Source organism: Trachypithecus francoisi, unplaced genomic scaffold (assembly GCF_009764315.1).
Source record: "Trachypithecus francoisi isolate TF-2019V2 unplaced genomic scaffold, Tfra_2.0 Lachesis_group11, whole genome shotgun sequence".
In the NCBI taxonomy this organism is placed as follows: Eukaryota; Metazoa; Chordata; class Mammalia; order Primates; family Cercopithecidae; genus Trachypithecus; species Trachypithecus francoisi.
The window spans coordinates 32,584,105-32,706,000 of NW_022681456.1; the positions used below are offsets into that span (position 1 = coordinate 32,584,105).

At 39.2% G+C, this 121,896-nt stretch overlaps 1 protein-coding gene and 1 pseudogene across 2 annotated transcripts; both read right to left on the reverse strand.

The window, feature by feature from the left end:
* Window positions 1-61,739: 61,739 nt before the first annotated feature.
* Window positions 61,740-115,128, reverse strand: GAS2L3 (growth arrest specific 2 like 3). Of its 2 annotated transcripts, XM_033220914.1 has the most exons (11): window positions 114,853-115,128; window positions 98,324-98,444; window positions 95,120-95,167; window positions 88,524-88,692; window positions 87,302-87,417; window positions 78,405-78,546; window positions 72,497-72,560; window positions 71,734-71,872; window positions 67,611-67,718; window positions 65,143-66,451; window positions 62,704-64,105 (listed from the first exon to the last, which is right to left on the reverse strand). In XM_033220914.1, exons 3-11 carry the CDS (start codon window positions 95,135-95,137, stop codon window positions 64,101-64,103), a joined length of 2,070 nt encoding a protein of 689 aa, XP_033076805.1. In that variant the 5' UTR covers window positions 95,138-95,167; window positions 98,324-98,444; window positions 114,853-115,128; the 3' UTR covers window positions 62,704-64,100. The 2 variants fall into 2 exon arrangements, with proteins under 2 accessions (XP_033076804.1, XP_033076805.1); XM_033220913.1 differs by having other exon boundaries at window positions 61,740-66,451; window positions 114,853-114,946.
* On the reverse strand, window positions 108,431-110,074 carry LOC117089552 (annotated as a pseudogene).
* Window positions 115,129-121,896: the final 6,768 nt, after the last annotated feature.

The following is a 121,896-nucleotide window of genomic DNA, read 5'->3' on the forward strand; positions in this document are numbered from 1 at the left end:
CCATCTCGCCCGGCTAATTTTTTGTATTTTTTAGTAGAGACGGGGTTTCACCGTGTTAGCCAGGATGGTCTCGATCTCCTGACCTCGTGATCCACCCGTCTCGGCCTCCCAAAGTGCTGGGATTACAGGCTTGAGCCACTGCGCCCGGCCTCAGTCCCATCTTTTTATGCAATCAGGTAGATACCGTAGCTTTTCCTTAATCCATAATAGAAATCAAGAATGGGGATTCCTGACACATTAATTAAAACAGCTGCCCTTGCACCTGTCGCATTAATGAAGCACCCCATAAGACTTGCTGTCAACTGTAAAATCAGTGCTCCAATAAATAATTTCCATGATTCCAAAAACTGCTCTACCCCAAAACCTCAAACCCCTAAATCTGCCTGAAATAGTCATTGATTTGAGATGGGATTGGGTCAATAATGGATTTCTTCAATTATTCATGTTGCTATTACGACCCTAGTCTGAGAATTAAAGACAAATTGGCTGTGAAAGGATATTACACAGGGGAGACATGCTAAGGACAAGATTAATCTAGACAAATAAATGAAGCTCAGTTGGTTACAAAGGTCTAAACTCAAAGAAGCAGGTGTATATTAAACATAGGATGCAATTTTTATAGAAAGACAAACCATATAATTTAGGAAAAGGAGAAATACTATCTCTCTTCCTGATAATGTAAGAGTCAAGGACATGAAATACACTATAAACAATCTTTTGGTTAGAATCAAAGATGAATACACAAGATGAAAGTGAGCATAACTAATGATAGCTGGCACGGTGGCTCACACCTGTAATCCCAGCACTTTGAGGGGCTAAGGCACGCAGATCTTCTGAGGTCAGGAGTTTGAGATCAGCCTGGCCAGCACAGTGAAACCCTGTCTCTACTAAAAGTACAAAAATTAGCTGAGTGTGGTGGCGGGCGCCTGTAATACCAGCTACTTTGGAGGCTAAGGCAGAAGAATTGCTTGAGCCCAGGAGGCAGACATTGCAGTGAGCTGAGATCGCACCACTGCACTGCAGGCTGGGTGACAGAGTGAGACTGCATCTCAAAAAGAAAAACAAAACAAAAAAAGGAGTAATGATAATGATTCCAACCAACTTCCATTTAGCACTTGATCTGAGCCAGGCTAAGTACTTTACATTAATTTTTCTCATTTAACCTTCACAATTATCCTATAAAGAAGTCCTTATGGGCCGGGCGCAGTGGCTCATGCCTTTAATCCTAGCACTTTGGGAGGCCGAGGCGGAAGGATCATGAGGTCAGGAATTTGAGACCAGCCTGACCAACATGGTGAAACTCTGTGTCTACTAAAAATACAAAAATTGGCCAGGCGTGGTGGTGCCGGCCTGTAATCCCAGCGATTCGGGAGGCTGAGGCAGGAGAATCACTTGAACCCAGGAGGCGGAGGTTGCAGTGAGCCAAGATCCCGCCACTGCACTCCAGCCTGGGCAACAAATTAAGACTTTGCCTCAAAAAAAAAAAAAAGTCATTATGGCCGGGCACAGTTGCTCATGCCTATAATCCTAGCACTTTGGGAGGCCGAGGCAAGCGGATCACCTGAGGTCGGGAGTTCGAGAGCAGCCTGACCAACAGGGAGAAACCCCGTCTCTACTAAAAATACAAAATTAGCCGGATGTGGTGGTGCATGCCTGTAATCCCAGCTACTCGGGAGGCTGAGGCAGGAAAATCGCTTGAACCCAGGAGGCAGAGGTTGTGGAGAGCCAAGATCACATTGCACTCCAGCCTGGGCAACAAGAGTGAAACTCCATCTCAAAAAAAAAAAAAAAGTCATTATGAGTGTCTCCATTTTTTAGATGATGAAACAAAGACTTGAAGAGGTTATGTTCAACGTGCCTGAGCATGTGCAGCAAGAAGCAGCGTAAGGACTCAAACCCACATCCATCTGATGGCAGAGCCCAGGCTCTGAGCACTGTTCTAAAACTACTGACCTGTACTGCCTCTTTTGTGGATCAAAGGATGCCAGACCTAAGACCCTGAGTGAGTAGCTACCCCAGTGGCTCCCAATATTTTCAAGCATGAAGACTCTTATCAATCATTCTTATAAAATTCACCGGTTGAACACACACATAGTAATACAAGTAGCTATAAATTCAACAGGCTCTGAAATGACTGCACTATATTTATAAACCATATTCACTGGGAAAGTAGCAGTTCATATAAATGTGAGACCTAGGGTTCATAGAAAGTATAGAATAAAGAAGACTGTCTTTTGAACACTGCTTGTTGAACATGGGAAATTTCTGAACCCTTGGAAATATTTTCTCAACCTTCCTAAGATGGACTTTGTGTCAATTCTGGTTCTCTAAGCAGCAGAAGCCAAGATAAGATTGGAATTCAAGAGATTTAGAAGCTCAAGAGAAGCTCAAGAGAGTAGGCTGGGAGAGCTTTCAGATCACAACATAGGTCCAATACCAGAGAAAGAGAGAGGGAAGGAGGGATTGTGTAGGAAGAGCCTCAGCCTGGAGCATAGTTCTGAGAAGGCCTTGGCTGTTAATGAGGAGTCCTCCAGCCAAAACTGCTCATTAGGGGAATTGCCATTGAGTCAACACCAGGACCCCTGCCATGCCCAGTCACTGGCTAGGAGCAGCCTGGTATAAGTGTGGCCTCAGGTTGATGGAGCCAATAGCTGGGAGCTGTCAGTCAACTGTGCTCCCTACAGGAGATTAGGAGATGGAGTAGCATGTTTCCAAGGCAGCCACAGATTAGGAATGGCGGATATAGTCCAATACCCCCATTTTACAGATGAGGAAAATAAGGCCCAATTATGTTAAGCCACATAATCAAGATGAGAATTTACCTGCTCCAACTCTCATGGTAGCAAGTACTTAAAGACTTTAGGGTTAAATTCATCTACAAAATGCAAGACCTTGGACAAGTTATTTAATTTTCTCTTAGCCTCATTGTGCTCCTAATATTAGAATGATAATAGCATCTAACTCATAATACTGTTGTGAGTTTTAAAAGAGAAAATGCACGTAAAAATGATTAGCACAGTACCTGGAACACACTTACTACTCCACAATTGGTAGCGATTATCATTTCCAATGCAATATTTTTTCTAGTTTTTTCCTACTAGATATAGATGAACTAAAGATGAAGAGAGCATCTTATCATGTCCTCCTACTTCCTATAATGTGTCCTCTACATTTTTCTTATTGAAAAGCAATCCAATTCTATGGGAATTATTCCTAAATTACCCCCCCATGTTTGCAAAAATCTTTAATGTTTCAGAAAAGTATCAATATTCCAATTATTATGAATCAAATGGCCTCTGTGCTCAGAAGAGACAAATGTATTATAACTAAACAGTTTCATTTTAGGAAGACTTATTCAACAAGTACAGACTGTCTCCAACTTAAATGATATTCCACTTATGATTATTTTCCATTTAGGATGGGTCTATCAGGATGTAATCCCATCATAAGTTGAGAAGCATCTGTATTTAGAGTTGAATCATTTTGTGCTTTCAATATTAATTCAGTTGTTTTACGAGAATAAAAACAAGCCTCTGGTGTTAAAAATCCAACTCAATGCCTTAAAATATTTACTAAAGTGAAAGAGAACAAATCAATGCTGCACCGCCAAGGTCAAGGAGGAACGTGCATATTCTTGGAGAGTCACTGCTGCTCCCAAGAGCTCATCTCTGGTCTTTCACTGAGCTTCCTGAAAGGCAAAGGGAAGCTAGCAGAGCTTAAGCTGGGCTGTCTCTGGGGGTACTGTGTGATAATGAGAAAGGAGAGTTTTATTAAAGACTATGAGCTCTTAGTTCCAGGGAGGGCATGACTTTTTCTCTTTGGCTTGAAGATCTCCTCTACTCTCTGCCTTAAAAATAATAATAATGATAATGGAGAAATGTATGTTAGGGGTACCAGAGGGGTAAGGGACATCTGTACTTTCTGCTTAATTTTTCTGCAAACCTAAAACTCGAAACTGCTCTAAAAAGTAAAGTTCATTAATTAAAATATGAATCTAAGTGAAATAAGTCAGACACAAAGGGTCACATGTATAATTCCACTTATATGAAATGCCCAGAATAGGTAAATCTATTGAGACAGAAAGTGGAGAGTGTTGGCAGGGAATGACTGCTAATATGGGGTGTCTTCGGGGGTGATGGAAATGTTCTGGAATTAGATAATGGTGATGTTTGCACAATTTTCTGATTGTACAAAAATCACTGAATTGTACACTTTGAAAGGGTGGATTTTGCATTATGCAAATTATATTTCAATAATTTAAAAAAAAACAGTGCACTAGGTATAATGAAGATGATATCTTTTTTACATTTAATCAGGAGACAACAGAATATAGAAGAATGGAGTACAAAGGGAATGGAACCAGCAAAGGTGTTTTTCCCTCCTGCCTCAGGGCTTTGTCCACCATCCTCTGAAGAGCTGCCCTGACGCCAGCTGCTGAACTAGCTCTCAACTCTCTTCCCCTTTCCTAGTTTCTGTGGTTGTGTGTTGAAAGGGGCTCTGGCCTGCCGATGCAAATAGCTTTTTCTATGTGCTCTCATTTCTCTTGCTCTCCATTTATCTGCTAACTACATTTGCCCATTGTTTCTTGACTTCTCTTTGCCTGACTTCGTGAACTTTCATTCTAAGCATGAGCATCTTAGTATGCAGCAAAGACTTTACCTCTAGTTTTCTTTTTTTGTTGTTGTTGTTTGTTTTGTTTTGTTTTGTTTTGTTTTGTTTTGTGAGAGGGTCTCACTCTGTCGCCCAGGCTGGAGTGCAATGGCACTATCTCAGCTCATTGGCACCTCTGCCTCCTGGGTTCAAGTGATTCTCCTGCTTCAGCCTCCTGAGTAACTTGGATTACAGGCACTCGCCACCACGCCTGGCTAATTTTTGTGTATTTTTAGTAGAGACGGGTTTTCACGATGTTGGCCAGGCTGGTCTCAAACTTCTGACCTCAAGTTATCTGCCTGCCTCAGCCTCCCAAAGTACTGGGATTACAGGCGTGAGCCACCTTGTCCCACCTACCTGTAATTTTCAACACTATTCTGTAGAAATACTGATACCCTGAATGCTTGATTGCCTATGGTCAGTGCTTACCTTCAGATGATATCCATGTTTAGTCTTTTCTGACCTCTGCTTTAGTCAAGGGCATGCCCCAGAGGGTGGCTCTTTTGCATCCATCATGAGAAATCCCGAGTCATCCATTCCCCTCCATTTCCAACCCTGTGTGCATTTTTAACATGATTTCTAAGGATAGCTCTAAGCCTAATAGAGACTCTATACTCTTTGTTCCTGCCAATGAGTGACAGTGGTTTGTGGACTAGAGACGCATGCACTCTCTCACCTTACTTCTTCGAGAAGGTGATTTTCAGATCAATAGGGAAGCTGGTAAGCTATTTTTCCCCCAGCTTGCTTGGCTAACTTCATTTGTGGACAAAGCATATTCATCTTTTACTTTTTACTTCAGAAAATCATGCTGACAGAGGGCCAATCTGATTCCTTGCAGAGCAGTTCATACCATCTGAAGAAAATGGTCTTGATTTCCCAAATACAGATCCCTCTTGCATTTGGCGTTTTGGTTTACTAAATGGAAGGTTCTTAGCAGGGAACTGCTTAAGGAAAATTGCTATTTTTGTGTCAAACATCAAGGAAATTGTTCATAGATTAACGGAGCTGTGTCAAAAGGACAAAGAAACATTGACTTTGGGAAAAAAAAAAAACGTTACAGAAACTGGGGAGAGTTCAACTTACATTCTGGATAAAAAGAAAAAGAAAAGCAAAGATTAAAAAGCAAACAAACATAGAACTAGCTAAGTGAACAGACCCATCAGACTATAATGCTTCCATGTGTCATTCCTACTTTGCCAGCCCCCATCTTCATCCCAATATTCTTCCTAGGCAAAGTGTAAGCAGAAGGCAATTCAAGTTTTATGTGACAACTTTGAACTTCTTAGAATGTTTATTAAATGCTTATAAAGATGGTAAAAGCTCCTCTCAGCCAGTATTGATAATGTTCTACCTGAAACATTCTGTTCAAGGTTTCTAACAGCATCTGACAAGACACTTCATGTGTGTAATTGCAGGTACTCCCATATTTTCCAGGTTAATACGACTATCTTTCACACTGTTCCATTTCAATAGTAATGTCCTTACTCTTCCCGAGGCTTTCAAGATCTGTTAGGATCAAATAAGATGACTTGTGAAAGTCTTTTTTAAATGCCAAAGTTATAAAGAGAATTTGGTGATTTTTGGTATATGCATTAAAAAACTACCCAATAGTAAAAGATAAGAGCAGGCAGGTCACACAAAAAGATACACAAATGGCCTTCAAATATGTAAATAATGCTCTATTTTGCTCATAATAAAAGAAATGCAAATTAAAATAACACTGAGTGAGATGCCGTCTCTCAGTTATCCAGTTGGCCAAAAAAAGTCAAAAGTTTGACAATGCACTCTGTGGCAAGGCTATGGAAAAAAATATATTCTCACGTGTTACTGGTGGGAGAGCAAAGGAATACAACCACATGGACAGGAATTTGGCATTTTCTAGCAAAATTAAGCCTTTGATCCTACAATCTCACTGCTAGAAATTTACCCTGAAAATATACCTTCACAAATACAAAAAAATATTGTAAGTTATTCACTACATTATTTGTAACAAAAAAATTTTAGCAACAACCCAAATGCCCATCCACAGGATGTGAACAAATTATGGTTCCTCTATACAATGGAGCACTATACAGTCATCAAAAAGAATGAGGGAAATCTCCATGAATGATAAGGAGTAGCAGGCAGCCAAGTGAGAAAAGCAAAGTGCAAAAGAGTGTTCACAATATGTTCTTTTGGGTAAGAAAGACAGAGAAATAAATACAAATTTGTAAATATTTCCTTATTTTTGCATAAAGAAGGTCAGGAAGGATAAATTAAAAACTAAGTCAGGCACAGTGGCTCATTCCTGTAATCCCAGCACTTTGGGAGGCTGAGGTGGGAGGATCTCTTGAGTCCAGGAGTTTGAGATCAGCCTAGGCAATATAGTGAGACCTTGTCTCTGCAAATATCTATGTCTATATCTAGATAGACAGATAGATAGATAGATAGATAGATAGATAGATAGATTTATAGATATTTATAGATAAATAAATATATATCCCATCTGAGGAAAATGGTATTGATTTTGCAAATAAAGACCCCTCCTGCATTTGGTGGTTTGGTTTACTAAATGGAAGGTTCTTAGCAAGGAACGGCTTATATATATATAAATTCACCATGCCCAGTGAACATATGTAAATATTTTTTCATTATTTAAATATTATATATTTAATTGATTTAAATATTATAAATATATTATCATATATGATAAATATATCATATATTATATTACACATATACACATTCACCAAGCATGGTGGTGTGAATCTGTAGTCCCAGCTACTTGGGAGGCTTAGGTAGGAGGATCACTTGAGCCCAAGAAGTTGGGGCTGCAGTGAGCTGTGATTGCACGACTACACTCCAGCCTGGGTGACAGAATGAGACCCTGTTTCAAAAAAATAATAAAAATAAAAATAAACTAATGAATATAGCTGTCAACAGGAGGTTAGTGGATGGGATATAGGGAAAAGAGATACAAGTAAGGCTTCCTTGATTAGAACTAATTTATGGTTTTAACTTTTAAGTCATGTAAATATTTTATATATTCAAAATATAAAATTAAATAAAAATAAAGATAAAAGAAAACCTTAATGTTAAAGAAATTACTCTTACTTTATACTTGGTAGATAACACAGTCACACAGTAAAATGAGTTAATTCAAATAATTTGTAAATACCATTTAGTATGGTATATATATAATGTATATCCTTAACAGAATATATCTTCTTTGTTTTCCTTTTTTTGGAGACGGAGTCTCCCTCTATCACCCAGGCTGGAGTGCAGTGGCACAATCTTGGCTCACTGCAACCTCCACCTCCTGGGTTCAAGAGATTCTTCCGCCAAGGCCTCCCGAGTAGCTGGGACTACAGGCACACACCACCATGCCTCGTTAATTTTTTGTATTTTAGTAGAGACGGGGTTTCACCGTGTTGCCCAGGCTGGTCTCAAACTCCTGAGCTCAGGCAATCTGTCCGCCTTGGCCTCCCAAAGTGCTAGAATTACAGACGTGAGCCACCACGCCCAGCCTAGAATATATCTTAAAACCGAAAGAATTGCAAAGAAATCTTGAACTTTACTTAATAGGTTTATTGATAGCAGTATTCCTGGTTATTGTATTCTAAAACTATTTTGTGTTTATTGTAAGATAGTATAACAAGCAAATATATTAATGTTGGAGTGTTTTCACTGTGGAGCAAGGAAAGTGCATATGTATGAAATAGCGGAATTGAGGTTTTAAATTGTTTTTTATTTTTTATTTTTATTTATTTATTTTTTGAGACATAGTCTTGCTCTGTTGCCCAGGCTGGAGTGCAGTGGCGCGATCTCGGCTCACTGCAAGCTCTGCCTCCTGGGTTCATGCCATTCTCCTGCCTCAGTGTTCCAAGTAGCTGGGACTACAAACGCCTGCCACCAGGCCCAGCTAATTTTTTGAATTTTTAGTAGAGATGGGGTTTCACCATGTTAGCCAGGATGGTCTCGATCTCCCGACCTTGTGATCTGCCCACCTCGGCCTCCCAAAGTGCTGGGATTACTAGCGTAAGCCACCGTGCCCGGCCTTACTTTTTTTTATTTGAATTGATGAATCATTAGGAATTCATCATTTAATTGTTTCTGCAGCTCTGTCTATAAAATGTTCCAGAAGCAATGATGCTTCAGTAGCAAGGGGTACATCTTGCAGTCAGTTCTTTGGTTCTAAATTCCATTTCCCACTCAAAGAAACCAGGGTTTCTTAGATTACTACTTTCTTGGATGGCTCTAGGTCTGGGACAGGGAAAGTAAAAGGTTGTATTGAGATATCTTGTGTCAAACATCAAGGAAATGTTCATAGATTAATGGAGCTATGTCAAAAGGACAAAGAAACATTGACTTTGAAAAAAAAAAGTGAGTCCATAGTGATACTCAAAATGAAGAGAGAGAGGAAGTTCTTTTTTATGAAGAATGCCAGTAAATAAAGCAAAGAAAGAATGCAAGGAAAAAATATAATGGAGAGAGAAAGGAAGGAAGAGAGAAAGGAAGGAAGAGAGGAGGAAGGAAGGAAGGAAGGAAGGAAGGAAGGAAGGAAGGAGAAAAAAATGAAAGAGAAGGAAGGGAGGGAGGGAGGGAGGAAGGAAGGAAGGAAGGAGAAAAAAATGAAAGCGAAGGAAGGGAGGGAGGAAGGAAGGAAGGAGAAAATGAAAGAGAAAGAAAGAATGAAGGAAGGAAGGAAGGGAGGGCTGGAGGGAGGAAGGAAGGAAGGAAGGAAAGAAAGAAAGAAAAGGAAAAGAAATAAAAAGAGAAAGAGAGGGAGAGGGAGGAGGGGGAGGGGAGGGGAGGGGAAGGGAGGAGAGGAAGAGCAAGCAGGCCAGGTACAGTGGCTCATGCCTGTAATCCCAGCACTTTGGGAGGCTGAGGTTGGAGGATCATTTGAGCCCAGGAGTTTGAGACCAGCCTGGGAAACAATGAGATCCTGTCTCTACAAAATATTTAAAAAATTAGCTGGACACAAAGGCTCATACCTATAATCCCAGCACTTTAAGAGGAGAGGTGGGTGGATCACTTGAGCACAGAAGTTCATGACCCACCTGGGGAAGATGATGAAACTCCAACTCTACAAAAAAAAAAAAAAAAAAAAAAAAAAATAGCTGGGTGTGGTGGCATGTGCCTGTAGTCCCAGCTATTTGAGGGGCTGAGGCAGAATTGCTTGAGTCCAGGAGATTGAGGTTGCAATGAGCGATATTCACAGCATTGCACACCAGCCTGGGCAACAAAGACCCTGTCTCAAAACAAAACAAAGAAAGAAAGAAAGAACAGAAAAGGGAAGGAAGGGAAATAGATAAATTTTTTAAAATGAGAAAAAATTATTATTTGTCCACCTTTAATATAGTCATCAATTAAGGCAAGTATCCTCCATAGATGTTAAAACCGTTGGAAGGAAGATGTTAAGAAACAAGACATCTGCAAATTCTCAAAGTATCATCCCACAGATTACTTATTACAAAGGGAAAGGAACCTTAATAATGAAGAGATCTGTGGTCATCATGTTAACAAACTGCATCACCAGTAGTGCAACAACCTCACATCATATGCCTCCTGATGTGACGCAATAAAACATCACTTATAGTGTATTCCAGACAAAATTCTGGAGACAGAATCCAATCATCAGAAACAAGAAGACAAATCCAGAATGTGGGACATTCTACAAGACAACTGGCCCAGAGCCTTTCAAAATGTCAATGTCATGAGGGAAAAAAAGCAGAAGTTTTTTCTGGTTTGAAACAGACCAAAGAGACATGATAAGGAAATGCAATGTGTAAACATTGATTGGATCTTGGGTTAAAAATAAAAAATAAAAAATGAAAAAAGGGCCGGGAGTGGTGGCTCACGCCCTGTAATCCCAGCACTTGGGAGGCCGAGGCGGGCGGATCACGAGGTCAGGAGTTCGAGACCAGGCTGACCAACATAGTGAAACCCTGTCTCTACTAAAAATACAAAAAATTAGCCAGGCGTGGTGGAGCATGCCTGTAATTCCAGCTACTTGGGAGGCTGAGGCAGGAGAATCCCTTGAATCCGGGAGGTAGAGGTTGCAGTGAGCTGAGATCACACCAGTGTACTCCAGCCTGGGCAATAGAGAGAGACTCCATCTCAAAAAAAAAAAAGAAAGAAAAAGAAAAAGAAATGAACGCAGGAATAACAGACATTCTTAGGCAAAAATGGGAAAATTTAAATACAGATTTCACATTGGAATATATCTGAGAATTGTTCATTTTCATTCCTGTGATAGTAGTACTGCAAATGGAGGAGAACATCCTTTTTCTTAGGAAACGCAAGTTCAATTGAGTGAAATGTCATAACATCTGTAACTTATTTTCATATGATTTAGAAAATATCTATCTTTCTGCCAAGAACATAAATTGAGGAAAGGACAGTCTCTTCAACAAATGGTGCTGGGAAAACTGGATATCCATATGCAGGATAATGAAACTAGACTCCTATCTCTCACCATATACAAAAATCAAATCAAAATGGATTAAAGACTTAAATGTAAGACCCCAAACTATGAAACTACTACAAGAAAACATTGTATAAATTCTCCAGGACACTGGACTAGGCAAAAATTTCTTGAATAATACCACACAGGCACAGGCAGCCGTATTAGGCTATTCTTGCATTTCTATGAAGAAATACCTGAGACAGGGTAATTTATTTTAAAAGGGGTTTAATTGACTCATGATTCTGCAGGCTGTACAGGAAGCATAGGACTGGCATCTGCTTCTAGGGAGGCCTCAGAAAGCTTCCAACCATGGCGTAAAGCAAAGCGGGAGCAGGCACTTCACATGGAGAAAACAGGAGCAAGAAAGAGAGGGGGTGGATGGGGAGGTGCCACACACTTGTAAATGACCAGATCTGGCACGAACTCACTATCACCAAGGATAGCACTGAGCCATGAGGAATCTGCCTCCATGATCCAAACATCTCCCACCAGGCCTCAGCTCCAGCACTGGGGAATACAATGCAACATGAGATTTGGGTGGTGTATTAGTTTGTTCTCACATTGCTATAAAGAACTACCTGAGACTGGGTAATTTATTTTAAAAAGAGGTTTAATTGATTCATAATTCCACAGGCTATACAGGAAGCATGGCTGAGAAGGAGGCCTCAAGAAACTTACAATGATGGCAGAAGGTGGAGTGGAAGCAGGTAAGTCTTACATGGCCAGCAGGAGGAAGAGAGAGAGAGAAGTAGGGGGTGCTACACACACTTTCATACATCCAGGTCTGGTGAGAACTCTATCTTGGGAACAGCATGGGGGAAGTCTGCCCAGATGATTCAATCACCTCCCACCAAGCCCCTCCTCCAACACTGGCATTTACAATTTGAAGTGAAATTTGGATGGGAACACAGAGACAAGCCATATCAGATGGGGACACATTTCCAAACTCTATCAGTAACCAAAAAAAAAAAAAAAAAAAATGGACAAGTGGGATCAAATCAAGTTAAAAAGTTTCTGCACAGCAAAGGAAACAACAAAGTGAAGAGATAACCCAAAGAATGTGAGAAAATATTTTCAAAGTACCTATCTGACGAGATTCATAACTAGAATGTGTAAGAAGCTCAAATAATTCTATAGGAAAAAAAATCTAAGAATCTGTTTAAAAATGGGTAAAAGACCTGAATAGACACATCTCAAAAGAAGGCATACAAATGGCAAATGGGTGTATGAAAAGGTGATCAGCATAATTGATCATCAGAGAAATGCAGATCAAAACTACAATGAGGTATTATCTTATCCCAGTTAAAATGACTTTTATCCAAAAGACAGGTAATAACAAATGCTGGTGAGGATGTGAAGAAGAGGGAACCCTCATACACTGTTGGTGGGAATGGAAATTAGAACAACCACTATTGAGAACAGTTTGGAGGTTCCTTAAAAAACTAAAAATTGAGCTACCATATGATCCAACAATCCCACTGCTGGGTATATACCAAAACAAAGCAAATTAGTACCTCAAAGAGATATCTGCACTTCTATGTCTATTGCAGCACTATTTACAATAGCCAAGATTTGGAAGCAACCTAAGTGGCCATTAGCAGATGAATAGATAAAGAAAATGTGGTACATATACACAATGGAGTAATATTCAGCCATAAAAAAAGAATGAGATCCAGTCATTTGCAACAACATGGATGGAACTGACAGTCACATTAAATGAAATAAGCCAGGCACAGAAAACAAACCTCACATGTTCTCACTTATTTGTGGGAGCTAAAATTCAAAACAATAGAACTCATGGAGATAGAGAGTGGAAGGATGGTTACCAGAGGCTGGGAAAGTCGTAGGAAGGTGGGAGTGAGGGAAGTGGTAATGGTTAATGGGTACAAAAACTAGAAAGAATGAATAAGGCCTAGTACTTGCTAGCACAACAGGGGAACTATAGTCAATAATAATTTAATTGTACACTTAAAAATAGAGTATAAATGGATCATTTGTAACACAAGATAAATGCTGGAAGGGATGGACACCAATTTTCCATCATGTGATTATTTGAATATATACACTTACACTTACTATGTACCCACAAAAATTAGAAATAAAAAAATTTTAATAATTAATTCTACATTTTTAATAACTAAGAGTATAACCAGATTGTTTGCAATACAATTGATAAATGCTTGACATGATGAATACCCCATTTACCCTGATATGATTATTACACATTGTGTGCCTATATCAAAATATCTCATGTAACCCATAAATATATACGCCTGCTGTGTATCCACAAAATGTTTTTAAAAAGAAAATACCCATCGATCTGTTTAGAGAAAGGGAACAAATGTGGCAAAATGCTGACAATTGGTGAATTTAATGTTTACTACTTATTTTCATGTGATTTAGAAAATATCTATCTGTATAGAGTAAGAGTGCAAGTGTGCCAGAATGCTAACTGGTGAATTTAGATAAAGGATGTGTGAGTACTCAACATTTCTATAGTGTGAAGTATTTCAAAATAAAATGTTAACAAGTTAAAAAATCCTGCCTGCAACAGAATCCATACCCTTTCAGTCTAAGTTTACAAAAGGAAAGGGGATCCTCTTTAAATGCAGAAGAACTTCTCATCTAAGGCTGTGGTTAAATGCTTGAGCTTTGGAGTCGAATCCAGGCTGGAGATCTGTGCAAGTTACTCTCACTCCCTAAGCTTCCATTTCCTCAACTATAAAATGAGGTTAATAATAGTACCTACCTCAGAGGATTGTCATGTGGATTAGTGAGATAATCCACATCAGGTTTGTAACCTGATTTCCAGCATATAGTCACCACTCACATATACTAGCTCTGATTTTCAGAGGGTGATGTTTTCACATGGCCTTACATTTGCATGGGGGAAATGGATGAGAGCAGTGCTCCGCAAACTTGAGTTACATACAAATCACCTGGAGATCATCTTGCTAAAATGCAGATTCTGATTCCACAGGTCGGGGGTGGGGCCCAAGACTCTGCATTTCCAACATGTTCCCAGGTGATATCTAAGATGCTGATCCATGGATACACTTTCAGTGGCCAGGAATTAGAGGAGCTTTCTTACTCCATTGCTGTTCTCTAATTTATCCTTAAGCACATTATATGCTTTCTCTGCTAAAAATGACTCCTATCTACATACTGATTTTTTTGGATTCACTGGTTTCATATATTTTTACTAATAAAATTCATTTTGGTAGTTTCTCATTAACAGTTAAATATTTTTCCATGAAATGCCTTAGACCCAGATTAGAAATATTAGTTTCGGCCAGGTGTGGTGGCTCACACCTGTAATCCCAGCACTTTGGGAGGCCGAGGTGGGCAGATCATGAGGTCAAGAGATCGAGGCCATCCTTGCTAACACAGTAAAACCCTGTCTCTACTAAAAGTACAAAAAAATTAGCCAGGCATGGTAGCAGGCCCCTGTGGTCCCAGCTACTCAGGCAGGAGAATGGCATGAACCCAGGAGGCGGAGCTTGCAATGAGCCGAGATTGTACCACTGCACTCCAGCCTGGGCAACAGAGCAAGACTCTGTCTCAAAAAAGAAAAAAAAGAAAAAGAAATATTAGTTTCAACACTACCCATTTATCCATTTACCTATTTTCCAAAGTCTTCTCTCAACAGTACAGAATTTAAAAAATAATAATAATGATAAATAAGAAGATCATGTTGAGAGAATATGGAAGAAAAGATGTCACGTCCACATTTCCAAGTGTAAGTTGCCACTGGGGGCGGGACGACAAAAGAAGGGCATACTTTGAAGAAGTCAAATGCTTAAAATTTCCAAAAGATAGGGATAATTTCAGCAGATCTTAATAGTCAGGTGGTGGTGGGGGGGGGGGGGTGCGGTGTCACAGAGTCCATTTAGAATCTAATAGGCCCACTATCCAGAAAACTGAACGCAGTGACATGATCCACTCAAGCTAGGAGTTTATGAACCCTTAGAAGCTTGTCCGTGAACTAAGAGGTGAATATTACACCATCATCCTCCAATACTTCCATGTAAGACATCTACAGCTCTGCATTGGAGCAGCACTGTGCTACTACAAGGAAAAAAAAAAAGAATCTGCACAGAGTGTGTGTTTTGCAAACAAATTCAAAGAAAAGTGAGCTGGATCAAAAACACTAGGACCTTGGAACTGATTCTCTTAGGGAGCAGAGACATGTGAAGGAGAACAGAAAGCAAGGTCAAAATGCTCTGCTTACATGATGCAGACAGACAGGATTAGGACTCAGGTGAGATCAAATTCTGGGCTGGAGCTGATGGTGTCTTTGACTCTCATCCTCTCACAGGGTCCTCCAGATTGAGAATCTGTATTCAACAAATCTGAAGACCTTCTTTAGCTCAAGAACGTTTGTAGTCAACGAGATGACTTACTGAGAGAAACTGAACCTAATATGTTGGGAGAGCTATTTATAGTTCTAGCACATACCCACCATCCACACACTACAAAGGATGCACAGTGGGTTCCGTTAAGAGTTTCTACCCTTATTCCTAAGGATGTGGTAAGAGAGCTTTCTCAAGGCAGGTTTTGTCCATATCCTTATCTGTGCATCCCACATTGCCCTCGTCATCACAAACCCCTTATTAAAGGTCTTAATTTTTCCTCCAACACTTGCTCAAATTACAGCTGTCATTGAATTGGATCTTTATCCATTGATTCCCCATAGGAAGCACTGAGTTCCTTCAATATGCCTGTTAAGTGTTGACTATGGATTTGCAACAGCAGCACTTTCTCTCTATGCTCCAGCCCTAATTCTCTTGGCAGAATGGTATTTCCTCAGCTCCAGTGATGGCATTCTCTGTGTTTTGTCAGCAGGAGGAGCATTTGAAACTCTCTTTGGCCAGAAGAGTTATTTGCTACTTGTGATCTCTCTGAAAATGGATCGTCCATTAAAAAGGAGCACGAAAGTGATGACACTTCCTATGTAGCTCCATTAAGGTTCCCCAGAAGCTATCGGTCAAGTTGTTACTCTTCAATCACTTCATGACCAACATCATGTGGGTGCACTAGGTGTTCTGCTTGCTTTGACGTGGTGTCATCCTAGGTGGAGCCAAATCCATAAAATCTGGGTGATAGGAAAGGCAGTCCGAGACATCCTGCAGCTTGTCTGGAATGTCTCTTAGACTCAGTCGAGTATATTTCACAGGTGTCCTGGAACTAGCGCATATAAGCTCACAAGAAGAGATTGCTAAATTTTCAGTTTTGCAAGCCTATTGCTGAAATGTTGGTAGCTTGAAATCAGCCTGGTGGAAATATGTATTGGCAAACACTAAAATTCAGAGCTTTTCTTCCCAATCCCTGCCAGTTACATATTCACTAGCACACTATTATTAGTAATGGGAACTTAGTGCACCATAGCATAGTGATTATGCACATGATTTTACAGCCAGGTTGATTTGAATGAAAGTCCTAGCTGTACACTTATTATATTACTCAACTTTAGTTTCCAAAAATAAAAATGGTATTTAAAAAATAAAAATTACCAGTAATATTAAATTAGAGAAAAAACTCCTATTACTGGATAACACTGATTTCCCATTTCTCATACTTCCATTTGTGGAACTTCCATTATGGTAGAACTCAGGAATTTTCTGTGATCCCAAAGAATAAGGAGTGACTTACGTGATTAATGAATTTAGAAGAGCTCAGCATGGGTGACTACCATCCCAGCACATGGCATCACACCTCATGGCCCAAGATAGTTGCTTAAGCATCCCTGTCATGTATACAGGACAACCAGTAGGAAGGAGGAAGGCACAAAGAAGTGCATGCCACTTTTCTTTAAGTACACTTCCCAAACATTACACATGACACTTGTGTTTATATCCCACTGGCCAGAACTCAAGCATATGGCCACTCAAACTGAAAGGGAAGCTAGAAATATTTTTATTCCAGTGAGTCACATGCCCAACTAAAAATGAGGATTTCTTTTAATATCGAAGAAATTCATTGAATAATGGAAAATGGGGAAAATTAATAATCTCTGACACATCACTTAAACATTAGACACAGAGCTTTGTTCATAGTAAGCATTCAATGAATATCACCCATAGTTTTTTTTTATCAAAAGCATCCAAGTTACTCTGTACCTCCATGACTATAATTATATGGAATCTTCAAAGCCAAAATCTTCCTTTGGCTAAAGATTTTTGTTACTATTTTCTAGAGTCCGGTGTTTAAAATTCAAACACCCCTTAGATGGGCCAATACACTGAAAGAGAGAAGTGTTTAATGTATTAGCATTTGATATGATTTGGCTATGTCCCCACCCAAATCTCATCTTGAATTATAGTTCCCATAACCCCCATGTGTCATGGGAAGGACCTGGTGGGAGGTGATTAAATCATGGAGGTGGTTACCCCTGTGCTGTTCTTGTGATAGTCAGTGAGTTCTCATGAGATCTGATGGTTTTATAAGGGGCTTTTTCCCCTTTTCTTGGCACTTCTCTCTCCTGCTGCCATGTAAAGAAGGACATATTTGCTTCCCCTTCCACCAGGATTATAAGTTTCCTGAGGCCTCCCCAGACATGCAGAACTGTGAATCAGTGAAACCTCTTTCCTTTATAAATTACCCAGTCTCAGGCAATTCTTGATATCAGCATGGGAACAGACTAGTATAGTAAACTGGTACTGCAGAGAGTGTGGTGCTGCTATGAGGATACATGAAAATGCAGAAGCAACTTTGGAACTGGGTAACAGACAGAGGTTGGAACAGTTTGGAGCACTCAAAAGAAGACAGAAAAATGTGAAAAAGTTTGGAACTTCCTAGAGACTTGGAGGGCTCAGAAGACAGAAACATGTGGGGAAGTTTGGAACTTCCTAGAGACTTGCTGAATGGCTTTGACCAAATTGCTGATAGTGATATGGATTAAGTCCAGGCTGAGGTGGTCTCAGACGGAGGAGGTCTCAGATGGAGACGAGGAACTTGTAGGGAACTGGAATAAAGGTTGTTTTTGCTTTAGCAAAGAGACTGGCTGCATTTTGCCCCTGCCCTAGAGATCTGTGGAACTTTGAACATGAGAGAGATGATTTAGGGTATCTGGTGGAACAAATTTCTAAGTGGAAAAGTGTTCAAGAGGAAGCATAGTTTCATGGGCCAGCCCCAGGGCCCCCTTGCTCTGTGCAGCCTCGGGACATGGTGCCCTGCATCTAAGCTGCTTCAGATTCAGCTGTAGCTGAAAGGGGCCAAGGTACAGCTCAGGGTGTAAACCCCGAATCCTTGGCAGCTCCCACGTGGTGTTGAGCCTGCAGGTAGATGGAAGTCAAGAATTGAGGTTTGGGAACCTCCACCTCGATTTCAGAGGATGTATGGAAACGCCTGGATGTCCAGGTAGAAGTGTGCTGCAGGGGTGGAGCCCTCATGGAAAACCTCTGCTAGGGCAGTGAGGAAGGGAAATGTGGAGTTGGAGCCCTGACACAGAGTCCCCACTGGGACACTGTGTAGTGGAGCTGTGAGAAGAGAGCCACCATCCTCCAGACCCTACAATGGTAGATTCATGGACAGTTTGCACTTGGAAAAGTCACAGACACTCAATGCCGGCCTGTAAAAGCAACCAGGAGGGGAGCTGTGCCCTGCAAAGCCATAGGGGTAGAGCTGCCCAAGGCCGTGAGAGCCCACCTCTTGCATCAGCATGACCTGGATGTGAGATGTTGAGTCAAAGGAGATCATTTTGAAATTTTAAGGTTTAATGACTGCCATATTGGATTTCAGAATTGCATGGGGCCTGTAACCCCTTTGTTTTGGCCAATTTCTCCCATTTGGAATGGGTGTATTTACCCAATGCCTGTACCCCTGTTGTATCTAGAAAGTAACTAAATTTGATTTTGATTTTACAGGTTCATAGACAGAAGGGACTTAAAGGCAAAGTCTCAGCTGAGGCAGAGGACTTGGACTTTTGGGTTAGTGCTGGTAAGAATTTGGGGAACTGTTGAAAGGCATGATTGTGTTTTGAAATTTGAGAACATGAGAGTTGGGAGGAGCTGGGGTGGAATGAAATGATTTGACTATGTCACCACCCAATTCTTATCTTGAATTGTAGTTTCCATAATCCCCACATGTTGTGGGAGGGACCCAGTGGGAGGTAATTGAATCATGGGAGTGGTTATCCCCATGCTGTTCTCGTGATAGTGAATGAGTTCTCATGTGATCTGATGGTTTTATAAGGGGCTTTTCCCCCTTTGTTCACCACTTCTTTCTCCTGCTGCCATGTGAAGAAGGATGTGTTTGATTCCTCTTCTGCCATGATTGTAAGTTTCCTGAGGCTTCCTCAACCATACTGAACTGTGTGAGTCAATTAAGCCTCTTTCCTTTATAAATTACTCAGTCTCAGGCAGTTCTTTATACCAGTGTAAGAACAAACTAATTACCCTTGTGTGTAAAAGTCTCCATAGGAAGCAGGGAAGGAACTTAGGCATTTTAATCAAGTGGGAGATTACAGTTGTGGATTGGGGTAGACATTGTCTAAAGCTTGCATTCATAAATGGTGAAGGGGAGGGATGAGAGTACCTGGGACGGCAAAGACCACAGAGGCAGATATTGAAAGGAGTGGGTATATGCTAATTAAAAACTCCTTCTAATTTCTTAGTTTTCATAAAGCTGGCCCTGAACTTTTAAATAAAATAGAATCTGGACCTTTGCTTTCTATTCTATAAGATGAAGTTTTCCCTTATTTTCTTCTCCTTTTATTTAGCTAAGACATGATTTAAAAGTCTTTCTTGACTTAGCCTCCACCATCCTAGACTGTATCCTTTACTGAAGGAAGGGTTTGCCATGTGCTACCTGTGTGAACTTGAGCAAGTGGTAAAACTCTCTGTGCCTCTTTCCCTGGATGAAAAAGGAGGTAACAATAGTATCTAGCTCAAAAAGTTGTTGTGAGGATTAAATTAGCGAATACATGCAAAGCACTTGAAACAGAGCCTGACACATAGTAAGTGCACGTGGATTTTGTTGTTATTAGGATTAATTCTGGCCCATATCACATAGTACCATACTCTTCTAAAGGTAGAGATCTTTATCTCTTATAAACAGAACGGTGTCAAAATGATACGCGTAATCATCCTCATATTTTCTCCTAGGAGGTTATGAAGGTTAATCCTGTAAATGTCATCATCATCAATATGACATAAATGCATTAAGTATGGCTTGGAAATTTCCTGGGATTATCTATGTTCATTTCAGGTTCTATAGCATTCTACTATGTCCTTATGTAGAGAAAGGAATGACTCATCCTTTTGCTCATTCAACAAATACTTTGCTCGGTACTAAAGAGATATTGAAGCACAGGACATGTTCCTTCCTTAAGAACCTCACAATTTTGTGGGAGAGAAGACATCCAGTATAGTGAAAATACTGCTGAGTATTGTCTATAACATCGATCTCTATATATCGATCTAGCTATCATCTATCTATCTCACAGTGAGGAAGGGTATATTTAACAGAATGCTCCCTGTTGCAAATGATTGAAATCCAACTTAGACTCGTTTAAAGGAAATGGAGAATTTATTGGCTTATTCGTTGATTCATTTATTCGAAAAGAAACAGCTGAGCTGTCTCCAGGTAAACTTTTCAAGAATTTCAAAGCTGGATCCACATCTTTAGAAATCTGCCTCTCTTTCTCTCTCCCTCTTTGCTCTTCTTTCTTCTGTGTTGGTTTATTCTCAGACAGGTTCTCTGCATGTAGACCAAAGGTGACCACTAGATTGGTCTGCTGGCCTACCAACCTCATCTGAAATGGGGAGCCCCTTTCTCAAGAGCTGTAGTAAAAGTCCTGGAGCTGGTTTTCATTGGTCTGGATGAGTCTTGTGTCCATCCATGAGCCACACACTGGGACTCTGAACTGGGACTTTAAAATCAAGCACCCACCTTGTGGAGCTGGAGGCAGGATCAGTCTCACCCAAACCTTATGAACTAAAAGTGGGATAAGTGGTTTCATCAGTGAAAAGTAGGGCACTATTACCATAAGAAGGTCACTTAAACACTGGAAAGGCAAAAACAAAAAAAGTCTACAACTGTAGATCAGCTCATCAGTCCTAGGAGATGAAGTGGGGAATGGGGTTTCAAGGAAGATCCCATGGAGGAGTTGATGTTTGGAACAAGTTTTGTAGGGCATTTGGAATTCAGCTGACAGATCAGAGAATTCAAGCAAAGGGAAGAACTTGAAGAAAGACCACAAGCTATTAAGAACATGTGGCTTAGGTTAGGATACGATTTGTGGAGAAAACAGGCAATGAGACAGGGAAGATGGGCAAGTATGCAGCCAGTATGAACCCAGTATGAAGGCCTTTGTGTGCCCAGGTGAAGATAATGAAGGCACACATCTTCAAATTGGATGGAGATTTTTTCCATGTTATTTCATTCATATTTCAATAAAAGAAATTAACACAAAAAAGTTGAAGACATAAATTGTGATTTATTTATATTCGTTGATCCATTGCCTAGCACAAGGGCCTGATAAATGTTTATGGATCTGAAGTTGAAATGTAAGTTTGTGTAAATGTATGTAAATTTGTGTTGAACATACCCACATGGCATGGTGCCTGGTACATTTTAAGTGCTCGAGAAATGTTAGCTATTATGTCTCAGTGGTCATTAAGTCAATTTTTGATAATGCATATTTATCTTTTATTATGTCTCAAACTTCAGCTAATTCATGCTACTTAATCTCAGAAAATTAGAATAATACTTTGCAATGCATTTAATTCAAAAACATTATTTTGCAACTTGTACCCAAATCAGCAGACCCCCAAGAAAGTTTAATACTACTGCCTGATGACTTGCAAAATAAAATACATAAATCAAACTGTATTTGAAACACTACGAGAAAAATGGCTCACAAAAATCATACAGGAAGTGGATCTTTAAGCTTGGTGAGGATTATTTTTCATTTGAGTAAGACTGAGGTCAGTTCATTCTTCTGTGAGTTTCTCAGTTAATTAATTTTATGCTCTTGCTGGCCTACTCTTTTCACTTTCCTAGAACCCCTAGGACTATAGGAAATAACAGGTTATCATGCTAACCACTCCTCTTAGATTATTATTCTATATTATTTTATATAAATATTGTTATTACCATAAGCACATGGTTATAAAACTAAACTTTAACTTACAGAAAACATGGATGCAGGAAATGGCATATAGAAACTGGAATTCCATTCCTAGTGGGAATCCCCATCTGCCTGTGGCTTGAAACCTGATGTCCAAAGCCTTAATATAATAGAAAAAAGAGGAGAGAAACCACATAATGTTTATTCAACAAATGTTTATCAAGCACATCCTGTGTGTCAGGAATGACCCTAGAAACTGCAGTTATGGAATATCTGCTTGGAGATAAAGCAGAGAAGGAGGTAGGACGTGGAAGAACTGGAAAGGGATCTATTGGGAAGGTGAAATTGAAGAAAGACCAGAAGGAGATAAGGGAACAGTTTTGCTGTTATCGGAGGAGAGACTACTCCAGAAATGGGAACAACAAGTGCAAATGACTCACCAGGATGGAGAGATCCTTATGTACCTGGTAGGATAGGGGATGACAAGGAAACCAGTGTGTCTGGGGCAGAATGGACAAAAGGGAGGGCAGTAGGGGATTAAGTCAGAAGGTAGCAGACTGCATTGTCCCTGAAGGCAGCTGGGAAGATCCATCATTCTTTTTCTTTGCAGAATGCCCTGTCTCCTCTGTGTGCTGCTGTTTTCTCCTTCCCTTGCCTTTTCCTTACTCAGCAGACATTTTTCTTTCTCTTTCTCAACACCATTTGTTACTTTTAACTGCCCAGAATCCCATCTCTTGTAGAAGCAGCAAGGTGATTTGGTTTTGGGAAAAGTATCTCCTCTGTTGCTTGTGTCAATCTAAGTTCTCCTCCTTCCTGCATTGCAGCTCAGCCAATCAGATTATCTCTGTCCCTGGAATGAGACTCACCAGGATGGAGAAGGATTGAAGCTGAATCAGCCTGACTATAGAACCCTGAAAAGATTGCGTGTTTGTTTCTGGTCCCTGGTTCTGCAAAGCTGCTGTGGTTTCTGTTATTTCTGGGACTTGTCTGTCCAACTTTTCTCTCAATTTCATAATCTGACAAAGGCCTTCCAGTAAATTCATTTTTAACTTAACAGAGAGGCCCTAACATTGTAAATCCACCTTGACCCCTCTTCCTGTCATGACTTATATCATGTGGTATCCCCATTAATGCTAGTCCATAGACTTATGGGAACATGTCCTTTCACAACTACAATAAATTTTTCATTATAAACTTAATTTTCAGTCTGAAGAAATTGCTAGAGTTATGTATTGGGTTGTCAAGATAGTTTTTGTTTTAAATTTTTAAGCAAAGTAATTTTTTTTCTATGATATGACACATTAGGAAAAAGTTGATCACTACTACAAGATATGGAATAAAGAAAAAAATAAATTACTAAAGAGATGGAAAGAATAAGAACATCATGATGAAGTTCACAGGTTCTGGAATCAGGCAGTTTGTATCTGTAGCTCAGCTCTGCCACGTGGTAGCTATATAGTCTTAGGCAAAGACTTATCTTAGTGGGGTCTGCATCTAGAAGCAGGTGCTGACATGAGGATTCCAGTGCAAGTATTTATTTAGGAGGCGATCCCAGGAAACCCCAGTAGGGAATGTGAGACAGGGAAGTGAAGGCAACCAATAGAAGGTTCATTATCAAGACAGTTATATGTGGACCACTGAAGCATAATCCCACTAGGAACTTCCAGAAGCCAGTGTGGAAAATGGATCTCAGTACTCTCTCACCCAAGTAGCACGGGAGCTGGGGTATTTATACCCCAACTCCCGTTAGTCATTGCCTAAAGTCTGCTGAGGTATGTGCCAGGGTGGGAAGTGGGCATTAATTTCCCAGCACTTCTAGCCTGCTCTGGTGGCCAGGGAAGGCCCTTAGGCAAAGAGACAGATCCTGGCAGCAGGAAGTCAGCCATTGTCCTGTTGAAATGGAGAGGCCCTGAGGGACTAGGGAGAGGCACTGACAGTATCCACTATACTACTTAGCTCTGAAAGCATCAGTTTCCCCATTTTGTAAAATGGGAATAATAATAGCACCACACGAGGTAGTCATGAAGATTAAATGAGACATATGTACTGCATAGCTAGAGTTCAGTAAATATGAGCATTATGAAAGACCCAAAAAGAGAAGCATGTAGAAAGCCCTGGAGGGGTGAGTAGGGAGAAGTTGGTGGCGGTAAGTTGTAAAAAAAAAATAACTTTTTTTTTGAGACAGGGTCTCACTCTGTCCCCCAGGCTGGACTGCAGTGGTGCAATCACAGCTCACAGCAGACTCAACCTCCTGGGCTCAAGTGATCCTCCTTCCTCAGCCTCCCGAGTAGCTGGGATTACAGGTGCGCCACCATGCCCAGCTAATTTTGTTTTTTGTTGTTGTCTTTTTTGTTGTTTTTTAAGAGGCAGGGTCTTCCTATGTTGCCCAGGTTGGTCTTCAACTCTGGGCCTCAAGTGATCCTTCTGCCTCCACCTTCCAAAGTGCTGGGATTACAGACATGAGTCACCACATGTAGCCAGAAAAAAATAAAATAGCTTTTATGAGTTAGAAATACAAAACCTCGAGAAATGAGAAATGCCCTTCAACACATTCCAGCAGCAAACAGCCTGCCTATAAACAACTTAAGTAAAGCAACTTTTTTTTTTTTGATATGGAGTCTCTCTCTGTCACCTCGACTGGAGTGCAGTGGCTTGATCTCAGCTCACTGCAAGCTCCCCCTCCTAGGGTTCACACCCTTCTCCCACCTCAGCCCCCCAAGCAACTGGAACTACAGGCGCCCACCACCACGCCCAGCTAAGCAACTATTTTTTTTTACTATGGAGTCAGGAAGAAGGTTTGTGCAGCAAAATTCTCCATGCCCTGAAGGTTGGTAAATACAGTGGGAGGAAAGGGGAGAGAAGACAAAGGACTGCTTTTCCGAGCTGTTTGTTGCTCTTCCTCACTGTCTCGACTAATGAAGATAATCAGCTCTTTCAACACAGCAACCTCACAGGCTTCTGACATTTCTAAAGATGAGGGAAGGGAAATTTGGTCATAAGGCATTAGTTCTAGTTTAAATAAAAGAAATGAAATGAAAGCTCTTTTATTAGTTTTAAATTAATTTACTTTGTTAATTTACTTTTGATGGGCCTGAGCTCGATTTCTTTTGTTTCCAACAAGCTCTGCAGCTCACACTTCCTTAGTAGGTCTTACATCTGCTCCCTCCTTAGTTCAGATCCTCCTCGCTCCTGGCATAGATGCTTCATTCAACATTTATCCACTTCACTAATATTTATTGCAGACCTCTATTGTGCCAGCTGCTGTTCTCAGCACTGAGGGTCATCCGCAACAAAGTCCCTGCTCTGATGGAGTTTACACCCAAGAACGTGGGGGTGAGGGTGGGATAGAGGGCTGGGTGGGGAGAGAAGAAGATGGATGATAGACAGTTCAGCATGCGTGACTCAGGACATGTCAAGCGCTAGAGAGCAAACCGGGGGCGCACAGCAGTGTGAAGGTGGGTCTCACCTTTGGGAGAGAAGGTTCCCTGATAGGGAGACATTTGAGACCTGAAGGAAGTGAGGGAGGCAATCATGCGGGTACCTGGAGAAGAGTATTACAAGCAGAGGGAAATGGCAAGCAGAAACGCCCGGGGCAGGAAAGCACTTGGTGTATTTGAAGCTCAAGAGGAAAGCCTGCGCAGTTGGAGTGAGAGAGCAAGTGGGAGCCTGGAGGCAACTGAAGATGACCGCGGAGAGATTGAGGTGAACGTCTGGGGCAGAGAGGGAAGGGCAGAGGGCAGACCAGGAGCAACTTGTAAAGACGTGGCGCTTTTACTGCACATGAGATAGGAAGTCAGGAGGAGGACAACCAGCAGAAGAGTGACGTCATCTGACTTTTACACTTTAACAGGATCCCCCTGGCTATTTTGAGAACAGACTGACAGGAAGCAAAGGTGGAAGCAGGAAGCCTAGGTAGGGATGCTCTTACTGTAATTCAGGCTAGCGATGATGTGGTTTGCACCAGGGTGGAAATGGTGGAGGTAGGAGGAGCCAGATGTGTACTGAATCTATTTTGAACACACATCCAACAGAATTTGCTGATAAATTGTCTCTGGGGTGTATGAGAATTGACAGGAATCAAGAATGACTTAATGTGGCCGGGTGCGGTGGCTCATGCCTGTAATCCCAGCACTTTGGGAGGCCAAGGCGGGCAGATCACGAGGTCAGGAGATCAAGACCATCCTGGCTAATATGGTGAAACCCTGTCTCTACTAATAATACAAAAAATTAGCTGGGCGTGGTGGCAGGCACCTGTAGTCCCAGCTACTCGGGAGGCTGACGCAGGAGAATGGCATGAACCCAGGAGGCGGAGCTTGCAGTGAGCTGAGATCCAGCCACTGCACTCCAGCCTGGGCAACAGAGCAAGACTCCGTCTCAAAAAAAAAAAAAAAGAATGACTTAATGTATTCAGTAAAATGATATGTACCACATGCCAGGCACTGTCCCAGACACAGTGAATGAAACAAATGAAAATCATGCCCTCACAGTTTCTCTCTAGTGGGGAAAACGGAACACATAGAAATAACAAACTGTAAGTATGCTGAGTGGTGGTAAGTGCTAAGAAAAAAACCAACGCAAGGATAAGATTAGGAAACATCAGGGGTAAGGGGTTGTGATTATAAAGAGGGTTTCAAAAAAGCCCTCACCAAGGAGGTAGGATTGAAGTAAAGACCTGAAGGAGGTGAAGTGGTGAACCACGTAGCTATCTCGGGGAACGGCATTTCCAGCAGAGAGAATAGCACGTGCAAAGGTCCTGAGATTTTAAACACATTGACTTTGAGATACCAATTAGAGATCATAATGGAGCTATCACATGGGTAGTTGTTGACATACAGTCTGGAGTTCAAGGGAGATCGCTGAGATGATCTCCAAAGTAGTCCTCTTGGCATTGGGCCCACCCTACTCCAGGTAGTTAGGAGCAACTATCAAAGTTTCCCTGCGACTGATGGGTTTGCCAGGATACAGAACTTTCCAGGCTAAAGCCAAGACAGTCCTGGGTAAAGCAGACAGTTGGTCACCCTAATTGCAGGTAGTCCTCCATCCTCCTGCCAGAGAGATGCTTCTCAAATGTAATCGTAAAAAACAATGGCTCCTGAAAAACTTTCAGTGGTTCCTTCTAGCATGCAGGATAAAAGTCAACATTCTGAAGAGCTCAGTGCAAACATCCCTTCCTATTCTGGCTCCAGCATCTCTCCTGCACTGCACCAGCCCCTTCCTGCTGCCCCTGCCAGCCAGCATACCTTTCTCAACAACCATCCAGCTCTCTGGCATTCACACTTCCTGAATGCATGGTATATTAGTTTGTTCCCTGCTAATAAAGATATACCCAAGACTGGGTAATTTATAAAGGAAAGAAGTTTAATTGACTCACAGTTCCACAGGGCTGGGGAGCCTCCGGAAACTTACAATCATGGTGGAAGAGGAAGCAAACAAGTCCTTCTTCACATGGCAGCCACAAGGAGAAGTGCCAAGCAAAAGGGGGAAAAGCCCTTCATGAAACCATCAGATCTCGTGAGAACTCACTCACTATCATGAAAACAGCCTGAGGGTAAGCACCCCCATGATTCAATTGCCTCCCACTGGGTCCCTCCCATAACATGTGGGGATTATGGGAACTACAATTCAAGATGAGATTTGGGTGGGGACACAGCCAACCCATGTCACATGGGGACGCTTTAAACCACCCCAACCCTGGTCTTCTCATAGCCTAATCTCTTTGCCCACCCTTCCCCTGGCCTTCCACTTCTCTGTGTAGTAAAAAGTCTTCTCTTGCTTAAATCTCATTTTGAACACACCTCCTAGAAGCCTTCCTGGCCGGTGTAGTAATTCTATCTCCACGATCTGGGTACTCCCTCTGTCCTGCTAAAGGCTGAATCCTGGTTTGGTGGGTCCAGAAGCTTGTACAATTTGGGGGCAGCTTTAAGAAAAATAATTACAAATTTAGGTATAAAAGTGAGTATTTATTTAGAAGGGACACATGTAAACGAGGAGTCCTGAGGCTGAAGAATGACACTAAATTGGCCTCTGATCCTACCTTTTCCATCCCATGCAATAATTGTAGGTTTCTGGAGATTAAAAGATATGAGGTGACCCCCTTGTGTGAAATGGCCAGGTAGGGCTCCTGGCCAGAGTAAGAGCTTAATAAATATTTGTTTCTCCTCTTTTCCCACCATGGGGTTCTGCCTGCCTTCCATCAGTCACATCCTCCTAAGGCTGGGCAACAAGCCAGGAAATGATGCTGTTTTCTATGAATACAGGAACCGATTTAGCTCAGCTATCTTACATTTCAGAATCAAGATCCATGTTTTCGCTGAAATATTTTCACTGCCACAGATAAGTTAAGATGACTTAATCGGTCCTTTGACCCTCATTTTGTCAGCAGGTCAGAATGTACATCTCTAATGTGCCATTGTGTGCTTGAACTGAGTCCAGGGTCCGTAAATAAGGATGGGAGAGTGCTGTTTCTGCTATTTAAGCAAATCAATGTTATTGTTTTCAAGGGACCAACTTCCTTCCTTGTAAATCTAAGTATATAATGAATGAATAATTCATCTTCCCTGAAATATTTATTACAGGCATTCTGCTGTCTGAGAAAAACAAGTTATCTAAGAATTGGATGTTTGTGGGTAACACTGCCACCATCAATCATAGCAACTCTGTCCGTTGCTTTCAGTCATTTGTCTAATGCCCATAACAACCTTGGGAGGTGGTAGAATGTCTCCTAATGTGAAGAAACACTGAAGCTATCAAATAACTTATGCAAGGTTACAGAGCCAGTAAGTTCTAGAGGCAGTGTTTTTTTTTGTTTTTGTTTTTGTTTTTGTTTTTGTTTTTTTTTTTTTTTTTTTGTTTTTGTTTTTTTTTTTTTTGAGATGGAGTCTCACTCTGTCACCCAGGCTGGAGTGCAGTGGCACGATCTCAGCTCACTGCAACCTCCACCTCCCGGGTTCAAGCAATTCTCCTGCCTCAGCCTCCCAAGTAGCTGGGATTACAGGTGTATACCACCACGCCCAGCTACTTTTTTTATTTTTATTTTTAGCAGAGATGGGATTTCACTACATTGACCAGGCTGGTCTCGAACTCCTGACCTCAAATGATCCACCCGCCTCGGCCTCCCAAAGTGCTGGAATTACAGACGTGAGCCACCGCACCCAGCCTAGAGACAGTATTCTAACTCGTCTCTTGTGGGCATGCCACCCCTCTCTCTGTAGGGCAAACATTACAGTCTGCAGTGTCGGTTCTTACCAAGGACAGCAACCCCTTGAATTTCCTTCTAGATGAACCATTCTGCTTCTTTGTATTGCCTGTATAAAGCCCAATTCTCTGTGCCACTTCAGAAGCCAACATTCCCAACCAGACAGGCTGAGGCATGTGTTTGGACCAATAAAGATCTTCAGATGATGCCCCTGTGCCCTCTTTTTTTGAGTTTACCTAGCTCACCTTGGTGTTTGTTAAATGTTGTTCAAGTGGCTGTAACATTCAGTCACTGCCTTTTTTGGATAGAAATCTTCTGCTGATGATGATGGATGATGGTTAAAGCTACATGGACTTACTTATATGCCAAGGATGTGCTAAGAGCTTTACAAATTTTCGTTTACCTCTTGCAACAACCCTATGAGCTAAATATTCATGTCCTCATTTTTATTTAACTGAAATACCTGAGGACTAAAAAGGTAAAGGAAGAAAACTACTTTTAGATCACCTAGGTAACTACTAACCAGAAGAGCCAGGATACACACCAGTATCTAGCCCATCCATAGTACAATAACTGCCCTTAGCCACTGTGCTATTTCTAGTGGGAGAAGGGTCAGTATTATTCATTAACTAACATAAACTCTAGCCAGATTTAGGAGATACATTTATTTTTAGGCAAAGAGTATCTATCTATCTATCTATCTATCTATCTATCTATCTATTCATTCATTCACACAGACTGTTCCTTTTGCCTGGAATGTTATACTGCTCTCTTTTTATTTGTGGAGCGAATCTCCTTATCATACATCAAGTCTCATTTTTAAGTTTCACCTCCTAGCCTGTCCTAGTGTCTTGCCTCTGCACCCTCATGGTACGCTGCCTATCCTAGCCAGGGTGGCTCTATGCTTTGTGGGCCTGAGGCATGAAGTACAGTCACTCAGAATGACTTAAAGGGTAAGCAAGGGTAGAAACTTGGGGTAACTATAACTTAACCTGCATTTCCTCTTCAGGTTTTGTTTTTTCTGAAATGCTTGGTGAAGCATCATCACAGTCCTATATTGCTTTGTACTTCATCCAAGTATTTGGGTTTTATTTCTCTAGGATATGATACCATCTCACCTCGGTAGATAGATCAAAGTTCAAACAATTTAAAACTCTAATTGCTGTAATTCAGATTTGAGCTCCTGAGCTTTATATTCAGCATCCCCAAAAGTTGTATCCCCAGTAGAAAAGTGGGAGCAAACAGTGCTGACCCAACCTGAGGCTCTAAATGCCAGCACCTGCCATTATAGTTTCAGTGATCAGCTTAATTTGCAATGTGTAATTATTTGAGCTATTTTTGCTTATACAGACTTTGTTGAAATCAGGTCACGACAAATATTGTACTGTATTAACCCATACTGAAACTTAGAGATGCGTTTTTCTTGCACGCAGTAACAGGAACTCAGCAGTATGTTATTAGCCACATTTTACCTGTAAGAGAACTGAAGCTGAGAGGTATGATCTCCTAAGGCCACACAAGCTAGTGAAAAGCAGAGCAAACCAGGTTATGATTACAAAGTATGTGTCTTTTGTAGTGTGCCACCCCAGAATCAAATCAGAAAAAAAACTGAAACTTATGGTTTCAGCAATCACATTAGAGATTTACATTTCTGTGTACAAATTAGTCTTACTAGAGTAGAATACATTTAACATGGACAATAAGTATAATCAATATTTCTGTAAGTGGTAGTTCCAAAAAGCCTGCATTGGAGCTACCTGGGTATTATTTCCTCCCATTTACTTCACTTTGTTGCCAGTCATGGAATTGACCTGCTATTGATACAAGTGAGCAGATGAATACCTTGAAACCGTTTGTGAATTTAGGTGTGGTCCTTCCTCTTGTTAATATTTCAGCTCAAACCAGAATCTTTGCTTACAAATCCCAAGACATTTCTAAAGCTAACTCTAGATTCTTGGTCCTCAGGGAGAATTAAAGTATAGCTAAGAGTTGACCTTCAGAAGTCCCTTTATGATTCCTGGATGCTGGTCCAGGGCACCATGGCATTAAACCAGGCTTCCTCCAAATTCTCCTTCTCTGTCAATTAAGCGAAACAGCCCTGTGTCATTTTTCATTTCCCCTCTTCTGTGGCACAAGCCGTTTATCATCTGAATAAGTGGACTTGAAATTACAGATGGCACCCATGCCTCCCTTTCTCCCTCTACCCCAGGGCACACTTCTTGGGAGTAAAACAGTGGCAATGGGCTCACATTGACAGTAGCAAAACATATTTCCTTTAGATCTCTCCCACCATCCCCTCATTGCTACAGGGTCATGAGTCCATCTTAACATTTCTCCCAATTATTTCTGGAAAAGCGGGGTTGAGGAGCTCATGGACTCACCAGTTCAAGCTCCTGTGCTATCTCATCTGATAGCCACTATGGAGGTCTTTCGGGAGGTCTCAGCCTCACCAAGCTGCACCAGCACGGTACTCCCGCTGGTGTCCACCAGAGGGCACTGGCTCCCATAGAGGCTATGGGTCCCACCAGAGCTGCACCCAGGGCCCTCCCTGTGGCCACCACTGCGGCCACCTCCCTATTGCGCCCTCCAAAGTCCCACCCTGTAGCCGCTGTGCTAAGAGGAGGAAAGGTTCTTTCTGTGCCTTTTAGCCCCGGCCCCACACCAGGTGTAGCCCAAAGGAAAGCTGACTTGTGTTCAGATACAGATGTGAGATGTGAGAGAGCAGCTGTTAGTTTTTACTTGTAGCACCGCCTCTAGGCTTCTGATGGGAGTGCCTGGGAGGAAGGCTGCACTATACGCAAACCACTCCTGCCTCCCACTGCCTGGGCATTGTTGTTGGACTGAATTGTGTGCCTGGATCTCTGTCCTTAGGATGAACTCTCTTCCAGGAGAATCTAATGGCTCTTTAAGCAAAGAGGCTCCTGCTAGGCCCACCCACCAGTCCCTGCCCTATGCAAGTGAATCCCAGCAGGGGAAGAGATTACTCTACAACTAAGACCCTTGGAATTGCAGTACAGTGAAATCACCTGCTTCCAGCCCTCAACTCCAAAACATAAAGGATGATTGGCCTCCACGAAGCAAGCCCAGCACTTTCTCCCTACTTGAGGCAGATTTTTCAGACATGAGAGGTCACAGCTGCACCCTCACTCCCATTCCAAACCCACCAAGGAGTTGGCAGAAAGTCCAGGCCAGCTGAAAACCCAGCCATGGGATAGCCTGCTCCAGCCAGCAGCTCTGTGTCGCCTCCGCTGACCTGGGCCTGCGTGAGTCAGGAGATACGTCAGCTCCCACCGGGGCTGGCTACTTCTTCATGTTGTTAAGGTCCTCAGAGCAGGAGTCAAGAAAACTGCAGCAATTGTGAGACTCTTTGCAATTCTGGAAATTCTGTTACATGCTTGAGTTGTGAAAGTGCAAACATAAACTTCATTATCTCTTTTCTGGGAATTTTGCTTTTCCAAAAGAATATTTACCACTAGCCCCTTTGACAGCAGCAAACATAAGGATATTGTGGGTTCTGACAGAACAAATTTCCTTCTGGAAATCGTTGCAGAAAGAGGACAAAGGAGGCCAAAATAAATACAAACGGGTAGAAAAAATCAACTTACCAACCCCAGTGTCTCTTTCTCTCTGCCACCTCCTCCCCCTGCTTGTACTTCAGCTTGGGTTGGGAATGCCTGCTGCCAAAAATGTTAGTGCAGTTAAATTCCACTTAGCCTCACCAGTGGCTTCTCTCTCACCTGGAGAAATAACAACTAGTCAAATGCTGAAGATCCTCCAGGTATATTAATGCTCTGTTCATGTTGTTTATAGGACAAATGGAATGACTATAACCAAGATGTTGACAGTGAGTGATGATTACTTTCTGACAAAGCACTATTCTCAGCAAAGTCTGGTTTTCATCTGTGGAGAATGCGGGGAAATTCAAGGGCACAGGGCAAATGGCAGAAGCATGGCAGATTTTTATACCTGTTTCTAACATTCATGGATTCCCTAGTATGCTCCAGGCACTGTGAAATGGTTACTTAGTTACCTCCTTAATCTACACAACAGCTACCTCTGAAGTGAGTATTGTGATGCCAAAGAACCCTAGTAACTTATCTAGGCTTCCATAATGGCAAAGAAAAATATCCCTAAGGGATTCTGATCAAGTCCTTAAATCATTAGCACCTGTGGTCAAGACTCGGGTGCAAGAGACAGAAACCCAGCCCAATGTATGCACCACCTAACTTCAGGCATGGCTAGATCCATGGATTTAACCATGTCACATGCACTAACTCCATCTGTCCTCATTGATCTTTTTATCTCAGTTTGCCAGAGCTTTATTCTGTGTGTGGTGTAAATTTTATTCTCTTCTGCAGCAGAGTAAAAGCTCTTATACAATTCCCTTATACAATTGGGAAGCTGAACACAAATAGTTCCAGCCAACATTATCATTTATCTCATGATCCCAGAGGAAGAGAGAGCCTTTCTTTCCCAGAATCCATGTGTAATCTCTCAGGGGAGATGCTGGCTCCATTCGGGTCACATTGCATCTATTCTTTAACCAGTCACCACAGTGGGGAGTTGAGTCCCGTGACTGACAGCCTACCGAGATCACATGAAGAGTGAAGTGGTGTCTCTGTGAAAGGAAGATTACTGGACAAAACCCAGATGCCCGTTAGAAGCAATTTAATAGAACTAATTGGGACTTAACTTAGATGGAGTCCCTTATGAATTTGGGTCTGCCAGTTTTCATGGTATTAATTTCTTTTTGTTATGGGATATACTTGTTAAAATTGGATCAGAAGAACAAACCAGGAAGTCCCAACCAGGTTTGTGTGTTTATGGGATATACTTGTTAAAATTGGATCAGAAGAACAAACCAGGAAGTCCCAACCAGGTTTGTGTGTTTATGGGATATACTTGTTAAAATTGGATCAGAAGAACAAACCAGGAAGTCCCAACCAGGTTTGTGTGTGTGTTAAATTAATTTTAGAGCAAATGACTGGTTGTTTTCTTTCTAGAATAAAACTGGCCTGGACACTCCAAAAATGGTCATTTCATAAAAGACACACACACAAAAAAGGCTGAGGAACCACACCAGATTAAGGAGACTCAAGAACCATGACAACTAAATACAGTCTGTGATCTTTTTTATTAGATCCTGGATTTTAAAATGTATGTTAAAATGGCATTATTGTGACAATTCTTCAATCTTAGTATCTCTAGGTTAGATAATGATATTTCATTAATGTCACATTTCCTGAGTGAGACTGTGGTTTTGTAGAAGAATGTCCTTGTTCTTAAGGGGCACATGCTGAAGTATTGACGGATGATGCAACTAATTCTCAAATGGCTCAGAAAAAATGTATATACACACAGATATAAGGAGAGAAAATAGAAACTATAGCAAAATATTAAGAATTGATGAATCCAGGTGAAAAGTATATGGGTGTTCATTATAATATTGTACTATTGTTGTAACTCTTCTCTGGATTTCAAATTTTTCCAAATACATTGACGAGAAAAGAAAAAATTAAGGTACAGTCTCATAACAATCTAAAATGTAACTCCCCCACCCATAACACAGAAAGTAAAGTCCAAAAAATTCAATCGTGTAAATGTGAGGTCATTTAGTGCCAGGTTAATTAAACGACTGAGGATGTAACAGCCAGGGTTGCTGGAGCCCGGTCTGTCCAGGTCCTCTGCGATTGGCGCCACCTGGTGGCAGTTATCCGCTGAAGGCTGGGGATTGTTCTGGGTCCTGTTAGCAGCGATGCCAGGAATCTGCAGGTGGTAGCACCCCTTTCCTTGATCAGATCCAGGAGCTTGCCCAGGATTATTCCGACAACAAGGAGACCCACCCTCTTGTTTCCTGCTTTCCAAGCAGGGTTGCAGGTCGTGGGCAGGGGTCGAGGTGAAACACTCTGGGTCTAGTCCACGTGGGAAATGCTGGCGTCCAGTGCCTGCTGTGACAGCAGACAGCAGGCTCTGCCAGTCTGCCTGCAACAAAGTCTCTGGCTATGGAAACCTAATGACCACTAGTTCAATGAGGAAGTGCTTGGAAGAGTTTGATGCAGTTGCCAGTGTCAAATCATAGTGGCTCAGAAGGGAACATCATTTAGTCAGTGCAGCAAGGTCAGAAGAAAGATCACACTAATAATTTCTAAAAATCAACAAACAATTGAGAGACTATTAAAATTATTTGATACATTGTTTGCACTCCAACTTACATTATTTAAAGCAGTTTTGTTACAAATAAAAGGGAATGTCTTTTAAATTTTTATTTGTACTTTTCTTATAGAGTAATTTCTTTCTCTCTCTCTCTTTTTTTTTTTTTTTTTTTTTTTGAGGTGGAGTCTCACTCTGTTGCTCTGTTGCCCAGGCTGGAGTGCAGTGGCACGATCTTGGCTGGCTCACTGTACACTCCACCTCCTGGGTTCAGGTGATTCTCCCGCCTCAGCCTCCCGAGTAGTGAGTAGCTGGAACTATAGGCGCACACCACCACGCCTGGCTAATTTTTGTATTTTTTTTTTTTTAGTAGAGACGGGGTTTCACCATGTTGGGAAGATTGGTCTTGAACTAGTGATCTGCCTGCCCTCAGACTCCCAAAGTGCTGGCCATAGGTTAATTTCAATTTCAATACGTTGCACCCGGCCCATAGATTAATTTCAATTACCATTTTTTTTAATACTTTAAGTTCCAGGGTACATGTGCACAATGTGCAGGTTTGTTACATATGTATACATGTGCCATGTTGGTGTGCTGCACCCATTAACTCGTCATTTACATTAGGTATATCTCCTAATGCTATCCCTCCCCACTCCCCCCTCCCCACAACAGGCCCCAGTGTGTGAATTACCATATTGTTTTAAACTATTTTATTATCACCTGTGCATGAAGGTAAGTTTTGTTTTCGTTTTTGTCTGAGATGGAGTCTTGCTCTGTCACCCAGGCTGGAGTGCAATGGCATTATCTCACTGCAACCTCTGCCTCCCAGGTTCAAGGGATTCTTGTGCCTCAGCCTCCTGAGTAGCTGGGACTACAGGCGTGCACCACCATGCCCGGCTAATTTTTTGTATTTTTAGTAGAGACGGGGTTTCATCATGTTGGCCTGGCTGGTCTGAAACTCCTGACCTCAAGTGATCTGCCGGCCCCGGCCTCTCAAAGTGCTGATATTACAGGCATGAGCCACCAAGCCCAGCCAAGTATGTTTTGAATACCAACCTGTACAGACACCACTATATATATACACATACATATATACACATATGTACATACACATATAAATACCAAAAGGTATTCCAGTTTGTTTTCTGAATGGAAAATTGGTCATATGGTACCACTTTCAGATGTCCTTTCCCTACTGTTTTATTCTTTTTTAAAATCTTGTTAACCCAGATAGTGTTTATGGTATGATTTATTTAATAGTACCATTTGCTTATGGTATGACAACTTATATCTTGCCTATTTTAAGAAAAGATTTGGCTGGGCGCGGTGGCTCAAGCCTGTAATCCCAGCACTTTGGGAGGCCGAGACGGGCGGATCACGAGGTCAGGAGATCGAGACCATCCTGGCGAACACTGTGAAACCCCGTCTCTACTAAAAAATACAAAAAACTAGCCGGGCGAGGTGGCGGGCGCCTGTAGTCCCAGCTACTCGGGAGGCTGAGGCAGGAGAATGACGTGAACCTGGGAGGCGGAGCTTGCAGTGAGCTGAGATCCGGCCACTGCACTCCAGCCCCGGCGACAGAGTGAGACTCCGTCTCAAAAAAAAAAAAGAAAAGATTTAAGGTGGTTTGTGATAATCATATATAAAACAAGACAATAGGGCCGGGCATGGTGGCTCACGCCTGTAATCCCAGCTCTTTGGGAGGCCAAGGTGGGTGGATCACAAGGTCAAGAGTTCGAGACCAGCCTGGCCAATATAGTGAAGCCCTGTCTCCACTAAAAATATAAAAATTAGCCGGGCGTGGTGGCGCCCACATTTAGTCCCAGCTACTCGGGAAGCTGAGGAAGAAGAATTGCTTGAACCCAGGAGGCAGAGGTTAATCGCCTGAACTCGGGAGGTGGAGGTTGCAGTGAGATCTTGCCACTGCACTCCAGCCTGGGTGAGACTCCATCTCAAAAAAGTCAATCAATAAATCAATAAATAAAACAAGGCAATGAAAACAAATTAAGATGAAAAACCACAAAAGAGATGAACATGAGGTAAGCTAAATAGTCACAATTTTAGCTTTAAATTTCGGGGGGAAACAAAATGAGCTCTTGCTTCTAGATCCTCACCTCCAAAGGACAGCCAGAGTTTATTCTGGCTAGAAGGACTCCCAGGAGAGCAGGACAATTGGAGCCAAGGAGTCTCTCAGTAGCAGCATCTGGTGACACCAGAACCAGAGAGTGGCTTTATGAAGACCTGGGTAAGAGACCAAACTCCATAGGCCATGAACAGCACTCAGAATGGGTTGGCCAAGCCCAGGGCCAAAGGCAAGAACTGGACCACTAAGGACACAAGCAAGGAGCAGCAGTGGGGGTCAGGAAGGCTCATTCCTGAATGACAGCTGTGGGCAGCAGCTGGAACTGCAGGGCCGGCCTTGAGGTGGAAAGGAAAGCAGGGCTTCAAGGACCAGGGATACAGAGGACACTGATATAAGTCTTTGCATCATTAAAGAAATCCGTGTTTATCTTTCATCGAAGGGCATGGTAACATGGCAACGATGAATTTTGTAAATGATACAGAGATATTCTTCTCATGAATGCTTCTCCTTGACAAAAGATAGGACACATAGTAAACAAAAAATAAAAAATTTAAATTAAAAGGCTAAATAAGAGCTAAATGCATTTTGTGCAAATCAGTAGCATTTCTGCATACCACTGAGAAGCAATTAGGAAATATAATGAGAAGGAGATTCCAGCTGCAGCAGCAAGAAAAAGATAAAAAAATTACCTGGGAGTAATTTTTTATGAGAAATGTGTGGGACCTCTATAAAGAAAACCCAAAACTTTACTGATACAGTTAAAATTGAGTGCCATTAATCAATCCTTTAATTAATGGGAGGGCATGCCAGACTGGAAAACTTAAGAAACGTCTTAAGATGTCAATTCTTCACAAATGTACTCATAGATTAATGGCTCCCAAACAAAATTCCAATGGGGAGAAAAGGAAAGGAAATGTTTTAAAGTTTATATGAACAAAGATGAATAGCAATTAACTTTAAAACGTCAGGACATGTGTTGTTGGCAGGGTGGAGAAATGATGGTGAAGAGTCCCACGTTGTAGAAAATTCCAAAGCAATAACTGATATAGTGTAATCGTCTTCCAAGAACAGAGAGATCACAGTAGGGTCTATAAGAGATATAGACTGTGTTCTATATAAGAATTTCATGTCTATTTTTTCAAAAGGCACCACAAAATAATGTGGAAGAGAAGAATAATTCAATCAATGGTGTTAGAATACTTGGTTAGCCATTTGGCAGAAAAGTGATTATCTGGATCTTTATGTCACACATTCATCCCAATGCATTTCAAATGGATGAAGACTTTATATTTAAAATCAAACCCTAAAAGAATAAGACAAAATAAAATAAATATTTGTCAAACTTCTAGGGGCAGCATAACTTTTCAAACTTGGGAGTAACTGAAGAAGTTGCAAGAGTTAAGAGATTTCACTGCACACAATTTAAAACACCTTCATATAAAAATACATAACCAAGCAAAAGATAGGCCGGGCATGGTGGCTCGCGCCTGTAATCCCAGCACTTTCAGAGGCCGAGGCGGGCGGATCGCTTGAGCTCAGGAGTTGGAGACTAGTCTGGACAACATGGGGAAACCCTGTCTCTACAGAAAATACTAAAGTTAGTGGGGCACAATGCCCTGTACTCCCAGTTAGTCAGGAGGCTGACGTAGGAGGATCACATAAGCCCAGGAGGTTGAGGCTGCAATGAGCTGTGATGGCACTGCACTCCAGCCTAGGTGACAGAGTAAGACTCTTGTCTCAAAACAAACAAACAAAACATACACACACACACACACACACACACACACACAAGATAGACTGGGAAATATATACGCAACAAGGACAAAGGCAAGGGTTAACATATTTTACCTTTATGTAATAATGATTATGCCAATTAGCAAAAGGACCAATGAGACTGGTAGGAATAAAAACGAGCAAAGGACATGAATAGAACTTGTCAGCCACAGTAGTAGTCAAGGAAATGAGAATAAAAAGAACAACAAAATAGCATTTTTTATTTTTTAGTTAAATATGTATATTTTACTACAGAGACTACCCAGAGTTGAAGAAGGGGAGAGGTACTAGGAAAGACAAGTTCTTAACTCTACCGGTGGCATTGGAAATCAAGAAAAGACATTTGAGGCTGGGCATGGAGGCTCACTCCTGTCTCCCAGCACTTTGGGAGGCTGAGGCAGGCAGATCACTTGAGGCCAGGAGTTTGAGACCCACCTGGTCAACATGGTGAACTCCTGTCTCTACTAAAAAAAAAAGAAAAAACACTAGCTGGGCATCTGGGTGAGGTGGCTCACACCTGTAATCCCAGCACTTTGGGAGGCTGAGGCGAGCGGATCACCTGAAGTCAGGAGTTCAAGACCAGCCTGGCCAACATGGTGAAAAATACAAAAACACTAAAAATACAAAAATTAGCCAGATGCAGTGGCACGCACCTGGCATCCCAGCTACTAGGGAGACTGAGGCAGACAGAAGAATTACTTGAACTTGGGAGGTGAAGGTTGCAGTGAGCCAAGATTGCGCCACTGCACTCCAGCCTGGGCGACAAAACAAGACTCCATCTCAAAAAAAAAAAAAAGAAAAAAAAAAAAAAAAGCTGGGCATAGTGGCACATGCCTATAATCCCAGCTACTCTGGAGACTGAGGCACTGAGGTTGCAGTGAGCCAAGATCACACCACTATACTCCAGCCTGGGCAAGAGTGAGACCCTGTCTCAAAAAAGAAGGAAGGAAGGAAGGAAGGAAGGAAGAAGGAAGGAAGGAAGAAGGAAGGAAGGAAGGAGAGGGAGACAGAGGGAGAAAAGAAAGAAAGAAGAAAGAAAGAAAGAAAGAAGAAAGAAAGAAAGAAAGAAAGAAAGAAAGAAAGAAAGAAAGAAAGAGAAAGAAAGAAAAGAAAGAAAGAGAAAGAGAAAGGAAGGAAGGAAGGAAGGAAGGAAGGGAGGGAGGGAGGGAGGGAGGGAGGGACGGAGGGAAGGGAAAAGACATTTAATAGCAGTTAGTGATATTTACCAAGAATTATAAAAACATTCTTTAACATTGACCAGTAATCCTAATAAAATTAAGGTATTCTGACAAATAGAAATATTTTTAGATTAATTGTACTAAAGGATTCTTTTGTGTGCAGCCAAAGGGACATGCTTTAAAGCTGACCTGCAAACTTTTAACATCCCTGTTACTGAAAGTATTTTTCCCTCCAGGACATCATCTTTCTTCTGCCTATGAATGCATTTGTGGATGATTATAAACCTGATGATAAATTAGACTAACTGGCAAATCTCAGGGTGACTTAGAGTTCTTTCTTCTCTTAATAATGTGACCAGTCTTTCATCTAATAAGTATTTTTTGAGCACGATCTGTATGCATACCACTGGAAGAGGTACATAGAATTATAAGATACAACTCCTGCCTCCAGGAAGCTTAGACCCTGGGAGAAGAGTTTAGTCATATTTAGGAGCATCCAAGCAAAAATCCAAAGTAGAAAACAAAAGTCACTCTTCGAAGTACCAGATGCTTTGTGACATTTCTATTTTGAAATAGGTACTGTATGTACGTCACACCATCTTCAATGCAAGTTTCTAGAATGAGAAATTGCTAGTCTCAAGTTACTTCATTAGTAGATGAAAAAGTGACAGAAACTCAGTAGAGATTCTTTGCAAATAAGCATCCCCAAGGTGAACATCTTTGTCAGAGGCTCAGACACAGTGAGCAAGGGATAAACCATTAACCAGACATATCGACAGTTCTAGGGGAGAAGCAGGAGAGCTGGAAAGATCCAGAAAGACAGCAAGCTGCTTCTCTACCTCTGGGATTCATTATGTGGTAGCTATTCTGACCTGAACAGGAGTGAGTCTGGCATGTTAACATTTGAACCAGCCATCCCCAAGATCTAGGATCTGCAGATACACCTTCCTGGGCTCTCTAGCCCTGGTCCAAAGTGAAGGGTCTGACTGCAAAATCATCTTTATTCTCAGTTGAGAAATTTGTTAAACTTTTTTCTTCCATGAGGAACCACATTCTGTTTTCACGTGTGTGTTTGTGTAGGTTTTTATATATAAAGTCTGGCATAAAGTAAGCACACACACACAAAAAAGTTGGATAGAGTTAATCTGGGCAGGCTGCATCTTAAGATGCTTTTTTTTTTTTTTTTAATTGAGACGGAGTCTCGCTCTGTCCCCCAAGCTGGAGTGCAGTGGCATAATCTCGGTTTACTGCAAGCTCTGCCTCCTGGGTTCACGCCATTCTCTTGCCTCAGCCTCCTGAGTAGCTGGGACTACAGGCGCCCACCACCATGCCCCGCTAATTTTGTTTTTGTATTTTTAGTAGAGATGGGGTTTCACCATGTTATCCAGGATGGTCTCCATCTCCTGACTTCATGATCTGCCCACCTCGTCCTCCCAAAGTGCTGGGATTATAGGCATGAGCCACCACACCCAGCCAAGATGCTTTTTAAGGAAAGAAGCTCATGTCTAAGATTATTTCATAGAAACTGGTTTTTCATCAAAACGTATGCCTCATCTTAGCTTTCACATATGATGCTATTTCTTTTTCTTTTTGAGACAGAGTCTTGCTCTGTCACCCAGCCTGGAGTGCAGTGGTGCAATCTCGGCTCAGTGCAACCTCTGCCTCCCAGTTTCAAGTGATTCTCCTGCCCCAGCCTCCCGAGTAGCTGGGATAACAGGTGTGTGCCACCACGCCTGGCTAATTTTTTTGTATTTTTAGTAGAGATGGGTTTCCTCATGTTGGTCAGGCTGGTCTCGAACTCCTGACCTCGTGATTCGCCCGCCTCAGCCTCCCAAAGTGCTAAGACTACAGGCGTGAGCAACCCGCACCCAGCCTTATGATGCTATTTCTTACAACTACTGCATACTTGGTTTATATTTATTTTATTTTTCTCCTAGAGACCCAAGCAGTGAATAGAGGTTAATTTGTTATCTAGTCCATTGATTTTTCTCCTAAGAGAATGGGTTTCTTTTTCAGCATTTTCATCTATTAATTGCTACTTATACCATAAATGGCTTCTCCAAGCCATTTATGTCAATGTCTGTGTCATTGTCAATGTCTGTGGACCCAGACATTGTGTCAATGTCTGTGGACCCAGAAAATCTGAGACAGGTCTCAGTTAATTTAGAAAGTTTATTTTGCCAAGGTTGAGGACGTGCACCCGCGACACAGCCTCCAGAAGTCCTGACACATGTGCCTAAGGAGTTGGGGCACAGCTTGGTTTTATACATTTTAGGGAGACCTGAGATATCAATCAGTATATGTCAGAAGTACATTGGTTCATTCTGGAAAAGTGGGAAAACTCAAAGCAAAGGCAGGAAACATGGAGGAAGCTAGGAGGGGGCTTCCAGGTCACAGATAGGTGAGAGACAAACCGCTGCATTCTTTTGAGTTTCTGATTAGCCTTTCCAAAGGAAGCAATCAGACATGCGTTTATCTCAGTGCGCAGAGGGAAAACTTTCAATAGAATGGGAGGCAGGTGCCCTAAGCAGTTCCCAGCTTGATTTCCCTCTTTAGCTTAGTGATTTTGGGGGCCCAAGAGATTTTCCTTTCCCATGTCTAACTTATTTTCTGAGTCATGTAACATTTCCTGTGGTTATCATCGTATCTGGCCATGATTGCTTGAACTCATACTTCATTCTTATTTCTAAACTCTCTAGAGTATTGCAGATATGTAGGAGGTCTCCAAGGGAACCCCCAATAAATAGGACCCTTCTCTGTCCAGGTTCTGAGCAAGTTGGGAAATAAACTAATGACTAAAGATAGAAACCAAAATAACAACGTTATTCATTACAGAAGCTAGGTGGAAGGGCAAAGTTTAGGGTACTAACCGAATGAGCCTGCTGACAAGATTAGGAGATTTAAGCACCAAATTCCAGGCAGAAATGAATCAGAAAAGCTCTCCTATCCCCTTACCTTTTAGAATTGAAGAGCAGAGTAGAATTTCTCTCTGGTCAGACAATCTCCTTCCATAAAGGAAAAAAGTGTGAAATTCTTCCCAAGTTTACCAATCAAGGAAGTTACTACCTCCCTGGGATGGACTAAGAAAAGGGAAAGGGGCCAGGAATTAAACTGACTGACTGTTCTTCATAGGAAAGAGACATCATGAGACGGGAAGAAGGGTTCCCCATGAATAAGATGCACATCAAGAAGCAATAACAAGAAAGGGAAAGAGAAAGGAACCGGAAATCAAAATATTTGTCACTTGTCCTGATTCTGCCTTATTTTCTGGCTATGAGAACTTGAGCAAATAATATCTCCCTGAGCCTCAGTTTTCTCATCCATAAAATGGAGATAATAATATCTCTTCTTGTCCATCAAGAATAATATAAGATAATCATTTTTGTATTATTAATTCATTAATTCTTGTATTAATAATAATAAAAGAGTAATACAAGGCTGTATTATTTCATTACAGGGTGACATGAAATATTATGGCCTAAAAAACTGTTGAACATGAGGGCATGATATTAGCAAATGGAAACTTACACAAACCCTACATGAAAATCATAAGATCAGGAGTTTGATCCTTTAGTGGATGGTTTCTTCCTCTCAGCTTCCAAACAGAGCATAGCTATTTTTAGTCTTGCTTTCTAAAATGCTCCTATTTTTTTTCAGCCACCTTCTGTACAGTTCTCGTTACAGCTGTAAGGTGACCAGAGATTCCCTGAGGACCTCCTGGACACTTCCGCCTTAGGCCCTACATTTCACTCCCTGTATTGTGTATTCTGTTTGCGCACAGCCATGGTACAGATGAAAGTTCTGAACTGGTTTGTCTAAGGAAGGAGATGCCTAGCTCCTTGGAGGCCTGTTCCAGCTGACCCTTAACAATAGCTTGATTCTTCCTAATTGATAGGCAGGAGCTCGGAGGCAAACTTGTTCCTCCTCTGAGGTCCCTGTCTCCATGAGTAGCAGCAGCAGCCACCTCTCAGTTGCTAAGCTAGAAACCTGGGCATCATTGCTGACTCCTCCAGCACCCTCCACATCCCGCATAGTTATTTATTGAAATTTTCTATGAGTTAGGTGCTTTTAAAAATGCTGTACAGATCTTGTCTTTCTTAATCATTACTACAACCCCATGAAGTACGTCCTATTTTTATTTCCAGTTTACAATTGAGGAAGTAAATGCCCAGAGAGGTTAAGTCACTTGCCCAAATCTAACAGCTGTGGTTTTATGGCATTCGAACTTCCACATTCTATCATGTCAAGTACTGTATATTTTATCTCCCAACTGTTTTGAAGTCTTCTCCCATCTCTTCACTCCTACAATCTTTGTTGACTTGCATCCCTCATCATCTCTCCTCCAAACTGTTGCAGCATCTAACTGAGATGCCCCTCCCTCTTTTCTTGAACTCTGCCTACCCTCTTCAAACACATTTTCCCTGCTTCTACTCACCCCACATCTTCCATACATCCTGAGTATTTTCAATTCCTGAAATACAATTTCAATTTCTGGAATACAATACAACTGTCAAGTGTCCATGTCTTTGAATATGGTTTTCCACTTTCCCTAAACTTTCCATTTAGCAAACTCCTACTCAATATTCAGGACCCAGTTCAAATGTCTTCTACTATACAAAGACTTCCCAGCCATCACAAGCACGATTGATCAGCCCCTTCACTGTGTCTTAAAAGTGTTTGTGTGTTTGAATATCTGTTTACCTGTTTATGTTCAAAACTCACATGATATCCATAATGACAAAGAGAATAACTATTGCATTTATTAGATGCCTACAATGTGCCAGGAATTCTGCTAGGCAATTTATAGTCTTCATTTCTGCTCTTTACAACCACCTTGCATGGAATATCCTAACACCTCCATTTTACAGATGAAAAAACTAGGGCCTGCTGGTCTTTGTATAACTATACTTAGTACAGTTCTGTGCAGAGGCATTGAATAAATGTTTGTTGAATTTTTAAAAAAGTGAGTGATTTCATAATTCACAATTAATTATCTTCAGAGAAACATTGCATTTAAATACATCTCACCCAACCAAAGAGAGAAACTCAAGTTTATATAAAAATGTCCTAGAACTATAATCTATATGTGAATTTTTTCATTGTGTTCTATTTAACTTTATCCAAACATATTTGATATATTTTTCTGCTTTATTTTTTTCTTTCAGACTTTTACTTTTTTAATCAAATAAGCTAATTTCCAGTCACAATGAAGAAATGAGAGCACATGGAACTTTTTTTCTAGCACAGATACATCAAAATAATAACATATACTTTTGCATTTAAAAATCTATAGTCATGATTTTGAAGAGTCCTCCAAGTAACAAATGAGGACTGAGGCCACAGGCTTAACAATTCACGAGTTAATCCAAATCCATGAAAGAGATCCAACACACCCAACAAATAGAGGACATTTTATAGCCAAAGAAATAGAAATACAGGAATCCCCAAAGGACTTTGAACTATGTTTAAAATCTTGGAAGACAGAATATCCAATGATGGAGGTTATAATGGAGAACAATGAGTTATAAAAAGGTACCAATAAAAAATAATCCTGGAAAGTCTGAATGCAGTTGACTGGATTCAGTTAAAGAAAGAATTAATGATTGAAAGTCAGGCCATCACCCAAAACAGCCAGAGAAATAAAGTGGCAGAAAATATGAAAATGAAGTTTAGAGACATGAAAGACAGATTGTTATAGTATGACCTGAGTCTTCAGGGTAAAAAGGTACATCAAGTGCCAAGCAGGACAACTTTTTAAAAAATTTCCACTCTAAGCACCTTGTAGAATACAATAACCAGAACATCAAGAAGAATGAGAAGATTCTTAAAAGCCACCAGAGAGAAACCACAATAAGTGACAATCAGGCTGATGGAAAATTTCTAATCAGTAAAAGTGGATGCCAGAAAAAATAAAGTGATATTCATGCCTCAAGAAAGCAGTATTCAATCTAGAATTCTATATCCAACTGAGACAACATTTAGCTTACTTGAATTTTGCATCATGTGATGAGATTTCCTATTCACAAAGGCAAGCATATTGTTTAAAAGTGAGGATAAAATGGACATCTTCATGCAAAGACTAACCTAGTTTATTATCCAGAGATCTTCTTCCACAGAATTACTAAAGGAAGATAAATAAATCCTTGAAAAAGAGGAAGGATACAATTACTGACTACAAAATAGAAATAATTATGGGCTGCAAAAAATAGGAATAATTATTTTTTCTTATTTAAAGACAAGAGGGACCTGACATTCTAGATAATAATATGAAAAGATGGTGGTGGGTGGGGTTGAAAGAGAAGACAAGCATGCTAAGTTCCTTGTTTCATTTAAGAGTTGCATTTTGTATGTGTATTAACCTTTTTAATGTAACCATCGAAATGATAGAAGTGGAATGTTTGCAAACTGTTGAAAAGAAAAAGGAGAAAGAAGGAAACAGAAGGCAAGAAGAAAAAAGAAGCAAAAGACAAACAAAATAGGAACAGAGTAAGATGGCAGATAGTTCAGATACATCAGTAATCACAATAAATGTAGATGGGTTAAATTCACATCATAAAAAAAGACTTATAGATGGAGTTAAACAAGCAAAATAGATAGTTGTATATGACACACCCAAGAGGAATCATTCCATTTCCTCTGAGCTGAATGTGCATGTGCACGTGTGTGTGTTGTGGGGGAGCAGGGGCACTAATCTGGTTCACATGCTCCTTTGTAAAAGATTTAGGTGATGCTTAAAAGTTTTGTGGACTCAGTAGCACAATTTTAACCTTTGCATTTGTTCTTTTACAAGTTGTAATTCAATTAATTTTTTTTCATTGAAAGTTCTTCATCTGAAAAGTGCAGAATGTTGAATATGAAGCAGATCATGGCGACTATTCAGGAGGATGATATCTATGAGAGTGGTTGACAGACAATCCCAAAATATCAGCTGGTTTATACACTGCATGAGTAATAGGTCAGCATTACCAGTTTATTCTAGATGCAGCCAATAAAATTCCAAGGAAGGAAAATTTCACATATCATTAATTATTCATTTGACAATTTTAGTCAGGAGATCTTCATTCTTTCCTGGGGCCTGTATAAATCAATTGTAACAAACTGTGCAATTATCATTCTTGCAACTGATTGCTTGTGGCAGATTTAAATTCCATTTTGCAAGAGAGCCAAAAAAACTCTTCTTTGCTTCCTAAGCTCAAAAGCCAGAAAGCAGCTGAAAGATGGTCACTGCTTTGTTCTTGAATGGAGCTAATTACAGAGTTGTCTGCTGTAGGATGGGCACTCTGCAGTCAGTGTGTAAATAGGGACAATTAGAGCTCATTTTAAGCAGACATGGCTTCCAAAAAAAGAAACAGAGTTTCAGACTTTAATTAGCCTCATAGGAATCGTTACATTAAACAGAACCTGACCATTTTTTTTCACAATTCAGTTCAACGAACATGACAATTCTCTGTCATAAAAATGTTCTAATTTTAATATTTCTACAGATGGTTGGGTGAGAATGTGAAGCTTATTCCTCCTGTCTTTCCTCACTAGATTTATTTTAATCCTATATCACAGTTTAAAATAATTTGCATGGTATTGAAATATGTAATATATTTTGTTCCTATACCTTAGAATTACTGTTTTTAATTATTTAAAATTTTACCAATCAACCATATTAGGCTCAGCATATTTCCCAAGCATCACACTCAATGTTTTAGAAGCATTTTCTTATTTGGTCCTCATATCTGCCTTATAAGGAGTGCTATCCTCATGTTATAGTTGAGGACATTGAGGTGTGGTTCATTTCCAAGGTCACAGAGTTAGTGAGTGGTGAAATCACGATGTAAAGTATTTCCAGGGCCCTGGCTCTGGAGCACTCCCCTTCCTGCCAGCAGAATGTGAAGGTAGTTTCAAGCAGAGCCTACCCTCAGGGAACTTGGTTAAGAGAGACAAGACAAGAGAGACGAGATATTTACAAGTAGTTCAGGAAACTACTGTATGAATGTTGGCTCTGAGTGCCTAGTGCATGCGTGTGTGTGTGTGTGTGTGTCTGTGTGTCTGTGTCTGTGTGTATATTTCCAGAAGAAGCTCTGCAATCGTTATATAGGTGAAAGGACTGAGAGGGGATGGTGGTGAGAGTGGAGGGAGAAATACTCAAAGAAACATCTCAGATGAGGTGGCTCTTACTCTTGGCAGTTTTTAGGTTATGGTCAAAGATGAAATGATCGTCCTTTCTCCATAACCTGTTAAGTTCATGGATAAGTAACTGCTTTAAGATACTCTTTTTTTTCTAATTTATTTTTACTCTATTGGATCTGTGTTCCCAATCTGACTGCATTGAATTGTCTCACTCACATACTCATAATCCAACTTAAGAAATAGAACATTACAAATTCAGCTGAACTATACCCAGTATAACCTTGTTCGGTCCCATTTCCTTCACTTCCCCAAGAAGTAGCCACCATTCTAGGCTTAGTGTTTATCTTTTTCAGGTAAGGTGACCAACTGTCCTGGCTTGTCTGGGACTGAGGAGTTTCCCGAGATACAGGAATTTCTGTGCTAAAACAGGGAAGGTCCTAGGCAAACCGGGATGGTTAGGCACCCTATCAGGCATATTTTTTACTTTTATTACATATATATCAAGCCACAAATAACATATTGTATTATTTTCTATGTTTACATTTTGCAGAAATAGGATCTTGCTAAATTATCATTCTACAATTTGTTTTTTCAATATATTTATGAGATTGAGTTATGTGAATAATTGTAGCTCAAGTTTATTTATTTTCGCTTCCAGAAGATTCAATTGTTTGGATACAACCGTAATTTACTTATCCCTTTTGCTATTGATGGGACATCTCGGTTGTTTCTAGCTGTTCATTTTAAACAGTGCTGTAATTAGCATGATTGTAATGTCTCCATGTGCACACATCTGAGAGTTTCTCTATGTAGGATCAAAATTGCTGGATTGTCTTGTACACACATCTTCACCTTTACTAAATAACTAAGAAAGCACTCCAAAATTAGAAAGCATCTAATTTTCCTTCCTACTAGCCATGTTTGAGGGTTGTTGTTGCTACCCATCTTCACCAAGTTTTGGTATTATCAGACTTTTAAAATGTTAAAATCTAAAGGACATGAAATTCTTGTTTTCTTTTTGACAAAAATGTACTGGTTAGATTGTTCCCTACTGATTTTTAATGTGTGTGAAAATGTAAATGTTCGCCAGAATTTGATTCTGCAGGACAATGATTTTGTTCTCACTATGAACTTTTTGAGGATGAACTCCAAGTCTAATTATTTTTTGAATACCCGGAAGCTATCACAATGCTTGTCACATAGCATTCACTCAGTACATGCTTGTTGACTCAATGCATGATCAGATTCATTTAGTGTTTTATTCTTGATAGTGTTTTCTTTATTACATTTTTATAAAGGACTTCATAGTCATTCATTCAGCAAATGTTTGTCAAATACCTACTATCTTCCAAGCGCTCTTCTTAGTGTGTGAATATAGCAGTGGACAAAACAGACATAAATTCTTTGCCTGGAGAAGCTTATTATAGTCTAGTGTCAGGCACTTAGCTCCAAGTTACAGTAGATGAGGATACAGTGGATCAGGTAGGCATGAAGTGGTCAGAAGACTGCATAAAGGTGATGAGGCTTAAACTAGTCTTGGAGGATGGTGCATTTAGGATACCTAGCAAGAAGATAGCAAGGGCACTGAGATGGAAGAGGACAGAATGTTTAACAGTGAGAAGAGGAGTGTTCAGGTGAGTAGGGGATTTTAAGACTCAATGAAGATCTTTCAAAGGAAGTTCAAAAATTCACATTTGCGGTGTAAGAAACACTCAAAATTGGTCAGGTGCAGTAGCTCATGCCTATAATCCCAGCACTTTGAGACGCCAAGGAGGGTGGATCATGAGGTCAGGAGATCGAGACTATCCTGGCTAACACAGTGAAACCCTGTCTCTACTAAAAATACAAAAATTAGCTGGGTGTGGTGGCCCGCACCTGTAGTCCCAGCTACTTGGCAGGCTGAGGCAGGAGAGTCACTTGAACCAGGGAGGGGGAGGTTGCAGTGAGCTGAGATTGCACCACTGCACTCCAGCCTGGGCGACAGGGCGAAACTCTATCTTGGGGAAAAAAAAAAAAAACTCAAAATTTTGGAGTGAAGATGCTACATGGCAAAAGATCTGTTTTGATCTTTTTGCCATGTAGCATCTTAGATAGAAGATAGACCTGGTTGTGGCCTGCATAATGTGTTTAGTATGAAAAGTCTAGAGTCTGGAGGTCAAATAGAGGCTGCTGCCTCCTAGACTCCTCCCTCATACACATACAACACCCTCCAACCCCCACAGAGAATGGCCAAGTTACACTGATCGCAGTTCCTGGAGTCTTAGTGCTGGTAGATGGTTTCTTAAAGGGCACACCCATTCATGTCATTACTCTGTTTCACATTCATCAATTACCTCCATATGCCACCCAATAAAACCCAAACTCCATCACGTGGCCCACAAGGCTCTGCATGACTTAGCTTTGACCACTGTTCCCACACCCTCAGAGCACACATTCCAAACGGAATGCTGTTTCCCATTTCCATATCTCAGCATCCTGTCACTCCTTCAACTTAAAATGCATTTCTCCAAATGTCCAGAAGCTCCTTTTCTTCTTTATTGGTCCAGCTATTGCATTTGCTTCTTAGAAAAGCCTTGCCTGGGCACTCAGAGAGATCACCACTCATTCCCAACACACATTTGCATGCACTCATCACATTGTGTTTGCAGCTGTGCTGATTGTAAATCTGTCTTCTCTGCTAAACAGTGAGGTTTTTCACAGCACAATCTGCACCAAACCACAAGTGTAGATGCCACTTCCATTAGAGCGTAAGCTCCATGAGGGGTCAACCCATCTTTATCTTGTTCACCATCAGGCATAGCTGAACACATATAGGCAATTAATAAATCTTTGTTGAATTCATGGAAGATAGCAGGTGCTAAATAAATGTTAAATAAATAAATAAATAAATATATAAATGGGTTATCTAAGTTTTAGGTTATGGGGGAGGTCGGACTAAATTTTTCAACTATCTAGGGATACATATATGCTAACTCGCTGCTTGTTGATTCAAAATGATAAAGTTAGCCATTTGCAGATGTCAGTTTATATAACATATAGTGTTCCTTTGTGATATGCCTACTATATGATTCAGAATCAGATATTTAGTTAAAACATCTGAATTGTAGAAGATGTGAATGATATACTTATGATTAAGTGGCAAGTATTATCAGTTTGTGATTTTAAAAATAAAAGCATCAAGGGGCTTAGTAACTAGTCAGTCTTACCCCAAGAAACATGCAAAAATCTCCCAGTTTACCGCCGTCACCCAGAGACATTTTCTGTCCTTGCGGTCACTTCTTTTTTTATGCACATTCCATCAATATTATTTGCAAGTCAGGCCATTTAACTTCAGACAAAGCCAGCCAGAGCATATAACCTTGAGATTTAAAACCACACATAGAATACAAAGTGAACAATCTTTCAATGTACTTTTTGTATGCCTCAGATCTCTTTTCAGACAAAAAGTCATGACATGGGGCACCCTCCTGCACTTCAAAAGACAAGGGAAATATTAGAAAAACCCAACAAATGGTTCATGTTGACATCCTCTAAAACTCCAGCACAGTCCCCAGGTCATAGTAGGTTTTCACTTGAAGGAATAAAGGAATGTTCATTCCTAATTTCTGTTATCAGTATCTAAGATGGCAACCATACGAAAATTAGGAAACAAATCAACTCTTTATGGTATTGTAATTTTTGCTCTTTAGAATTATTTCATTTTGTATCTTGATTTTATTTGAGGTGAGTCCAAGTATTCTTTTTCCTGTTTCTGACACTTTTATAACTATAACTTACCTTAACTTTTCCTTTTCTTTTGATAACTTCCCTTTTGCACCCTGAACGAAAACCAAACTCCAGCCCAGTCCTGTAGGCTTTATGCAATGTGGACTTCTATTTGCCACTGTTCTTCTGTAAGCACCTTAACACTGCAGCCCAAAGAAACTCTCTGCTATTTCCATACACCTTCTAGAGTTTCCCAGCTGGCCTTCGCTCACTCAGATGCCTCAGGCTGAAATGTACTTTCATGCCTCCTTGCTGCATGGAGGGGCAGGTTTCAAAGCCCCAGCTATGGGTTCAAGGCCAGGCTCCACCACTTACTGCTGTGAGACTTTGAGAAAGGTATTCGTGCTTGTGGTTGTTTGTTTGCCCTCACACCCACTCCTTTCGTTCCCCTGATCTGCTCTGCTCTGAGCCGCGCAGCTGCATGTCCCAGACTCTAGGGTCAGCCAGTGGAAGGCACCAGTGGGCCACTGGAAGAAAGGAAAAAGGAGAAGTGAGAGTGTGCTCCTTCTGCTCTCATTACTGTGGCAGCCTTGGCTCCAGCTGTCCCAGACAGGCCTCTTGTGGTTTCAGCTTCCTCAAATGGAAAGAGAAGGAGAGAATCCCGAGGATGTGGGGTAAGTCCACATCCAGCTATGCCTCAAGCAGTAGGATGTACTCTCTGCAAGGCTCATTGATGTGAGCCAATACATTATCTTTTTAAAGGTAAGCCATTTCTCTTGTGTTTTCCTATCATTTGCAACAAATGAATCTTTATTAATTTAACTCCTCAAGTAAGAAGTAAATTTTCACACATTGAGGAGGTAAGAGTATTCTTAAATCACTAAAATGTAGGACAGAAAGTGCTACTTGGTGTAGGAGAGATGTGGAATTTCAGAAGAGGGAGGGTGACTTCCATTGTGACTTGTAGGGGACAGAGCCAAGGCATGTGGCCTTCATTCAGGTTGGAATGGGAAACCAAGGAAGTTTTTGAGCACTGGAGTGTCAGGATTCAACTTGAGCTATGTAAGGTCAGTTGGGTGGGGTCTGCAGAGCTACTCCACTGCACAACTCCAGGGGGCACCATTACCCACTGTGAATGGTGCTTCCTAGCATTGTACAGTGTGCAGCCTTGAACCATTTAGAAAAGTTGAAAGTGTGGTCAAAGAGCTATTAGGAAGCTATTGTCTTCCAGGAGAGAGGTGAGAAGGCCATGAACATGGTCAGTAATAGAGAAGGGGATGGATTTGAGACACATTCTAAAATAGTTTGAGTTTCAATGTCGGGAGAGGAGAGGAGTCAACAGAAATAGGAGAGCCAGGAGGAAATGTAGATTTGGTAGAGATGGAAATTCCTTTTTAGATAGATTTGAAGACTGATGGCTGTTGACAGTGAAATTGGGGCTCAGGGAAATAGAGATGAAAATAAAGATCTGGAAATTATTCGCACAGAAATCTTACTGGAAACCACAGTTTGGAACACATGCCAAGAGAGGATATCTATTAGGAGAGAAGAGGACCAAGAGATAGTTCTTAAGAAAGAGCTACATGGAAAGGGCAGAGGAGGAAGAAAAGTCAGAAAACAGGAGTTAGGGATCAGAGAATCATGAGAAGAATCGGAAAAACTATGGTGGGAGGAGCAAGAAAGGAGTGTCAAAAAGAAGGGGTTGACTGTTCGCATCCCCCACTTCTCCCTGTCATGGTAATCAATTGCCAAAGCACTTGTCAAGACAAAGTTTCCATCAGCCTGGGTCTCTGAGCAACTACGATGCGCAGAGCCCCAGGTGACCCTGATGGACATCTAGCATGAGCGAGACGTAACCTTTATTGCCACAAGGCACAAAGATCGTTTATTGTTTCTGCAAAAGCCTAGCCCAGCCTGCCATGTAACTTGCGCGTGAGGGAGCAGGGAGAAAAAGAAGAAACAAAGCAAGTGAAGACTTCAGCATGTTTTTAGGACTAAGGAAAAGCTGGGAAGAGAGAAATCGAAGATGTGAGAAAGGGTATAGTTGGTTGGCCTTGCTCCGGGAGAGGCCAAGGGCTGTGTGTATCCCTGTGTACGCTGGCATGGCACAAACCAGGCACCCTGGGGACATGGCCAACACACCTGAGTCATTCGTGACCAGCATCACCAGCATATTCTTCTGACCAGTGGCATCACTTCTGGAGAAAGCCAAATAGCTCATGATCAAGTATTTGTTTGAGATGACTTAGAGTCAGACCTTCCTCAAAAAGCAGAGGAATGGAAAAAGTTTCTCAATGCCTGTTTCCTCATCCATAAAATGGGGATTATAATAATAGTACCTTATAGAATGGTAAAAATTAAATCAGTTACTATATGTAAAGTACTTAGCACAGTGTCTGACACAAAGTGGGTTCTAGTTAAGTGCAATCTCAGAACCCCTTCAGGGTTTAGAAAGAAGCTCTAAATATGGGGGTAAAATCTGCAAATGGCTTCTTTTTGCAGTTATTTAAACAAGGAAGAATTGCAAGGAAAAGCAAAGTCCTACTGTATACTAGGAAGCAAATGGGCATGGTAAGCAGTAAATACATTTAACATCTCTACCAGTTTCACAGCTTGGGGATTAAATAAAAATCATCTTTAACTTATACAGTTGTGCTCTTTCATCTAACAGAAATTTTTTAGGAGGGAAAAACAGAGTCAAGACAGGTAAAAGCTGTTTCAAGGAGTCATTGGAAGTCATGTTGAGACAGAATTTCATGGATAGAAATAATTGTGTCTCAAAATAAACTGTGAGCACCTCAGACCATGTCTACAAAATACTAAAACCACCAACAGAAAAAGTTAACCAATCCATTGTTTTATTTACATGATTCCCAAGCACTGCTTTGACTGCTAGTATTAAGGAACTGATAATATTGCTGTAGCTTGTTTTGACAATGCAGTGTAAGTGTTGAGATAGCACCTCTTGGAACTGAGAAGTGAACTTCTGGAACGTTTTTATCTCCCACTCAGAAAAAGGGCTTTGGAAAGTCCCATTGTGAGTCCATTTAGGGAGGTGATTCTCAAGAATCCAGGAAAAAACCACAATTTTGATGATTTGGACATTATAGATGCTCATCCTCAGAAAAATTCATATATTTAAACATTCCTAGCCACCAAAATACAGGTTTAAACATGGGAGTGTCCAGGGCACACATCTCCATCACAGTGGTCTCAATGACCTAAAAGGTCAATGCTGGAAACTGATGGTTCCTTAACACAAATGACCTCCCCAGGTAGCTCAGACAAAATTCAACTGAATTCTGGACTTGTTTTCCAAGAGCACTACACCAATCAATCATGCCCAGATTTTTAGGGAAAACTGCTGGGCTGCAGCTTCTGCTAAGACAAGTCAGCCAAGCGATTCTCGCCCTTGTGCTAAGGTAGCCATGCTCTAGGCCATGTGACCATTCACACACACATTGGTCAAAGTCTGTGATCTAAAGGTAGCCAGTTCGTTGGTTGACTGGTGACCTAGGCAGTGGCTAGAGCAAAATGCTCTCCCCAAAAGACACAATGGTGATTAAGACAATCAGATTCTCTATTAAGACCTTAGACTGGCAAATGGTATCTACAGGGTTTTTTTGTTTTGTTTTGTTTTTGTGAAGATGCAAGAAAACACAGAAAGCAGAGCACAAACTGGGACATTGGCAACAGTATATTCATGGCAGAGCACCAGAGCAAAGAGTTGGGAACTCAGGCTATAGGAAGGGAGATGAGATTAAGGGAGGAGACCACCCCTCATATTGTCTTATGCCCAGTTTCTGCCTCCAAAGAAAGAAGAAGTGAAAACTAAAAGGCAGAAATGAAATTCACAAGTAGACAGCCCAGCACCACACCCTGGGTCTGGTAGTTAAAAAATGACCCCTGACCTAATTGGTTATTTGCACAGGAAAAGCACTGTGAAGATCCCTGTCCTGTTCTATTCCATTCTAATTACCAGTGCATGCAGCTCCCAGTAGACCCTGCTTGCTCAATTGATCACAACCCTCTCATGTGGACCCCCTTAGAGTTGTGAGCCCTTAAAAGGGAAGGAATTGCTCACTCGGGGAGCTCGGTTGTTGGAGACAAGAGTCTTGCTGAACCTCCCAGCCGAATAAAGCTTTTCCTTCTTTAACTCGGTGTCTGAGGGGTTTTGTCTGCAGCTTGTCCTGCTACAAGATTACTCGTCTCTAGAGTTTCCTAGACTTCTGAATGATTCTAATTCCAGCTTCTGTGAGACTCAGTGTACACATATTTCTGGGTTGCTACTGGATTCTTGTTATCCTTTTGGTTGCATGTATTCATAAACCAACACACTATTCAAGAAAGCTAAAGTGACTCTCTGCTTCTTGCAACCATAAGAGCTGAAGTAAACACACTAGATCTTTCCAGAATGTCTTTGGGTCTCTTGGGCTACAGGCCAGCTAGGAGAATGCAAAGGCCTGGAAGGTGTTCTGTGATTCATAGCAATGTATTTTACAGAACAAGTTTCCTCTGTCATCTGCTGGAGCAGCGGGACAAGACACAAATGTTGAATCATGGGGAGTACCTGCTCAAAGCTGTAGTCCTCTTACGTAATTGAAACGGCTGTGGGGAGACCAGCCCATCACACAGGAAGCTGGTTTGAGATTTCATCTCTGTTTATCATGGTTGATTTGTTAAGACCGAGGTAGAGCTTAGTGGAGGGAGCAGGGCGGAATCAATCCCTAGTGGCACAGGAAATATTTTAGAGAGTTAGAAAAGCATTCTTGTATTAAAGATGTGAGTTTATTTTTAAACATAATGGCTTACCCAGAGAAAGCTCAGATTTTGTGTTTTCAGTCACTTGTTTAGGACTTGATTCTCACTATTGTATTTTCTGAGTAACAACTCTTAGCAGTAAATGACTCTTGTTCTTGAGGCAAAGACACAAATATCAGTTTCTTTTTTCATTTTTAATCTTTACGGGCTCCCAATCTGAAGCAATATGGGAAAACACAAGCTGTTCTCATGGAGGTGTTTTATCCCATGAGTGAAACATATCACAAAGAAAGACGTGAGTAGGCTACAGTCAAAAAGAACATCACATTAAAAAAAAAAAAAAAAAGGCAATGCTGGAATGAAGATTGTAATCGGCTTAAAAGCAGTCATTGGGCTTATCGCGATATCCCTAGCACCTAACTTAGTGTCTGAGTAGACACTTGATATCGGAGTAGGTTCTCAGAGAGCTTGTTTGCTAAATGAGCAAATGAATGATGTCTTACTGCATTGTGGCCAAGTAGACTGCTTTAGAACCAATCATAAATACAGAAAATAAAAAGAATCTACTGTGCTAGACTCAGTACATCGAGGACCTGTTGAAGGGACTAGCACCTGGGATGACTCCCATCATGCCCTGGGATGACTACCTCGATTATTTTGACTTTATTCTGCTGCTCAGAGATTGGTTTTAAAGAAATAAAACTAACAGACTGAGTTTCCTCCTCTGTTCCCTGTGAGGATTAACTTGGGTGGTGGCAGGACCCTTGCTAGTCTATGTCAGTGTTATGCTCTGAGTAGCCTCTCACGACCCTGAAAATAAATATTTTAAAATTAAAAAACCTAGACAATAAATTAGGACATTTCCAACATCTTTCTTCTGTAAAAATACTACAATCTCTAGATGTTAATGCAACAAAAGAAATCTGTAACTTTAAGGCCTCTCATAACTGCCCTCTTTTCCTCCTCCCTCCTCTCCTCTCTAAAAGTTAAACAGGTTATGTCTGCTGGCTTCTTCAAACTCCACCATGCCATTTTCTCAGGAAAAATCCCTGCACTGTAGGTGGGTCAACAAAATCAAGCTAGAGGTTCTCTTTACACATATTGATGGCTTATTTCTTATCAGTAAAAGTATATTTCCTTCCTTCCTTCCACAAACATCTGGGCACTGTGCTAAACACAGGGGGTGCAACTGTGAACAAGTGAGACAGTTCCCATTCTAGGTTAGGTGAGAGATTTAGATAAGTAAATGGGAAATTAGTGTTAGATGCAATGCAATGATGAAAAAAATGTAAGGTTGGAGGGACCCAACCCAAGCTCGGAGGGTCTGGAGGCTTCTGAGTAAGTGATATTTAAGCTGAGACATGAAGGATAACTGTGCCAGATGAAGAGTTGGGATGGGGGAAAATAATGGGTAAAGTCAAAGGAACAATGCCTGGCTCCTATCTGCTGGCATATCCCCTTAGGATTCCAAACTATTTTCACTTAACTTCCCCATTGAGCCTCATAGATTTCCAAGGCTGTAATTCTCAGCAGGGTTGATTTTTTTTCCCCCTTACCTGTAAGGAGTCCTGGGGCTTCATGCACTCACACTTCAAAAGATACTTTTTCTGATGCTTAGGGTAAACAGAAACTACTGCAAATTGCTGTTTGAAGACGCTTGCCTTCATTTAATTTCGGTGCTTGGGATTAAAATAAAAATTTTAGGCCGGGTGCGGTGGCTCAAGCCTGTAATCCCAGCACTTTGGGAGGCCAAGGCAGGCGGATCACGAGGTCAGGAGATCGAGACCATCCTGGCTAACACGGTGAAACCCCGTCTCTACTAAAAAATACAAAAAACTAGCCGGGCGAGGTGGCAGGCGCCTGTAGTCCCAGCTACTCGGGAGGCTGAGGCAGGAGAATGGCGTGAACCCGGGAGGCGGAGCTTGCAGTGAGCAGAGATCCCGCCACTGCACTCCAACCTGGGCAACAGAGCGAGACTCCGTCTCAAAAAAAAAAAAAAATTTTTTTAAATGTCACATTTCACTCCCCTTCCAATACACACCACAAGTGAACCTATTATTCAACCATTAGTTATTGGACTCTGGCATGTCTAGCATGGTACAATGAATTATTAAAGAGATCTACATAATACAACTTTGTATCACATCTTCAAGGCTATGTGAGAGAAATTTACATTTTTTTTTCTTTTGGGCGAAGCATATGAAACCTGCTCAGAGGACAATCACTTATTTTTAAACGTTTTTTTTTTTTTTTTTAAAGGAGGTTCTAGGGTTACTTACAGTAACTTTGATCAATGTCTATTTCCATTGCACTGTCAAAAAATTTGTTTTAATTGCCAATACTGCATAAGCATTTTGTGCTAGATTTAACTTTTTTCTAGTTCATTTATCCACCAAATATTTACAGAGCACCTTTATTGTATTGTCCTGGGACTGAATGCAATATTTCATTGTTCCAAGAACAATGCTTTGTACACAGTGATTTATAAATATTAAACTAGAAAATATAAGAATATGCTAATCTCTAAATCTTCAAGTTTACAATATTTAATAAAGGGTAATTCAAAAACAAAGATTTTTCCAAGAAATAAAGAAAAAGCGAGAGGTGATAGATCAGATGTTTTTTAAATATGCTACATAAGTCCTATTTCTGGATATTAACATGGAGAACAACTCAACAACTTTGTGGAAAAGTATAAATAGCTTTAAAAAAAATCCTTTAAATAAAATCCAATTAATCTATCCCAGTAGGTATTTTTACATTGACTAACAACTTTCTTGAGCCTTAGTTTCCTCACCTGTAAAAAGGGAGTTCATTCATTTATTAACAAAGAGTTGCTGAATGCCTACCAAATGCCAGGGACTAGTTTGGGCTTTGGGAGCACAGTAGTAAACAAAACAGATGTAATTCTTACCTTCCTGGTGCTTACATTCTAATGATAATACCCATCTCATGGAATTATTGGAAAGATTGCATGTTATGTAATTACAAGTATTTTGTGACTTGCAAAGTGCTATATAAATCCAAGGTTCTTGAATATGACTGTCTTATTCCTCTATCTTCCAGAATAGAGATCAGTAGGTATTAATAAAAACGATGGTTTGAGTAGATTAACTAGTTTTAACACTGCCACATTTCACTACTAGAAGTCCTCAACAGTCATACACAACTCTAATTCATTCTATTCTATTTGTTCATTCCAATAATAATTTACCTAATTTAAGAAAATCATACTAATGTATGATATGAAACACTAAAAGACTACCCACAAGAGGTTAATAGATAACCTTTATTGAGCCCATATACGATGTAACAAGTACTGTGCTATTCCTGGCTGAATGCAGAAGAAATATTACATAATAATGTTTTATCACTGCAGTCTCTCAAAGCAAACCACTTCATCACCATATGTACTACTTTTAAGATAAGTCATTGTCTACAATGTTTTTAATGACTGTTATTTTATGGCTATACCAATATTAATATTCTATAATTAATATCCTTATAACTAAATCTTTGCATGTACTATTTCCTCAAGTCTTACTGTGTTTTTCTACAAGAACAAAACAGTGTAAGAAAACAGCTTAAATTTAATAAAATGTGTGCCTTTATATTTTCAGACTTACTGGCACATTTTAAATATTTTCCCAGGCCAGGCACGGTGGCTCACGCCTGTAATCCTAGCACTTTGGGAGGCCGAGGTGGGTGGATTGCTTGAGCTCAGGAGTTCGAGACCAGCCTGGGCAACAAGGTGAAACCCCATCTCTACTAAAACACAAAAAATTAGCCAGGCTACGTGATGGCACACGTCTGTAACCCCAGCTACTGGGGAGGCTGAGACAGGAGAATCACTTGAACCTGGGAAGTGGAGGTTGCAGTGAGCCGAGATCGTGCCATCGTACTCCAGCCTGGGTGACAGAGCTAGACTCCGTCTCAATAAAACTAACTAACTAACTAACTAACTAACTAACTAACTAACTTTCCCAATGTTACCCAAAATTTCATAAAATGAATTTTAGGTTATAAAATTTTACATTCACAAAGGATTAGGAAAATACAATTAAAATTTTGTCTAAGCTGTTTTTCTTTCCTTTTTTGGAAATATCACAGGAAATATATATGAAATTAACTGCTTTTTATAATTGCTCTGGTCATGAATATAGGAAAAAGATGAGTATGCAAGAATATATTCACTGTATCAAAGTGTGAAATTAAAACAGGATTACAGGAATTGAAAATTGGAAATTCCCACTATCAGTCATCTTTGGTGAACACGATGCTTGTATGATCTATAGAATTCTACCTTGATAACCAACAAATTATCTCTATTATCTCAAAGATTATTAAACGTGAGTCTGGTCTTTCTGGAACAAACATCCAGAGCATATACAACAACCTGGGGAACAAATACTGTTGATTAATGACAAAGCCTTATAATCTCCTGGGTGCAGGGAAAGAAATTCCACAAATATAAAGAAAGCATTTTAAATAGTATTCTTCTCAAATTATGAACGAAGCGCTTCCTATATGCAATTTCCAACATGAATTAAGTGATCAGAGTGTATTCAGAATACTCCAAAAAATAAACTGAGACCTTGGTATATATGTTTAAATTTTAATATTCAAGAGAACAAACGTAAGTTAAAACAGTATACAAATACTGCTGGCATAAGAAAAGAATATACACAAATTTGGATTCAAATGGGGTCATTAGGTGAACCTAACAGGTTGTTAGGATGTATTCTTACATCCTAACAACCTGTTGAAGCCTTTTAATAAAGTAACAGATTTTAAATCAGATAGATATAAAAAGACTGAAGAAAGAAAAGTAATTTTTCCTTAAATTCTCTTATCCATAAAAAATGGCAAACTCCATATGGACAGTAAAGTCAGAGGTTATCTAATTTATCAAGGCATTTTGAAGACATAGACGTTAAATACCTACTTTAAGCCCAAATAAGGTAAAAATAAGCGGCATTTCATCGTGCTCCAAAGTTTAATTTTACGTATCAGTCATGTTAACAAATTATAGCAAATAAAAATAAAAACATTTTCCATTTTTTTGAAAGTACACACCATTACTTCTCCCAGGTACTTCAGTAATTTAAGCTTAATACTCATTTCATTAAACATTAAACACAGAAAAGAATTTATAATATCTTGCACTGTTATTAAGAAGAGATGGAAAGTTCTCCCAACTTCAACAATGTAAAAGCTGTTTTTAAATTGTGAAAATGATTAGAAACACTAGCTCTCTAGGAGAATTTCAAAATATATATGAAGAAACTAATTGTCTTTCGGATATTGTTTATTCAAACAAAACTTTTCGACAGGCGTGATGGCTCATGCCTGTAATCCCAGCACTTTGGGAGGCCCAGGCAGGTGGATCACCTGCGGTCAGCAGGTCAAGATCAGCCTGGCCAACATGGTGAAACTCCATCTTTACTGAAAATACAAAAAAAATTACCTGGGTCTGGTGGTGGATGCCTGTAACCCCAAGCACTCAGGAGGCTAAGGCAGGAGAATCGCTTGAACCCAGGAGGCAGAGGTTGCAGTGAGCTGAGATTGTGCCACTGTACTCCAGTCTGGGCAACAAGAGCGAAACTCCATCTCAAAAAAGAAAACAAAACAAAACTAAACCCACTTTTATTTTGGAAGGGTAAGCTATATATAAATAAAAATTCATTCAACATGAATGTAATTGGAGAAATTCCCTACTGTTGAAAAATAGTAATGTATAAACTGACTTCCAATTATTCAAATAAACCTTTTTTTTTTTCTTTTTTCTTGAGATGGAGTCTCACTGTCGCCCAGGCTGGAGTGCAGTGGTGCAATCTCGGCTCACTGCAACCTCCGCCTCCCGGGTTCAAGCGATTCTCCTGCCTCAGCCTCCTGAGTAGCTGGGATTACAGCCATGTGCCACCATGCCCGGCTAATTTTGTATTTTTAGTAGAGAAGAGGCTTCACCATTTTGGTCAGGCTGGTTTTGAACTCCTGACTTCATGATCCACCCACCTTGGCTTCCCAAAATGCTGGGATTGCCCGACCTCAAATAAACAATTCTTTGGTTAATTCTGGAATTTGTGTCAGATGCCTGTGGGATACTTTTATTCCTGATCACATTCAACACAAAACTTAGTGTTTCTATACTGTAAACAACATAAATTACATATTGTAAAATCTACTAGGATTCATAGGTTGACTACAATTCAATTACTTTTTGCTTTAAGTTCTAAAAGTTACTGATGAAGAAGTGTTATTTGGTTTCATAAGGGAATACTTGATAGAATTCTTCCTGTCTGAAACGATGCATTAAATATTTCTGATCACTAAAAAGTAAAGCTTCTAGCACCTCTTGAACATTGACTTCACTTTCCAAAGATGTATCTATCATCTCTCTCAATGCCCAAGTCAATAGTCGAGCTAAACCAAGTATTTGGTGACTGTCTCTTTAAAGAAGAGAAGCATCAGTTCTTCCTTGCACTGATCTTTGCCTGCACACATCTTTGTTTTTTATCTGTACTCTTAAGGCAAAAGATCACTTATCTTTATAGAACATTTTCTTGCTTTGTAATCTATAGAATATTAGTAGCCAGCTTAAAATGCTTATTCTATGATTGTACATTTGTGTAAACTATTATATTTTTCTTTAGAAAACACATTTTAGTTTAAAACAGAGAAACACAAACCTGAATACTGAATAACCTATAATTGACAATACTGTAAAGTTATTAAAAACACTCTTAAAACTTCTCAAAGTACATTAACAATTTTTAAATAGTCACCATCCCTTAAAAATAAATTATTTACAAGTATCACCTTAGGTCGATGGAGTTTATGCAGTCATTACATGATCGGGATGGGCCTCTTGAGGGCGTGTGCCTACAGTGCAGAAAACCTGGAACATATCTTGTCTACTTGCCATTGGAAAACTGAAGGCAGCATAACTTTATTAAAGAAAATTAACCTAATTGGAAGAAATTAATTAAAATTGGTATTATGCTATCTAGAGAAAAATAATTTCATGATAGAATTTTTACATAGCATAACTAAATTATTTCAGTATCATCTTAATTTTAAAGTTGTTAAAACATAATTCTGATGTTTCACATTATTGTAATATAAAATGTCAGATCTACACTTATAGGAAATTACATTATAAAAATTATTTTTAATATGCTAAAAGCTACTGAACCAGTTTCCCCTGTCACATCGCACAACATGTGAAATATAAGGTGTCTAAGTTTTTATAGATAATGTAAAAAATTGTTAACGTTTGTTTATACTTCAGTAAGTTAATTTGCTGGGTTTTTTTTCTTTTTTACCAAAAATATTGCTGACAAAATATTACCAATGTAAATATAAGCCACGTGAAACAATCAGTTCCTTCCAATTTGGAAAGCTTAAAAAAAATAAATAATAAGAATTCTACCTAACACAGAGTAATGCCAAGCTAGTCAGCAGCAGTCATGACTTAGTATTGTTGGATCAGGCAATTCTGATCATCAGAACATTAAATTAGATGCCTTTTGTGGGACAAGTGCCAAACCACTGCTTTTTTTTTTTTTAAACCAAAATGCAATGAACTAATAGAGCACCATCGTTGATATTAGCAGGTATATGAACTCCATATTTAATACATATTCAAAAATAGAGCAACTATTGTTAAAATTCTTGTAGTGTTAAGTAACTTTTCCATTTCTTGCAACAGGCAGATGTTAACAAAGATGCTATAGACTGAAAATCATATACATGTCTCTTATTAATAAAAACCTTGCAGTGATTTTACAACTGTTTGCTTCAGAAGGGCTCCTTCTGAATTCAGATATGTGAATTCTGATGAACCCTTTCCTCATCCCAACCTCCATCCTCACTATCCTTAGTGTCTGCACCTATCTAGACAGACACAAACAGGAGAAACTTTTAAGATGTGAAGCTAACACATTCACTCTTCCTTTTCTCTTTTTTTATAATGACTATGTATTTATTTTCTAGGTTTCTTACTTCCAGTCATGACAAAATAATGGTCATCATCTTCCTTTTTCTTTGCAGTAGGTTTTTTATCTCCACTATCTGCATCCTTAACAGATAAGGGTGGTTTCCTGGTTGAAGCTGGGGTTTTGCCACTTTTGGGAGGCCCTTTAGTTGAATGCTGGCCCTTAGCGACAGTTTGTGCTGACTTTGGCGCAGTTTGTATTTTGGTAGAAGACTGGGGAAGGCTCACGATGGACAGTGGGGTTCTGCCAGGAGACTTCGAGGAGCTGGGTTCTGTCTTCTGAAAAGTACTTTTATTCTGAGGCTGCTTTTTGGTAACTGAAACTATATTCTTATCTTTTGATTTCTGTGTAGCTTTTCCAGGAGAAACTGAGGACACAGAAACTGGCTGATTTACATTCAAGGCCGATTTAAGTTTCTGTGCTGGGACTGGCCTTGCTTGTGGGGCACCATCCGATGGTTGAGACTGTGTTCCTAGACCCGTGGCTATGTTTTTGGAACTGGGTTTTGTCATTTTTGCAGAGGACTGGAAAGAAGGTTTAGGTCTTACAGGTGTATTTGCTTTAGGTAGCTTAGGACACTTTGAGGATGAATTTGAATTTGCAGCTAAGTGAAATACTGCATTATCTCTGGAAGAAATATGATCATGTTTCAAATACTTAGGTTGAGTTTTTCCAGAACACTTATTTGGCAAAAATGTGGACTCAGGCAGATCTGTTGAATTCTGGGCTGGAATAACCTTGGCCTTAGGGGTATTGGGGGATGCAATACATTTTCTCGGTGACTCAGATATACAAGGTGCAGTTCTTGGTAAAGCTGGTGAAGAAGTATTTTTACCTACTGGATTTAATGAATCAAGTGAAGATGATGTATTGTTTGAAGGAGCCTGAGGTTTCTTTGTTATGCCTCTTGAAGACTTGAGCTTGGGATGAGACGATGCTGCGGGAGAATGTGGCAATTTAGAACGGACTGACATAGGGCCCAGATTACCTCCTTTCAGTGAAGATGGTGGCACCAATGCACCTGGTGGATGTCCCTGTTTTTCTTTGCTTTTTGGAATACTAACTGGCATGCTGGGTTTTGAATTTTGTTTCTGAAACATGTTAACTGCTGACAAAGGATTCATTTCAGGAGGCTGAGGTGTTCTGGCAGGCGAATCAGGTACACTTTCATTAGAAACTCCTTTTTGAAATGCTAAAATTTTTTGTTCTAGTGTGGCAAACTGTAATATTCGACAGGGGTCATATTTAAGCAAAAATCCTTGAAGCGTATCCCAGCCTCCACCAACGCGAACCATGACATGTTTTCCATGAAGCATCTGCCCCCAAAGGAAAATAAAAAGTAAAGCTGTAATACTGTGAGATTTACAGTTACAATTCATTAGCAGTTACAATATGTGATGTCTGTGATCTATGAAATTCAGAGCATTTGCCAACAGCCTCACTACAAATTGACAGTTTCTTTCTTGTGTTATTAATATAATAAATTTAACTCACATCGAATTATGCAACTAACGATACAAAATCTTCCTATTTGTAAGAAAGGTATTTACATATAACTTGCATCCTAAAAATAAGATATCCTGGCTCTGCCAATATATCGCAAGTTGGGTTTTAGGGCCCTGTCCATTCAGCAGGCAAATCTGCACAGCTGTATGAGATTACCCACAAATTTTAACTCTAAGTCCTATGCTCTGTGTACTGCCACATCATACTGCCTTAAAACAGAAAGCTAATTAAAAGAAAATGCATGCAAATGTTTCTGTATGAGCTAGGTGGGGCTGAGGAGGTAATAATAATACGTGAAATAGAAGAAAATATGGATGGTGAAATTATATTTTTAAATACTTTTATATTATTTTCCTAAATTGGAAATAAGACAGCTTCTGTATGAGAAATGGAAAGAATGATGAACAGGTGAAATTTCAATCTCCTTACCAGAAAAAGGAACAATTAATCAACTGTAGATGGGACAAAGGAAGGAAATGAAAATAGTATCAGCATACTGGTATACATACTGATTCTGTGTCAATGAGAAAAATATTTTCTGTTTAATGTCCAAGGCTTGTCTTATTATAAACTGTAAAGTTCTTTTTTTTTTTTTTTTTACTATGGATACTCAATCTTATTAGATGCTTTGTTTTTTCTTCTTATGATGGAAAATTATTCCTTTTTCTAAGAAAATTTGAGAAATAAGTTCCTTGAGGTATACAAGGATTTTTCCCCTATTATATTCACTGTCTAAATAATTTTAGCTATCCTGAAGTTAGTTGTTTGCTGTGTGATGAGTGGTTACCTAAATTCATTATATACTCATGAAAGGAATTACTCCATTTTCCTTGTACAGTGAAATCCTTCCATTAATAGCATCTTTTCCAATGTTTTTAAAAGTAAAAGGGGAGCAAAAAGTTAGTAAAGCAATAAATCCAATTTCAAAACAGTATTTATGTGTAAATAAAATGTAAATAATGGACTTACTCTTATAAAGAGTATTTTATCCCCTAGTCGGTACCGTCCTTCAGATAAATACTCAATAGAAAATCGATGAGAACAACTACAAGGAGGATCCTCAGCAATATGTTTAACCTAAGATGATGAATAAATAAAATTTAGTGCTTGTTACAAAAAGCATTTTTTTAAAGTGCAATATTATATGATAGCCAAGGAAAACCAAACTTAAAGATAAAAATTCTAGGTTCAATGATTTAACCGCTTCTCCTGTGCTTGTTAACAAATATTGAGATTAGACATTGCTAATCTAACATAAAAGCCACAATCTTTCCAGCACGACTTCGTGGTAAAGAAATTCTTGGGCCGGGCTCGGTGGCTCAAGCCTGTAATCCCAGCACTTTGGGAGGCCGAGATGGGCGGATCACGAGGTCAGGAGATCGAGACCATCCTGGCTAACACGGTGAAACCCCGTCTCTACTAAAAAAATTTTTAAAACTAGCCGGGCGAGGTGGCGGGCGCCTGTAGTCCCAGCTACTTGGGAGGCTGAGGCAGGAGAATGGCATAAACCCAGGAGGCGGAGCTTGCAGTGAGCTGAGATCCGGCCACTGCACTCCAGCCTGGGTGACAGAGCGAGACTCCGTCTCAAAAAAAAAAAAAAAAGAAATTCTTATTTTTCCCAGTTTTACCAAAGAGGTTAAACTTGCCTGAGATCATACAGCTAGTAAGTAGCGGAGCCAGGTTTCAGATCCAAACAGCCTAGCTGGTGTCTCTCTGTCTCTCTCTCTCAGTGTCTCTCTCTCTCTCTCTTTTTTTTTTCTCTCTCTCCTTCCCTCCCTCCCATCCACCCTTAATCTTCGAACACATAACACAGTGAGGTCAATTAACACATTTGTTGAGTTTTGGGAAACATATGAGTTCGTTACTAAGCTTGAATTTGTTTTAAGCCCTGAGTTAATAATACATGTCAAATCAAAGACAGGCCAGTCAGATAAAGGCTAAGTAGAAATTTTCACTTGTCCCTTAACAGTGTACTAAACTAATATTGTGGGGGAAATATCTAGATTTGCTCAAATTTATTATTAAAATTGGCAGAAACATATTCACATCTATTCTCTCAAGACTAGGTAAAATTCTTAAAATTTTCAATTCAAGGTACATTTCTCTAAAAGTGCTCTGTTTCAATAGCCTGCTAAGGAAATAGGAGTTGGCATGGGGGAACTCTACTTCAGCCAGTCAAGAAGCTTACAGAATTTTTTATTATTACAAATATTTTTAAATAGTAGAACTGCAGTAAACATAAAAACAAATTTAAGAATTATATATTCAGAACATGGAAATAGAAATATATTAAGTAAAGATATTTGTTGAAATATCTATGACTGAAAAAAGTCACACATCAGCCACTGTGGAAAATATTTTGGCTTTTCCTAAAATTATGTTTTTGAAAAAGGAAGGTCATGAATGTTTTTCTCAATTACTGCCACACACAATTTATCAAAACGAATTCATATAACTAAACTTAGGCATGATATTAAAGAGAGTCTCTTTAGATAGGCCTAATTTAGCTGAGCACCAATAGAAACTTATATGATTGTCTTAAATATCTACCTAAATCAAATGAAGACTTGTGGATTCACTAGGGCCTGATAAGAAAGGTCCAGAATTTATTTTCCTGTATCATGTATTTAACAAAATAATGTGCTTATAAACAAATACAACTGATTTTCATAAGTCACCCAATCAAGTTTATCTTGTTCACATGCACACGTGCACATGTGCATCTACGTTCATACAAACATACACATCATGCGCACAAAATGGTGAAAAATAAACTGAACTCTGGGAAAGGGCTTACAGTTATTAGAACCATGTTGATACATTAGTTAACCAAAGTAATCTGAAAGGAGATAATATCTTTTAGTCACCACTTTCTGTCTGTAAAAATTTCCTAAGTATACAGAATTGCAGTTGTATATTTTGTAACAGGACCCTAAATCATGAATCAGATAATAATTGTTCCTTATTTTCAACAAAGATATCTGTAGATCACATATTTACAGATAGACATTGAACGTATTCATATAGCACATATATATTTAGAGAAATATTTCTTTTTAGTTTTCATAACAAGAATGTAGATGTAAGAAGGCATATCTTTTCCTTGTTTAAGATACCTGAAGTTCACTTATATTAAGCAGTACAAATCAGCACTAACCCACAATCAGAACAAGGCATGAGCCTAAAAGAAATAACAGCTGTAGGTAAGAAATGATTTCTTCTGATTTTATTACATAATTTACATTAGAATACTGAAGGAAATAGCTAAGGAAATAAAAATAATCTACAAAGGTACTATATTACTATTATTTTCATTCTCATTTCTGTACAGTTTGTCTGTATATACATATTTTACACAAAATAAATTTTTCTTGTTGCTACATATTCTTCATTATGATCACAATGATTATCCTGTTAAGATTAGGAATCCTAATTTGCCAAACCATTGCCCTATTTGAGGGTATTTACATTGCTTTCAATTTTTCACCATTCTAAGTCCTAATGCAATAAACACTTTAATTTATGCTACTTTTTCCCTCTTCAGCTACAATAAAAATGAAAAAGTAATATTTTTGTAGCTCTTAATATTTGTCCATTTCTTTTTCAAAAGTTTACGTCATTTTCCATTGCCAATAGTAAACCCTAAATACAGTTTACTAGAATTTAAAAGCACCAGGCTTCATAATTTTAAAAAATCTTGCTAATGGGGCAAATTGTATTTCATAGCTGTTACAATCTGATTTCCTTGATTATCTGCAGGTTTCGACACTGCACTATTTTCCTGTGTGAACACAGACCTTGCCCACTTATTTACTGCAATGATTTTCTTATCAAACTGTGTAAGGTCTTTATATAATAGGGAAATGAAAACACTGTATTTTCCACTTGATACAAATATTTTTCCAATGTTTCCTTTTTATTTAATTATCATTCTTTAAGGTTATATGAGTTTTAAATTTTATTTTCTACCTACTGCATTCTGTCTGCTTCCCATATTGATATTGACAATTATTATATATATTTTATATATATAATATATATACACACACACACACACATCAATAGCATAATATAGGTAGATACTTTGGCCGGATAAAAGAGTAGTCCATTCTGACATGTTCTTAATCTGTCTTGCAAGGTTATCTGATAGTTTTACTATAGACTTTTATTACATTAAACAAAACAATCAAGGCAATACTTTAAAAATGTTTATTAGTAATGATTTATTCATTATTTCTTAATTTTGTGTATTTCACACTTTCATAAAATGCTACAGTCCAAACAACAGTCTAAGCAGAAAATGTTCATGGTCAGTTCACCTTCATTGTTCACATTGTAGTCACTGTAGAAGACCCACAAACCAAGGAAGTTAATATTCTATTAACTTCTACCTAATGAACAGATAAAGTTAAGAAGACTATCCAGTTGTAACCTATCATCTAACAAGTTTGGATATATTCTGGAGGAGAGAATGCTCAAAAAAAAAAAAAAAAAACCCATCAATATTCCCTCACAACTTTCTCTCCTCCTATATTCTCCATCTACTTAGAGAAACCTTGGAAATCACCCTGGATTCTCTCTTTCTTACACAATCAGTCACTAATTCCTGTCAATTCTTCTAACAATTCCTCCTAAATGTGTCTTTTATTTGTTCCTTTTGCTTCATCCCCATAACTGCTGCTCAAGTTCAAGCTCTCATCTTATGCCTGGATTATTACCATAAAACCAATATAACCTCTACATGACCATGAGAATATTCCTTATAATTTGCAAATCAGATTACAATACTACCAGACTGAAAAAAGAATCAATGAATTCTTGTGGCCTACAGTGCTCTTCATGATGAGCTCCAATCAATTTGCCCCACCACTCCTCAACTACACATTTATTCCTCATCATATACACGCAATAACAAATCACCTTTAAAATATAATGCCCTGAATTCATCAGAGAATGGAGAATAGTACTGGTTTACATTCTGAATAAGAAATACTTGCTTTTAAAAATAGCATCACCTGTAGCAAACTAGAAGTGCTTAAAACTATGAGACTTCCAGGTATTATGGTCAAAAGAAAGTATGGCAACTACTTACAGCTTCATGTAGCTCTTCATGCTGACAGCACGATTTTGGAATGGTGATGGAATCTTCAGGCCCAGAAGTATTAAGCAAGGTCTCTTCTAACTCAATTTCTTTCTCAAGTTTTACTAACACTGGTGGCTCAACCCCATATCTGAAAACCAACCAGGAGATCTGATTATTCAAGCAAAGTTGACCCAGGTACTTGCCTGCATATCAAGATAGATTTTCTTTCTGAAGTAAAGTCTATATGCTCCTTTTCTACCAATTGTTTCACTGGGATATTTGAAAATGCTGTTCAATGTCTCATAGATTGCAAAATATCTATATTACAATCCTCACATCATAGCACATATTTGGGTTGCAGGATGCTCTCAATATTCTACCTGGGATCCTGAAAGATGGCTTTCAAATCAGCTGGTGAGTAAAGACAGAACTGAAGTAGGTATGGGGGACACCGTGCCTTGGCCTTCTGCCAGATCCTCTCTGTGATCAGAGGACTTGCTTTGACTTCAACTGCCTTAGACTACATGCTCTTACCCTATCCTTAATCTAAAAAATTGAACAGTAAATGCAGTTTAACAGTAAACGAAGACAAGCTATACTGAGAACTCAGATGTTTACATATGCTCATGCAAACAGAACAAAGTTGATAAAGAAACAAAAAACAGCAAATTAATTTAAAGCAATTTTTAATTTATAGAAAAGAGTGTTCTAAAATTCAGTAGATTTAAAATGTTTATAACATTGAAATTTTGAAATATGGTGAAATACATACCTTGACACAATTCGACCAATTTCAAGAAGACAAAGATACACCTGTCTTGGATCTTTGTGCAAAACTGTGGAAAATAAAACCACTTATTTTATACAGCAAAATTAGGTATGGAAACATATTTGTAGCATGGAAGAAGAGAGTTAAATAAAAAAAAATAATGAAGACAGTGGGTTTACTAGTTCAGAAAAAATGAAGAAAAGGTACTTTTATTTTTTCTACTATCTTCGACAAATTAGTTTTAAAAAAACCCAGCTAACAAGAACAGAATGAAAAATTACCATGGACCTTTATTTGTACAGCATTTAAAGTCTAAAAAATTGAGGGCTTAGTAACATTGCTTATGTTTCAGATCTTTCAACAAAAGATACCATTAAAAGATATATAGTACCTCAATTTTATTTTAAGCTATCTTTAGCATTGAATTATGTGTTAACACCTTTCTCAAACTCTTACAAAGAGGAGAAAGTACTTCCTAACTCATTCTAGGATGACAGCATTACCCTGATACCAAAGGTAGCCAGATGAAGAGACATCATAAGAAAACTAAAACCCAGTATGTCTTATGAATATAGATACAAAAATCCTTAATGAAATACTGGCAAACCAAATCCAGCAGCATATTAAAGGATTATATACCATGCAAGTGTCATTTATGCCAGAAATAGTTCAATATAAGAAAATCAACCAATGCAATATACTATTAGCAGAGTAAAGAAAAAACACACACAACTATCTTATCTCAAGAGACAAAGAACCATTTCACAAAATCCAACCATTTCATGATTTTAAAAAAAAAAAAAAAGACTGAACAAACCAGGAAAAAAAGGAAAGTTTCTCAATCTGATAAAGGGCATCTAGGAAAAACCCACAGCCATTATCATTCTTAAAGGTAAAAGATTTTAAGTCTCCCTCTCAAGACCAGGAAAAGACAAGGACGTCCACTTTTATTATTTCTATTCAGCATTGTATTGGAGGTTGTAGCAATGACATTTATGCAAGAAAAATAAATAAATCGTATCTAGACTAGAAAGGAAGAAGGAAAACTACCTCTATTAACAGATAACATAGGCCAGACATGGTGGCTCACACCTATAATACTAGCACTTTGGGAGACTGAGGCGGGAAGATTGCTTGAGGCTGGGAGTTTGAGACCAGCCTGGGCAACAAAGTGAGACTCTGTCTCTACAATTTTCTTTTTTTTTTTTAATTAGCCAGGCATGGTGGCACATGCTTGTAATCCCAGATACTCAAGAGGCTGCGGCAGGAGGATGAATTGAATCCATGAGTTCAAGACTACAGTGAGCTATTATCATGCCACTTATACTCCAGTCCTGGGTGACCGAGTGAGACCTTGTCTCAAAAAACAAAGCAACAAAAACAAAACAAAAAAACAAAAAACAGGTAACATAATCCTGTGTATAGAAGAAAACCCTGAAGAATCTACAAAATAACTGTTAGAGCTAATAAGCAAGTTCAGCAAAGTTGTGGGAGATAACATCAACACACAAAAATTAGTTGCATACACTAGAAATGAACAGTCTGAAAATGAAATGAAGAAAATAATTCCACTTAAAATGGCTTCAAAAAGAACAAAGTACTTAGAAGTAAACCTAAGCACAGAATTGTAACACTTGTACACTGAAAACTACAAAACACTGTTGAATGAAATTTTAAAAGATTAAAGACATCTCATGTTCATGGATTGGAAGACAACATTCCCCCAATCAACCTGCAGATTCAGTGTAATCCTTATCAAAATTACAACAGCCCTTTTTTTTTTTTTTCCCAGAAATGGAAAAGCTGATGATCAAATTAATATGGGACTCCAAAGGCACAGAAAAGCCTAACCAATCTAGAAAAAGAACAAAGTTGGAGACTCACACCTCCCAATTTCAAAACTTACTATAAGCTACAGGAATCAAGACAGGGTATCATTGGCATAGGGATAAATGTACAGATCAATGGAATGGAAATGAGTGTCCAGAAATAAACGCATACATTTATGTACAAATAATTTCAACAAGATGCTAAGGCAATTCAATAAGGAGAGAATAGGTTTTTCAACAAACTGTGTTGGCACAACTGGACATCTACACGCAAAAGAATGAATTTGAACCCCTACCTCCCACCATATACAAAAACTAACTCAAAATAGATCAATGACCTAAAACTAAGAGGCACCAACTGTAACATTTATAGAAGAAAATATAGGTTAAAAATATGTATGACTTTAATTAGGCAATGGATTTTTAGACGACCAAAAGTATGAATAAGCAAAAAAAAAAAAAAAAGTCACCAAAATTTAGAATTTTCATATATCAAAGGACACTATCAAGAAAGTAAAAAAATAATCCAAAGGCTAGGAGAAAATATTTACAAATCCTATCTAATATGGCCTAGTATCTAGAATATATAAAGAATTCTTGCAAGTTGACAAAAAGGGTAAATGACCCAATTGTTTAAATGGGCAAAGGATTTGAATAGACAATCTCCAAGGAAGTTATACAAGTGGTTAATAAGCATATAAAAAGATGTTCAATGTCCTTAGGGAAATGCAAATCAAAACCACAACAAAATACTGCTTCACACCCACTAGCATGGTTATAATAAAAACAGAAACAGGCAATAACAAGTATTGACAAAGATGTGGAGAAACTGGAACACATGGGCACTGCTGGTGGAAACGTAAAATGGTCCAGCCACTTTGAAAATAGCTCCTCAAAAAGATAAACAGAGTTACCATATGACCTAGAAATTCCACTCCTAGGCATATATCTGAAAGAATTAAAAAATATGTTTACAGCCAGGCGCAGTGGCTCACGCCTGTAATCCCAGCACTTTGGAAGGTCGAGATGGGCGGATCACGAGGTCAGGAGATCGAGACCACCCTGGCTAACGCGGTAAAACCCTGTCTCTACTAAAAAATACAAAAAATTAGCTGGGCATGGTGGCGGGCGCCTGTAGTCCCAGCTACTCGGGAGGCTGAGGCAGGAGAATGGCATGAACCCGGGAGGCAGAGCTTGCAGTGAGTCGAGATTGTGCCACTGCACTCCAGCCTGGGTGACAGAGGAAGACTCTGTCTCAAAAAAATAAATAAATAAATAAGAATGTTTACTTCAAAATTTGTACACAAATGTTCAGAGCAACATTATTCATAATAGCCAAAGAGTGGAAACAATCCAAATGCCCACTAGCTGAATTAATGGATTAAAAAAATATGGCATAGCTATACAATGGAATATTAGTCTACCATAAAAAGGAATGAAATACTGTTATATGCTACAACATAAATGAACCACTGTGCTAAGTAAAAGAAACAGACACAAAAGGCCACACATTGTATGATTCCATTTACATGAAACATCAAGAATATGCAAATCCCTAGAGACAGAGAACAGGGTTTGCCTTGGCATGGGGGAAGAGAATAACTGGGACTAATTGCTAATAGGTATAGATTTTCCAGAAATGTTCCAAAATTAGATAGTAGTAATGATTGTACAACATAGTGAATATACTAAAAACCACTGAAATGTACATTTTAAAATTATAAATTTTACATTATGTACACAGCATATCTCAATTTTTATGCTACTACAAAAGAAACTAATACACTTTAAAATGGTTAAATGGTTAAGATAGTAATTTTTTTTTTTTTTTTTTGAGTCTCACTTTCACCCAGTCTGGAGTGCAGTGGCGTGATCTTGGCTCACTGCACTCCCAGGTTCAAGCAATTCTCCTGCCTCAGCCTCCTGAGTAGCTGGGACTACAGGCATGCACCACCATGCCCAGCTGATTTTTGTATTTTTGTAGAGATGGGGTTTCACCATGTTGCCCAGGCTTGTCTTGAACTCCTGACCTCAGGTGATCTGCCTGCCTCAGCCTCCCAAAGTGCTGGGATTACAGGCGTGAGCCACCGTGCCCAGCCTAAGATAGTAAATTTTATGTGCATTTTAATACAATATTAAAAATAAAAATAAATTTAAAAGGAAATGCAATATAAAGGTAAATAGGGATCCTTAAAATATTTTTTAAAGAGGCCTGATCATAGAACATATACTAAATGCAATGATATAGTAGTAGTTATGGATCATCTACCTTTCTGTTCCAGTCCTTAAAGTTAGAAAGTCTAAGAAATTTCTGAATCCTAATCTAATCATGTACAATGTGCATGAATTACATGTGCCCTGATTCCCTCAATAAAAATGGTAATTGTTCTTTGACTTATGAATAGCATCTATTATACACCCCAAGCACAAAGTATACTCTTTCAAAGCAATAAAAAGCCTACACTTGAGTTTAAAATTCATACCAACAGAGGATTTTATCCTAAAATTTTTATTAAACTTGTTTTTCTAAATACTTTCTAAGTTCCTTAAAATAGTATATTTGTTTCATAAAATAGCTATGAGTTGCTAGCAAAGTGTAAAAAATTAAGAGGCTCATCTTTGAGACCTCTGGAGAGTTAAAAACATTAGCTTATCGGTTCAATGCCTCAAAATGAATTACTGGTATTGACAGCGCTTTACTTAGTCCTACACTGACCTTCAGGAGAGTGAGAAGATGCCTTCTACTGAAAATGAGAAATATACAACCGTCTTATGTCCTTTCAGAAACTATAAACCAGAAACTAGAGAATTCAAAGCATTTCCACTTTCTTTTGATCTCTAGAAAGTAGACATGCCATTACATCAACTACATTGTCAATAAAGATCAGCCCACCTGCATCTAAAGCAAGGTGCAAACAGAGGGATAAAATAGCATCCCATGCTTGCTCTGCACTGGATAGGGGTGCCCAGATGCAGAGTAAATAGGAGGCAACTTACCCTGTGTGCAGGCAATAAGGGTGTGCACTGTCAGTAGAGAATTTTAGAACAATAATGCACCAACTAAAAGTCAGTTTGCTTTTTACTATCACCACAAACCAGCAATCCTAAACAATGTCAGTGATAAAACTTCTACCAGGGCAGACAACTCCCACAGCCCTGCCCTTGGTACACTGCTGTGCTTATCACATTATGAATTCAGTGTGTGGGGGTAGGGGGGTGGGTATGCGTGTGTATGTACATATACATAAATGCTTTCAAATATAGTATAAAACTTAAATAGCTACCGCTTTAGTCACTACACAGATGCTTCTGTTGACTTAAAGGAAATGAGAAAATACGTCAATCATTCTTCAACGGAGCGTGGCTTCTCAAAATGAATTGTCAAAAATATTAATCCATTAGAGTTGGCAGCTGTTGTTATAAGGTAAAGCTAAACACCATGATTATACATTATTAGGCCTTCTGTCATTTCCATAATTATATGGTTAAAGGGAAGTTACTACTTTTTAGGCTTGATAGAGTAATTCTTAATGTAGCCAACTCATTTAGGAATTTAGAATTTTAGGGCATTCTAGACACATAAAATCTTTATAAGTGAAAAGGTTGATATATTTGATTTAGTATCTGATTCTTTTTTTTTTTTTTGAGACGGAGTCTTGCTCTGTCACCCAGGCTAGAGTGCAGTGGTGTGATCTCGGCTCACTGCAAGCTCCACCTCCCGGGTTCATGCCATTCTCCTGCCTCAGCCTTCCGAGTAGCTGGGACTACAGGCACCCGCCACCACGCCCAGCTAATTTTTTTTTTTTTTAGTAGACAGGGTTTCACCGTGTTAGCCAGGATGGTTTCGATCTCCTGACCTCATGATCCACCCGTCTCAGCCTCCCAAAGTGCTGGGATTATAGGCATGAGCCCCGCACCCAGCCCTGATTCTCCAATAGTTTAACATATATTCAAAGTATACATTTTTCTAGGAAAATGAGATGAGGCATTTGAGTCCTTATTTGGAAAGAAAAATTAGAGGTTAAGGATATTAAAACCTCCTAATAAGCATTAAAAACAAGAATGTCAACAACATCACTTACCTAAACCTTCAGATTCAAAGAGGTAAGTTTCATCAACCCCAATGTCCCTACACCAGTGAAGGAAGTTTGCGGTATTGTCCCGAGCAAAGAATGAACCTGATGCAGCATCTTTCTTACAGGGCACTTTTCTCACTGGAAAATTCTGGAAAAGATAAAAGAATAATTTCAAAAATGTATCAAGGATATTTTCATTAAACAGTCATTTTGATATTACTAAATAAATGTTCAATCCATCACCTGTAACCAAAAAGTACACAACTTTGGAGAAAAAAGATACTTTGGAAAACTATTTTATTTTACTTTAAAGCAGAGGTCCCCAAACCCTGGGCCACAGACTGGTACCGGTCCGTGGCCTGTTAGGAACCAGGCCGCACAGCAGGAGGTGAGCAGTGGGTAAGCAAGCATTATCACCTGAGCTCTGCCTCCGATCAGATCAGCGGCAGCATTCGATTCTCACAGAAGCTCGAAACCTATTGTGAACTGTGCATGCAAGGGATCTAGGCTGCGTGCTCCTTATGAGAATCTAATGCCTGATGATCTGAGGTTGAGCAGTTTCATCTCAAAACCCCCCCGGCCCCAAATCTGTGGAAACACTGTCTTCCATTAAACCAGTCCCTGGTGCCAAAAAGATTGGGGACTGCTGCTTTAAAGTATATTCCAGAAAAATGATTCCCAGAAAAACAATTTGGTCAAAATTAGCAGTAGGATCAAGCATCTCTCACCTCTTTCTTTTTAAAATAATGTAAGAATCTTAAAATAAAAACTGACAGCCTAATAATTGCAAAGCACTCTCAACGGTATGTCTCTCTACACATAGTTCAATATAAACCTCAAATTATTGCTATGTTAAAAGTTAAGAGATGGGTATGATAACTCACTTGTAATCCCATCACTTTGGGAGGCTGAAGCAGGACTGCTTGAGGCTAGGAGCTCAAGACAAGCCTGGGCAACATAGTATGACCTCATTTCTACAAAATATTTTTTTAAATATTAGGCAGGTATGGTGGCACGTAGCTAAAGTCCCAGCTGCTCAGGAGGTTGAGGTGAGAGCATCACTTGAGCCCAGCAGTTCCAGGATGCAGTAAGCTATGATCATGCCACTGTACTCCAGCCTGGGCAACAGAGCAAGACTCTCTCTCAAAAAAAAAAAAAAAAAATCACAGACATCCATTTTTGCTTACTTTCTTCCATGTAGATTCATAAAGATGGTTCTGAGTTTCTTGAGGAGACTATCAAATAAGGAAGTAGTTGTTCCTTCTTAATTAAAGTTCTTTGAAAACTGATGATCTAAGTTTCACAGAATCTTAATCTTTTTTACTATCTGCTCCAAGATTATTTAGATAATTCTGCTGAGGCTGAGATTTTTTTGTTTTGGTTCGGTTTAAATTTTTACTTGAATAAGCAATCCAAGAATATGATTTTTGTTAATGCAATAGGTACAGTAGGATATTACACCTTTCTCTCACCTACTGCCAGTTCTTCTTTCTCCCTAGAGTTAACCACTATTACTAGTTCCTTGTATATCCTTCCTGTTACTATTTATTTCCAAAACTAAAATAACCTTAGGAGGTTTTTTTCCCTGATTGAATACAGAATATACAATCACTGAAAAAAAAAAAAATCAAACCAACAGCAAACTACAAAGTATCAACTGAAATCCTCTCACCCACATTTCGGCAAGACATCTCTATGCACAACTATACACATATTTGTATCTACAAAATGTCACATAAGCCATTCTTCAATTTGATTTGTGTGTGTATGTGTTCATATACACTAAATGACAGGTTGTAGACATCATGTGGGGTTCAAAATAACATATTTAAAAAATTGTTTCTAATGAATGTATAATATTCCAATGTGCCTGGTTACCACAATTAATTTTTAACAATTTCTCTACTGAACATTTAGGTTGTTCCTAATTTTTATACTATCACTTTCACAAACTTCTGATTATTTTCTCAGAATAAATTCCTACAAGTAGAACTATGTAACAAAAGATGTGCTTTAGGGGCAGAGCGAGATAGCCCCATACAAACCTACAACATTTGTCTTGCCCACAGGAACATCAAATTTTAACAACTATCTACACACAAGAAGCACCATTACAAGAATCAAAAATCAGACCAGAAATCTGGTTTTAATTTCATATCACTGAGAGAGACATTGAAGAGGGAAGGAAAGACAGTCTTTTTTTTTTTTTTTTTTTGAGACGGAGTCTTGCTCTGCTGCCCAGGCTGGAGTGCAGTGGCCGGCTCTCAGCTCACTGCAAGCTCCGCCTCCCGGGTTCACGCCATTCTCCTGTCTCAGCCTCCCGAGTAGCTGGGACTACAGGCGCCCGCCTCGTCGCCCGGCTAGTTTTTTGTATTTTTTAGTAGAGACGGGGTTTCACCGTATTAGCCAGGATGGTCTCGATCTCCTGACCTCGTGATCCGCCCGTCTCGGCCTCCCAAAGTGCTGGGATTACAGGCTTGAGCCACCGCGCCCGGCCGGAAAGACAGTCTTAAATTGCCCACCCCTCCCTCCATCTTCCCGGCAGCAACCACATGGCACAGAGAATCTGTGTATCTGGGAGAGGGAGAGTACAGTGATTTTGAGGCTTTACATTGAACTCACTGCTGTCCTTACACAGCAGAAGGCAGAACCAGGCTTTAGTAGCTGACGTCTGCCCATGGAGAAAGCATCTGGACCAACCCCAGCTAGAGGGGATTCACCCATTACAGTAATAAGAGCTTGAGTTCAGACAAGCCTCGCTACCATAAACTGGAGTGCTCTGGGGACCTAAGTGAACTTGAGGGACAGTCTAGGCCACAAGAATTGCAAGTCCTAGGCAAGCCCAGTGCTGAGCTGGACACAGAGCCAGTGGACCAGAGGGGAGGAGCATATGACCTACTGAGACATCAACCAGGCCAAGCGTGTGGTTGCACCACCTCCCCCAACCCCTGGCAGCAGCCACAAGGTGCAGAGAAAGCTGTGCACTTGGAAGACAGCACAGCAACTGGAGGACTTTACGCTGAACTCAGTGCTGCCTTGTCACAGTGGTGACCTAGCAGGATTCATCACCTGCTGAGTAAAGAACCCTTGGGCCCTGAATAACCAGCAGTGATACCCAGGTAATACGCCATGGGCGTTGGGCTGTCAGACATACTAGCTTCAGGTGGGACTGAATACATTCCCAGTTTTGGTGGCTACAATGAAAGACTCCTCCTGTTTGAGAAAGGCAAGGGGAAAAGTAAAGCTGACTCTGTCTTGTGCCTTAGGGACCAACTCAGCCACAGTGGGGTAGAGCACCAAGTAAGCTCTGAGGAGTCCCCAGCTTTAGGCCTCAGCTCTTGGTCAGCATTTCTGGACCTGGCCTGGGCCAGAGGGGAGGCCACTGCCTTGAAGGGTGAGTCCCAGGCCTGGCAGCATTCACCACAAGCTGACTAAAGAGCCCTTGGGTTCTATTGGCAGTGGCCTGGCAGAAACTCACATGGGCCAGTGGTGGTAGTAGCCACAGGGAGAGGCTCCTCTGCCCATACAAAGAGGAAGAAAGAGTGGGAAGGACTTTGACTTGTGGTTTGAGTGCTGGCTTAGCTGCAGCAAAACAGTAATATCAGGTAAATTTCTAAGGTTTAAGACTTCAATCTCTGGCTCCCAGACAGCATCTCTGGACCCAACCAGGGCCTGGGGGAACATGACTCCATTGTATATTATTTGTTTCTTTTATCTTGCTGCTTTTAGGATCCTTTAAGCATGAAGGAGAAATAAAGACTTTCCCAGACAACAAAAGCTGAGGGATTTCATCCACACCAGACCATCCTATAAGAAATGCTAAAGTGAGTTCTTTATCCTTGACCTTTGGGCGTTCATTAAATGCCTTGAGGTAGTGTTCTTTGGGTTAAATCTGCTAGTGTTTTATAACCTTCTTGTACTTGAATATTGGTATCTTTCTCTAGGTTTGGGAAGTTCTGTGACAATATCCCTTGCTATTAATAGTTCTTTTGCTTATGCAATCAGTTTAAAATAATGGGTTATAAGATATTATTTGCAAGCCTCATGGTAACCTCAAATCAAAAAACATACAACAGATACATGAAAAATAGAAAGTAAGAAATTAAAGCATACCACCAGAGAAAATCAGCTTCACTAAAAGACAGAAAGGAAGGAAAGAAGGAGCCGACCAAAAAACAACCAGAAAACAACAAAATGGCAGGAGTAAGTCCTTATTTATCAATTATAACACTGAATGTAAATAGATTAAATTCTCCAATCAAAAGACACAAAGTAGCGGAATGGATGAAAAAGCAAGACCCAATTGTCTGTTGTCTCCAGGAAACACTCTTCACCTATAAAAACACATATAGACTGAAAATAAAGGGATGGAAAGAGATACTCCATGCCAATGGGAAACCCGAAAAACAGGAGTAGCTATATTCATATCAGACAAAATGAATTCTAAGACAAAACCCATAAGAAGAGAAAAAGAAGGTCATTATATAATGATAAAGAGGTCAATTCAGCAAGAGGATATAAAAATTGTAAATATATATGGACCCAATGCTAGAACACTCAGATAAATAAAGCAAATATTATTACAGCTAAAGAGAGAGAGAGACTCCAATACAGTAATAGATGGAGACTTCAAAACCCCACTTTCGGCATTGCTCAGATCTTACAGACAGGAAATCAAAAAAGACACATCAGACTTAATCTTCACTATAGAACAAACAGACCTAACAGATATTTACAGAACATCTCATTCAGCAGCTGCTTTATTCTCCTTAGCAGGTGGATCATTCTCAAGCATAGATCATATGTTAGGTTACAAAACAACTCCTAAAATATTTTTTTAAACCTGAAATAATATAAAGCATCTTCTCTGACCATAATGGAATAAAACTAGAAATCCATAACAAGAGTAATTTCGGAAACAATATAAACACATGGAAATTAAACAATATGCTCCTGAATGACACCAGTAGGTCAAAGAGGAAATTAAGAAGAAAACTGAAAAATTTTCTTGAAAAAAATAATGAAAACACAAATACCAAAACCTATGGGATACAGTGAAAGCAGTATTAAGAAGTAAATTTATAGCTGTAAGTGTCCACATCAAAAAAGAAGAAAAACTTAAATAAATAACCTAACAATGCATCTTAAAGAACTAAAAAAGCAAGTGCAAATCAACTCGAAATTAGTACAAGAAAAGAAATAATGAAGATCAGAACAGAAATAAATGAAATTGAAATGACAGAAACAATAGCAAAAGATAAACAAAACTTAAAGTTGGTTTTTTGAAAGGATAAATAAAATGGACAGACCTTAAGTCAGACTAAGAAAAAAGAGAGAAGACCCAAATAAAATCAGAGATGAAAAAGGAGACATTACAACTGATACCACATAAATTTAAAGGATTATACTGAGCAACTGTATGACAACAAAATCTGAACAGACCAGTAACAAGTAACAAGATCAAAGCTGTAATAAAAGCCTCCCAGTAAAGAAAAGCCTGGAACCCGAGTGCTTCACTGCTGAATTCTACCAAACATTTAAAGAACTAATAGCAGTCCTACTCAAACTATTCAGAAAAACAGAAGAGGAGGGATTACTTCCAAACTCATTCTATGAGGCCAGTATTATACCAAAACCAGATAAAGACATATTAAAAAATGAAGACAACAGACCATTATCTCTGATGAATATTGATGCAAAAATCCTCAACAAAATACTAGCAAACTGAATTCAACAATACATTTAAAAGATTATTCATCATGACCAACTGGGATTTATCCCAGGGATGCAAAGATGTTTCAACATGTGCAAATCAATCAGTATGATACATCTATCAACGAAATGAAGTATAAAAACCATATATATCATTTCAATTGATGTTGAAAAAGCATTTGATAAAATTTAAATCCCTTTGTGATAAAAACCCTAAAGAAACTGGGTATAGAAGGAACACACCTCAGCATAATAAAAGCCATATGATGACAGACCCACAGCTAGTATCATACCAAATGGGGAAAAACTGAAAGCCTTTCCTCTAAGGTCTGGACCACAGCAAGGATGCCCACTTTCATCACTGTTATTCAACACAATTCTAGAAGTCCTAGCTAGAGTAATCAGACAAGAGAAAGAAAGATTTGGCATCCAAACTGGAAAGGAGGATGTCAAATATTCTTGTTTGCAGATGATATGATCTTATATTTAGAAAAACCTAAAGACCTCCCTACACACAAAAAAACTATTAGAGCTGATAAACAAATTCAGTAAAGTTTCAGGACACAAAATCAACATACAAAAATCTGTAGCATTTTTATGCCAACAATCTGAAAAAGAAATAAAAAGTAATCCCATTTACAACAGTCACAAATAAAATTATATACCTAGGAATTAACTTAAGCTAAGAAGTGAAATATCTCTACAATAAAACACTAATGAAAAATTGAAGAGGGCATCAAAAAATGGTAAAATATTCCACGTGCATGGATTGGAAGAATCAATATTGTTAAAATGGTCATACTACTGAAAGCAATCTACAGACTCAATGCAATCCTTATCAAAATAACAACGGCGTTCTTCATAGAAACGGAAAAAAAGATTCTAAAATTTCTATGGAATCACAAAAGACTAAGAATAGTCAAAGCTATCCTGAGCAAAAAGAACAAAATTAGAGGAATCACATTACCTGACTTCAACCAAAACAGTATGGTACTGGCATAAAGAGACACAGACCAATGGAACAGAAAAGAAAACTCAGAAATAAATCCAGATAACTGTAGTGAACTCACTTATAACAAAGGTGCTAAGAACATAGATTGGAGAAAGGACAGTCTCTTCAATCAAATCTGCTGGGAAAACTCGGTATTCACATGCAGAAGAATGAAATTTGACCCATCTCTCACCATATATAAAAATGAAATAAAAATGGATTAAAGACTTAAATCTAAGACCTCGTACTATGCAACTGTTACAAGAAAACATTGGGAAAACTCTCCTTGACATTGGTCTGGGCAAAAACGTCATAAGTAATACCCCACAAGCAGAAGCAACCAAATAAAAAATAAATAGGATCACATCAAGTTAAAAAGCTTCTGCACAGTAAAGGAAACAACACATTGAAAAGCAACCCATAGAATGGGAAAAAATAATGCAAACAATCCATCTGACAAGGGATTATTAAGTAGAATATAAAAGGAGCTCAAACAACTCTGTAGGATAAAATCTAATAATCCAATTTAAAAATGGGCAAAAGATTTGAATAGACATTTCTCAAAAGACACACAAATGGCAAACAGATATATGAAAAGGTGCTCAACATCACTGATACCAAAGAAATGCAAATCAAAACTACAATGAGATATCACCTCACCCCAATTAAAATGGCTTTCATCCAAAAGACAAGCAATAACAAATGCTGGCAAAGATGTGGAGAAAAGGGAACCGTCATACACTGCTGGTGGTAATATAAATTACTACAGCCACTATGGAGAACAGTTTGGAGGTTCCTCAAAAAACTAAAAATAGAGCTACCATATGACCTAACAACCCACTGGGTATATCCAACAGAAAGGAAATCAGTATATTAAAGAGATTATCTGCACTCCTATGTTTGCTGAAGCACTGTTCTCAATAGCCAAGATTTGGAATCAACCTAAATGTCCATCAGCAGATGAACAGGTAAAGAAAACATGGCACATATATACAATGGAGTACCATAGAGCTATAGAAAAGACTGAGATCCTGTCATTTGCAACAACATGAATAGAACTAGAGGTCATTATGTTAAGTAAAATACAACAGGCACAGAAAGACAAACATCACATGTTCTCAATTATTTGTGGGTGCTAAAAATCAACAACTGAACTCATGGACATAGTAGAAGGACAGTTAGCAGAGGCTGGGAAGGATTGTGGGAGGTGGGGGGAAGTGGAGATGTTTAAGGGTGCAAACAATATAGTTAGAATTAATAAGACCTAGTATTTGATAGTAAAACAGGGTGACTATAGTCAATAATAATTTAATTGTACATTTAAAAACAACTAAAAGAGTACAATTGGATTGCTTGTAACACAAAGAATAAATGCTTGAGGGAATGGATATCCTATTTCCCATGATGTGATTATTACCTATTGCATGCCTGTATCAAAGTAACTCATGTACCCATAAATATACACACCTAGTATGTACCCACAAAATATTTTTACAAGATATACTTTATTTTCAGTGATATATATGTATATATACACACACATATCATCCACTGTCCCCCAGAATGATGATACTCCCTTGTATTTCCACCAACTGTGTGTAAATTTGCAGACTCCAAACTCTTTGAGAATACCTACATTTGATGAAGAGAGAGGAAACCTTACCGACTTCAAATCATGACTTCAGGACTAATGAATGAAACCTGTCTAAAAACATTTATTATTTATCCAATCAATATTTATAGAATTTACCACCAATGCAATATATGGAGAATATATAAAGAAGAAAATGATAATAGCAGCTGCTACTTGTGTGCCAGGAACCATCACAAACTCTTTTCCCATTTAACCCTCACAACAATTCTAAAAGGAAGTTATGTTAATGTTCTCAAGAAGAGCTGGATTGACTATGCATCAAGCACTATGTTAGACACCATCTGTACATTCACTCATTTAATTTGACTGAACTCTCACAAATAAATCCTAAAGTAACTGTTAATCTCATTTTACGAAATCCTAAGGTAACTGTTAATCTCATTTTATGAAAGAGAGCATTTTTCCAGATCTTGAAAAGGGTTAAGTAAATTATTCAACATCTCATAGCCAGTTGGCATGGAAGTTTACAACCTTCTAGAGATAAGAAATGTACATAAATTAATAGGTACCAAGACATAAAATCCATACTGTCAAACATTTACTTACCCCTGATTCTTCAGAGTTGCATGTTTTCACCATGTTTTGAAGAACATCAATCAGTTGACATAGTAGTACTCCATTATCAAGTTCTTCCAATAATTTTTCTGCCTTAACTTTAATACCTAAAAACATATTTCAAAGTTAAGATTCTTCTAGAAACATAAATTCAAACAATATGGTTAAAATTAATTAAATAGAATCAGATTACAGCAAAACACTAGAAAAATATCAGATCAGACTCTAAATACTCTTAGAAGGTACAGTTAAAATAGCAAATAATGGCAAGTTAACTTAATGATACTGAAACAAAAATATCTGTAATGTAGAAGTACAGAAAAAATATAGAAAACCGACATTGATTTTATTTCATTTGAAATAAATTCACTGCATATTAATATTCCTTGCACAAGAAAAATAGTCTCTATAAATAAGATGGACTTGGTTCCAATTTTAAAATTAAAGACAATACCATAACAAATACCCAGGGAATACTAACGTTTTACTTCTAGATTGTCTTCTTTAAGAACATTATTATTACATAATAAACTCTAAACATTATCCATCAAACTGATAATAGACAAATACAGTGGATATTTGGTATTTTATTATCTTGGAAGGTCTGTATCGTTTAAGATACTCTTTTTCATGAAAACTTAAGAATTCTACGTAAAATTATTTAAAGTAAAATTTTTCTGGGGAGAAAGTTTAAAGCATTCATCATATTCTCTAATAGCGTAAAAAATATGATGCCAGACATTCTCCAACCTGATATTTCTTCCTAGGTTTCATATGCCTCTATCCTTCAATGCCTCAGAAATTGTGATCATTTTATCTACAGTATATGTTTCACTCAAAGTTCATGGCTTATACAAGACTAAGGCGGGTCAGGGGTGAGGGGGGTGAATCAGTAAAAAAAAAAAAAAAAATTAGATCAATACACTTTTTAAAGATGATTTTAATATTAACAATGAAAATGTTCATTATTCAAAGTTTATTGACCTCTTCAGTTAAATCTCAAATTTCCTACTATTCAAGACCCAAGGTTCAGGGTGAATCAGAGTATTTCCCCAGCTGAAATGTAACCTTGGTGAAAGCAAGGGCACTGAATACTTCATTCACTAGAGTATCCCCAGCATCTGTAACAGTCACTCCTTGACAGAGAATAAGGCTCTCAATAAATGCATATTGAATAAGATAATACAATTTGGGGTATTGTTTCAAGCATCACCTAATAAACCAGATAACCAGATTGATAGATCTTCTTGCATGGGCAACAGAGTGGCTTCATGCCTCACAGCTATCCACTCATCATACTGACAAACATTAGCCAATCCCGGTCCATGTCTGGGGGTCAGAGGACTCCGAGGACTTAGAGGCAGATCTTCTCCAAACCATACCTAAAGAAAAAAAAAAAAAATCAATCAACTGAATGAATAAAACCTTTGCTAAAAGTCATCATAATCCACATCAATATTTAAATGATGAAGCATAAATCATACATAATAGACACATATAAAAAGCTTCTGTAGGCCGGGCGCGGTGGCTCAAGCCTGTAATCCCAGCACTTTGGGAGGCCGAGACGGGCGGATCACGAGGTCAGGAGATCGAGACCATCCTGGCGAACACTGTGAAACCCCGTCTCTACTAAAAAATACAAAAAACTAGCCGGGCGAGGTGGCGGGCGCCTGTAGTCCCAGCTACTCGGGAGGCTGAGGCAGGAGAATGGCGTGAACCCGGGAGGCGGAGCTTGCAGTGAGCTGAGATCTGGCCACAGCGCTCCAGCCTGGGCGGCAGAGTGAGACTCTCTCTCAAAAAAAAAAAAGCTACTGTAGCTCACAGCAAATACATAAATTAGAAGCAAAGTATTAGTCCTGTTCTGCTGCCCAGGCTACAGTGCAGTGATGTGATCATGGTTTACCGCAGCCTCGACTCCCAGGCTCAAGCAATCCTCCCACCTCAGCCTCCCAAGTAGCTGAGAGCACAGACACATGCCACCACACCCAGCTAAGTTTTTAATTTTATGTATTGCAGAGACGTGGTCATCCTATGTTGCCCAGGCTGGTCTTGAACTCCTGGGCTCAAGCGATCCTTCCACTTCAGACTCCCCAAAGTGCTGGGATTACAGGCACGAGCCACTGCGCCCAGCCAAGACATTTTCAATATTCAATATTGTGGTCAATGTAAGAAAACCCCAAATTAATAAATGGATTCTACTATTGAGCCAAGAGGGTACAATTCAACAAATAATATTTTCCCTTCACTTGTTAGCTGAGTAAGTTTAACAAGTTACTTGACCAGAGTCTTTTTTTTTTTTTTGAGACGGAGTCTCGCTCTGTCGCCCAGGCTGGAGTGCAGTGGCCGGATCTCAGCTCACTGCAAGCTCCGCCTCCCGGGTTTACGCCATTCTCTCGCCTCAGCCTCCCGAGTAGCTGGGACTACAGGCGCCCGCCATCTCGCCCGGCTAATTTTTTGTATTTTTTTTTAGTAGAGACGGGGTTTCACCGTGTTAGCCAGGATGGTCTCGACCTCCTGACCTCGTGATCCGCCCGTCTCGGCCTCCCAAAGTGCTGGGATTACAGGCTTGAGCCACCGCGCCCGGCCTTGACCAGAGTCTTAATATCTTAGCTGTAAGATGAGTTACTGATTCCTGCCTTATAAAATACACCTTTGCAGCATCTGGCATTGGGCTTAGCAGATAGCAGAGACTCAATAAACATTTGTTGAATGAATGAATAAATGAATGAATGAAGCATAAATGGCATTTTGTAAGCTTCAAATCATAATAACAGTGTTATCTTTTTAAAAAATGTCTAAGTAGTTTAGTTTAAAACAAGTGGGTGGCAAACTATAGTCCATGGGGCAAATCTTGTCTCACCTGATTTTGTAAGCCCAGAAGCTAAGAATAGTTTTTACATTTTAAAATGGCTGTTATACAAGTAACTGCATAATATCTCAATTTTGCCTACTGGCCCACAGAGCATGAAATACTACCTGGCCAATTCACAGTTTAGAATAAAAACTGACACTCTATAAATTTTATAATTTTATAGATGTTATAATAAACACTTGCAAAGTTTTGAAATACAATTAGAGATTATTTAATTTAAGATTATAGAAAAAGCTGTATCAATTCTTCGGATTGTAAAAGAAGTAATCAAGTCATTATGAAGTCACTTTTTAAAACAGATATAAATATCTCTTGTCCTCCTTACTGAACAACTTACAAAGGAATATTATTAGAGCCTAAGTGAAATGCATAGGAGATTCCAAGAGTGGGGTGGCTTGGAATGGAGAGTCAGAGCTTGAGTGAGGTGAGTGGGCATCCAGGTACGGGGACAGCCCTGTGCAAGATGTCAGACCCTGAGTAGGACAAAGAGGGCATCTAACAGGTGCAAAGAGGGAATGTCCCAATACAGAGTGTCAGAGTCCAAGTGAGCTAAGCATCTACCCAGGGTGTGGGTGGCAGCAATAATGAGAGAACATAACACACATGAGGATTTATCAAATGGGAGCCAATCTTCTCACTGAAGACAGGTGCAAATACGGAATGAGAGAAGCAAGAATGGATCCTTTGGTGTTGAATTCAAATATCTCTTTTTTTTTTTTTTTTTTTTTTTTGAGACGGAGTCTCGCTCTGTCGCCCAAGCTGGAGTGCAGTGGCCGGATCTCAGCTCACTGCAAGCTCCGCTTCCCGGGTTCACGCCATTCTCCTGCCTCAGCCTCCCGAGTAGCTGGGACTACAGGCACCCGCCACCTCGCCTGGCTAGTTTTTTGTACTTTTTAGTAGAGACGGGGTTTCACCGTGTTAGCCAGGATGGTCTCGATCTCCTGACCTCGTGATCCGCCCGCCTCGGCCTCCCAAAGTGCTGGGATTACAGGCTTGAGCCACCGCGCCCGGCCGAATTCAAATATCTCTTATCTGAAAGCAAAGAAACTCTCAAAGAATGCCAAAAGGACACTTAAGCCAGCATGAAGGGACTTCTACTGGCTGAACTGAGGGCAATTTGAGCATTGAGATAAATAACAGAAATGGATTATACCACACTGAATAAAATAGGAAACTATGAGTTAACACAGATATAAATGAATACACTGAAATTTTGACAAGAATGGGATTTTTACATAGTCTCAAAGTACCTGCACACAAAATACTACAAAGGGAAAAAGAGTAATTTTACAGTTCAGAAACCTGACAGACAGCATCAGAACCAAATGATGGAGGTGAACTTCATCAATAACGGGACAAATCAAAATCGTACGCCACCTGATAGGACGCAATGAGAAAAATTCCTGCCCAAGATGCATAACCTGAGTTTAGTCATGAAAAAACATCAAGCAAATCCAAATTGAGGGACATTCTACAAAATAAGTGGTCTGGAATATTCAAAATTATCAAGGTAATTAAAGACAAGCAAAGACTGAGATACTGTTCCAGCCTAATGAAGACTAAAGAGACATGAAAACTAAATGCAGCACATAATTCTGAACTGGTTATTATTGAGACAACTGGCAACACTTGAAAGTGGCCTGCATATTAAATGGTAGTACTGCAGCAGCATTAATATCCTGATTCTGATTATTTCATTGTGGTTGTGTAGGAAGATGTCCTTGTTTTTGAGAAATACACACTAAAATATTCAGATAATAGAGCATTAGAGTCGTCACTTCCTCTCAAATGGCTCAGGCAAACAAATTTCTCTGTACTACACTTAACTACTCTGTAGTCTGTGATGACTTTAAATTTTTTTTATAAAACCAAACTTTTAAAAAAGAACTGTAAGTAAAAGGAATACCAAGTGAATCTAGTCCTTTCTTGATTTTTAAATGTAGACCATTTTCCCCTTAAAATGTATTAAGTGTATTGAGGTTCACTTGAGACAAGTCTTACTATACCAGATCAAAAGTCATAGCAATTCCACAGGTAATGCACACAAATTGGTGGCGGGGAGTGGGGGAAACTACTTCCAATCTCCTATGATGAGAAATAAAGATTTTTTTTTTTAAACCCCAAGGTAAACAAAGAAAGTGAATAAACTCAAGAGGCATGCAGGGGTAGGGAAATCTAATAAAAAATAAAATAAAAGTAAATTTAAAAACCCTATCAAAGACAAAAAAGAAATGTAAGTTATTTAAGGGACATTTACTTCAGGAATTAGGGTAGGGATTGGGAAATGAATTCCTAAATATATGAGGATCCCAAGAATAGGAAAACGATGTTATTTATTTCCCTGAATTCTCTTAAAATTATTTCCAAGGAAGTACAGTAACGCTTTACTAATTCTTCCCTTTATAAGCATATCTTATTTCTATTATAATCCTTGGACTCAGTGTAATGCTTAGCACATAGTATTCAAACATATTTGTTCAATAATTGAGGAATAGATATTAGCAAATGACTCTTTGTACCATCAAAATCAAAATGTATCTTACAATCAATTGTATTTGACAGTCAATGGAATATGTTATTTGTCCATTAACCATCTGGTTGAGCTGAAAAAAAGCAGAGCAGATGTAAATGTTTGTCAAGGAAAGAAGAGCATAAATTAAGAGGGTGGTTTTTTAAATCATGTATGAAAATGGAGACACTAACATTTTTTAAAAAGTCATTTTTACTTCTTGTCACATTAGAGAGAAGAGTACATGTTGGATTTTCCTATTATTGCAAGCAGACGACTTTAGTCATAACCTGGGCTAGTCAGTAGAAATTACTATTAAAAGTTAGACATTAACAAAAACTGCATGTATGAAGATTGTTCTCAAACATGCTGAAAGCTGCCATATTGTCATTAAGAGATATTTAATTCATGGGTACTCTACAGATTAACTTAGTACTTGCACTTGCTTACATTTAGGCAAAATTTTATGCCTATGTACAAATGGGCCTTTTCACAGAGAGTGATTTCATAGCCTTTGTCAGATTTTCAAATGGGACTATGACCCCAGAAAGGTCATATACTATTGTCCATTGGCTTTTATACTATATGCTTTTATACTACATGTTTATATTTATACTATATGTTTATTTATTAATGTTTATTTATTAATCAGAATGAAGGACACAGATGAATGGCAAGAAATATCTTTAACTATTAAATTAGTAAGACATCAATTAATAACAACTATTCACTGGATGTCTCCTCTCTGCAAGACACTTAATAACCAAGTAACTGTCTAACATAATTGGCAGAAAAAGAAGTGGAAATCCTGGGAAGTCCTTACATTTAGCAGCAAAAACCTCCATGAGACATGTGAAGGGAGGATAGTCTTGGGAAAAAAAAAAATCAATAAACACAGATCTTGGAATCTGGATCAGAGAAGATTTTATGAAACCATTACACAAACTATGAAAGAATCTACCATGTTAACAAAATATAAATGTCCATTAGTGTAGAAATAAGGAAAAACATGGGCAATGTGGCAGCAATAAAAATACTCTATAAGGAATCAAGAAAATAAATGATAAGAAACTAATGACATTCCTGAGACTTGGATAAAAAGGGGATGAACAGAAGTAATCAGCTCACAAATGATTTTGAGTAATAACAGAGTTCTGAGCATATGCCAGTGGACGTGAGAGGACCCAAAGGGGAAGAAAAAGACCTTTTAAGAGACAGTCATGGACTCCCCAGTCCCAAAAGGAAAAGTATGATGGAACTCTATTAGTAGAGTAGGAGATTATAGCTGCAGAGTATAGGAAGGTGGACAACAGGGTCACATGCAGGGCTGTTCTTCACCATTTGATAAATTCTCTTCTCTAGGCTGTCATCCACTGTTATATTGACAAGAGAAAGGAGAGGAGAGAAGAGAAGAAAGAGGAGGAGGAGGAGGAAAGACTAACTGACTTTTATGACACAGGTACTACCTCCAAGTTTATATCTGGAAAATTGTATCATACCAAGGATACAACCAAACTTCTGACATGCTTACAGGCAATATATATTCTAATAGTCCCTTTGCACATGTTATCTCATTGATTCCTCACAACTACCCTGCAAATTAATCACTATTATCCTCACCATAGAGGTAAGGAAGCAGAGACTCAGAAGTAAGATAACTTGCCAGAATCTTGGAATCAAGGGGGCAGAACTAGGATCAGAACTGAAATCTAATTGATGCCAAGTTTTACTTCCCAAAGGAAATTTTATTATCAGTTGCTTGCTTCTTTCCAGGCAGACCTTCAATGTGACTTTTATTTTTAAGTTAATATTCAATCATGTTCTATTTATACAAAATAAAGAAAACCTAAAAAATAAGAATAATATAGCAAACACCAACTCTGGAAATCATTCAAATATAAGGCAATTCTGGTTGTCTCATTACACCACCCAGCTTGCACTCCTCCACAAAAACAAACAAACAAACAAACAAAAAAACCATTCTTTAAACCTTTAATGGCCAGTCATATACAGGCATTTATAGGGCACATGAACAACTATCTGAAATTTAAAAACATATATTTGTTTTCACTGAAAGTTCTTTTAACTGTAAATACCTACTAAATTGTAATAGGGGAAAACCACAAAATATTCCACCTCTTTTCCCACAGTGGTATATATATTTTTACACTTGTTCTTAGCCAAAAGGCCAAGAAGAGATAACCCTAAGGTATTTTTGAATTTTACAAATATTCAGTATAAACAAAAGCTTAGAATTAAGTTTTTGAGAACTAGAAAGTTAAAATATAGTATTTCTGTTATTAAAATGTGATGCTTAAAAAAAACTAGCACAGTAAGAACACTTCGTGATAATTTTATGTTTGCTAATTATTACAGTTCAATTATATTAATCTCATAATTTAAATATTTTTCCAAGAAAAAAACTTACTTGAATTGCAGGCTGCATAGTCACCTATGTTGAAATGAAATTTCTTTTCTGAAAAAAGAACAAAATATTAACATACAGTTAACAGTGGCAGTTTTGCTACTCCCCCAAACCCCCAAATTACAAGATTTAGGAATGTGTTTACTCAACTGCAAATACAAAACTTTCTCTTCTAGTTAGAATAGTCTGACTATAAGAGAATTCATATCACTCCTTGCTTTTTACTTCATAAAGGACTACTCATCTGAAAAAGGAAAACCTGAAACAGACTTTAATATAATATGTATTTTCTGGCATTAGCATCAAAGTAATTCTTGAACCATCTGGTCAGTTTTGAAAAAAAATTAACAACAAAACTTAGCTCATATAAAAGTCTCCCAGAATTTTATTTTCCCCTGTGAACATAATGTAAATATAAATGTTACAACAACTGATATTGAAATTATCTTTTATCTGATTGTCATCAAAATCCTAACAGGTCATATGGACTTTGCATAAATTCACAAACTTGACTATAAGCTTATTCTGCTAATAAAGATAAACATCAATTTTAACTGTGAACAAAAATGCTCAATGCCTCCCCATAATAATTTTCTAAAGACAAAAAAGAAATAGCAATTTTAGCTCCAAAGTAGTATTCTTGAAATCTACATGGAAAAAAATACTTTAATTCATTGAATTAGGTAAATACAATTCTTTCCTATATTTTCAAAGGGACAAAAGTGAAGAGTTTAAAAACATTCAGCCGGGCGCGGTGGCTCAAGCCTGTAATCCCAGCACTTTGGGAGGCTGAGACGGGCGGATCACGAGGTCAGGAGATCGAGATCATCCTGGCTAATACGGTGAAACCCCGTCTCTACTAAAAATACAAAAAATAAAAATAAAAAAAATAAAAAAAAAAAATAAAAACATTCAACAGTATAGACTATAAAAACCTAGGATTTTTTATTGCTCATAGCAGCATAATAAGCTAGTCCATTTTGATTATAAACCACCTTTAAAATATTTTAAGAAAAAATATACAATAATTACAAAGCTAATGCTATTACTTTCCAAGAAAAAGTTTTTTTTCCTCTAAGTTATATCAGACATACCTCATGCACAGTGTCAACTATACATACCACTTTCCTTTCAGGAACATTCTTCTAGTACCAAAGTTGAACCTGAGCTAAACCATACTGAAAAGCCTAACATTATAATACATTTTCTTTGCAGGAAGGCAAAAGACAACAGAATGTCCTTTTTGATGTCATTTTCCCTTCTCTCCACCACAGCAAAAGGCCAAAGTACAAGTGAGCATTCTTGTTATGCTTCCCACGAGTTAATTCAGTGGGGAATACATTTTCCTTTAGCATAAATAATCCTTTGTCCGCAACAAAGATCCACTTCTCGGAAGTAAGAAGCTTCCAAGACTATTTTTTAAAAACGCAGCAAAGAAGCTGCTCCTATTAAAATGGAGTTCCACATAATCAGACAAGAGCTTTAACAGTTGGAGCTGCCAGCCCAAAACAAAAGAAAGCCTAAATTATAAGGCGTGTGCAAATCAAGAACAGTGACACATTCACAAAGAAGCTATCACAAGAATGTTTAGTCGTTGCACTTTTTATGGAAAATTCAACAAAATTAGTTTTATGAAAGAAATAAAGAATTTATGCACAATATTTGGTCACTTTAACTTTAGCAAGAATCTTCACATACATTTTTAAAATCATTCTTCTTGCATAACAGAAAAAAATACTTTTAAGATGACAGAAATATAACCATCTGGATTAACTTTAAAAAAGAAATTCTTTAATAAAATAGTATGCAGACAAGTTATTATGTATCTTCATATATGAACATGTGCTTTTCATTGATGAGATTTTATCAGTCAATCATCAATTAAGTAATGAGTACTCACTATGTAACAGATACTAAAAACCAGTTTTTGGTATTTTCTAGTCATTCACTATCATCTTTCCAAGGTATTTTTCTGTCTCAGGCATTTATTCCCAAGAATAGCTTCTTAGCCCCAGTCCCCGATCTGTATCACAATCACAATTCTTGCTTCTCCTTCATTTTATTACCTATTTTCCTCTTTTCTATCATTCCCTAAAAATCTGTTTCATATAAATCAATTACACTGAACCAGTAACACTTTATTTTGCATCTTAATTAGCAACATATTGTCCTTATTTTTTGTTTTTGTCTTTCTGTCTTTTTGAAGAAGTCTATTTCAATTCTTTGCCAACTTGAGGAAGTCTTTTCCCTTAGATTTGGCGAGTGTGAAGGAAGACCTCTCATGTAACCAAGTCTAAACTACACTCTAAACCTGTTGGGAATCTTTCACAAGACATTCTTATGCATAGATCATACAAAGTTAGGAATACTATACGTAACTTTTAAAATCCGAGGAAAATGTTGGAAACACAGAATGTGCTCATCCATCTGAAATTTGATCAGAATTTGAGCCTAACCCACTCATCTTTAAAAATTTTTTTTAAGTCATGAGGTACTCAAGATTATTTGTATTAGGGCTCTTCATTCTAATTTGACTTCAGATCATAACAGGATTAAAAACACCAACTACTGAACCGATCTTTCATCCCAAAGACATAGGCTCTGAAACTGACATATTTTCAATCCTTTCTCACGGTATACGGTATGATGGGGAGAATTCAAAGTATCATGGCTCCCATCTGTTACAAATCTGAAGTGAACCAGGAAGAGTAGCAAACAAAAAACAAGCAAGGAAATAAGGTAAGTTTCTTCAGGAAAAAGAATAACATTAATTGCCATTGTGCCACATATCCATTCAGCACTCAGCCACCAGATTATCGCCAAGATATACAAGCTGCAAGGGTAGGATCAAGTTGAGATCGCAGTTACTACCGAGGAAGAGAGAGGAAAATGACCCTGGGGAGGAATGCACAAGGGCCTTTCAACTGTACCAGTAAGATTTTATTTCAAGATAAGTGGTAAGAACAAAGATGTTATTATACTAGTCTGTATGCCTTTCTGTATGTCAAAATATTTCATCCTTTTCTAATGCTTCATTTAGAAAAACAGTTGAAGAATACATCCTTTCTGATTTGCTCAGAAAAAAGTTTCTTAGCTTTAAAATTCTGAGTTAAATGTTTCCTAACTGCCTAATAAAGAAAATAGAAATACTATATCTATACCAATCATATTTCATGTATTTCTTAATGGTGTACTAAAATAACTCACCATAAAGACAGCAATGGGGTAGCAGAAGGTATTGAACACATCTGATTTGAATTCCAGCTCCAGAAAATACTGGCTATATGACTTTGGAGTAGTTAACTTCTCTGAGCCTCAGTGTTCTGATCTGTAAAATGAGATATGACCATTTCCTTCTTATGGTTGCTGTAAAAATTAAATGAGATGATACCTATAAAGTACCAGATACATAGTTAGCACTTAACAAATGAATTACCAATATGGTGATGAGACATAATAGTTCATTTGATATAATTTATCTAATTAAAAAGAGATAAGAAAACAAAGCTAGTAATACTCAGATATCATTAAGCATAATTTGGAAAGCTTCTTTTACTAACACAAAAATAAATAGAGTTGTAAATGTGAGTAAAAGCTTTAAAATAAACACATCATAATTGACAGGATACTCAGATAAAAATTTGTGATTGACAACTCACTTTGCTAGAATAAGTATTTAGGAATTTATTTAACATAGACCCTTCATTCCCTTCAACCTGTCTCCTCAATGTCCTCTCTATCAGTTATACTTATTTCTGGGGCTATTTAACTGTTTGAACTGTAATCTTTTTTCATGTGGTATACACTCATTTATTTATTCACCTCCTTTACTGAACTAGACATCATAGGCAAGACACACAGTGATGAACGTAAAAGACGTGTTACTTGCCCTTGTGGAGCTAATACACCAGTCGAGAAGACTAAAAATAGCAAATACCTAAATGAATACATAATTTTTTTACTTTTATTTTTTATTTTTCTACAAGTTATTGGGGTACAGGTGGTATTTGGTCACATGAGTAAGTTCTTTAGTGGTGATTTGTGAGATTTTGGTGCATCCATTACCCGAGCAGTATACACTGCACCATAATATTTGTAGTCTTCTATCCCTTGCCCCCCTCCCACTCTTCCCCCCAAGTCCCCAAAGTCCATCGCATCATTCTTATGCATTTGTGTCCTCATAGCATAGCTCCCACATATCAGTGAGAACACACAATGTCTGGTTTTCCATTTGTGAGTTACTTCACTTAGAGTAATAGTCTTCAATCTCATCCAGGTCACTGCAAATGCTGTTAATTCATTCCTTTTTACGGCTGCATAGTATTCTATGTTAGATATATTATATACATGAGGGGGAGCGCACACAGTTTCTTTACTCATTGATTGATGGGTATTTGGGTTGTTTCCATGATTTTGCAATTGTGAATCGTGCTGCTATAAACAACGCGTGTGCAAGTATCTTTTTTGAATAATGACTTCTTTTCCTCTGGGACTGCTGGATCAAAAGGTAGTTCTACTTTTAGTTCTTTAAGGAATCTCCACACTGTTTGCCATAGCATCTGTACTAGTTTACATTCCCACGAGCAGTGTAGAAGTGTTCCTTGTTCACTGCATCCATGCCAACATCTACTGTTTTTTGATTTTTTGATTATGCCCATTCTTGCAGGAGTGGGGTGGTATTGCATTGTGGTTTTGATTTTCATTTCCCTGATCATTAGTGATGTTGAGCATTTTTTCTTATTTTTCTTGGCCATTTTTTATCTTCTTTTGAGAATTGTCTATTCATGTCCTTAGCCCACTTTTTGATGGGATTGTTTTTCTTATTGATTTATTTGAGTTCATTGTAGATTCTGGATATTAGTCCTTTGTCAGATGTACAGATTATGAAAATTTTCTCTCACTCTGTGGGTTGTTTGTTTACTCTGCTGACTGTTCCTTTTGCCATGCAAACTAGAAGCTCCTTAGTTTAATTAGGTTCCAGCTATTTATCTTTGTTTTATTGCATTTGCTTTTGGGTTCCTGTTCATTAAATCCTTGCCGAAGCCCATGTCTAGAAGGGTTTTTCCAATGTTATCTTCTAGAATTTTTATAGTTTCAGGTCTTAGGTTTAAATCCTTAATCCATCTGGAGTTGATTTTTGTATAAGGTGAGAGATGAGGATCCTACATGTGGCTAGTCAATTGTCCCGGCACCATTTGTTGAAAAGGGTGTTCTTTCCCCCACTGTATGTTTTTCTTTGCTTTGTCAAAGATCATTTGGCTGGAAGTATTTGGGTTTATTTCTGGGTTCTCTATTCTGTTCCATCTCCTATGTGCCTATTTTTGTAGCTGTACCATGCTGTTTTGGTGAATATGGCCTCATAGTATAGTTTGAAATCAGGTAGTGTGATGCCTCCAGATTTGTTTTGTTTTTTGTTTTGTTTTGTTTTGTTTTTTTGCTTACTCTTGCTTTGGCTATGCGGGCTCTTTTTTGGTTCCAAATGAATTTTAGAATTATTTTTTCCAGGCCGGGTGTGGTAGCTCATGCTTGTAATCCCTGCACTTTGGGAGGCCGAGGCAGATGGATCACAAGGTCAGGAGATCGAGACCATCCTGGCTAACACAGTGAAACCCCGTCTCTACTAAAAATACAAAAAACTAGCCAGGTGTGGTTGCAGGCGCCTGTAGTCCCAGCTACTCGGGAGGCCGAGGCAGGAGAATGGCATGAACCCAGGAGGCGGAGCTTGCAGTGAGCCGAGATCACACCACTGTATTCCAGCCTGGATGACAGAGCAAGACTGTCCCCCCCCCAAAAAAAAGAATTGTTTTTTCTAATTCTGTGAAGAATGATGGTGGTATTTCAATGGGGAATTTGTAGATTGCTTTTGGCAGTATAGTCATTTTCACAATATTGAGTCTACCCATCCATGAGCATGGGATTTATTTCCATTTGTTCGTGTTGTCTATGATTTGTTTCAACAGTGTTTTGTAGTTTTCCTTGTAGAAATCCTTGACTCTTTGGTTAGGTATATTCTTTTTTTTTCAGCTATTATAAAAGGTGTTGAGTTCTTGATTTTATTCTCTGCTTGGTTGCTGCTGGTGTATAGAAAAGCTACTGATTTGTGTACATTAAACTTGTATCCAGAAAGCTTGCTGAATTTTTTTATTGTTGTGGGGAGTCAGGGACCCCAAATGGAGGGACCGGCTGGAGCCACGGCAGAGGAACATAAATTGTGAATATTTCATATTAATATGGACATTCATCAGTTCCCAAATAATACTTTTATAATTCCTTATTGCCTGTCTTTAATCTCTTAATCCTGTTATCTTCATAAGCTGAGGATGTACATCACCTCAGGACCACTGTAATAATTGTGTTAACTGTACAAATTGATTGTAAAACGTGTTTGAACAATATGAAATCAGTGCACCTTGAAAAAGAACAGAATAACAGCGATTTTTATGGAACAAGGGAAGACAACCATAAGGTCTGACTGCCCGCGGGGTTGGGCAAAAACAGTCATATTTTTCTTCTTGCAGAGAGCCTACAAATGGATGTGGAAGTAGGAAAGATATCGCTAAATTATTTTCCTAGCAAGGAATATTAATATTAATACCCTGGAAAAGGAATGCGCTCCAGGGGGGAGGTCTATAAATGGCTGCTCTGGGAATGTCTGTCTTATGCGTTTGAGATAAGAACTGAGATATGTCTCCTGCAGAACCCTCAGGCTTACTAGGGTGGGGAAAAACTCCGCCCTGGTAAATTTGTGGTCAGACTGGTTCTCTGCTCTTGAACCCTGTTTTCTGTTGTTTAAGATGTTTATCAAGACAATATGTGCAACACTGAACATAGACCCTTATCAGTAGTTCTGCTTTTCCCCTTTGTCCTGTTCCCTCAGAAGCATGTGATCTTTGTTAGACCCTTATTAGTAGTTCTGCTTTTTGCCCTTTGAAGCATGTGATCTTTGTACCTACTCCCTGTTCTTATACTCCCTCCCCTTTTGAAACCCTTAATAAAAACTTGCTGATCTGAGACTCAGGCAGGCATCACGGTCCTACCGATAAGTGATGTCACCCCCAGCGACCCAGCTGTAAAATTCTTCTCTTTGTACTCTCTTTACTTCTCAGCCAGCCAACACTTACGGAAAATAGAAAGAACCTACCTTGAAATATTGGGGGTGGGCAGGTTCCCCCAATATTTTATCTGTTCTAGGAGCTTTCTGGAGGAGTCCTTAGGGTTTTCAAGGTAAACAATCATATCAGCAATCGGTAGCAGTTTGATCTCCTCTTTACTGTTTTGAATGCCCTTTATTTCTTTTTTTTTTTTTTTTTTTTTTGAGACGGAGCCTTGCTCTGTTGCCCAGGCTGGAGTGCAGTGGTGCGATCTCAGCTCACTGCAAGCTCCGCCTCCTGGGTTCCAGTCATTCTCCTGCCTCAGCCTCCCGAGTAGCTGGGACTACAGGTGCCCGCCACCACACCCGGCTAGTTTTTTGTATTTTTAGTAGAGACGGGTTTTCACCATGTTAGCCAGGATGGTCTTGATCTCCTGATCTCATGATCCACTGGCCTTGGCCTCCCAAAGTGCTGGGATTATAGGCATGAGCCACCGTGCTCAGCCTGGATGCCCTTTATTTCTTTCTCTTGTCTCATTGCTCTGGATAGGACTTCCAGTGCTGTGTTGAAGAGAAGTGGTCAGAGTGGGCATCCTTGTCTTGTTCTAGTTCTCAGAGGGAATGCTTTCAACTTTTCCCCATTTAGCATTATATTGGATGTGGGTTTGTCATAGATGGCTTTTATTATATTAAGGTATGCCCCTTGTATGCAGATTTTGCTGAGAGTTTTAATCATAAAGGGATGCTGGATTTTGCCTAATGCTTTTTCTCCTCCATCTACTGAAATGATCATGTGATTTTTGCTTTTAATTCTGTTTATGTGTTGTATCACATTTACTGACTTGCATATGTTAAACCATCCCTATGTCCCTGGTATGAAACCCACTTGATCATGGTGGTTTATCTTTTTGATATGTTGTTGGATTCAGTTAGCTAGTATTTTGTCAAGGATTTTAGTGTCTATGTTTGTCAAGGATATCGGTCTGTAGTTTTCTTTTTTGGTTATGTCCTTTCCTGGATTTGGTATTAGGGTGATGCTGGCTTCATAGAATGAGTTGGGAAGGGTTCCTTCCTTCTCTATCTTGTGGAATTGTGTCAAAAGGATTGGTACCAATTCTTCTTTGAATGTCTGGTAGAGTTCTGCTGTGAATCCATCTGGACCTGGACTTCTTTTTTGTTGGTAATTTCTTAATTACCATTTAAATCTCACTGTTACTGGTCTGTTCAGGGTATCTAATTCTTCCTGTTTTAAGCTAGGAGGATTGTATTTTTCCAGTAATGTATCCATCTCTTCTAGGTTTTCTAGTTTATGTGCATAAAAGTGTTCACAGTAGCCTTGAATGATCTTTTGTATTTCAGTGTTGCCAGTTGTAATATCTTCTGTTTTGTTTCTTAGTGAGGTGATTTGGATTTTTTCTCTTCTTTTCTTGATTAATCTTGCTAATGGTCTATCAATTTTATTTATCTTTTCAAAGAACCAGCTTTTTGTTTCATTCATCTTTCGTATTTTTTTTGTTTCAATTTCATTTAGTTCTGCTATGATCTTGGTTATTTCCTTTCTTCTGCTGGGTTTGGGTTTGGTTTGTTCTTGTTTCTCTAGTTCCTTGAGGTGTGACCTTAGAGTATTAGTTTGTGCTCTTTCAGTCTTTTTGATATACACATTTAGGGCTATGAATTTTCCTCTTAGCACTACCTTTGCTGTATCCCAGAGGTTTTGATAGGTTGTGTCACTACTGTTGTTCAGTTCAAATAACATTTAAATTTCCATCTTGATTCGTTTTTGACCCAATGCTCATTCAGGAGCAGGCTATTGAGTTTCCATGTGTTTGCATAGTTTTGAAGGTTCCTTTTGGAGTTCATTTCTAGTTTTATTCCACTGTGGTCTGACAGAGTGCTTGATATAATTTCAATTTTCTTAAATTTATTGAGGCTCATTTTATGCCCTACTCTATGGTCTCTCTTGGAGAAAGCTCCATGCACTGTTGAACAGAATGTGTATTCTGTCTGCTGTTGTTGGATGAAATGTTCTGTATATATTTGTTAAGTCCATTTGTCCCAAGGTATACTTTAAATCCATTGTTTCTTGGTTGATTTTCTGTCTTAATGACCTGTCTAGTGCTGTCAGTGGTTTACTGAAGTCCCTCACTAGGTATTATCCTAAATGCAATGGAAGCCACTAATGAATTTTAACTAAGAGAGTAGTGACATGATCTAATTCACAGTTTTAAAAGAAATCTGAGGAAGGGAGAGAAATAGTGGAGTGAAACAGTGACGTGTTTAACAGAGAAAAGGGGAGAAAAGTGGATGAAGATGTAGGAAAAAGAACTAGGGGAAACAGTGAGAAAAGGAGAAACAAGTAGGGGTAGAAAAGGTGAGAGCCAAAGAAACACTCACAAAAAAAATTAGTCAGCATGGTGGCACATACCTGTAGTCCCAGCTACTAGGGAGGCTGAGACAGGAGAATCGCTTGAACCTGGGAGGCAGACGTTGCAGTGAGCCGAGGTCACGCCAGCCTGGGTGACAGAGTGAGACTCTGTTTCACATAAATAAATAAATAAATAAATAAGGTTGCTGTGTAGGCAGAGGTTCCAAGTTAACAGGACAATAGCTCTGCCAAGGGGCAAGGATTCTGATAAATAAGCTACTCAGGAATTCATACAACCGCCCCAGTGGACATAAACATTTTTACATCTTAAATAAACTCTATGCGTGGTAGACAGAATGATGGCTCTCAAAGTTATCTACATCCTAATCCTCAGAACCTGTGAATATGTGACCTTACAAGGCAAATGGGACCTTTTAGATTAATTAAGGATCTTGAGATGGGAGATTTTCCTGGTGGACCCACTGTAGTCCAGGAGTTCCTGTAAGAGGGATGCAGAGCTGCTCTGCCTATGGAGTAGTCATTCTTTATTCCTTTACTTTCTTAATAAATTTTCTTTTGCTTTACTCTATGGACTTGTCCCAAATTCTTTCTTGCATGAGATCCAAGAACCCTCTCTTGGGGTTAAAGAAAAACAAGAGGGATGCACAAAGGTCAGACTCACTGAAGGTGATGTGAGGCCAGCTGCAGAGAGACAGGAGGAGAAGTCATGATGGAAGAGCATCAGAGAGAGATCTGAGGTGCTACGCTACAGGCTGTGAAGACGGAGGAGGGAGCCAAGGAATATGCAGGTGTCAGTGGAAACTGGGAAAGGAACTCTCCCTTGGAGGCTTCAAACCCAGCACAACCCTGTCAGCACCTTTTAGCACTGAAAGACCCTGAGTTCTGACTGCTAAACCATAAGACAATGAATCTGTGTCGTCTTAAACCACTAAATTTGTGGTAATTTGTTATAGCCGTAACTAGAAGCTGATACACATCTGTTTTTTGTTGTTGTTGTTGTTGTTTTTGTCATTCTGGTCTTTATTTTTGGACATGTAGCATGTTTTAACAAATTAGTTTGTCATGGGCAACCTTTGAAACATCAAAAGAAATATATTTTTCATAAATTCCTTGTCAGTGTAAATTAACTTTCAAATCAATGTAAGTAGCAGGGTAGAACAATGTGTTTCCAAATACTGACCAGTATAACACTGAGTTACAATTAAGGTATCTGTCAGGCCTCGGAGCCCAAACTAAGCCATCACATATCCCCTGTGACCTGCACGTATACATCCAGATGGCCTGAAGCAACTGAAGAACCACAAAAGAAGTGAAAATAGCCAGTTCCTGCCTTAACTGATGACATTCCACCATTGTGATTTGTTCCTGCCCCACCCTAACTGATCAATTGACCTTGTGACACTCCTTCTGGACAATGAGTCTCAGAAGTTCCCCACCAGCACCTTGTAACCCCTGCCCCTGCCCACAAGGGAAAAACCACCTTTGACTGTAATTTTCCACTACCTACCCAAATCCTACAAAACTGCCCTACCCTCATCTCCCTTTGCTGACTCCTTTTTCAGACTCAGTCAGCCTGCACCCAATGATTAAAAAGGTTTACTGCTTACACAAAGCCTGTTTGGTGGACTCTTTACATGGACATGTGTGACAGTATCTAGGAAAGTTGAAAATTAAGACTTATGTAAAACAAATTTACTTCCATTTGTTTTCTTTTAAAAAAAAAAAGAAAAAGATTTTAATTTGCAAGTTATATATTTTACATGCAAAGGCTGCTAACTTTAAATCTCATTTCCATCTCAAATAAATGACAATTTAAGAATTAAATAACAATTTTTAAAAATCAAGCAAAAAATAAGGAAAAAATGGTGGTGTGCCTTTAAAACCTGTTGAGCAGAATAAATAAATACCAAATGTTATAGTTTCTCACTTTACCATGAATATTAGGAGTGGTTATTTCATGTTTATATGTGAGTTCCTATGCATAAAAATCTCAGTAAGACTGAATGATTTAGATCAGTCTATTTTTCTCCAAAAAAAGAGCTCCTTAACTTCTAGATATTAAACACTGCACTCTTGCTTTTGCATTTTACTGCAAACAAAACACAAATATATTTCATTTTATATCAGTACAACCAGTTAATAGACATGTTACTTTTTAAAAAGTAGTAAGTTTTGTGAATTTTGTCATTTTTTAAAATCCTACACAGAACCACAATACTGACAGAATCTAGTGCACCCACAAGTGCCTCCTTGTTTTGATGTCACAGTCCTTTTCTCACAAAAACCTTAAAAGTTCAAAGAATAATACACACCATGTGGATAGTCTGGGGTTAAAAAACCCATGGCTCTGGGCAACAACAATTACAGTTAATAATACCCACCCACAAAGACTGTGTTCTTAAAACTTTCAGACTCGGTTTGCTGTAAATAAAACATTATGAAATAAAGTCTTTTGCACACTGACAACACTTATCAGACATCAGCAAGGCCACAGCAAAGGAGAGTGACTTACATTAAAAGGACAGGGTAGCAGCTGGTTTTGAGATGGCACACTTTGTACATTCTGCTCAGAAAACATGAAGGCTTTTACAGAAAACTTAATTATGGAGGGTTTCTCTGCACTATCAACAGTGATATCAGTCCCTAGTATTTAAAAAGCAAAAAATGTCTTCATAAACACAACTGAAGATGAAGGCTCTACCTAGAATGCATAGAACAGAACCAAAGAAGTACTAGTAGTGTGTCGGTGATTTTTTTCCTGGCATTAACTGGCATGAGCATTTTTGGCATGTTGGATATTTATCTTATATCAACCATAACTAGGATGAAGTAAGCCATTTGAATGATGAAGAGTGAATGTGCTTCTGGTCCTTCATGGCAGGAAGCATCTAGTTCAACATTCCATACACAGCAGGTGCTCAAAATGTGCTGGTAACTGATGGTATCTTACTCAAGGAATCTGTTAATTATATGTTAACAACTACTGAGTGAACCTAATAAATGTTTAAAGGCATGACTTAGATTTCTAATAAATGTATATAAACATGACTTAACATAGTTCATATAGTTGTTGTACTTCCCTAAAGAAAACTTGTAAACATCTAGTGAGTGTCTAACTAATGGTATAACATTAAAAACTGGCCCCAAAAAATGCCCAGGGAACGTTTGGCCCTTCAGCACCCAAAGCTCTCAAAATATAATGTTAAAACATCTCTGCCGGCTGGGCGCGGGGGCTCACGCCTGTAATCCCAACACTTTGGGAGGCTGAGGCGGGCAGATCACGAGTTCAGGAGATAGAGACCATGCTAGCTAACACAGTGAAACCCCATCTCTACTAAAATTACAAAAAATTAGCCCGGCATGGTGGCGGGTGCCTTTAGTCCCAGCTACTCGGGAGGCTGAGGCAGGAGAATGGCTGGAACCCGGGAGGCGGAGCTTGCAGTGAGCCAAGCTCACGCCACTGCACTCCAGCCTGGGCGACAGAGCAAGAATCTGTCTCAAAAAAAAAAAAAAACGAAAAAAAAACAAAAAAACCCCCACAAAACACAAAAAAAAATCTCTGCTACAGGGATTTCAGCAGTCTGAAAAATTTCATACCTGAATGGTTTAAATATTCTCTGCTACATTTTAAGTAAGTGCAAGGCTTCTATACTCAGGAATTGCCTAAGTTTTTATCTTTCCTCAAAAGAAAACATTGAATGACACAGAAGTAGAATAACTTACTAAATTAACTTATAAAAAACTAATAAAAAACAAAAGCCCCCCCAAAGCAGGTTATTTTCCATAGTCTTAATACAACTCTTACAAATGTTTAAAATCTTACAATGTAGGCTCTCTTCTACCTGGTTTTAGATATCTCAATATTCTCATCCCCTCTTTTACTGTGAGAACATTTATGAGCCCAGGCACCCCTTGGCACAGCAGCATCTATTCCAGTATTAATGATAGAATCTGTAGTCATCCATCTCAAGAAAATAAGGAAGAGGAAGTTGAAAACAGCCTATAAAGCAAAGATGTAGCCTGTTACTGGTCCACAGTGAAAAGTAAGTCTGTCCAGTTGTTTGTCCATTGGCAACACAGATTCCACCGATACTCAGTCATACAACTTTCTCAGTTCTCTCCACAACATTCCTCCAGGTGTAGAAAGTCTTTACTATGTTATGGATATTTTCTGGAGCCAGCAATGCCCCTGACTTCAGTTGGAAAATAGCTGTTTCCAATCCCTCACACAAAAATTTTACTGAAGTTTCTCATAAAATAGTAAGATTTTCTGGAAGCACCTCAGGAATTCCACCAACCCTGGTACTTACAACCTGTAAACCACAACTGGCTGCTTCCACAATCACCATGCAGAATGCTTCAGTAAGGGAGGTATTAAGAAAAATATGTCCTTGAACCAAGACATTGCTAACATTCTTGTGTTCTAAAGTTCCCAAAAGATGCACCCTGTGGTGCAACTGGTATCTTTCCAGAACTTCTTGCAAAATGATTCTCCTTGGTCCCTCTCCTCCAATTATGAAATTTAAATCTGAACATTTCTGACAGAGTTTGGGTACTATAACACTAAGCAAATTGGTTCATTTTCTGTAAACAAGTCTGCTGACAACAATAGTTATACTATCATGCCTTCTAAATGGGTCTGGAGTGAAGTAGTAGGATCTACAGCATTAGGAGTAACAGACACTATTTCAGGAATCAGTGCTGTTCATAGTATGGTACTTTCCTTACTAGTATAAGAAACACAAATGATATGGCTTATGTCACAAAGAGACACAGAAGTTTGTTTGTAAGCACTGAGCTGACCTTAGCAAATCCAGAAAGGGAATGGTCTGTGAAGACTGTTTGAAGCCCCACTGTCTTGGCATGGAAGAGAACATCATGGGTCACGGCAGAAAATGAACTATGTGAATGGATTATTGTGACTCTCTCCTGAACAAATATGGACTTGAGCAACGGCAGACTGTGAAAGAGGGTCATGGCCATAGACTGGTTATACATGACTTTCAGAGGCAAGTAACAGACTTTGAGGTCATTAGTGAGGTAATGGATGCCTTTTCAATTTCCATAAGCATGAATCACAATTATAACCTTATGCCCTCTTCCAATCCGGCACTGACAGAGCTGGTAAATGTGGCTTTCCACACCTCCCATATTTGGGTAGAAAAAGTCAGATGTCATACATATATTATGAGTACGGGTTCTACGTGGGTAAAGACTTCCAGGGCTAACCCGAGAGAGTGTAGCTGAGGGAGGCTGGCCATGCCCACCTTCTCCTTTATATGCCATGCTGAGATGGTTTAGGCATCAGTTCTTAGAGCAACCCAGTTAAGAGATGTGTCCTCTATTACCAGCGAGTTCCATGGCCACCTGTGTCCAGACCTCCCACGGCTGCCGCTAATACACATCTTAAGTGAAGAAAGGAAGATTTGCCAAGAGTGTCTGTCAGGACATTTGACCTAGAGAAAATAATATGTATCCAAAATATGATATACAATTAGAAGATGCAGCAAACCTCATCTGTTGAAATAATGAAGAGCACCAGCTATATAAAGCATGCAAAAGAAAAAAAAAAACTGATAGGTTAAACCTCCTGCAAGTGCTTTGTATTTACTATCATCCTCCTCCTCATCAAACGGTCCTGCCTTTGTACATCCATCATTCATCCATCCATTCATTCATTCATTTATATGTTTACAGAGGCTGCCTGTGTTTACCATCTCAGGGAACACCATTAATATTCACTAAGTTACCAAGACATGCTTAATTCCCTCCTCTCATACCTCCACCTGCTCCATCTTTTCTCAGCCAGAACAGTGACCATATCGTTGCTTCTACCTCTAAATTTTCTCTGTAGGTATCTACAACCACTCCTCTAGTTCAAGCCACCATCATCTTTCTCCAGGCTTACTGGAACAGTCACCTTTTCTCCAGCCTTGCAACCCTGTTCTTCATGAACCGCAGCCAGAGTGATTTTTCACAACTCTGATCCAAGGGCATTTTACTACTACCCTGCTTAAAACCCTCAATGGTTGTCGTTTTCAGGATAAAGACCAAACTCCTCAACCAAGCTAACAAAGGTTTGTAGGATCCCCACCAGCCCCGTCTCTTGACTCTTACACTTCAGCCTTAGTGAACTTTTTAAAGATCCTTCTGAGCACCATGCTTTCACCTCTAGGTCTTCGCACTTGCTGATCCATCTATGCTCTTCTTGCACCTCTTTTCCAGACTCACCTTTACCTGTCCCAGATTCTATTTCTCCAAAGTCTTCCCTGAATCATCTCCCCAATTTAGGGATATAGCAATAGTACATGCTTCTATTTTGCTGCACTCTATACTTTAAAAAATAAGATCTTTAAGGTGGTTAACAGTCTTCACTTATTCTATGTCACTATAGAAATCAGAGTTAAAAGTAGTACTAGAATTACTCCTAAATGCAATAGATGCTTCTATTGCAGATAAAGAGTTTTAAGAGAAAAATAAGTTTACAGTTTAATAAAACATTACATGTTATTTGAAAAATACAGAGACTTTGTTGAGAATCTTTTTTTATTTGAAATTTTCCTTTTGAAATGTTTGGCAGAGATCCAACCTGAATAACTTAATTTTATATTAGAAATAATTTTTAGCTTGTCAAAAATGTTGTGGTATACTTTTTTTAAATGAACTTAAGATCAGTTTGCCTTTACACATGATAGATTAAAAGAATGTATGGGAACATACATAAATACTAACATAAAAAATAAAAAACTAAGAACAATATCTAACTATTCATTAACAGGGAACTGCTCAAATAACTCATGGGACATTCATACAGTAGACTAATTTAACCACTTCAAAAAATAAGATAAAGCTATATGCACTGATATGAAAAGATGTCTATTTTCTTATGTGAACAAAAGCAACCTGTATTAACAGTATATGTAATGTTACTGAGATCACAGAGCTTTTCTAAATTATGTGTGTGTGTAACAAAGAAGACATGCTGAACATAAAACATTTTTTCAACAGCTAACCATCCATATAAAGTGAGCCCTTCACCATAGCTAATATTATACTTTCTTAGAGAAACATTTATGTTGTATGACAGTAGACAGAACTCTTTATGAGTCACCACTTCAGCAATATCCAGCACATGACTAATGGGCATAATACTATAAATTCTAGGATGCTTACAGAGGCAAAGATGACATTACATTTAGTAATCTGCTACATTTTATTACATTCTAGTTCTTTGGAAATTTGTAACACACTCATGAAATACATGGTGGCTTTCTGTTAAGGAAAACATCCTACCTACTCTGTAACAATGTAATCAAATTAAAACACTTTGAGTTTTTAGGAGAAACACTAAAGAAATACAGTAATAATTATGGTCTGTATCTCATAAACATTACTTCTGAAGCATTTTTCTATGACAACTAAACTCTAATTAAAAATGAAGAAACTCAATGTGAGACAAATTGGCCAACAGACTCAAGTTTCCTATTCTCTCAGATTCTATGTCCATTGAATGATTCATTAGATATGTAAAGATATATCCAATATAATTCTATGTCCATTGCATGACTCATTAGATATGTAGTGGTATATCTAATGTCAAAGTATGAAAAGCAACAATAAGTAAAATACACACATTGCTGTAAGAAAGTAAAACATAAGAATACATATTAAGTTTAATCTCTTACTTTCCTCATCATCAACACCTAGCTCTTCAGTAATCTACCCAAATAACTGAACCTTTCCTATTATCTCCAAACTTAAATTGATAGCAAAAAAAATGGAAGAGTAGTTTAGTAAAAACATCGTGAATAAACAAAAACTAAATGAGAAATATAAATGAGGAGATACTACTTTTGAAATGACCAGTTCTCCAAACATCATTTCTATTTATCAAATATAAATTAGGAACATCACTTCTGAAGTGGCCATTCTCCAAACATTGAAACTCCAAAATATCATTGGTTTTTTACTAATAGCATGCATTTTGTTGACACTATTCTTTTATCACAGTTTGATTTACCATCACAAGTTATTTCTCGTTATTTTAAAATCCATAATGTATTCAAAATAAACCCATACGCACAGCAGAAATTAATCTCGGTCACACTGAGGATCCAGTGCAGGAAAGTTACTTAATGTCGGGAATATAAAAGTGTGTAACACAGAAGAAAGCCTGCACTTAATTCCAGGTAAACCCTAGTAAGTGATTTCCCTTCTTTGAGCTTCAGTTTTGTCCCCTATAAAATAGAGATAACGGCCGGGCGCGGTGACTCATGCCTGTAATCCCAGCGCTTTGGGAGGCCGAGTCGGGCAGAGCACGAGGTCAAGATATGGAGACCATCCTGGCCAATACGGTGAAACCCCGTGTCTACCAAAATACAAAAATTAGCTAGGCGTAGTGGCACACGCCTGTAGTCCAACTACTAGGGAGGCTGAGGTAGGAGAATTGCTTGAACCCGGGAGGCAGAGGTCGCAGTGAGCCGAGATCACGCCACTGCACTCCAGCCTAGGCGACAAAGCAAAAAAAAAAAAAAAAAAAAAAAAAAAAGATATAACTTGAACTACATTTTAGCATTTTAGGATTACTAAGAGGTTTAACAATAATATAAGTAAAAAACACAATACCTGGTATATAATGATGTGTTTGATAAATAGTAATCCACGTGTTTGTGTGTCAGATACTGTTTTAAATGCTATACATGTATAATTTAGTCAACGAACAATAATTATCCCTATCTCTGGTACTGCCTTCACCTTCTACCTCTCCCCACCCTTTGGGGACAACTCAAAACTTTTTATCCAAGTTAAACAGCAGAGAAATAATAATAGCTATGTATCACGCACTGTGCTAAATTAGTTACGTGGAATTTCATTTAATCGTTACAACAACCCTCTCATTAATAAAGTAGGAACTATTATTAACTTTATTTCACTAACTAGGAAATTTAGGCTTAGAAGGATTAAATAATGTATCTAAGGTCAGATATCCAATAAAGTCTGATTTCAGAGCCCCCATGCTTAGCAACTTTGTCACACTAAAAAAAAAAATTACTAATTATAATTCAAAAATGTCATATAGCAAACACCTACAGTTCAATGACAGTTGGTATCTAATGAGATTTTGAAACAGATGAGTCAGACAACAGGTATCAGGATCTACACCAGATCAGCAGAATTTCCACTTCTGTCATTTGAAACAATTCCAATCTGTTCCCAAAGGGAATCTGAGGTGGTGAGAATTTCAATTTCTAATCATTTAAGTGCCAAGACAGGTGATCAGATAGCGATTCACAAAGCGGTTTTTTGTTTTGTTTTGTTTTGTTGTTTTTTGTTTTTTTGCTCTCCACACAAGCAAAGCAAAACCCAGGCTCTGACCTAGACTGGGTTTGCAAAAAATTATCTCTTAGTAACGACTGGGGATCAGCCATTCCACCACGCCATGCCACAAAGCACTCTAAATTTACAACATTCAATCCCTCGGTGTGAAAAGATTAGGAAAGGAACCAGGGGTGACTACATAGAGGAGCACGCCCTCCAGAACTTTCCTCTGACTTCCAAGGCCCTCTACAAGCCTTCCCTTTCTTTTGCCAGCCTCTCCCCGGGCAGTCCTCCGAACTGAGGGTTGTGGGCGGAAGGCATCGTGCAGGGTCTCCAGCTCTATTCCCCAGTTCCGCACATGTGGGCGTTCTAGACCCTGCATGGACTGGGAGAAAAAATAGGGAAGAACCTATAAACCTTGCTAGAGGGCAAGAATAACTGTCTTTTTCTCTTTGCAGGGCCAGAGAGTTCATCAATTCTTTTCCAGGGTGATGAGCTGAAAAAAAGCGACCCTCTAAGTGCAAGGCGCTTAGGGATGAGGATGCCCCTGGACACCCTACAGTAGCTTCAGGCTCTGATACCGCTCTGGATTTAAAGCAGGGCGGGTAGTGGCTGGATCCCTCCTTCCCAGCCGAGCTCGCCCACACCAGCAGCCCCAACCGCCCCGCACACCTGTCGCCCCTCTCTCGGCACTTGGGTGGACAGGTGAAGGCAAGCGCAACTTCACCCTGACGGCGCCAGGGGCCAATCAGAGCACGCGACTGCCGCAGCCAGGCAGTCGCAGAGCGTCCTGGCTCCCGCAGCCCGGGGACCCACCAAACCTCCGCTTCGGGGCCTCAGAGCGCTGGGAGCTCCTGGAGCCCTCAGGCTGAGGCGCAGAGGCCCCGAGATAGCGAGTAAAAGTTCGCGAGGAAAAGAGAAGGCAAACAGGGAAGTACTCACCAGGCGCAGGAGGGTCACTTCTCCTAGCGGGGCAACAACTCGGCTCAATCTGTGCGGGGCCGACACGCCCCTAACCAACCGCCGCCGCCGCTGCCTGGGCCTCCGGGTCAGCAGCCGCTCGCCGCCGCCTGTTTCGAAGGGACCAATCATAAGGCGGGAGGCGTGGTCTGAGGCCCCGCCCCCGGGCCGCAGGAAAGCACGCGACCGGTGAGCGCTCGCCTGTCAGCGCCTCCAGCGCTGCGCCTCTGGGCGTCTCGTAGCTTTGGTGGCCAAGTCCCTCTGTCCACTGAAAGGCGAAGTGGTTCAGTCCGAGCAGGTTCTCCGATCTGGCCCCTCAGCGACAGCCAGATGGAAAGCCACAGCCCCTCCCGTTGTTCCCACAGGCCTGAGAGGTGAATGAACCTCGCCTCTAAGAATTGCTTCTGAGCGTCTTGGAATGTTGCGGTGCAGCTGAAGGCGCTTCCCTGAGTTTTATCCTGATCTGTTAAGAGCCGCTCCCAAACCCACATCCACTCGGGAGCTGGCTGGCCTGGCGCCACGGTTTCCAGAGACACAGCCTGGAACCCAGCAGGAATGGGGGTCCTCAGCAGAAATCTTTCAGAGAGAGGCCCCTCTTCTCAGGTGTGGAGGGATGAGGAGGAATCCTGTAGCCCCAAGTCACAAAAGGAGGATGTTGGCTCTTCAGCAAACACGGGAGCCTGAAAAAAACAAAACAAAACAAAACTTCAACGTCAGGGATGTTTACTACCTCCCAGGGTTGAAATAAAGCCGAGACTAGACATCAGCCTAACAACGTAACAATCCCAAGTCGGTTATATCTGTAAATGTGGCTTGTTTCATAGCAAAAATAAATAAATTAAAAAAAAAAAATCACTGGCTTTGTCCCCGAGGCCTGTTTTGCAACCAGGCCCTTCTTTTTTTTTTTTTTTTTTGAGACAGGGTCTTGCCCTGTCACCCAGGCTGGAGTATGGTGGCAGGATCTCGGCTCACTGCAGCCTTGATCTCACGGACTCAAGCGATCCTCCCACCTCAGCCTCCAGAGTAGCCGGGATTACAGGCATGTGCCACCACACCGGGCTAATTCTTGTGTTTTTTGTAGAAATGGGTTTTTGCCATGTTGCCCAGACTGGTCTTGAACTCCTGGGCTCCAGTGATCCTCCCACTTTGGCCTCCCAAAGTGCTGGGATTCCAGGCGTGAGCCACCGCACCTGGCCCTATTCACTCTTTTAACCTTCCTCAAATCATGTCTCCTCTCTCGGCCTCAGGTCTCCATCTGTGAAGGGTGGGCACTGAACTGGAATGACACCTCTCTCTAGCATTTATTCCTTCCTTCACTCGACAAAACAATGAGATATACTGTTGCTTGCTAAAGAAACTGAAATGAAAACAGCCTTAGGCTTCAAAGTGCTCAGCAGCGTGGTAAAGGCCAAATGGAAGTCTGTGGAGGTCTGTGAGAGAAGGAACCCCTCACAGTCTTGGAGGGTGATGGCAGAGGTTTGAAAGGAACTAAATTTTGAAAAATGAATTAAGACTCTGCCAGGAGGGAGGGGTAACTGGGAATAAGAACTAATTTCCAGGCAGAGAGAGCAACAAAGACAAGGTTCCAGAGATGTGAGAGCACATGAAATGTTCTGGGAATACTCATTTTGAATGACTAAACTCTGCAGATTGGGAGACAGATCAGGTGGGAGAAGTAGGCACAGATGAAAGGCCTGGTAGATGCTGAGGAATTTAGTTTCTTTCCCACAGGCAATTGGGATGATTACAAGGAAGGACTGGTAGGAACAGATTTGTGTTTTGGGGGAAAAAAAATATTTTCAAAGATGTTTGAAGATGGTAGTAAGACAGGTAGCAATCCCTTAAATTAAAAGATGACGGTTACGTAAATTAGAAGGGATGGTGAGGAAGAGGTATCTGGTGATACCTAAGAAGCTGACTCATCTGGACTTAGTTATTATGTGATTGATGATGGTACCAATCTAAAGAATACAAGGAAAACAGGCTGTGGGGGAAAATAATGCATTTCGGTTTGGAGTGTGTTCAGTTTGAAGTGTGAGAGGAGTGTGCAAGTGAAGATGTTCAGAAGATTGTTGGAAAATTAGACTTGACGCTGTTTAAATTGATCTGTGTAGGAGATATAGATTTGAGAAGTAAATTCAACAAATATTATTTTACACATCTTCTGTGTCAGGCTCTATTCTAAGCACAAGGAATCCTACTGTCATGGATAGAGCTTACATTCTGGGGTAGGTGGGTGAGTGAAGATGGTAACTAGGAATTGATATTTAAGTGGTAAATGAACCTGAAACCAGATAGTGGTTGCCCCTTTTGAAATTGACTCAATAGTCCCAACCATAGAAATTGACCCTTCTGTTCTTAAAACTTAAAACTTACATTTGTTTTATCTGAGTTTCTTCCTTAGGAAAGGATCCCTAGACTTCTCAAAAAGTATCAAAGAACTGAAACTCAACAGATCATCTCAGCCAGACAATGAAAGCCTGGCCCCTCATTCATCCTGATTGCTTCCTTACCCCTCTCTAGTTCCTTTTTACTCACACATTGCTACATTTCTTCCCTGCTATATAATGCCCTAATTTTAGTGGTTAGGAAGATGGATTTGAGACTGATCTCCCATCTTTTCAGCTGCAGCACCTGATTAAAACCTTCTTCCTTGGCAGTACTTGTTGTCTCAGTCATTGGCTTTCTGTGCTGCAAGCAACAGGACCTAGACCAAACTCCTGGTGTTTCAGTAACACTTTTAATATTAAAATCAATCCCACAACACTTTGCTGCTCACATCACCAAAACAGATAGATATTCACAGGACCTATTTTTCAAATCTATGTTTCATAGTGTTTCTGTTTAAAACAAAAGGGCAGTTTGTATACCACCTCATTCAACCAAATTTTGAGTTGAATTAAAGTATTACATTGGATTTCTTGAACCCTAACATCAAAATATGGGCATTGTTCTACAGAAACTTAAGAAAAAAATGTGTTATATAGATCTTGTTTAATGAGTCGTTAGCTGTCAACTTTTTATTTTTATTATGTGTATACTATGTATCTAAACATTTGAATAGCATTTATTAAAACTTGAAACTATGCTATATGATATGTACACAAAATTTCTCTGCCTCATACACACACACATAAACACACACTACCTAATATTTCTAAACCCTTTACTAAAATCTTGTCAGCAGTGCATTTTTATGATAACTTGCTTTTTATTCTATTTTGTCTTTGTAACTTCTCTACCTTATAAAGCTATAAGGACAGAGTAGTGACAAGTGAATCCTGAGTCAGGAAATCTGTGCAAAACACTTTTCTCTAAGGCCACATCCTTCACTGTTTAAGTGTGGGGATTAGGGGAGGAGTTTCCCTCTAAATTATTATTATTATTATTATTATTTTGAACAGTCTCCCTCTGTTGCCCAGGCTGGAGTGCAGTGGCGCGATCTTGGCTCACTGCAAGCTCCACCTCCCAGGTTCATACCATTCTCCCGCCTCAGCCTCCCGAGTAGCTGGGACTACAGGCGTCTGTCATCATGCCTGGCTAAATTTTTTTTTTTTTTTTTGTATTTTTAATAGAGGCAGGGTTTCACCGTGTTAGCCAGGATGGTCTTGATTTCCTGACCTTGTGATCTGCCTGCCTTGGCCTCCAAAAGTGCTGGGATTACAGGTGTGAGCCACCGCGCCTGGCTTTGCCTCTAAATTATTTTAATTCTTGTTGCTTTTCTCCTCTGTATAGTGTGTGTGTGTGTGTGTGTGTGTGTGTGCATCTATCTATCTATCTCCTTACGTTTACATTAATTCCCAGCTGGTACCCAACTATCTAAGTACACTTACCATTTACCTATCTTGATTTAAAAACTGTAATTAGTAATTAAGGGTTTCATCTAATGAGCTGCAATCTACTTTCAAGTGTAGGCTTTCTAATAGGTGGTTAGGTTAATAACCATGTTTTAGAGGTTGTATCTTTACATGAAATTGGCATAATTGTAGAATGCAAAACAAGACTCACCAGTTTGACTTTCCAGTTGTGGAGATGTGCCCCACTTTTAAAGAAAGCACCATATGTGGAAATCTAAATTTTAAAAGGTATTACATTAGGAATAATCATTCATCTGCCATAAAGATGTACAGAATACAGAAGGGTCTGTGATAACCAAATACCATTGAGTATTGAACTATGATTTGGTCTTTTCACAGCCATGCAAGAATGCTTCTACTGCTTAAAATATACTATAATTTAAATACACTGAAGATTTTTTTAAAAAATTGATTGGTTTATTAGTTGTTTTGTCCTGCATTTTGTTGTTTTAGAAATGTTTTTAATTCTGACATTATTGAATGTCAATCTATGGATTGTGCCTTGTGTAAAGTACTGGATGAAATATTTGGGCAATAGAGGTATTGATTTATTCACAATTAATTAAACTATCTTCAGCAGATAATCTGTTGAGAGCCAACTATTCTAAAAATACTAAGCTCTATCTTAGAAGAATGCTACTGATTTGTGTTAACAAATAATATGTATAAATAATTCAATTATATGAAATTTTATAACAAGTTATGGTTAATACTAAAATGGTGTGTTAAATTTATATAGTGAATTGAGTAGTGCCACCCAAAATTCATGTTCGTCCAGAACCTCAGAATGTGACCTTATTTGGAAATACAGTCTTTGCAGGTATAATTAAGGCAAGGATTGAAATGAGATCATATTGGACTAGAGTGGGTTCCAAATCCAATGACAGTGTTTTTACAAGAGACAGAAAAGGACACAGAGAGAGAGAGAAAGTCCATATGAAGACAGAGGCAGAGCTTAGGGCTTTGCTGCTGCAAGTCAAGCAATGCTAGGAGCCATCAGAAGCCAGAAGAGGCAAGGAACGATTCTCTCCTAGAGCCTTTGGAGGGAGTTTGGTCTGCTTACACCTTGATTTTGTACTTCTGGCCTCCAGAAACTTGAAATAATATAAATGTCTATTGTTTTCAGCTTTCAAATTTGTGGTAATTTGTAAGAGTACCCCTAAGAAACTAATACAATCTATATCTGGAGACAGATGTAAAAATCTAACAGCCTAGCAAGAATGGTTACATTGAGCTACACTCCCTACTCCTGCAGTTCATCTATAAGACATCTTCACAAATATTAGCATTGTAGCCACGCCAGGCTCTTAAAGAGCACATGTTATTTTTAAATGGCTTACTGTTCAAGTATCATCAAGTTTCTAACACAGTTATATTTGATAGCAAAAAAAAAAAAAAATCCTCAACCTCACTTAAGAAAAAAAGGGCAGATATTGGCTCATGTAATTAAAATCCCAGGATAGAACTCTCTAAGTTTAGGTACAGCTTGATCTAAGATTTTAGATAATGTCACCAAAATCCAGTCTCTACTGGTTTGGTTTTCATGTTGACTTTATTCTCAGGTTCCTCCTGGTTATATGATGGTTTCCAGAAGTTCTAGTTCTTCATTCTCTTAGGTTTGTGTCTAACTAAAAAAAAAGTGAGTCATTCGATACAGTTCTCAAGTCAGAAGACACAAACCATTATAGGTGCATCAAAAAACAGGAACAGGCCAGGCGTGGTGGCTCAAGCCTGTAATCCCAGCACTTTGGGAGGCCGAGACGGGCGGATCAAGAGGTCAGGAGATCAAGACCATCCTGGCTAACACGGTGAAACCCCGTCTCTACTAAAAAGTACAAAAAACTAGCCAGGCGAGGTGGCGGGTGCCTGTAGTCCCAGCTACTCGGGAGGCTGAGGCAGGAGAATGGCGTAAACCCGGGAGGCGGAGCTTGCAATGAGCCGAGATCCTGCCACTGCACTCCAGCCTGGGCGACAGAGAGAGACTCTGTCTCAAAAAAAAAAAAAAAAAAAAAAAAGCAAGAACTTAACACTGACTTGGTTTTGCAAAACAGTTGAGAAGGTAAATAGGAGCAGGTAAGACAACTCAGAGATTAGCAATAGTAGGAAGCCACTGCAATTCTAGGGTTTAGAGTTCAAAAGATGAGTTTAGAAACCAGGGCCATCAGCACTGGGGTGGGGGGAGTTTCCCAGTGGGACTGGGAACCATGTAGGAGATGCAATCTTTACCAGAGATGCAATCTGAGGCAAAGAGAGTGAGGGAGAAATATCCTGGCTTTTCCCTTCTCATCCTCCAGTCTCCCATCAATACTTTCCATTGATTGAACCTGGCCAAAGCCAGTTAACAGAGAAACCTATAAAATGCAGCCTGTCAGGGGTTGGTCCTCCCTCCCTAGATGAACAGAGAAGGGAAAGGAAGGGAGCAGATCTGAACACAAATAGGATATATTAGCTAGACTGTTGCTGTGATGATGCTGTATAACAAACAACTCCCAACTTTCAGTGGCTTACAGTTAAACATTGATTTTTCTTGTTTGTCGATCTGCATGTTAACTCATGGTTGAGAGGAGGCATGCTGTTTCAAGCTGTAAGTTGGGTTTAGGTGTGCTCCTTCTGTCTCTCATTCTGAGACTTGCAACTATCCAGGGAATTCCCTTTTCATGGAAGATAGCGGAAGTGCAAGAGCAGCAGCAGAAACATGGGATGTCTCTTAAGGCCATAGCTCGAAACTGACACTCTCACTTCCACCCACATTCCATTGCCAAAAGCAAGCCACAAGGACAAGCTCAACATCAGTGGGTGGGGAAGTATGTTCTGCCTACTCCTGTGAGAGGCACTGCAAATTCACGAGTCAAATAACCTGACCAGATAATTCTACTACAGGGAGAGAGTGAAGAATTTGAAGCAATTAATACACACACACACACACACACACACACACACACACACAGAGGCATGTAACTGACACTGCTTTCCTCCTAAAAATACTTCCAGCAGTATATCTCATTTTCTTTATATAAGTCACCTGCCCAATTCTAAACCAATGACTGTGACCTAAGATATGTGATATTCTGATTAGCTATGCCTGAGTCACATTTCCAGCTCGGGAGATGGGGGTGGAATCAACTCCACTTACAACATATGGACTAAAAGACGGAAGAGGGTGGTTCCC

Coding starts and splice junctions, on each gene's coding strand:
- GAS2L3 (XM_033220913.1), bottom strand. Junction 71,873..72,496: donor ATTGGTCGAATTGTGTCAAG/GTATGTATTTCA, acceptor GTTGGTTTTCAG/ATATGGGGTTGAGCCACCAG. Junction 66,452..67,610: donor ATAAAATACTCTTTATAAGA/GTAAGTCCATTA, acceptor CTTTGGGGGCAG/ATGCTTCATGGAAAACATGT.